General features: G+C 38.5%; 6 protein-coding genes across 12 annotated transcripts; 4 read left to right on the forward strand and 2 right to left on the reverse strand.

Moving 5' to 3' along the window:
• Positions 1–482: 482 nt before the first annotated feature.
• PPTC7 (protein phosphatase targeting COQ7) lies at positions 483–22,371 on the forward strand. Its single transcript, XM_075110767.1, has 6 exons — positions 483–831; positions 10,584–10,763; positions 13,570–13,768; positions 16,031–16,154; positions 18,187–18,316; positions 19,764–22,371. Exons 1-6 carry the CDS (start codon positions 630–632, stop codon positions 19,820–19,822), a joined length of 894 nt encoding a protein of 297 aa, XP_074966868.1. The 5' UTR covers positions 483–629; the 3' UTR covers positions 19,823–22,371.
• Positions 22,372–23,748: 1,377 nt separating this feature from the next.
• Positions 23,749–33,194, reverse strand: RAD9B (RAD9 checkpoint clamp component B). The gene is made up of 11 exons (XM_075110766.1): positions 33,079–33,194; positions 32,105–32,175; positions 31,022–31,171; positions 30,380–30,494; positions 29,319–29,418; positions 28,277–28,383; positions 26,223–26,329; positions 25,694–25,758; positions 25,010–25,132; positions 24,354–24,615; positions 23,749–24,013 (listed from the first exon to the last, which is right to left on the reverse strand). The coding sequence occupies exons 1-11, from the start codon at positions 33,110–33,112 to the stop codon at positions 23,882–23,884; spliced, it is 1,266 nt and encodes a 421-aa protein (XP_074966867.1). The 5' UTR covers positions 33,113–33,194; the 3' UTR covers positions 23,749–23,881.
• Positions 33,195–33,255: 61 nt separating this feature from the next.
• Positions 33,256–37,416, forward strand: VPS29 (VPS29 retromer complex component). Of its 2 annotated transcripts, XM_075110768.1 has the most exons (5): positions 33,316–33,353; positions 33,911–33,922; positions 35,873–36,064; positions 36,510–36,745; positions 37,051–37,416. In XM_075110768.1, the coding sequence occupies exons 1-5, from the start codon at positions 33,351–33,353 to the stop codon at positions 37,166–37,168; spliced, it is 561 nt and encodes a 186-aa protein (XP_074966869.1). In that variant the 5' UTR covers positions 33,316–33,350; the 3' UTR covers positions 37,169–37,416. The 2 variants fall into 2 exon arrangements, with proteins under 2 accessions (XP_074966870.1, XP_074966869.1); XM_075110769.1 differs by lacking the exon at positions 33,911–33,922 and having other exon boundaries at positions 33,256–33,353.
• A 1,083-nt stretch (positions 37,417–38,499) lies between these two features.
• On the reverse strand, positions 38,500–80,722 carry KNTC1 (kinetochore associated 1). Of its 3 annotated transcripts, none has more exons than XM_075110685.1 (64): positions 80,629–80,722; positions 79,623–79,760; positions 79,394–79,514; positions 78,894–79,009; positions 78,512–78,584; positions 77,807–77,884; positions 77,253–77,287; positions 76,278–76,388; positions 75,282–75,375; positions 74,885–74,937; positions 74,497–74,609; positions 73,756–73,810; positions 73,016–73,114; positions 71,857–71,900; positions 71,678–71,743; positions 71,504–71,579; positions 70,734–70,859; positions 70,551–70,640; positions 69,932–69,997; positions 69,374–69,435; positions 68,843–68,954; positions 67,952–68,095; positions 67,676–67,732; positions 67,492–67,593; positions 66,283–66,399; positions 65,659–65,802; positions 65,271–65,369; positions 64,154–64,257; positions 63,897–64,002; positions 63,078–63,212; positions 61,899–62,018; positions 61,035–61,104; positions 60,892–60,959; positions 60,020–60,312; positions 59,169–59,341; positions 58,878–58,975; positions 57,793–57,934; positions 56,837–56,893; positions 56,171–56,334; positions 55,536–55,640; positions 54,536–54,664; positions 53,690–53,806; positions 53,171–53,280; positions 52,726–52,936; positions 52,088–52,177; positions 51,582–51,753; positions 51,070–51,128; positions 50,711–50,927; positions 50,126–50,199; positions 49,008–49,218; positions 48,791–48,900; positions 48,074–48,123; positions 47,615–47,693; positions 46,840–46,958; positions 45,866–46,001; positions 44,813–44,908; positions 43,881–43,937; positions 43,352–43,406; positions 43,209–43,272; positions 42,015–42,144; positions 40,957–41,046; positions 40,258–40,403; positions 39,284–39,374; positions 38,500–39,024 (listed from the first exon to the last, which is right to left on the reverse strand). In XM_075110685.1, exons 1-64 carry the CDS (start codon positions 80,635–80,637, stop codon positions 38,965–38,967), a joined length of 6,708 nt encoding a protein of 2,235 aa, XP_074966786.1. In that variant the 5' UTR covers positions 80,638–80,722; the 3' UTR covers positions 38,500–38,964. The 3 variants fall into 3 exon arrangements, with proteins under 3 accessions (XP_074966786.1, XP_074966785.1, XP_074966787.1); XM_075110684.1 differs by having other exon boundaries at positions 49,008–49,239; XM_075110686.1 differs by lacking the exons at positions 38,500–39,024; positions 39,284–39,374; positions 40,258–40,403; ... (4 more) ...; positions 43,881–43,937; positions 44,813–44,908 and having other exon boundaries at positions 45,913–46,001; positions 46,835–46,958; positions 49,008–49,239.
• Positions 80,333–95,237, forward strand: RSRC2 (arginine and serine rich coiled-coil 2). 2 transcript variants are annotated; one of them, XM_075110705.1, is made up of 11 exons: positions 80,354–80,472; positions 83,422–83,578; positions 84,155–84,198; positions 85,120–85,197; positions 86,797–87,009; positions 88,001–88,144; positions 91,832–91,954; positions 92,057–92,136; positions 92,833–93,065; positions 93,956–94,045; positions 94,587–95,237. In XM_075110705.1, the coding sequence occupies exons 4-11, from the start codon at positions 85,190–85,192 to the stop codon at positions 94,764–94,766; spliced, it is 1,071 nt and encodes a 356-aa protein (XP_074966806.1). In that variant the 5' UTR covers positions 80,354–80,472; positions 83,422–83,578; positions 84,155–84,198; positions 85,120–85,189; the 3' UTR covers positions 94,767–95,237. The 2 variants fall into 2 exon arrangements, with proteins under 2 accessions (XP_074966805.1, XP_074966806.1); XM_075110704.1 differs by lacking the exon at positions 85,120–85,197 and having other exon boundaries at positions 80,333–80,472; positions 86,819–87,009.
• Positions 95,238–96,012: 775 nt separating this feature from the next.
• On the forward strand, positions 96,013–111,819 carry ZCCHC8 (zinc finger CCHC-type containing 8). 3 transcript variants are annotated; one of them, XM_075110699.1, is made up of 14 exons: positions 96,013–96,313; positions 97,357–97,399; positions 98,022–98,096; positions 98,604–98,709; positions 99,459–99,536; positions 99,852–99,955; positions 101,672–101,737; positions 103,634–103,697; positions 104,168–104,310; positions 105,076–105,218; positions 106,019–106,134; positions 108,476–108,559; positions 109,417–109,531; positions 110,302–111,819. In XM_075110699.1, the coding sequence occupies exons 1-14, from the start codon at positions 96,130–96,132 to the stop codon at positions 111,105–111,107; spliced, it is 2,127 nt and encodes a 708-aa protein (XP_074966800.1). In that variant the 5' UTR covers positions 96,013–96,129; the 3' UTR covers positions 111,108–111,819. The 3 variants fall into 3 exon arrangements, with proteins under 3 accessions (XP_074966800.1, XP_074966801.1, XP_074966802.1); XM_075110700.1 differs by having other exon boundaries at positions 103,637–103,697; XM_075110701.1 differs by lacking the exons at positions 99,852–99,955; positions 101,672–101,737 and having other exon boundaries at positions 96,112–96,313; positions 103,637–103,697.
• Positions 111,820–115,130: the final 3,311 nt, after the last annotated feature.

Here is a 115,130-nt window from a genome sequence, read left to right on the forward strand (position 1 = left end):
CCGCAACATGCAAATGAGGCGAGGCGGGGAGCCAATGGGAGGGGCGGCAGGCTGCCGCGCATGCGCGCTGGGGAGAGGGGCGGGGCTGACCTCACCGCCCGCCCGCTCTGCTTTGCCGAGCGCCGGGGCCTTAGCACGCGCGGCCAAGATGGCGGCTGCAGCGGCGGTTGGCGGGGTGCGGGGGTGGCGCAGCGGGCACTGCCGGCTCTGACCGGGACACCCCGTGGTGCGGTGGGGCGCGGCGCGGTGGGAGGGCGTCCGGAGGCCTTCTGCGTGGTATCGCCGGCTGGCCGGGGAGGAGGCAGAGCCCCCCTCGGGGGGGTGTGTGTGTGCGGCGCGGAAGGCGGGGGCGCTGCCGGCAGCCCGGCCGTGAGGGGCCGGTGTGAGGCGCGGCGCGGGGGACGAGGGCGGGAGCCGGCCCGGAGGGGCGAGGCGGCCTGCGGTGGGGCGGGGAGGGCGAGGGGCCGGGCCGAGGAGGGGCAGCAGCGCGGTCCGGCGGGGGACTGAGGCGAGCCGGGCCGGCGGGCAGCGGAAGGCTGGCGCCCTGCGGCGGGCGCTCGCAGGTCAGGAGGCGGCTGCGCCGGTGGCTCCCCGCGTTCCTGGCTCTCGGCTGCTGGGCGCCCCACGCCATGTTCTCGGTGCTCTCCTATGGCAGGCTGGTGGCACGGGCAGTCCTGGGCGGCCTCTCGCAGACGGACTCCCGTGACTACAGCTTGGTGACAGCCAGCTGTGGCTTTGGCAAAGATTTCCGCAAGGGCATCCTCAAGAAAGGCATGTGCTACGGGGATGACGCCTGCTTCGTGGCCCGGCACCGGTCGGCAGATGTGCTGGGTAAGTGCTTTGGGGCCCTGCCCGGGGGTGCCGAGGTGGCGTCGGCGGCGCGACCTCCCCTCCTTGAGCCCCACACGGCGAAGCGGCTCCGTCTTCGGTCACAGACAAAGGAGCCGGTTCCGCCTGTAAATGTCAGCGCGAGTCTTTTTTTTTTTTTTTTTTTTTTTTTTTTCCGTTGCGAAAGAAAGCTCTCTGCTCTTTGCTGCAGCACGGCACCCACCTCGCTCAGCCTGCCTTTGGGATGGGGTGGTGCGGGTGCCGGGTGTCTGGGCCCAGCCTTGGCGTTTCACCTGTAGGTGCCTGCAAAGCCTAGTGGCTCCGAAAGCCAGAGAAACCACTTGTAGTGCATTGCGCTTTTGGGGTGCCTTTAAACCCTAACCAAGCCCCGTGTATATGCATTGCATTTCTACATAAAGGGTCATTGAAACAGACACTTCCTGATCTTAGTGCGTGCTGTGTCCTTGTCAAGTGAAAGGCAAAGTGACATTGAGACTGGTTTCAAATGTCAAACTTCAGTTTCAGTGTTTGTTCTATCCCAGTTACACCTTCTGGTTCGGATTTACATGTGAGATGAATCTTAAGGGTTCAAATTTTAGGAGTAGTGAATAATTACAGATAATCAATGGAATCTTTAGGTTTTGAGCAGCATTGCCTTTAACAGTGCTTGACCTTTCTCCAGCATAGTCAAGGTTGAATTTGGCTCACTGACACTCTGCAAAAGTTAGTTTTTGAGCAACTGACAGAAGAAAATTTTCACCAGAACTTTGACATTGAAAAAAAAAAAAAAAGAAGCTTCCTCCCCCCTGCCCCTTTTTTTCTATGGTTTTAAATTAAAAAAAACCAACCCCAAACCAGAACTAGTGGAATTGCACTGCAGTGTCTCGTGATGAGCTTGGTGATTCTTCACAGTTTGGTGCTGTCATTGTAACTTGGTTGCTGTTTAATATAGCTGAGACATTTTTTCAGGAAGCTGTAACTTGGTGCTAGGTAACAGTATTGCTGATGATTCTCGAGGGAGCTGTTACTCTGAGGGCGATGATACAGCTTTCAAGGAGATGTGGAAAACTGGTCAATGCATTTTAGATGTCCTGCATTTTTTCAGTTGTGCCTGTTCCGGATAAACTTTTTTTCTGTTAGAATTAGCTGTTGGACAGCCTTACTTTAACATGTGACTAAGGCTGGCTGCCTTTAAAGTTCACACTAGGCCAGCACTGATAAATCACCAAGCAATTGGTGCTTGCCCATAAGAGAAATGCAGAATCTGCTTTATTTAGGTGGACTCTTTGCATGGAGAAGTGGGTGGATTTAGACCCATTTGATGATGTTTAGGGTTTTTTGGCCATATTTGGTAATTACCATATGTGGACCTACAGCTTGTCTTGTCTTCCTGCTGGAATCAACAGAGAATTGCATTTTTAAGTTGGTCTTTGCATTAATCTTCATGGTAACTTGCAAACAAACAGAATTGTATCTCCACTCAAGGATCAAACAGCAAAGGTGGCTTTGGACAAAAATGTCTTAAGTACCAAGAAGAAAATAATTGAAATAGAAAAGCTGTTGGTGGTGGTTTCTGGTTTTTTTTTTTTTTTTTTCTTTTTTTTCTTTTTTTCTTCTGTAAAGCTATTTTCTTGTTAGGTCTTTATTGCTTTTCTAATATACATACCAAAAAGCCAAGATCATTGTACATTCTGCAGACGGTAACACTCAGGGTGGGTTTTGATGCAATCTGATTTGATGCTTTTTCTTCATCTGTAGTTCTTAAGTTTACAGACGTAGTAGTTCTCTCCTTGTTTCTGATGCTGCGATCATCTCTTTACTCTCCCTTTCTCAACCAGCTCTTCTACACTGCTGCAAAAAGAGTTTTAGCACCAGTGTTTTCCTGCCCTCAATTCCTCTTCCTCTCATCACGAATCTGGGGTTCCACACCTATTTTTTAAAGACCCTCATAAATTTTGTACTAACTCAAGTCCTGCCTAACTCTGCACCTCAGTAAAACTGGCTGAGTTGAACTGTTGCTTTTCAAGCTTCGTTTTTCAGTATTAGTTTAACAAAGAGGCTCGTGTGGCTTTAGCCAAAGTGAACGCTAGACAGAGTAAGAGTGCTTTAGAGAACAGTAAATTTCAGGTGTATCGCTTAGAGTTAGCCTGCCCTAGTAGTCATCAGTGACAAAGCTAGGCCAGATAATTAATTTAAAATTCTTCTGTGCCAGTCTTTTCTAGAACCAATATATGGGAAACATGCCTGTGTGGGATGGATATGGGTGTGGTGTATTAGTGAAGGAGCTACTCCCAGCCATTTGGCATGAGTGCTTGGGGATTCATTTTCTTAGGTCAAACAAAAGTTGACTAGGCAGTGTGTTTATAGCAGATTAAAAAAAAAAACAAAAAACCTACACGCTTCTTTTGTTATATGTATACTGTATAGTCTTAAGGCTGAAAATGTAACTGTCTTCTTAGTACATGCTTTATCCTTTCCGTGTAAGATCAACAGATAGCTCATGAAGATTCGTGTTATTTCCAACCCTCCCATAGCTGTTAAAGGCTTGATAAGGCCTGTGAATCTTTGGAGTTTTTGTCTCTTATTGTTACTTCTGTCTGGTATGCACCTGTTAAAATTGCATGGTTTTTTCCCATTCTGAGCACAGGGAGAAACAAGAAACTCAAAACCAGAGTGTTTCCTTTGGGATCACTCTGAGAAAAAGGAAATGGCTTTACTACTAATACTAATCTCTAGAGCTTTATGATTCAGGCCCAGGTTTCCTTTTTGCTGCTGCTTGTACCATATTCTACCTTTTTGTATGTTCACTGTCAGAGTCCTTGTTGTCCAGATCCTCAGAATATTCAGATATCTTCTTGAAACTTGGTAGACATTTATATACCTCTTCATGCATACCTTTGTAACTTAAAAGGACAGAAATACTGGTTTTTAAAGCTGAAAACCAAAACTCTTCAGAAACTGCCACCTTTGGGTTTTTCTGATTAGCATAGGAGTAGAATTTTTGGTGCAATGGAAGTAAAGCACAGATTTTAAAAAAGAATGTAAACAGTTTTATATAAAAATTTCACTTATTTAACAAAACTAAATGTTGAGCTTGATCATAAATTTTGAGAAGTCTCATGCTTGTGATTGTTCTCTCTGTTGGGATCTACCTTTTCTTACTTATTCCTGCCTTATCAGGCTCCTGATGTCTTTGCTAGTTTTTTATGGATTTTCCAGGCTGTTGTGTGACTCATTATTGAAACATTACAGCAACCAATGCACATCCCGTGACAGCTTCACTTATACAGTGTGTGTGCTGGGTAGAAGTTTGGGTGTAGCCAGTGTGACTTGACCAGTCTTCCAAACTATTTCTGTCCACCAGCAGTATTAGGAAGAAACTGTCTGGCAGCATGGTAGTGTTTGTCCACTGCGAAGTTAAAATTCGGCAACTGTTCCATCTGCTGCAAATCTGGATTTTAAATTTTTTTTTGGGACACACACACACACACACACACAGAGTATTGTAGGGCACCTATTCTAAACTGAAAGAAATTGCACTTTACTTGAAATTTATGTTTGTCAGCAGCCTGCATAGGAGGTATGTAAAATCCTAGAGTGACAAAGCCCCTGGAATATTGTTAGTCTCAATGTCATCAAGAAATGTAAACTATAAAACATAAAAGGTTTTGTAGATGAAATGTCAAGGTTGTTCTGGCAGCTATAGAGAAGGAAGGGATTCTAACTTTGATACTTAACATAGTTTTATATGACCTTCAAGTGTTTTATTTGGTATCATTAAAGAGATTGCTGCCTTATCACAACTTAATCACACTAACGGAGGCAAGTCATCTGCTTGCTTCAGAGCAGCCTTCCACCTACTCTACTGAGAGAACTCAGGACATCTTAGGGGGATTAATCAGTGATTTGAAAAAAATTGTGGGTGTGTCTTAGTTTGTAATAGACCAAATCAAAATTTCGTTTTAATATGGGAGCGTGAGTACTGTCGTTTGGAGAGAAACTACAGATTATTGAGACACATCCCCATTAAGAATCATGTTCACTGACATACTTGTCAATACAGCTAATCCAAATGTCAGCAGAGCTGTTCTTATGTAGCATTGAATGTAACCTCTTAGAAATGTGGTAGCTCTCTGAGAATGAAACTAAACTTTGGTTATCCTTTACCACAGTTTCTGGAAGGGCATTGCACACAACGTTATTCTGATCATAGTTTGCAATTGCAAGTGCTGTTGATAGCGGATGATTTTCCATTCATACACAGATCTTAGCTTGAACAAAAAGCATGTTCTGTCAGAAATCACAGAAGAAAAATGAACAAAGCTGAGCACAATACAGTAGGTGAGACATGAATCATACCTGTGTTGCAAAAAATTGCAAAAATGTCCTTGGCTTACTTTGGTTCATCTGTGCTATTAATATTGTGAGCCTGAGATTGTTCAGGCTGTAAGTAATTTCGGTAGAGCTCGGCTGGTGTCTCTCCTACAGTACCGGTCCCTTTTCAGCATTTAGGTGCCAACTACCAGTGGCAGTTCAGCTATGAAAGTAAGTTCTAGGATTGCTCAACACCTTGAGAGATTAAGTAGTTATAACTGTGTAGGGAAGTTTTGTAAAAACTTTGTGATAAATAATAAGGCAGTGTTCTCCTGTAACTCCCAGAATCCACCGAACAATTTCTGAGGCTTAAATAAAATAGGTAAGAGATCTACCTGGTAAAAACCTGTTTCAGGAACAACAGTGTATTGTAGCGGGGGCGGGGGGGAAGATATAAGGAACTGCTGCTTTCTCATGGAAGTAGATGCATGATTTAATGTTTTCAGTTCCTTGTTTTTCCTTCAGTCTGTTCTTCAACATCATCTCTTGCTTTGCCTCTTGCTTTTTGTTCCTCATTATCACTTAGCCAGTTATTCTTCCAGTACTGTTCTATTTAATGCAAGGGTAGTTTAAGGCCTACTGTAAGTTTTAAAATGAATATTTTGAATAAGTAACCTTTCCTTTTGTAACTAGTTACCAGTCACACACAGTCTGCCTTCAGGGATTTGTATTTAACCAGGTTATTTCTTTGTCAAAACCTGGGGGGGGGAAGCAGATGCCAGTTGGCTCTAACATTGTGATCCCATACATGCTGCCAGCAAAGCTGCTAGGAGAGCTAGTGCTGGCTTTGCGCATGTGACTTGCTTTGGATGGAGAACCTATCTAGGTGTGTGATTTATCGCATTGCTGATAAAAGAAGAAATCTTATCAGTTTGTCTCAATTCTGATATGTTGACAAATATTTCAGACTTGTGTAGTGCAACAGGTTGCACTTCGTCACCATTCCAGCCTTTTTTCTATATTTGATGCAAAATAAATTCAGTCACAAATATATCCTTTTGATGTTCTTTTATCAGTGATTCATTGCTAATTCAGGTGTGGATCTCAAGAAATTTAAAGTTCAATGGGGTGCATGGAATGTCTTACAAATTGTGGTTGCATGCAAAAGGAATTCCTGCTGGCATACTTGTGCCTGCCTGGTGCTTCTGTGTGCGAGTATTATTCTTAGCTGATGTAACATTTGAGACCATCCATCTTTCAAGAGATTTTTGGGACAGGGTGGTACTTTTGGACTCTGACCATGGGCTGGTTAGTTTGCCAGCTAACCTGAACTTCCACTCCTAACGCTATTTATATTAAACGGCGTTTGATTAGTATTGTGGTTTTGTCCTGAACTTTATGCCTGTTTAGTTTATATTTACTCTGAATTAGAACATCTGGATCTGACTTACAGAAGCGTGCAGTGAAAAGCACATACTACTAGTCTCAGCACTGGTTGGCTGTTCCCTGGGCTTCTGCAGTTAAACTTAGTGTTGGCAGTCAAAACAACTTCATGCTTGCATTTCAGCTGGTATTTTAATCCAGGTGCTTCTAGCATTTTGAAATAAATTCTAACAAGTTTCAGTGCCAGTATCTTCACACGCTCAGTTTCAGTGCTGCAGCATCAGTCACTTGTCTTTGTCTTGAAATTTCATTACATCTGTCTCGCTATGACAGAATCTTTAAGAAGTCAGAAGGAGCCAGTTTTTCGACTGACACATGCAGTGAGTATTTAATCTGGCAGTAGTATTTGTATATTTTCCAGGAGAAGGCAATGTAGTAGAGTGTTAACTCTCAAAGATTCTGAAAGGTCTCTGTCATATAGTTAAGTACTTGGGAAGCATTTCTTCTTGTGATGTAATTTATTGTGAAATTTTCAATTGTTTTATTTACAGTGGTTGTTCATCTAGCCACAAGCATTTCACTATGTCACGTGGACACTTGTGTAATTTCTGCATAGGCTTGAACAGGGAATATCCAAAGAAATATTATTTCCATAAAATTTTCTGATTTACTGAATAGCTTAGCAAAAATCAAGGAGTTCGTACAGTTCAATTTCAGCAATTGTTCTCAGCCATGCAGTTTGCCTTAAATGCCCTGTGATTCCTATTTTGTAAGATGGTTATTTTAAGTTAAGGGGTGGGTACTGGAAGATAACGTTTAATTTTTTATGGTGAAATGTAAGAAGATGAAAACCTGAATAATCTTTGTCACTTGCTAAAACAGTGGTTATTTTGAATATTTACAGGTTTTTTTTGTCTTAGATGAAAACAAAAATAATGTAAATGCATAGAGCTTGGCATTATTCCTTGGCAGTGATACTGCCGATAGCAGTACCTTTGAATTTTCCTTTGGTGACAGAGGGAAGACATGTTATTACATAAAAATCAGTCCATTTTTATGAGTTGAGTTTTCAGTTCTTGCTACTTGTGGAGTTTGAAATATATCACAAATAGTTTTGCTCCTCCTTTGCTATATATCAAATGTCAAAGTTGTCATAAACTTTATTCTCATTTACACTTCATCTATTTCAGTAGCAGTTTATCTGTTTTAAAATCTCATATTCCTTTCCCATAAAACTGTTCCATTTATGTTGAGAATGTAGAATGTAAAGATACTGTTTTTATTTTAAAACCATGCTGAAGGTAGGACAGGATGCCTAAATATCTTAGGGAATGTGAAATTCTTAAGGCAAAACCAATAAAGGTGGATGTTTTCTACATGGCACTGTATGGCGTAGGGCTTCTTGAATGTGCTTTGCCTATGTACTGCCATTGATCTCAGTGGCAGCAGTAATTCCTGGCTGTGCTGGAGCAGGAAGAAGCTCTGCTGTGGCAGTGTTAATGAACTGTGCTTTGGGAGCCAACAGGGTCGTTTAGCTTCAATTAAATGGACTGACCTATCATCTTTGAGATACAGTTTTGAAAAAAAAAAAAAAAAAAAAAAAAGAAAAAGAGGGGAACCCACCCCACCCCCCAGCCTTTGGAAAAATAAAACCCCACATTGTCCATTTTGGGCAAGGACAAGAAATAGATCCCAGTGGTGGTACCTGAGTTAGTGAGCTGCTGAGGTGTCATGGAGGTGTTACAGTGAAAGCATGCTCTGGGGTCCGCTCATGAATGTGATGGTCCTGTTAGCTTGTGTGCCAGCGATGGAGAAGGAATGCACAACTGTCTTGTTGAATCTCAAGCGGATAATGTGTTCTCTTAAGTATGGTACAAAGCTAAGTCAGAGGACCTACTTGTGGACTGTCTACGGGATGATTGTTTTGGGAGGCACTGGCAGAATGTACTTAAAGCTGTTTATAGCTTGCAGAAAGCAGGCGGGAAGGCAGACAGACAAAGCCATTACATGGCTCAAGACAGACCATGAAGTGTGCTGCCATGATTATGGATTCAGATTTCCTGCTTGGAGTAAGACGTGAGCAAAGAAAATCAGGTGGCGTACTCTTATTTTTGCTTTAAAAATTGAAATAGGTTTTGATAATTAACCTTATCAGGTGCTTGCTATGATTGCTTTCTTGTACTGTGTACTAATGCTGTAGCATTTCTGTTTAAATATTTCCCAAGAAGACTAATGCAAAAATGATTTAGTGATCACTTGAGAGAACTCTGTAACTTCTTATGAGCTTGTTTTGTAACGACCTTATGAGCCAAAAGCTTTGGACAGTACTTGTCAGACATCATCTTTTCATTGCATTAACCCTGTTGTCAGTGAAGCAATGCTGTATTTAGCTAGCAAACATATATCTGGATTGTGTTTGTCTTAAAGGGAAAAAAAGCCACTCATCTGGTAACTTCATGTAAAACAAGCATCATTATTCAAACTGAAGCTTAGTTTCTATTTCAAGTTCTAGATCTAGAACTTTTTCTTAATAATCTTTTATGCTAGACTTGCCTGTGTGGCAGCTGAAAGCAAAGGGTTAATCCGGTATTAACCTGAAGTTGTGGGACCTGTAAAGAGAAGATTAGTTTGTTCTTGAAGAAACCAGAAAAGGCATTTCTGAGAGTGCCAGCGTTGCTTTTGCATGAGCTTCTTCCCAGGGTCTGGCCTGAAGAGGTGAATGCAGGGATCTGCCTTCCTGTAGTGTTCTTCTAAGAAAGCAAACAGACAAAGCAGGTGTCTAAAAGGTTGTGCACTATTTTTGGGAGAAATCTGATTAATGTTGATAGGCTGTTCAGAATCTGGCTATAACCTCCTGTGAGATTATAGTTCGTGCCAAGGTCGGCTCTAAACCCTCCGTCTCGGTTTCAGATGGTGTCCCATGTGAAGGGCATTTGCAGATGAGGCAAACGTAGTTTTACCTTCTCCGTCAAATTTTCATGCCTTTGCTAATAGCAGCATTTTTTTGAGGAGGCTGTTGTTCTTCAGCACAGTCTGAGCTCTGAAGTTGGCTCTTCATGAACACAGTATTTTAGCTTTATTATGTTACAGAAACCTGTGCTTGAACTGGTTAGTCCCTTATGTGCCGAGGATCAAAAAGATTTTGGGGAAAATTTGCAAGTAGAAATATTTTTATCTCATAAACAATACCTTTGGACAGTATTTTACTTTCATCGTTAAAGCCAATTGAGGAGATTTGAAATACTTTACCTGAATGGGCAGAAGAATATCATATCTGTTGCTTATCTCCCTCTGCCACCCACCTTTTTCTATGTGCATCTTTGCTGTTTGGCTCTGTGGTTGCTCAGAAGCTTCCCAAGCTTTGGCAGAATTGGTCTCATTTTCTGCTGTCTTACCAGGTGGTTTTGAATAACAGAATGAAAATTGACTGCATCATAGTTGGTTTTCATTCTCTTGCTTGGCTGAAGCTGCCAGCAACAAACTGTCCTTGCAGTGGTAGGTCCCAGCATTGTGTTGGTTACATGGTTTTTTTGAACCCACTTTTAAAATGGAAGTTTAGTTTCTACAGAAATGAATATTACTAAATAGGAAGCATCACTCCTGATATGAACAAGTAGCTTGAGAAAACTTCGGGCTGCCACATAGCAGGGAAGAGTTTCTTTATAATTTCTGTCCTATTTAAAATCTTTCATATTTAAAACTAATAAACTCTTCTTCCTTTTTAATGGACTGATCAAAGGTTGATGTGTTTGAATCCTCCTACTTGCCCCCAAGTTCCCCATTAGTTGTTCTCTAGTGAAGTCAGCCTCCTCAGAGTTCTCAGCGTTAGACTCTTACCATCTCTTTAGCAATTCAGATTACATTTAGAGATTTGACTAGGAGCTGATGTCAGAAGTTACCTTATAAATGCTTAGAATTTTTTTTCTTAATCAGAAGTGTTTTTTTTTAAGCGGGGTAATGTCTTTTGACATTGCTTACGATATTTAGTAACTAAAATTTAAACCTTGTTTTGGAAACCATTTCTGTTCATGTAACACTTGTTTTCTGTTTTCTTCTAGGGGTAGCAGATGGTGTAGGTGGCTGGAGAGACTATGGGGTTGACCCTTCTCAGTTCTCAGGGACTCTAATGCGAACATGTGAACGTTTAGTAAAAGAAGGACGGTTTGTACCAAGTAATCCTGTTGGGATTCTCACTGCAGGTTATTGTGAGCTTCTGCAGAACAAAGTACCTTTGCTTGGTAAGAGAGCAAAAATGTATAAACTGGATCTGTGTTGTATGTTATCTAGACATACACTTAGTCAAGGTTGCTTAAATCTGTTGTCAGCTTCTACAACAAATTTGCTGGCACTTATCTTCTAATGAACCAAAAAAAGTAGAAATGTAATTGTTTTGGTAGCATCCTTATTTCTCTTGTGTGTTTAAAAACTATCTTGATTCACTCAGTAATGCAGGGAATGTTTTTTTTTGTGTGTGTGTGTGTAGATACAAACATTAAAAAAAGGCTAACTGCTGTCATGTGTGAAGGGTGGTAATTTAGCAGTGCTTGCAGAGGGTTTGCAAAACGAGTTGAGCAGCAGAATACGGTATGTTGTGTGCATTCATTCTCTCTGTTATGTATGTATAAATAACTGTTCGCCATTGAAAACTTAGTGGTTGGTTGTGGCTTTTTGCTTAAGCTATGCAAGCAAAAATATTTTCTGACGATAATTGGATGCATTTCTGCTCATTCCTTGCCTTACTGCTCCCGTTGCCTTTTATGTTCAATGAACTTTAAACCTGATTGGTTGACTTAAGTAGTTTATATCATACAGTCGTTGTTACCAGATATTATCCTTACAATTCTTTGTGTGGGATTAATTACAGATTTTGTTTTGAAAGCAAACCTATTAGATGCTTAGCATATTCTGTGTCAAAGGTGATTTTAGGCAGGGCATCCAGCTGCCTTGGGAATGGTGAGCAGATAGAGGCAACATTTGGCCTCAGCTGACAACCTTGAAAATAGAATACTTTTCTAAAGGCCATGTGACCTCTTATGCACCAAGAAAGTGTTACCCTGCATGATATGCAAGCTTCTCACCTGACCTTAAACTTCTGTGCCAGAAGAGTGCTAAGCTATATTTGACTTGTCTGCTGAGCTTTGGAACAGATGTTCTCGCGTTATGTGCCTAAAGAATAGGTTTGAACCTCAGAAGTGACCTTCAGTATCACTAAAATAGCAGTGGTCGGTAATTACATTAGGATTTTGTGTGTTTAATAGTGCTTATTTGTGCAAAGCAGATGTAGCTGTAAGTGATCTACTAAGTGGGCCACTAGTGAGAGCACTCACAACGGCTTTGTAGAGGGAGGCAGCCCTGCTTGGCTTGACCTTTCGAATTCTGAAGAGCAGCGTATGCTGAGTCACAAGATCTGCATTCCACACATGGCCTCCTAGTTACACTCTGCTAATAGAGTTAGAATTTGAAACTAATGATCCTTAGTGTTCCTCCTTTAACTGAGAACAATATTTTTAGAAGTAGAAATAAAACCCTGGAATTACCACAGCAATGAGCATTTAGAGTTTATTTAAAGTAAAGTGAAGGGAGAGGACTTCATTAAGGAGGATTCATTAGGCAATAACTTTTCCTTGCTGTTGTGCTTTGTCTTGATACTTAGTTCATTAGAATTGAATCTAGCAAATATTTTAAAATAAAACTGAAGTGGTAGGAAACTGTGCCATTCATTTAAATACTATCCTTGTAATGCAGAGCAATCTTGGACGCTGTCATATATAAAATCTGATTTTTTGGTAAGATACTGCTTTGACTTGCCATTCACTGAGAGTGGAGAAAGTCTTATATATATTCACTAGAGAACAAATTAAGTGCAAGTGTATTGCAGGGAACTGCCTGTATTAGAAAGGGAAACATCTGGAAAAGGTGATGCCTAGAGCCAGCTAGTCTTCTGCACTAGCAAGCCTGATGCAAGTTTAGCTTGTTGCAAGCTTGTGGTCTGTCCAACATGTAGCTGTGCTTGGCAACTTCTGCTGGAAGAACCCTAGGAAAGATGATGAAGACTATTCACCAGCTGTGATATGGGGATTTAGGTTAGAGGCAAAAGTCAAGAAGAAATGCTTTAGCTGTATTTCACCCTCTTGAGGAATGAAAGTTCTCTTGGTGGATGTGCTGTCCTCTTTGCAGAAATTGTGATTGCTGTTTGCTGTGGAGGACTTAGTCTGTGGATGGGTGTCTTTGCAGTACAGTTATTTTTGTGGCTTGCAACCAAGCACAGTTGGTGGCTACTTCCCAGTGAATGAATCAAGAATTCCTCAGTGCCTTCAAGCATGGCTGGGATGGCTTTGAGCATGGTTGACAAGTAGATATATTTCCGTTCTGTCTGACTTTAATCTGGAATAGTATTTGTCTCTGAAACATGTTTTCTTTACACTAATCAAGTTAGTGTCCTGAAGACGTGGTAGGATTATTATCTTCTTAAACACGAAAATAGCTCTACAGAGCCCTACTATGAAGAAAAGCATTTTAATGTTCTGACGAGTAATGCAACAATACCTAATACTTAATTGCAAGCCGTTCTTTACTTGGCATGGTTTATTTACAGCTGATGAGTGAAACTGTGTGGAGAGCTCCTAGCATTGTACGGATGCTACTAGAATTCTATTGTCTGTATGATTTTGGAATTTCAGTATTTTATGTAACTTCTGTAAATCCCAGTCCTATAGCAGAATGTGCTGACATATGTTGGGATGGAAAACTGGAAATAAAGTGGAACAAAACAGGTGTTTGTCAGCATAATGTGTTTACCAAAATCAAAGCAGGAAAAGTAAGTTCTATACAAAAATCATAGTTTGTCTTGCAAAGATTTTGAGCATTTTGCTATTTTTAGTGTATATTAATTTTGGCATTATTGAGTATATTTCAATTTCTTCTCACTTCTAAGCTTTGATAAATATAAATATTTGAATAATTGGTCTATGAATCAAATCATAGTGAAAGAATAAACAATTTCTGTAAGGCTAACTCCAGTTGGTGTATTCTGTTTGCTTCCAGGAAGCAGTACAGCTTGTATAGTAGTTCTGGACAGAACGAGTCATCGTTTACATACAGCCAACTTGGGAGATTCTGGATTTTTGGTAGTCAGAGGAGGAGAAGTAGTACATCGATCTGATGAGCAGCAGCATTACTTCAACACTCCGTTCCAACTGTCAATAGCACCACCAGAGGCAGAAGGAGTTGTCTTAAGTGACAGGTAAGATGGGAGAGGATCTTAAATTTTTAATCTGTGTATGTGATCAACTCCCAAAAGGTTGCAGTTTTGCTGCCATGGTGCTCTTTGTGTAGTGCAGCGTAGTGGGTGGGATTTAAGCGTGTATCCAATGAAGGGGTCTTACACCTGCCTCCCCCTCCTCAGCTGTCTTAGGTAACGTGAACATTTCTCACCTTGTAGTTAACAAACTTTGTGTGCTGTTGCACAGCCTGAATTTATTGGGCTAATGATTTTTCTTTCATGGTGGTATATTCCCATGGTCTATGGTATGCACTAGGCATGTTCTGATCCATGGAAAGATGTTGCTCAATAGAGCTGCTGTAATAAGGTTGCAGCTGGTGTATGCGCCAGCCATCCTGCATGAGTGCCTTGTCTTACCAGTAGCTTTCGTTCCCAGTCCCTGTCGGTACTCTCCTGAGACTGGTTTGGAGTACGCTAATTTAGATATCTTGGCAGTGAGGTAGCAAGTACTTGAAGAATAGAGCAGAGGAACATGTGACTGTAACTTGTGTTTCCAAATAGCTGTGTTTCCCGCAGCATATTGTATTTGACCAAAACGAGCAAAAAAACCTGTTTGGCGGAACACCAAGCTGGGAAATGAGAGTATTGGGAAAGGACAATCTGTTCACAGAAAGGAGTTGTTTCAAAGGCAGACTTGTACTTGTGTCTTCCTCTAAGAATGTCAGGCTGATCCATCCCCTGACTTTGTGAAGTCTCACCAGTAATACAAAATTGTAAAAAAAATCAGCTTTCAAATACATACTAAAATACAGCTCTCGAACCAATGGTTATATACTCCTTAAAGTGATAACCCTCTTCTGAATACAGGAAGGTGATAAAAGGAACTTCGAAGAGTGGCCATGGTATACAGGGAATGCAATAGGCGTCTTGAGGTCATGATACAAATTTGCACTCAATGATCTTAAGGGACTTTTCCAACCTAAATGATTCTATGAAATATCAAGGCTGATGCAGTAGGGGTTATGACTTTAATGCCAAAATAGCGCTCTCTGAAAGTGTTGGTTAAGTTGTTGAAACTCCTGACCATTCTTGCATGTGGCTTTATTACTTTATCATAAGACTGCGGAGAGGAAGCTAGGGTAGAACTCTGAACTTAGAGAGGTTAGATTATTTAAGGATTCTATTCGACTAAAATTAAATAATTGTTTGAAATTCTGGAGCTGTAAAAATTTTTTTTTTTCTGACGTTCTGTGTGACCCATGGGAAGACAGAAAGCACACGGATAATTGATAATGTCCAGTGGAAGTGAGGAAAGCAGTCTGAGTCATCGCATAATAAGGAAAGTGCAAGATAAACGAGCTCCCACACTTCAATTCTGAGTCATGATTATAGCTTTCTAGCTAGTTTCTGCACTGTTCTTGACATTAATTAGTACTCGTGTGTGTTGTCTAAATGCTTCTCCAGTACTTTTTTTTTTTCACTTGTTGTCCCAGTTAAATGTTACATTTGGCTATATGTGGGAATAGGCAGGCAGTCTTAACTCTTAACCTTCCTGAATCTACAAATCAGTTGGGCAAAGCAGCTCTTCTGCTTTTTGGCATAGCCAAATGGCATGGGATGCAGCAGCTTCTCCCTTTTAAAGACCCCTGAAGAATCTTTAAAAATGAAGCGTTTGTCATTTTGCTGCTTCTGAGAATCGGATTTTTCTGACAATTGGATTTTGCAGCAATATTAATGTCCAAAACGGGTATTTTCTCCTTTTGGTATTGTGTAATGTATTAGACATTAGTAGACCAACCGGCTACACTCTCCTGGTAGCAATTTCCAGACATGTTTCATATTCCATTGCATTAGGAAGTGATTCAGAATCCTTAACTGTTTTGGCCGTTCCTGTTATGAATTGTCCTTTCAAGTATGGCTGTCTTACATATGTAAGATGAGTGAGAAGGAAGCCCTGAGCTGCCATTCTATTTAATGGTTTCCATGGAGATACACTTGTGAAGCAGATTAGTTCGCAGGATTGTTCATCTGGGAATTTTAAATGCAAATCCTTTGTGTAATAGCTGGAACATTACCTGTTTGCAATCACCGTTCTTCTGTTGTAGCTTTCTTGACAAGCCGTCCTGGTGCAAAAGCTCCACAGTTAGTGATTATTTCTTTCTTTTGCAGAAAAACACGTAACAGTAGTGAGTTACAAAAGCTGTTGATGTGCCAGTTTGACATCGCTTAGTGTCTTAGTGAAAGCTGGAGTCCTTTTCTTTAACGTATCTGTCATCTTTACAGCCCTGATGCTGCTGATAGTACTTCTTTTGATGTCCAACTTGGAGACATAATTTTGACTGCAACAGATGGACTGTTTGACAACATGCCTGACTACATGATTCTGCAGGAGTTAAAAAAGCTAAAGGTAAGTGTGTGTGTTCTGAATCTCTCACGTCTTCGGCACTGGTTATCCCTTATAGTTACTACCATTACTTTTTATGCACGTAACTTTTGTATTTTATGTAAAAGACCCACCACAAAGTGCTATCATTTAGAGATTCATCAGTTAATATCACATGTGAGCAGTAGAAGGGGCCGCTGACCCCAGCACACTGTGTCTTGGATCTGCCCCTGGGCTGAATCCAGAAGCAGCAGCTTGGGCATAAATTCCCTGAGTAGCAGCTGGTGCCGTGTCACTGACTAGTGATGGGAGGGAGAGGAGGAAGGGAAAGGGGGAGATGTCCGGTAGCGGGTGCTGCCCTTGGCCAGCTGCTCACACGTTGTAGTGTATCTGTACTTGCAGGTTGTAGGTTACGTACATGAAAATACAGCATTCTGTCCTGGGTTATCTGAGGGGGTGAGCTGCATACTTAAAACTAGTTGGAAGCTTTTCTGAAGGGTTATAAAACAGTAATTCTAAAGTAGTACGGGCTGTCTGAATTGCAGGTTGCATGTGCTTGAAAATCTTTAATGTTCTGTAAAAAAAAAAAAACCTCCTGGCAACTTTTCCAGGTTAGTGACCACAAATATTCTTTTTAAATAGTACACGTATGTTAAAGTATTTTAATTTGGATGAGAGCATTTAGCTTTAGGCAATTTACCTACAGAAAGGAAAGTATACTTAGGAGATATCAATATGTATAACTGCCTGAGGAATCTATTTTGTTGTGAAATACAAATAAGGTCAACACATAGAACTGTAGTGTGGTTTTAAAAATTTTCCTTATCCTGCAGCTACATAACTGAAAGGTGGTGTCAGGCAGAGAATGGGTCCTCCTTACAGGAAAAAATGTCCGAGAGGCCATGGCACATCAGGCACACTCTTGTGTTTCCCCCTCTCTGCAGTCCCCACTATCGTGCTCCCCTCTTAGTGCAATATTCAGGTCTGAAACTGAGGAGCTGTGCTGTGAAATGGAAAATGTGAGCACAAGCTGTCACAGAGCCTTTAATCTGGTGAGCAAAGGTAATGACAGCACTGAAGGTGTATCGGCGTGCTGTCATGGTTTGGAAGGGCCTAGTGGGCTGGTCGCTAACCTGCGTGGCTGTTTCTTATGCTACAGACAGATCATACTTCTGTCTGCTCCGCTCCCACCTCCCTTTTGCTGTGCAGGTGTAAGGTTAGTGGGGGCGGACGCTGGAGATGGAATTCCCCTGTGGAAGACAGTTGAGCTCCACCTTTTGGCGTGTTTGGGAAAGACACTGAAGTTCCCCGTGAGGTTCAGCCAAAAGTTAATCATGTAAATGCCTGCTAGTTCCCCAAACTGTGGGGAAGACTCTTGAAATGACAAGGCATTTTAAAACAGTTGCAAACAAAAAGAGCCGTGGTTGTCGTGTTGTGTTGGCTTGAGTAAGAAAAATGTCTTGGAGTAAAGCAGCAGAGTTATTGAAACAGGAAAAAAAAAAAAGGCACTTAAAACGCAGTTGGTAGGAAGTTTGCATGCTCAATAAATTTTTTTCTCATTCAACTTCTAAAGTGTCCCTTCTCCCTAAGCGTGCTCTTGTCGATTTGGGCAAGAGGGTCAGAGAGGTAAGCCTTCCCATTCAAGGTAAAACATAATTACTTGAATGGAGCCTGCTTTGTGAGGGAAGGGTGGCTCTTCCCGTGAGAGCTACCAGTAGAGCTATCAGCTATCCCGTTTCCTTCAGGTGAGACTCTAGTCTATTTTGAGTATTAGTCTTCTAAGTTTCTAAATTCTGTGAGTCATCCAAAACCAAGTATTGTAGCTGCTGGTAGGGAATAGAGGTCTGGACTGCAGTTGTGAGGCTTTGCAGTAACCCAAATTTAAAAAGCCTAAAAGATGGTGAGGGTTCCATCTGGAAGAGAAGGTGGTAGCTAGTGCCCTGCTCTGTGAGAGGGAGGCCTGGCAGCTGGGGATCTATAAAAGTGACACACGTCAGCAGAACAACTACCGGCGGACTCTCCTGTAAGAACAAACTCTTTTCCTCATTATATTTAGAACTCCAACTATGAGAGTATACAGCAGACTGCAAGAAGCATTGCTGAGCAAGCTCACGAGCTGGCATATGATCCCACTTACATGTCACCGTTTGCACAGTTTGCGTGTGACAACGGATTAAATGTGAGAGGTAAGATTCCCCCCCCCTCCTCCCACTCCTGCTATCTTTGAGAAATCTTAAGCAAAGTGAAGTTCTGTTGTTCCAAAATCTGATAGGAAAACAGAGCGTTAAGAAATGTGGTTGGCAGTAGAGCGCCAAGCTAGCGCGCTGGGTTTGGCAAGGACCCCAGCTCCTGACGCGGGTCATCCCAGGCCCCGGCTGATGAGAAGCCTCCTGTGGGGAAGCAGCTGGAACGCACAGAACGCAGTGCACTCATTTTTTAATTTTTTTTTTTAAAACCTAATATGTACCCTCCTGCCCCAGGAATCCTGCCTGATAGCAAGTTCTCCAGGCTCTTAGGGAAACTACTTGATTTGTTCCTTGGATTCTGGTGTGTGGGTGGTGGTGTGGGTTGTTTTTTTGTTGTTGTTTTTGTTTGTTTGATTGCGATGTTTGGGGTTTTTTTTATGGTCTTCTATTATTGATGCTTTTTAGTCAAGATTCTGCCCATGCTTTGGTGGTGTTTTTGTTGGTGTTTTGGTTGTTTTTTTGGCTCAAATATCTGACCCTTGTACCATTAGCATCCCCATCCCGATCTCTCTGTTGTTTCTATTTCATATGCTCTAGAGAGATGCCAACACCGGACAGGGTTCAGAGCCCTGTCAAACACCTTGGGTTTCCCCCCCCACCTTTATTTTTTTTAAATAATATAATTCTGCTAGTAAAGACGTTCCCATTATCTCTGTATCAGGAGGGCAGGATTTCTTGCAAGACCCTTAAGTGTCTTCCCTAAGGGTAGAGACAACAGCTGTAAATCTTGGGCTCCGTGTTGCTACAAAGCTCAAGCATTCAGTAATGAAACTGCAGATCTCCTGAGTCCAAAGAACTGGCTTGACTTCCTCCATGACAAAACACCTCTTCTCTGAGCTGTTTCTCTAGGATTTGAGTGTATCGCTCTTGCTGTTGAGGTTTGAAAAGTGACTACTAAAAATGTTAAGTAGGTTTTGGGAAGATATTTAGTAATATAGCACTGGAGGAGATGCTAAAGAGGTCTTCGATTTACAGTAAATTCCTGAGAAGGTACTTTTTTTAATCACAGCCTGCTTGTAACTAATGAATGTACAAAACCCGCTGACATTGCTTTAACAAAAGCCCCAAACCTAAATTGCCGCCTAGAAAACAGTGTCTCTGCTCTACCAGCTAACAACAGCGTTCAAGGTTCAGTACTCCTTTTAATAGTTTGATCTCACTATAGCTTAAAAGGAGAGCACTTCTGTGCTGTGTTAAATATCGCTGCTACCCTCTGTTGTACTCTGGGAAGGAGGTGGAGGAAGCAGAGGTCTTGTGTCTACACCAAAGAGTTTTTGAATACTTCAGCTATTTTTTAAAGGGCTTTCCATGGGGGGATGTCACAGACTACAAGATGACAACCCACTGTGGTTTGATATGAAATAGTTTTATTTTTCTTGTGTTACAGGGGGAAAACCAGACGACATCACCGTCCTTCTTTCTATTGTAGCCGAGTACACAGACTGATCTGCCCGGAGCGTCGGCTTCTGACGTTTTCGTTACCCCCGAGCTCCTCGCTTCACGCGTACGGTTTCCTGCTGGCAGGATTGCTTTCTTCCTTCGCAGCTGGTTCTCGAGCTCGTTGCCTGTCTTGAGATGCAACTGAAGTCCTTGTTAAGAACCACTCTCGTAGTACACTGGTCTCTGTCTGCCAGCAAGCGATGAAGAAGCTCAGGCTTGAAGCATGTCTTTCAGAGCTTAGTCATTGTCCTTAAAAAGGGGAGGATCGATCCCACATCGTTACTGCGTTTGAAATGTGACTTGCTTTCAAAGGAGTAGAGTTGGTTTATCATCTTTCAAACTAGATTCAATAGATAAAGCCTCTACGAGAGGGCATATTACTCTACTAGAAACCTTCACTATTCATTAAAGGGTATGTTACAGGACACAGTTTCATAAGCATAGTCTTGTTCAAGTGATAGCTGAGGTTTTGTGTTTCTAAGCTCCAGTTTTCAGGAGGTTTATAACTGCTGTAAACATTCTGCTCTTGCCATTCATGGTGTCAGCCTAGGAGCCTTTTCTAGTAGGAAGTTTCAGAAAACATACTTAGTTCAAGTTATCTGGATGCAAATGTGTTTTGTGATTTCAGGTGCTTAACTGTGATCTTAAAAGTTCTGCAGATCATTCGTCCATAACGGGCCTGGTATCTGGATGGTTTGGCTGTGGATAATTTTTTTTTTTAAAAACAAAAATTTAAATTCAGTCTCAAAAAGCTGAGCTGGCCAAAGTTGAGGTCCTTTCAGCATTTTAACCCATCTGACCGGCATGGGATGATATGGCATAAATGCTACAGTGGGAAGTTGCATAAGGAACAGATGAGCCTCAACTGTGACCGTCTTCACTTTTGGTAGATAATTCTGTAGCTGAGGAGACATAATTTGTGTTAATAATTGCCATTCTCGCTTGGGTAGAACAGAATATGCTGCACCAGTTTAAGTCCAGTTGATCCTTACCTTTCTGACTCTCAAACAAGCACCTCTTTCTTACGCTGTGGCAGCAGCACTAAGTACGTAAATGGAAACTACTAAAGATTAATCAGCAAAACTTACATTTCAGTAACTAAAGTTTAGGGGTTTTGGAATGAACCTTAATGATGTTTACAGTTCTCTAACAGCCACTTTGCAATATTACATTTCCTTTCGAATTACAGTAGCTCACGTTTGTTCCCCTTGTTCCAGAAGCTTTCTTTTTTTTTTTTCCTCCCCCCCTCTCTCATGAGGTTCATACAAAAAGCTGATAGCTGTAAAGATATATATATTTTTGGTCAGTTTTTCATTAACTTTTTTGCTGGTAGAAAAGTATGTAGAAATAAATTAAAGCCATGTTTTTATATATAAAAAGTCGGGTAATGTTGCTGTGTAGGTGAGTGCAGTTAAACTTGGTCAGTAAGTAATCTTACCTGCTCTCAAAAGGAGATTTTTACTACCTGGTTTATTGTATTAAAACTGTTTAAGTTTGAGGTTACCTCAACTTGTTTAAAGAATTTTTGTGGACTTGTACTGTATATTTGTGTAACTATGTCAAGCTTTTATTTAAGATCATTTAACATGTACCATGTACATGTCATTTTACTATATTTCAATGCATCATGCTTGTAACAGGCATTTCATTTATAATAAGTGATTAATTTGGAAGCTCTTTGGTAATTTATCTGCTATTCCTAAATCGGCGTAATGTTAGCTATTTTAAATCACCTTGTAATTACTTGTCAAAATGCCTTAACTACCCTAACCTGACCAAAATACTATTTTGGTGGGGGTATGGGGAGGATTATATTAATGAAGACAAAATTAATTAGTTTTGCGATCCATGGAACAGTGAGTGGTGGATAACTTTGCACAAATTGTCAGTCCTTGGTTGATGTTTTTTGTTTCTTTTTTTTTTTTTTTTTAAATTGAACAAGCTGCGTTCAGCCGTCTCGTTAGAAGGAATGTATTCACGCTGCAGTACAGGGCTTTGTTTCTAGCATTTGGGAGGGGGGACTCTCTCTCAGATCTGGGTGTCTTTACATTTTATTCTCCAGTATTTACTATCACGCTTCTTGATTAGAGCAGATTTGATCAATTATTCTTTCCCTCGAACTTACCCTAAGACGATGCCCGGGCAGACCCGGGCTGTGCTGCACTCTGACCCCTCGCTCTCAGCACGCTCGTCCCCAGCCCTTGTTCGTTATTTCCCCCCCAGCTTTCTAGAGCCGTACACGGGGAGCCGCACGCGGCGACGGCGCGTACCCTGGGCTCTGCTCTGCCGCGGGCCCCGAGGCCGTACGGTGCTGCCAAGCCTCGCTCCCGTGTTAAAGCTGTTCTTAGCTGAGCAGTATCCTCAAAGCCATTGCCTCATATCACATCGTGGGTTTTTTTTTCTTCTATTTTTTAAATAAAGAACAAATTTGGATTTTGATTTACAAATCATGAGTTTATCCCTCACCGGACACACCAAAGACCAGTAAAGCTTATAGCTTTTCCATCTGTTTATAAAGCAATACTGTATTATAAAGAATTGATATTTTTATCACATGCTTGATTGTTTTTGGGTTTTTTTAAGATGTGCACTCTAAACATATCAAACCTAATTTCTTCCTATGAACTTAAGCTGTCTGCGCACAAATTTTTGGGAAAGGAGATGACAGGGCCCATACTATCAAAATACTTTAAAATGATGCATGAAGCAGTAACACTTCTAGGAATTAGATTATTGTGGCTATTCAGGAGAGGGAGGTACAGAAAGGTGTCTGTGAGGTGGAAGCGCAGGTGAGCGGAGCACAGGCTCATTCCAGCTGCGTGTCGCTGGGAGCCGGTGGTTCAGGAGCAGGGGTCTGAAGGAACAGGAGTTTTGTCTGCCAGTAACCACACAACGTAGCAGGGCTGGCAGGAGCTGGGATTCCTGCGGCGCCGGTCCGAGGTGTCTGGCTGAAACTGGGCTGGGATGTGGTAAACTGGGAAACTCTGTGGTTCCTCGCTACTCTTATGGCTATCTTTGGGAGACCTGCAACATACAGTTTCCTTCTAAATGTACTTTCTTTGTGTTCGTGAGGAAGGTGTGGCTCGCAAAAAAAAAAAAAAAACCAAACCAAAAACCAGATTTTGGGACCAGACGGTTACGGCTGAGTCAAGGGGGGGGGAAGAGGCAAAGGTCTGGCAAGGGTGGGCTGGGTTTGTGATGGAAGCTCCATCGCTTCGTAATGGGCATCCTTTCTCCAGGGGAAAAAGCAGATTGTGTTGGCAGAAACTGACTGTATGAAGTAGCTCCTTACAAAGATAGCTGAAATACTGAAGCAAATCTGAGTCTGTATCTAATGAGGATGCTTTTTCGTTGTTGTTAAAATGAGACTATCATCTATGCTTACCTAAGAGGCGATTATGTGAATTTCATGTCCGAGGTATAACTTATGCAGGAATAGTTCTGTAAATACATTTAAATGAATTGTAAAGATATTTAATAAATATAGTATTTATACTAAAATGTGTTTTTTAAAGTAAAGCTGATGGCAAAAGCTCAGTCTGTTAATGCAGCGATGCGGCTGGTGGTGTGGGGATGCGCAGCCACCGACGCCTGGGGTGCTGGGCTCAAACCCCCGCTGGAACGAAGAGGCAGGGAGAGGGAGAAGAGTAACACAAGTCAAACACAAACGCGTCTTAACCTCATGCTTTCAAACATTGCTTTTATTTTTTTTAAACGCATTTCTGTGACAACTTTGGCTGTTGAGTTAAATGCTACCCCTGCAACACTTCTTAAGTGCTCAGTACCAAGCTTTGTCCTTTTCTTGTATCTCTCTTGCAAAACAAGAAGCGGGCGCCGTGTGACGAGGATTCCCGCTTCCCGGGCTGCCTGAGTAGGTATTTGTGAAACACGCTTCACCACACGAGCTCGGAATACAAACAGTTTCCATCGAGTTCTAACTCACTGAAGAACTGCCACTAAACTTCTAAAACTAGAAACAGCTCCACAATCACCACCTTCAAACATGCTTTTATCTTTCAGGGCAATCCCTGATACTCTTTGCTTGGATTCAAACGCTTTGTTTTACTAGAGAACTTGGGAGCTCTGCGCTTTGCCAAGATCCTCCTCGGTGTCGCTAGCTGTTGCTAAACTATGGGAGGTGTGACTGAGGGCGTCCTTCTCCTTACAGGAAACTGCTCCAAAAAAGAAGGAATGAAACTGGAAAATACAGTAGTTACAGAAGTAAGAAACGGCATGTGATACAGAGTTGGGGGGTTTGTTATTTCTGAAGCTTTTGCCACTTTAAAAGCACACTTTAAACTCTTTATCAGTCTAAGGTGTTTCCTAGTGAAACACCTGCCACCCGTGAGCAGTTCCAGCATCACAGTTAACCGTGATGCTGGTGGGTTCTGCCAGCTGTGCTGCTGTGAGAGCCGGTTCCGCTGAAACGCCACGCGGAGCACCGAGCACCACCGTGTAGCGCCCCCGAGGACAGGCAGCGGTCAGCCCGACGCCGGCTGCGGCACTGCACCGTAACTACGCCTGGGAGCCCACTCACCTTCTGACAATGTGACTCAGCCGCCTCCCCTTCCAGCACCGTGTGGTCCTCGGCTCCAGCCATTCCTCCTGTGCCCGGCTTCTCCCTCTTTGAGACGCTGGGAATACTTCCGATCGCTTGTTGTGCCAAAGGACTCACAGGTTTCACTGACTCTGTGGTCGGTGTGTTTCTGTTCCACTGTGGCTTTTTGGAAGCAACGGCTTCTGCGTTGCTCTCTTTATCCATGGAGGCTTCTTCAGATTTACCCACACATCTCTTTGAGCTGGATTGGAGAGGGTAGGTCAGGTTAGTAACGGGCTTTTACCAGGTTTTGTTAGAAAGTCTTTATTTTCTGTTACCAAACAGCACCATGGCTTTAGGTTCTCAACAAGTATCTTCCCTTCCCCTCCTGCAACAAAACCCTGTGGAGATGAGCAGAAGCTAGCACAGAACGTGCGCTGTTGCACCAGGTCTCATTGCTGTGTGTGATGCCAAGATGTTCCCAAACCTGTCCAGTTCACGGTTTTCACCTGAACAAAGACTCCAGGATCTGTCTGATGCTTACCAGCGCCCCGCAGGTTCCTTCCTTTCCATCTTAAATCTGACTTGGCTGGAAAAATGTTAAACTTCCATTTTCTATTCTCTTAAGGCAGCCTGCCTCCCTCGCCCGCCGTTACCTTTCCTGCTGCTGTGACAAGCAGGGAGGCTGCTGGGAAGCTGACTCCTTTTCCACGTCAGACAAGGTAGCCAAAATAAAGCTGGCTTCCAGCACCGCATCTTCAATGCTGAAAGCAACTGGTCTAAACACAAATATGCAGAGACTTAAACAGCATGCATAATTGCACGTATTATGGGAGGAAACACAGCTCATGCAATTCTGTAAAGATTAAAAAGTGCCTCCTCTGAAAAGCTGAAAATCTAACATATTTGCTGCTGAGGAATATGAGACGGCTTCCTGTTATAGAATTAAATGCACCACCCAGCAAATGCTATATAATATTATAGTCAAATTAGTTTTAAATGTGTAACTGTTTAAATAATCTTTTAAACAGAAAGTGTATTCATTGCATTGATTATAATCATTGCGTGCATTAGGCTGAGAGCCTGAAGGGTTCAGGTAACACATATAGGTGCTCCATGGTCAGCATGGCTAGCTTAGCAATGCCACTGCCTATGTTAAATGCTTTATGCGTAATAACAAACTATTTAACCCTGTATTGCAGGTTAGAAATACAGCCTTTGGTACGAAAGGAAAATCTATGTTATTGTTCCAGTTAAATATCCACTGAGCAACCTGCAGACAAAATCGACTGTGGAGCTGTAACGGCAGTAGTTTGAGTCAGGTCTGTTCCAAAACATACTTTCCAGGAACGTCAAAATGGATTGAGATGGGAACACTGGTCGCTTCTGACAACACTAGCAGTCCCTGAAAAGAAGCGGTGGGTGGTTAAGTGCTGCTTCAAAAACAGAAGCCCGGTATTAGAACGCAAGTTTATCCCAGCTTTCGTTTACTGGCAAAAAGAGGGTAGAAGCCTCCTGATTCTAGAACACGTTTCTTGCCTTCCCTGCCTGGAGCTTTGCCAAAGAAGCTTCTGCAGGTGAGCTGCTGTGGCCACTATGCTTCCTCCAGAACAGCTACAGCCTGCCTGCCCAGCACTGAAACTACACTTCTGTTGTTTTAAAAATGTTTTGCTTGTTTTTCAAAGGCTACTGTGAGGGACTCTGCAATGTCCTGAAGGTCCTGTGTTTTAAAGTTGATCCTCAGCCAGCTGGTGAAATCTGCGGCGGGCCGGGCAGAATGCTGCCACAGCCATTCTGCAGGGACCGTCCTGCCCCAGTCAGGCCAACTTGTGGGAAATGTTTTATTGCCAAGACAAATTCTTACTTTACCCTCAATTCTTTAAGGCAAAACGTCACTTCAGAATCTACTCCAACTTGAAAGTAGTCAAATTCATCTGGATTTAGTTGTATTTCAGTAAGCATCGTCTTTGAAAAATCTGTTCAAAATAACAAGACGAGGACTCAAAGGAGTGAAGTTTGACCTCAACAAAGCTACAATTATAACCATAAGGTTTTTACATCAGCATTGTTTGAACAATGATTGTATTTTTCTAGTGACTACCAGTATCAAATGTTTATCTAAATTTATGTCATAATTAAGTAAAAACATCCTCAATTTATTTACAGTATATTATGTAGATTTAAATGACTTTTAACAGAAGCCATTTTGTGTTCCACTGTGTTATCTAACCTGATACCTGCTGCCGTTCTTGCAGATCTGCTTTGTCGGCAGGCATTCATCACAGAGAGTGTTACCGGCTGCTTATTGCTGCACAGACGGGAAGACCAAAATGCAGCATGACTTTAACAGGTTAATCATAATTGCTGACAATCATCAGAGGACAATGAAGGTGGACTTAGGTTCTTTGTTCTAAATTATAACCTTTTCCGGATACGTAAGTGGCGACAGGAAACAGGATCTTCAGTTTCAGGTATTTGATTGTTGCTTATTATCGTTAGATTAGTCCATAGTTGTTATTAGGTATGTGAGAAAAAAGTAAGAGGGTACTTCTGTGACACGTTATAGTCTCAGAAGCATTCAGAAAAATTTTACAGCAGCTTGAACAGCGCGCACCGATCCAATTCTCTTCCAAAGCCAGGCTGCAAACAAAGCATTACAAACCGCTCCCAGGCTTCTCTCTCTCTGCTCAAGAATTTAACTTGGCCTTCAACAAGGCCCAATTGCACATTCACATATAATCCTGTAAAGTTCCTTAATACTATAGGAACATACCCCTATAACACACCTGCCAGCTTCTGCAAGGCAGAGCCTACCACATGCAAATGAAAACAAGTCTAGGCAGAAGGTGTAATTTCTTTCTTTGAAAACTAAACCTGCAGGTGCAAAAACCCAAGCCATCGCCAGATGATACGTTCAAAGGACATGTTTTGTTTTGTGCATACAGGACATTTGCTGCAGGCAGTGTATTGCATCGCATGCTGCACAACAAGAACAATGCTTATAATTCCTCCTTTTTCTCCTTGATTGTTTGGTTTTTTGGTATCTCATTAAATTTTAACCTACTATTTCTTTCACCTTCTTCCTTACAATAACCCTTTGAAGTGTATGTTTCTAAAAATAACAAAACTCTTCATTAAAAATGCAATTTTTAGTGTCTATTTTCAGTCATTTCTCCCATTTCACTCCAGTCAGTTTCCACCACTTCATCCTTTTTGCTCTCCACTGCTTCAGCCTGTTCTCAGCACAGTCCCCACCCCTACGCTCTAGGCAGTCATCTTTTTCTAGGTCATAATCCTCAGCTTTGGTCATAAGCAAGTATGAAAAGCATCCCCTTATTATATGATACAGAAGAACCTATACTTCAAAAACACAATTATATCTTTAAAATTAGTTTGAGTCACACACCAAGAATCTAGATTGTCCTCGATCTCAGATGGAGACACGAAATGGCAGCGTGCAGCCTAACAGCGTTAGGCCAGCTAACGCACTGTATTGCCCTTACACTAAAATATACTCTGTAATGATATCAATTCTATAATTACGGTATTCAGATTTAAAGAGTTCTTTTTAAAACATAAAATTATCTCCTTTTTCCTGCTGCTTCTCTTGCAGCTTCTGCTCCTGCAGCACAGTAATTACCTCTCTTCAAGCCCACAGCAAGTGGCATAATTTATTTAAATTGGCTGCTCAGTCTGATATCTGCCACTGATACCAGGAAAATGTTATTAAAAACATACTTTCTTAAAATATATTAAAACCAGAGGGTGGCAGGTTGACTTGAAATCCTTCTATATATATTCCCTCTCTTACAAATCTCATTCAGCCATAAGATGCATTCTCCATTTATGTTGCAATAGTTATTATTCGTTTAGTTCACCTGTTTTTAAGTCCCAGTATTGTTTAATCTTTTGAATTTCCTTACCAGAGTCTTCCTCAGCGTAACTCTTGAAACAAACTTTCATTGGAGTAACTGATAAGGTTACTTCTTCTTGACTGGTCGGAAAGTGAATCATTACATCAGCCAGCAGCCTGTAAAATTTCATTCAACATTATAATAATTTTACATGCCACTAATTACCAGCTGGCATTTGTTACTCATGTTAGAAATTAAACCTGTTACTTGGCAATACTGTTGGAAAAGCTGCCATTAAAATACGCACCCCTTAAAGCATACTATGTCTTTTTAATTTATATAGCAATAGGTACTAAAGAAATCTAAAAATACAACTAGTAATTACAAAAGCAAATTTGTTTACATTTAATGCCTGTGTATGCTGCCAACTCAGTCTTTTATATATATATAGATATTGCTGCTACCTTTCTATATGTATATATCACAGTTTTGAGCAAACCTCAGCGTCCTATACTCTTTATTCAAAAGCTTGCAGTTCTAAAAGTTGAAAAATCTTTTTTTAAACACAACACATACTATCTATGCAGAGATATCTTTATACACCTTTAGTGCTTTCATGGTTGATTACTGTGACAAGAGCTCCTGCTCACAAGAAACACTTTTAAGAGAAATCCTGTCAGGAGAAACACAGTTGAACTGGTTGTTCTTTGCCTCGGCTTGCAACGACAAGCCAAATCTTGGCTTCTTCCAGGAGCTGCCTTTCGAACCAGAACTTTGCCTTATTGCATTAAAAAAAGTTGTACTTTTACCCCTGGTTTCTTTGCCTATAAAATTTAGAACTACTTTATTTGTCCCAGGTGGAAGTTGCTCAAAGGTGTGAATTCAAATTATATACACTACACACTTCTCAAGGTTTGACTGAGTAGGATTAATGACAGAATGATCCAAATTTCTTAAGTTGTAATGTGAAAAATCAAGCACTAGGATATAGGATTTAGGAATTGACCATTTTTGACCGTGCCCTAATCAGATTTTGATTATGTTAATGACTATGAGGACAGTATTGCCTCCGGTGTGATTTTTTAAGAAAAAATATTTTTGTATTCATTACCTGGAGTGGACTTTAAGTACATTTGGACACATATGCTTTGCAAAAACAGCCTGCAATGGATCACATTCTTGAAAGGTCAGATTATATGTTTTAACAACACCTAAGTATAAAGGATATGAACAAAAATCAATGCTGGTCTGTAACTTTAAATGTTTTTTCAGTATTAATTGCTCTTTTAGGAAATCTCAATAAAGAAAGTAAGCAAGTGACTTACTCAAGCTATGTGGAAATAACTCACCCACAACAGAAAACTGAATTAACCTGCCAGCTAAGACTTCCTTCATCCTGTGAGTTATGCCCCTCCAGCGTCTGAGTTTTTTAAGAATCCGCAAGAAATAAGTGAACAGCAACAAGTACAACAAATGCAGGGCCAAAAAGGGCTTCAATACTTAACTGGTATAATAATACAAAAGGTGGTGGAATACATAAGGCAAACCCTACAGATCCCTATGTATTTCTAAATAAGCATGAGCTAAGAGCTTAATTATCTTGAGACTTAATGAAAAATGCTATTATTAGTAATACAAGCTAGATTTTTAATACGTAAAGCACTGCCTGTTACACAGCGCGGCTCAGCAAACTTGTGATAGATGGTGGTTCTTTGAGTTTTGCAAAGACTAACGGCGATGAATACACCTGCTGTTCTGCTAGACTGAGGATGTCAGACCTGTTACCATTTTGAAGAACTCTAAGTATTAGAAGTGGAAAGAGCCTCTAGTTCAAACACCCGCCAAAACAGGATTTCCCTCCCTTTCCAAACTGTGTGTGTTTTTTCCAGAATTTACTCCAGCCTAATTCCAAACTGTAAGCAGTGGGCTGACGGTTAATATACAGCTTGCATTACCTACTGAACTGAAGAGCGTTTGCCTGATAAAGCCTGTTATAACTTCATTTTAACAAGGTGATGCACATGATAAATACAAATTACGATGTGAAGAGGCTAAAGTGTTTGGCGTAATGTTCCATTGATAACACACAGTTAATAATTACACTAAATATTGTGTTGCCCTGCTGTTTTAAACTGCTTCTGTTTCTGTAAAGTCACTTGATGCGTAACCTACCATGTCTGCAGAGGAGCTGAAAAGTTATGTGATGGTCATTAGTATTTGTATAAATGCTGCATTTCTCAACATTCCTTTCAAGCACATTTACACATCTAAATACAGGAAGAACTGACTGTAAAAATAAATAAACAAAATTAATCAGTGCAGAGGTTACTCACCAAGCAATTTTGCAATATTATTTTCCTAGTTTCATACAGTTTATCTCAAGATCCTGCTTCTACCGCTTTCCCAAACTGCTTTGTAAGCAGGCACTGAGGCAGCCAATACCGATCCTCGTCCTCCTCACCCGCTATTCCAACAGATGGCCAATGGGTGCGTTTGCTAAACACCTGGTCAAAGCTCTCCTGCCTCATACTGGTTTTGATGGCTACAGGAGAAACACTGCAGAGGCAGAAACATGGTATTCCTTCACTCCAAGGTGAACCTTGTTCAGACTTCAGGAACAACAGGGCACACAGCTCAGGAGGTGCAACTTCTAAACATAATTAAATACCACCGCTTTCTTTTGCAGAATTGCTCAGAAGCACTTGAGTTCAGAGCCATCTACATGCCTCTACAAGCTTTCCCCTGTAATATCATTTGGAAATTGGGCTAATTTGCTGCTTTCGAAGCTGTGCATAACAATCCATTAAAACATACCTTAATTATCAATTTGCATGGGAGGGATAACTGTTTTTCCTTCTGACATGGTTGAGACACAGCTGCCCAGCAGTATTGGTGAAAAAACATAGATGAGAAGAAGACATATGCATATGCTGACCTTGAAGAATTCACTGACCTTAAGGCAAGCTGAAAGTAAGTAGAATAACTTATTAACTCAAAATATTTCATATTGAACCTTTAACAAAAAAGCCATCTCTGTGCTTCAGTCCCATACCTAAGCCACAAAACCTTTAAATGCATAAGTCTCAAAATAAATATAGATGCATCATGTGTACCATCATGTTCAAACTGATCACCTCCATTATTGGTGGTCAGAAGCCACAGGTATAATACAGGCACAGGAATCCCATCTACGGATATTTAAGTGGCCCTGAAGTGTGAGTTACCTAAACCTAAGCACTTAACGTCCAGCTTGCATCTGAGGCATTTGGAGGATTGGGGTTTATTCTATAACAATCTTCCTGTACACCCATCCACACGATATGTACAAATGAGCAAAGACACTACTAGCACCTCAAAAATTCTTCAGGTATAAAAAGTAATTGTCTCCACTTCTGATTTTCCAGCCTCCCAGCAAGTTAAGGAGAGTTGATAATTTTTAACTAAGAAACCTCTAGAGAAAACCCTAATTCTGCTGGAAATGGTGTTTGATTAATCAGAGGCATATTAATGGATGCATTCTTCCTGTTGAGTCATATCGGTACAAAAACACATTTAGAGGCAGCTTCTGATGTGGTACAAAACATAAACCTTTTGACCCAGGACAACAGAAATAAACCCCTTGGTATTAATCCAGATGTCCTGGACAAGATTCAGTTGGGGTAAGAAAAAGTTGAAGAATACTAGGGGCAGAGAAGAAATGAATCTTCCATGATGTAATCTGCATAATTACAATTACAGAAAATATGGCATTTGTCCATATTGAAAGAGGAGGAAGCTGGGAGGGAATCTAACTCAGACCGAAGGGTACCTGTAGGAAAACAACACAATCTCCAACAATATAAATACTAAGCTTCCAATAAATATTTTTAAATTACAAAAAAAATCAAAGTCACTTACACCTTTTTCTATGGGGTCAAAACAAAATTCATCACTAATACGTGCTATAGCATGTATTGCTCTTCCAAACACTAGCAGGAAAAGAAAACAGTGCAATATGCATTCAAAGTTAGAAAAAAGTTATACTACATTTTCTCAGAATAATTTAAGAGGAAACATTACAAATATCCCACACATTTCAAAGAAAACCAGTGACATGGTAGAAAACATTACTTTTGCTTTTTAGAAGCAAAAACACCTTGATATTTTCAAAAGCTGCCTCTGAGGAGGCACACCTCAAACGTCCTCTGTCCCTTTGCAGCAACAGGCATGACCCGATGCCACCACAAAGTTCAGTCTAAGCCGGCAGAACACCACTGAAGACAGAAATTACATTTTGTAGATGGTAACAAGTCTGAGCAAGCGGTAACCCATTGGACATCTGTAAAGATGTAGCTCTAAAAAACACGGAACCAGCAGTAGGTCTCAAAATTTGCCTCTGCCCATCCTGGCAGAGCAGCATTTTGCACAAAATGCTGCACACGGGAGGTTTAGTTGGGCCGCTGGAAGTAGACGGGCGTGCACAGGGAGGCACCCGGCTAAGCCATGGCTTCTCCGCCTGAAAGTACCACAAATCCATCTCTCTGCTCGCTGATCTGAACAACTTTGAGGCTGCATATTGCCCCATGAAAACATCTTTGTTCTCCTGGGCATGAAAAAAAGGCAGCTCCTCAGCTCTGCTGTGACCCGTGGTGGGGCTGGCCAAAGCCCCCAGTGCTTCGTGCCCCACCTTGCACTGTCAGAAAGCCCTCGGGGGAAGCCCACTGAGGGCAGCGCGCCACGGACCCGTGTGCCAGCAGGTCAGTCACACGTTCCCACGGCCGCTGGCCCCGCTGAGGCGTGCCACCCTGAGGCGGCCCCACTCTGGGGTGCCTGTTTCTCCCACATATGCCCCTCAGCCCCAGGCCCACCACCTCTCCTGGGGCCGCGGGTACCTCTGAGATGAGCCCCCGCAATAACACACTTCATGGCCCTCCACAGACCCCCTGGGCCGCGCCTCTCCTGTCACACAACGCCTGCAGAATGAGCGGGAAACGCCCTCCTCTTAGAGGCCCGGATGTAGCCACACATGGGGAGGTGGGGCTACGTAGAAACGCGTTTCAGGCTGGGCTGGCCCTTCAGAGGTGCCGTAGCGGCTGGTTGGCGCCGGCCTGGCTTCCGGGAGGCGGCGCGGCGGCGGGCGTGAGGGAGCGCGGCGCCGGGCAGGATGGTGAGCGGCGGGGACGGCCCGGCCCGCACCCCCCGCGCCCTACCCCCATCGGGGCTCGCCCCGCCGCGCCCGGGGGCCATAGGCTGGCTTTCTCCGGCCGCGGCCCCTCGGGTCTGGGCCGGCGGCGCGGAGGGCGCGGGGCCCCCGAGGGCGGCGGGAGGGCGGGCGGGCCCCGGCGGTGGCGGGCCGGGAGCGGCGGCGCCGAGCGTGCGCTCGGGGAATGTTTCTGCCAGTCGCCGCCCCGAAATGCGGCTAGTGCCGAGCTGAGGTAGATGGAGGGGCGGGGGGAGCGGCGAGAGGAGGCGAGGCCCCGCCGGCGGTGAGCAGGCCGTGCCCCGGCGAGGGGGCTGCGCGCGGAGCCGGTTTCTAAGTCATTATTCTTAGTATTGTTATTATTTTAACGCTTCTTTCATAACATCAACAATTCATTAATTATTATTTGCCTATTCATTTGGCTATATTTTCTTTTCTGTTGCTTTCTTTTGTTTAACACTGATCATGTTTCACCCTGTTTTTCGTTCCCCCCTGTCTGCAATCAACTTCTTCATCCCACTAAGGCTGGGCACAGAGTAAGTTTACTCCTCTCGGCTGTTGCTAACACCGGTGGTAAGGGCTTGTTCATGTTACTAGATGATACGAATGTCAGGTGGTACATATGAATTAGGGGCTGCTGTTCAAGCCGTGCTCAAGATCGCACCTCAATTCCTAGTTAAAGCCAGATGTAACATTCTTTGCCACTATTTTGTGTCGCAGATACCTGTGATTATTAAACACTCTTCAGTCACTTTAATTTGGTTTTGTTATTGTAGCTTGCCAAGCTTTTTTTTTTTAATTAATGGGAGCTCAGATGTGATCTGGGGAAAAATATAGGGCCTGCCAGTTCATCAGCAAAGGTGACAGTCTTTGTTGAATGCACAAACTCTGCTGACTTCAGTGGGGTTACAGGTTTTAAGCGGCAGTATAATTTTGTTAAGCATTAAATACATAACTGGTATTGCATGCCTAGGTCCCCTAAGCATCATTGAGAGAATCTATTGCCACTTTAATAATCAAAATCACTTGTTATTCATTTTTTACTTGCATTCAAGTACATCATCTCTAGACGGATGCTAGTGAGGGTATTTTCACTGGGAACTCTTGAAGGACCATCAAAAATGTGTCCTTTTTTCTCTCCTGGGTTAGTTTTAAATTGGTAGCTTATTGATGAAAAAACTCTTGTATTGCTTTACCGATACTTTCAACCATCTGTTCTCTGAAGATGCATGGCTTTGATGATGGCACTGAGATGTTCTTAATCCAAAAAAAACCAAACCCAAACAAAAAACCCACCCAAGTCCCATCTGCCTTTTTTTGATGACTATTAACATGAAGATAGCTGCATGGCCTAAAAATTTAAAAAGCAAATATTAAAAAAGGTAATTCCTTAGCATAATTACTACTGCTTATAGATATATCTGGGCTGTGTTGTTTACAAACACATTTGATGGCTGTCATTTTGGGAACTGTCTTACTAACAAAGCATTATGGTTAGAAGATAAACTGGATGGCTCTTAATATGGAGCTGTTCATCAAGTTATCAGGGTGACTGTCTCTAGATCAAGTGTTTTTACAGTGTAGTGCCATAACACTCCATGCTTTATAGAGCTTTTTGCATAATTAATTTATCGCTGTGTTGCTCTCATTAATTTCTTTATTCACAGATTTAAAGCCTGTGATATTAAACTATGGTCTCACTTCATCCGAATCCTTAATTTTGAAGCCCCCATTAAATCTGTATTCTCCTTGCATTTATTGTGCTGAAACTATGCATATATAGGACTGGTAATAGAACTGCTGCGTGCAGTAGTCTGGCTTATCTCCTCTGCAGTGCCCTGGCTTTTTTGCTTTGTTTTTAAAAACTGCTAGTCTTATCCTGTTGTTCAGTGGTTCCTCCAATGCGGACTCAGAAAGTCATCTATTCTGGTCAACGTGTGTTGCAAATTTGCGGCCTTGGTTTGTTGTTTTTTTTTTTTTGATAAGGAAGAAAACAGAAGTTAATTAAAGCAGAAAGAAACTTGGCTGAAGAGTTTTAAATGGAAGTGGCCACAGTTTAGGTCTGTGCTTGAGAACATATATTAGAGCTGTCCTATGTATGGGGTTTTCTCTTTTCTTTTTTTTTTTTATGTTTAAGGAGGAAAAAAAAAGTGGGATAGTTTACAGTAGTTCCCAAATTTGTGTAAAATACATCACGTAGTAACACATTTCTCTTATACCTTGTCACGGCTTTCAGCAACAAATTAAAAAATTCTGTAGACTGTTGTGTTTGTAAGGCCTCCTCTGGGGAATGTTCTGCGTTAGTAAGGGGCCTTGTTTTCCCTACAGCAATAGTCCATCACCATCTCATTCTTATTTTAGTAGCTTTCACATCAAAATGCAAAGTTACAGAACTGAAGAAAACCTTGCAATGCTTGTTTGCCAATGATTCTTGTCTTAGTTTGCATCTGTAACGATCTTCCTTTTCTATCACGACACCTGATAAGTTGGTGTTAGTATTAGGAGATCTTCACATTCCACACCGATGCAACAGCCTCCCAGCCAAATTCAAAAAACTGCTGGTTCCAGGGAAGATCCAACACATCCTTTGCACAGGAAACCTCTGCACCAAGGACACTTATGACTACCTCAAGACTTTGGCTGGGGATGTCCACGTTGTCAGAGGGGACTTTGATGAGGTAGTGTCCTCTATTGATAATGACATTTTTTGTGCATTTTTTACATAAGGGCACCATTTGGGTTATCTGTACTTCAAGTAGAAGCAGGAAACTGACGTTACGTAGCACTGAGGGCATAGGCAAAAGAGTTGGGGTTACAGTCAATAATGTGACTGGCACAATAAGTTCTTGTCTGTCCTCAGTATGAATAAAAGTAATTTGCGCACTTGGCTCTGTCCAGGACTCCGGCAAACAGGACCTGCTGGTGTCAGATCTCTGAAGCTCCTTGCATCCACATTTTCCACGGCATTCGTACAAGCAGCTTTGTAGCTCTCATTTTGTAGCAGCAGGGCCAATTACATTGGGTGTTTCCATGAGCTTTTCCCCTCTTCTTGGTATTGCATAGAGATTTTTAAACATAAATCTGTGCATCTAATCTGTGTTTATATTTTTATTTTATTTTTAGAACCTGAATTATCCCGAACAGAAAGTTGTAACTGTTGGACAGTTCAAAATTGGGCTGATTCACGGCCATCAGGTTATTCCTTGGGGTGATATGGCCAGCCTGGCACTGCTACAAAGGCAGTTTGATGTGGACATCCTAATTTCAGGACATACACACAAATTTGAGGCATTTGAACATGAAAACAAGTTCTATATCAATCCAGGATCAGCTACAGGAGCTTATCATGCCTTAGAGAAGTAAGTGAAGCGCAGGAAATAGCTGTGGAGGGATTCTTTTTGATAATAAAACTGAACTACAAAACTAATTCGGAAGGTTAATATTTACATTCTCAATGTCGGGGAGAGGAAGCGTTGGTAGTACTTGCTAACTCTCCTTGACTGAAACAGATGAGAATGAAATACTTAAAGCTTCAGATCTGATGTATTTTGCTTACAAAACTCATCCATTTTTCTTAGAGTGATTTCTGTTACCTAGTGGTGAAACACTGCTAAGGCGATGATATGCACACAACTGATAAGGATCTTTTTTCCTCTCTTTCCAGCAACATCATTCCTTCCTTTGTGCTGATGGATATCCAGGCTTCTACAGTAGTTACATATGTCTATCAACTAATTGGAGACGATGTGAAAGTAGAAAGAATTGAGTACAAAAAGTCTTAAAAATGTATTTTGCTTGTCTGGTATTTTTACCATCTCATTCTGAACTCCAAGTTATGACAATACTTGATTGCTAGTTTACAGTACTACACTTACTCGCTAACAGCTTAACAATGTAGCTTATTGCTAATAACTTTAAAACTACATTGTGTTTGCTTTTCTCTGTATGAATTGATTTGTAAAATATTCCATTAAAATAACTTTAAATACTGTTCCTTAATGTTGTAATAAACTCCACTTCATAAAAAAAATCTAAGCTTTATGAACTGTTATTGGAAAAAATGTGAGTTGTTGCTTTTAAAAAGCCTGATGGGCTGGTTTGGTGACTTCTAAAGGATATGGGTAAAGGGCTGGAACAAATAGATTGAAGGCTCTGGCACCATGTTACCTTTGCTTCGAAGCCAGCTGAGATTTAATTTTCTCAATTTAGCATTCCCAAATAAGTTAAAAGAATAAAATGGATTGATAGCATCTGAAAATACTACAGTAACTCAAAACTTACAGTAGTAATTTCACTACAGAAAGTTTAACTTCAGTCTTTTTAATGAAAGCTGTTCCAAATACTACTATGCCTTAATGAATGATGGTCTCAAATCTATAAGCAGTGAAGAGAGGCTTTTCTTTATTTATGGTGTATCTCTAACACTACATGCATATGCACTTTGCTCCATGTAGAGGTTTTAAAGAATGTAATTCCATATGGCACTAGTCCTACTACTGAAGACATGGGTTGTTGAAGACTGGCCCTTTTAGCTGTCCTATTCTCATGACTGCAGGGAACTGAATGTATTTCAGCAGCTCCCATTTCTCACAACTGCCAACCCTCCAATAAAAACAGTTCTATCTTTTGTCTTCTAGAGAACGTTTAGAATGGCAGCCTGTTTCCTTTGCAGGCATTGGCCTTTGTATTATGACTTTTCCAGCGCAGTATTTGTGCAAAAAGCTGTACAGTGTTTCTCGTGAAGGTTTGAGTTAAGTCTGGTTTTCTATCAGCTAGAGCCCTTGCTTCTGTGTCATAGGCTGACAAAATAACCTATCTGTGCTCAGAATAAACCTGCTTTACCTTAGCCAGAGACCAAGCATTTCAGCCTGGTATCTCAGGAAGCTCTGGCTAACTGATGCAATTCAAGCAGTGAAACACATGCCTGTGGCTTTTTCCTGCTGTAGCCATACAGAAAGCACAAAGTGGAAAGAAAACCTTGGCAAACATCATTCAAGGAAGGTTAGTGACTTAGTGGAACACCAATTTACTAACAACTTCATAATTAAAAAAGCTTTCTAGAATATCAAACTGATATTCCATAAAATATACCAAATACCCAGTAGGCCAAAATGGGTATGTAAATCTGTTTATTTCTGTTTATTGTAGTTTAAATTACAATTTGTCTACGAAGTGTATTTTACATGAAGTACATCACAGTTTAAAAAAAGTTTATCACAATAACAAGTAATCACAATTACACAAGGTTATGTTTGTGTCAATGAAATAGCCACCTCAAACACAGAGAAATAGAGAAGTAAAGGAAATAAACTTTAATCCTTCCTAAAATCAAAGTGCTGAATATGAACATTACTGTGGAATAGAAACAGTAAATTCTGCTGTAAATCTAAACTGTTTCAGTGAGGATGGAGTATGGAGAAGAAACAGCCTAGAACAGTTTAAAAAACACAGACGTGGAAAGCTCAGGGTAGCTCTTGGTAAAACAGCATTAATTTTTTTAGTTGAATGTTCACCTGACCAGTATGAGCGTTCTTAATGCACAGCCCTCAGCTTGCCAGTAGAGGGAGAAAAGGGTAAATCAAGGTCTTCTCGATGGCAGTTCTAGTACACAGGTCTCTTCTGGTCCAGTCAGATACATCTGGAAGGTAAAAGAATATTAATAGGGCTTAGGAAAACAGGATATAATCCAAGACCTGTGAAAGTACTTGAAAGCGTAACACTTCACATGGCAGAGATTTGGTTCAAGTAAAAATTATTTGAATTAATAAAGGGATATTATATGCAACATACTTTACCAAAATAAATTGGCTAACAAGTTTTTTGCTAAAAGTTGAGTGAAAGTCTTAGTTTTGGAAAAAAAAAAATATTGCAGGAAGTACAAAGGCGATTTGTTTCACCTTCAGAAGATCAGATGATGGTATGTCTATCAGAGCAGGATTTCCACACTTCTCTAGATATTCTCGAATTAGGGCTGTTGCATCATCAGTGCTGTAGGAGACAAAAGTTTATCAACTTTGTCAACAAGTTCTCTAAAAAGCCAAGAATTTAGACAATATACAGTGAAGTATAAAAATAAGGTATGACCCCACATGTTTGAAGTCTGATAGGTCCCGTCATTTCCCAGTAGAGGAAAGCAAGCCATGACAAGCCTAGCATTTAACCTGTGGCTGTTAATATAACCAATATATACTAGAATTTAAACAGTTGTTTATTGTTTCCTGTCCCATTTTGACTGCAGGATAACAGGTTACAAAGTGACTTGCAATACTGAGTATTTGGGGCCTAAAAGGAAAGTTTGCAGCTGTGTGCAATGAGCCCAAGTGCTGAGTCACTGGTAGATTGATGATTGAGAGCTGCCCTGCAGCAGGTTCAGTGGCAAGACCCTTTGCTTTATTTAAGTGGAACAGAGAGGTGTTTCTAGCTCTTGAAAGGCTTAGCAGCAAAACCACTAATTCTTAAGTCTTGAGTACATTTATTTTTTTCAGAGTGTTCTTATGGCCGAAGCTGTGACTCCCTGATGCCACTAAGCCGAATCCATCTCAAGGTATGGTGAAGTGATTTGAAGTAAGTGTTTGCTATTTCAGTCCAGTTACTTGTGCTATTTTAACGGCATTTGATCTGCCTGTGAGCCCAGGCTCCACAAGCTCTTACTTTGGCTTGAATGGCACTGTAAAACTCTATCCTAAGTATGCAAAGGAGTGCAGTGAGATTTTTATTTTATTTCTTTATTTAACTTAGCAATACTTTAAAAATTCTTGAAGACTAAGTACTAGAAAGTCTCCATTACTTCAATCAAATGAAAATAAAATAAAGGAAAGATTCAATTTCTGTGGTTGCTATCAGTCACACATCGCCTGTTTTATTAACTTACCAGTTCTTTTTGGCAAAATAATCCACCAGTTCTCTCATTCGGTGAGTATTCATCAGTTGCTGCTTCAACAGTGGAAAATACTTAGTTTTCAAGAATTTTTCATATAGCTTCTCATTTATGATACTGTCCAAAACCAAAGATCTGATCTGTAGATTTAAGTTTTAGTAATGGAAAAGTATTAATATTTTAAATATTTAAAAAATTTACTTTTGAATGGAAAGAGCTCAGACTTTTCTTACTGGACTCCCACAGAGCATGATTTTATTTTTACTTTTTTAGTGCTGTGAAATGGCAGATTTGATGAAGGCTAATCTCAGGATGAGATAGGGAAATGAGTTAAGAAACTTGCCCTTAGGAAGGCAGCCCAAGGCAAGGCAAGAGAATGCAGTTTCATAAGCCTTTTAGCCTTTTTACTTAAAACATTTATTTAGAAAAATATAGTATTGCTGCAAACAATGCTGCCCTACAACTAGGGGCAGCTGGTAACACAGCACTGTGTACATAGATACAAGAAGTTTTTCAGTTGCACAACATTAATAAAAATGCAAAAATGTCTGCAAATATTGCTATATCTTGGGTGCATTATGTCAACTAATGGCTGGCAAGATCAGGAGAGAGAAAAAAATATGTTCTGTGAACACTGATCTATCAAAAGAGCCTGTAAATCAAGGGGAAGTGAAGTAAATTTTATTTATTTACCTGAGAAGCAAATGCCACTACTTCTCCAGTATTCATGTGTTCATCTATTTGCTGCAGCACAGTTTCCATGTTACATGTCGATAAGAAACCCTTGCGAAAATAAGTTACAAAACATTCAGAGCAAGCATTTGATTTATTCAGGAACAATTAATATTTTGAAATGCTATGTACAAACATGAAATTATCAAACCAGGATCTGTGTGGTTTGTCTGAAAAAGTAGTGCTCATTGCTTTTAACTCTCAAAGGGTATTTTGCTGTAGTTAGAGATTTTTTTTTGACTAATTGCCAGCAGACTAAGTGTCCTACACTAATGCTGTAATTTGGGAAAATCTTTCTGAGCTTTAATGACTGGAAGCTAAGAATTTAAGATTCCTTTACTAGTGCCAGTTTGCTTGTGACAAATAAGGGAACAGCCTGTAACGCTTCATCAGGGAGAACAATGTAGAGCATAAATTAATGGAAACAAATGAGAAAAGAAACTCAAGATTCATGAATAGTGAGGATATGGCTTTAAGGCAGAAGGTTTATATCAGCACTTGTGGTGCATATCAAGCATCTTTCTAAAGTCAGGAGCTGCAAACTCAACACTTTTCTATAGTAGGATTCAGTACTTTTCTTACAACCTGCTGTGAAACTAGCCCACTGGTAGCTGCTTGGCAATCACATATGTTACCATAACTTCACACTGCTCTGGCAGGTACGGCTTGGGCTTTGTTGGGTGTTTTTCATGGGTTTTATGGGTGGGATCCTGTACCATATCCTCAAATCTCAGAAGGCAAAGTCATATGACAAAGCTGCTGAGGATGACTTCAAGCTAGCTGGTTTTGCCCCTTTAAAAATAAATTTAAAAAAAAAGTGGAAGTGTTCACATCATCCTTTTCAGAAGGATAAATTTGGGGCAAAAGCCTTTGTGGGTGGGAAATACCAAGCAGCTGTCAGCAGTGACATACTGAAATAAGATCAGATTATAAACTACCATCTTTCACAGTCTCTGTTGAACGTAACATGCTTAAAGACATTTCCCTAGCACAGGTAGAACACAAAGCTTATTATTTACCTGAATTTGCTGCTCTCGCTTCTCATTCTGAGGAATCAGCAACAGGCACCCCAAAGCAAAAGCTGGAAGATCCAACTGTGCATATTGTTTAGCTATTCCGATGACATCCAAGTCAGCCAGCACAGGACACCTTCAGAAGATTAGGAGTGAAAATTCTCAATTATGATTTATATAACGGGATGGCTTAGTACTGTCAACAGAACTGCATGGAGGTTTTTAAGCCAGATAGAACAATACATTTTTACCTCATCTTATTTTCAGAAATGGCCAAGCTTTGTCAGTTGAAGTTTCACAGAACAGAGATGTGTTATGGTTTTCTAGCTTGAAAAAAACAAAGCCACCCAACTCGAGTTTCTTTTTCTAAACACCCAAGGCCTTGTTTTGAGGGGAAGTGTTGGCCAGCTGCCCCGAATAATGCTTTGCTACATACATACATGCACAGCAGCATAGGCATGTTCTTCAGCTGGATCCCTTTCCAGTATTTCCTAACTAACTTTTGGTTCAAGTCAAGCTGTCTGAGCTTCTGGTTCTTCTCTTGAGCAAGTCAATGCATTGTGGTGAATAAGGTAAAGATTTATTGTGCTTTTTTACATTGTGAAGGCAATGCAAAACTAGTTTATGTGTAGAATGTTTGGGAACATTAATACCATAGGTTAACCACGTTTATAGATGTGCAGCTACTGGATTTTTGCCATGTCACATTTATTCTTCATAGGAAAATGAATTCTTCCTCTCTTATACTCTGTGCTAAAGTTTTAGGAAATGTGCTGTGTTTTGGGCTGAGAAAAATTATTAACTGGATGTCTAGGGCGGACAGTGAGTTGTCTGAAAATGTCAGGACAGGAACAGATATCCCTCATGGGGGCAGTGACTGGGCAGATAAATTGGTTTTCAGCAGTCTGTGCTGCTGATTCTGAGTCCCAATTCAGAGAGCAGTTCCCAGTATGGTTTAAACAGCCAAGTAGTCAGTTACAGAACATGTTGTCAACAGTCTCCGGGCAAGCACAGAATTTCTCTTTGGATACATGCCCTGATCCTGTCCTTCCATAAGAGGCAAAAGGTTCTTCCTCATGCCTCAGGTTCCCCAGTGTTTGGAGCAACTTTGCTTGTTCCAGGGCAGGTTGTTGGACAAGAAATTGCAAACAGGCATTCCCACCCAAAATAATACAAATGTGGGATGTACTGTCTACTTACTTGAGCAGAATCACAAAACACTCACAACATTCCTCTAACTGTTTAGGACTTGGTGGACACGAAGCTAAGAAATAAAGAAAACATGATAAAGTAAATATATAACCAAGTTACTATACAAGCATGATAGCTAATAACAAGCTTACCTGTGAGAAATGGTGACAGAACTACACTTCGCCAAGCTCTACTGAAGTTGGGAATCTGTTGACAACAAGGTTTTAAAGTAATATCCAAACACAGTTGTAATTAAGTGTACTTGTAAACACAGACATGCAGATATCCTGACCTGCTGTAGGTGGAAGAAACCTGACAATTTTCTTTTCTTTTTATCCTGGATGAATTATTCCCAACATTGCTTTCCTCATCTCATAGTTTAAGATTTAGCCATATTTTACTGATGGTAAAATTATTCTGTCCCCTTTTATAAAACACTTCAAGTAAGTGTTTACTGAAGAAACCATGAGTGCAAAATATGCTATTTCAGTGATTAATAGTGATACTCATCTGCATGTTGCATTGTCATAAAAGTAATAATTAAAAAATAATCTTTAATATATAAGACTTCATGGCATAGATGGCTGCTGTACACAGGCACACAGAGACAGACACACACACACGATGCTAAATGGCTGTTAAGTGAAGAAAAAGAATAGGAGTCATAGAATATTTGCTTACCTCCCATAATGAATGGATCCCAGTAATTGATACTAAAACTCTTCTTAGATATTGAATCTGAAAAAAACCCGTTTCATTACAAAATGCTACAGTGTTTTTGAAGATTTAGCAATAGTCTACAGAACTGCATTACATGTCTTGTCTGCAGGATGCAAACTTACAGTTCCTCAAGGTACCTCTGTTCCTTTGGTAGGAGTAACTGATGTGTATAGAAATATGATTTATAGTTTAGTAAATTAAATGAACACAAGCAGTAGTGGCATATTGTCTCAGTAAATACCCAAGATTTCTGGTAGTCTTAATACAATGGTGCTGAAAATTTTATGATTCCAACTTCCTTGCTATTAGTACCTAAATCTCATTAGATTAAAACTAGCTTCAGTACCTGCTCCTGACACAACCACGTTGCCAGGTACATGTTACCTCCTTACGGATCAACATTACGTAAAGTCTGACAATCAGAGGTAATTAAGATTCTGAATTATAAAAATCAGGATTACTATCCTAATAAATGCATTTTAGGGGTAATATTTTTGTGTGTGCACATGCTTACATATATGCACAGTTTGTGCATGTGTGTGTATATTTGCCCACAAAAATATGCATATTGTGTTGTAAAATTATAATATGAAGAAATTTTTCAATTTGTTATCAGAGGATTTACTCTTGCCATTTGAAAGGCTTTGTGCCTTTAAATAAATATAACTAGAACAATTTAAGATCAAAATTCTCAAGCAGTACTGCTAAAACACAAATTCCGCAAATCTTCATCAGTTCGGTATTTAAGAGCTCAAAGTAACCATGTAAATTATCGATAATTGTTCACAGTAGGTTTATAGTTTATGTATCTATGACATTCTTTAGAAATCAGTGGATAAAAAACCACCTTTTTCTTGCCTCACTGCAGAACTTCATGCTTAAAAATTCCTTACCATATTGAAACCAAGGAGTTTCTGTAGTAGGCCGTTCCACAGTTGGGAATCATATACTTTGTATTCTAGACTAAGTTCTGTCACCAGTCTAACAGCCTAAAGGAGAGCAAGGACACACTGTATTTTAATATACATTCATGATCTACAAAGCTTTACTGCTTGCCAGCATAATTTTAGATTTTTACAGCATTACCAGGACCTTTAAGCCCTGAAAGGCCACTTTCAAAATTATTTTACAGATGTGAGGAGAATTAAAACAAAAAACCCCACCTATACATGATATGACTTTATTTTCTAATTGTAAGAAGGCTAAAGCTTTTTTTACCTGTCATTTTCAAATATTAGACTAGCATGTGTATACCTAACAAAATTACAGATCACTTCCATTTCATGGCTATAAATCAGATGTATTACTGTTGAAGCCTTAATAGAATAGTATACTTTTTTTTTGTCATACACTGTTGTCTACCTGGAAATCTCATTGACCTGCCCTTGTCTTCAGTGTTAAGTTAGCTGTTTACAAAACATACTTTGTAACACAAAGTAATTGTCAAAGTTACAGTCCTAAGCAGAGCATAACTTCAAACCTATCCCTGGCATATTAGGTAAGTAACTTACAGCTATTCTAAAGGTGTACACCTGTTAATATTTAACTCACATTAAAGTATGATGCATGAGTCCAAGCAACTTTAAAAAAAAAAAAAAAAATAAGGCTTCTGCACCAAATATCTTTCTTCCCAGCCAAGAGACAAAGTATGGGTACACAAAAGTGGGCAAGTACTAGGGAACATTATGTGATGGGTAGAATCCAGTACATCAACAGGTTTGGTTTTTTTTGGTCAATCTGAAAGAGGAGAGTCTCTGGGGTAACTGTGTATTCCCTGGTATTTTTAAATAGAATTATGAGTAGCATATCATGAGTAGTGTATGAATAGGACAGAGTACATTGGAACAACACCTGTTTAGAAATGTATGTGCTACACAGAAAGATGTACATTTCACACAATGTGTAGAAAACAAGCAAAAAAATTACAAAGGATTTAAAAATCATACCGTGGGTTCATGGCTGTGATTCTTCCATAGCCCCTTAATCATTCCTTCCTTAGGACTGTTATGAAATGATTCATAAGTATATGGAATATTCAAGATTTCAAACTCTGCCAGATAAATGCAGCATTTCAGAAAATACCTGTAAAAAAGTCCACCCAAAAACAGGAGTTAATGATATTCACAGTGATTATTATATTGTAAATCATACAATCAAGCTCAGGATAATATTGGAAAAGTGTCCTTCTGTTGCTTTAAAAAAAAAGGGAAAAATAATGTAGACTGTATTTGTACTTATGAAGGAGATCTTAATGAAGTAAACTTTCTGGTAATTTTTTAGGGAAACCTCATTTACCCGAATGATGGATGTCTTGGATCATCTCTAAAGAGATGTAACTCTTACAACTAAAATTTCATTAATGCACAGAGGCTGCATATTTACAGAAACCCATTTGTAATTATTTGGCATGATGTACTCTGAAAACATCACTTTCCATTAAAAGGGCCCTAATTCCAGATTACCAGCATAGAAATTCTATTCTATATTTTTTTCTACGGAAATTAGTTCTACAGATATTTTCAGAGAAACAACATTATTCTGCTGGGGTTCTGGTTCCTTACTTTTGCAGAGGACTATGTCTTTGCAAGAGGACCAATTCTGAACTCTGATGAACATAATACTATATAAATGGATAGAAGAAAATGCTCTAGTTAGAGAAGTAACTGCAATCTGAACAAAATATTTTCCACGCAATGTCATATTACTTTCAGGTGTACAAATTAGGACTGTGATGTACTGGACTGCATTATAGTGAAGTTAGGAGATCTAGTTATGTTCTTCAGAAATAGGCTTTAAAAAGCTCAAAAAACAGATTAGTAAGAATTAATTCTCCAAATATAATATATTTCTTCCCAGTGGCTGTTAAAGACTAAAGAACCATCATTATTAAGGAACAACTTAATTAAAAAAATCATCTTACTTTACTTTCTCTATGGGTTTCTTGAAGAGTGATTCCACAGTGTTGGTATCTGCCAAGTAGAGCAGACACTTAAGTGCTCTGCTTCTGTGAGCAAACGTCAACTGAGTAACACTAATGGGCTGAGAGGGAGGGGAAACAACAATACAGTGAAGAGTCACAATTGGCTGAACAACTAGAAAGAGATGTGTCTAGTATGAGCCTTTCTAAGATTTAGTGGAAATACATGCTAAGTGACAGACTGGTTCACATTCAACTTTTATATTAAGCAGTTGAAATATTTGTCAATTTCAAAGAACACTGCTAAACTAGGTGGTTTCCTAGATTTAAGACTATTAAAAAGGCAAGAAAAACATTTGTGATATATAGTATCAATAATACATTTAGTAAGTGTGAAAGACTGAAGGTTAAGGTTCTGCTAAAATAATTTTACCACTCTGCTTTAATTTCACTCAAAGTGAGCCAATGTATTACACCAGCTTAAAGAACACTATAGAAAACATTTAATGAAGTTATTTTCAGATAATATCAGCAATAAATTTAGGAAACCCAGAGTTCAAGTGCTGCTCTTGACAGTCAATAGCAAAATTCAATGTATACCAGTTTTACCCCAAAGGTGGGGGGGAAACATAGAGCTCATACAGACACATGAACTACCTGAACCACAGATACAAAGGCCTTAGGCTGAAACCCCTACAGTTAAGCAGACAACACTTGATTTCAATAAGAGGTAAAAATTTCCTAGGTAGCAAGCTAAAACAAGGATTTAGGAACTTACAGATGTGGTAGATGTTGTGACTGCAAAAAGCATTCTTGAACTATAATCCATTGGGCGCGACTGAAGTAGATATATAACTCTGCAAAAATGCATTTGTTTTTAATACAAGTACAGCATAGCTACTGAAATATGATATATCAGTATTCATTCAAATAAATATATTTCACTGTCAAAAAGAGATTAAGGATAAGAGGTTCCAAGGGCATAGAAAATGAGGAGAAAAACCTCCAAACCACTACTCTTAAGCACTCACTTACATCTGTAAGTTATTGCAAACAGCATTTCATTGCATAAATATTTGACGATTCAAAACTGATGTCATCGGAAAGTGAAAATAAGAACACAACAGTGAGTTCTGAATCACACAGATTACTGGGTTTCTTCAAAAAGCCACATATAGTTTAACTTGCAAGTTAACAACAATAGTTTGCCATATTACATGTAAGACAACACACGTACCTTCGGAGTTCTTCATCTTCTCGTACATCTCCAAAGATTTCTTGAGTTTTCTTTAAAAAGACATGAAAATCTAGTTGTTAGAGTTTTCTAAATTGTTGGGATAAATAGCTGGGTCATGTTCTTGCTTAAACCTTGTTTTAAAAGCCTGGGCACCCCTGCTCATGCAGCCAAGGAAAGGCATTCTGGCTTTATCAGTTCGTTCTTTCTTTAACCGTACGCTTGGCAGTCAACACCCTCCCCAGGCTGCTAACTAGTATTTTGAAGGAGAGGCAATGCCTGCTCCCTGCCCCTTCTCACCAGTCTGTATGCTGCACAGACAGTAATTAACTCTTTGTTAGCCAAGTTGCAACAGGAGAGGATTCATTCTCTTTCTGCTTCTAGAATCAATGTTTGATGAGGATAATATATTTACAACTCCTTTACTCCTTTAGGCTGGCTACACAACCTTACTGTAGCACCAAAGATAATATTTTAATCTCTATACAGAGAGAAGGGAAAGCATTTCAAATCATTCTCGCTAGAGACAGTAGTGTGCAACAATATTAGAAAGGTATTGAAATTGTTAGTAGTCCGAATTCAAATGCACCTTAAATAGATTAATGAGTGCTAAAGGCAACTTGTGCAAAATAACCTTTCTTTTGATCAAGTGATAAAAATATACATGTTTTATGTAACTGGCCATTTTTCTCTGAAACCAAATCTCCAGTGATGACTTACTTCTGAGGGCAGTATACTTGGACACAGCCATTTATCCAGCAGTTTATCCCAAATTTTGTTCATATCCAAATTGTTAATTTCAGCTATCTCCTTAGCTGCTGTATGGATATCTACATAAACAGGTAGAAACAACATATTTACAAACTAGTATTATCTCGCTTAGCATTTTTTGAAGAGCTTCTTTTTGTTCCTTTGAAACTAGATTATGGATACTCACCTGGATAATCTCTGCCAGTTGGATTTTGGATTCTTTGGTCTATACTGTGATGTTCGTATAGTGAAACGATGAGATTTGCTGGTTTCCCAATAGACTTTAAATGCTCTTCAGTGTTCAAGTTATGTGTTATTAGAACATTTTCTGTTGCTGATCGCTTATACTGCATATATAATTTCTTCTGTAGGACTTCTGCTTTTTCATGTGATTCATCCTTTAGCAAAACACAACAGCTCTATATAAAAACAACCTCCTTTTACTCAAAAGCACTAGAAAAATCATCTTAACTTTTTATAGTCTAAAACAGTGAACTGGGTAGCAAGATCTGTTCTTCAGATGTGTCCCCATACCCATATCTACAGATATTTTTTCTGTAAACAGAGGATATTAGCAAGAAAATGTGTTTTGGAGAAAAGTAAACAAAGGTATGTTGTGAAAAAGCCACATAAAATATGTACCACATGCACCAGTATGCAAAATTAAGACATTCTGAGGTAAGATGGAGAAGAAAAAAGATTTAATATTAAACCTTGGCTGCTAGAATTACAGTTTAATTTTGGCACAGTTCTAGTCAAAGCTATGACTAAGTATCAGAGAACTATTCAGTGTTCATTGTGCCTCAACAACTCCATCACAAGTTTGATATTTCTAAGCAAGGGTGAGATTCTTATTCACCTTTCCCTACCAACCATGTAAAAATGAGCCTCAGAATCAAGTTAAAACAGACTTTATATATACTACTACACATAGCTAAAGATTCTTGGAAATCAAAGCAAAAATTAAAAACGCTATTGATCTGACAGCTGGAACAGATTCCAAGTCATTCTCCTGCAGCAAGAAAAACGCACAAAACAGGAGAAAAAACCAAATTATTCTTCCTTAAAACTGCATATTTTTTGTCCAACTTCCAAGAACTAAGCCTAATTTTTGTTAGGTTGTGAACTGGAGAAGTTACTGCACAGAGAGGGTTCTTCTGAGGGATCACTTACACAGTCACTTCTCCAAAAGAAAGTACTTGCCCTATGAGGGCTGGTTAAGGTACGATTTACACACCACTATCCAAAACACTAACACAAGTGTCTGACTGCAAAACAACAGTTTTGTGAGCAGTTTACTGTTACCTTAGCTGTAGTATTCTTTAGCCATTTCTCAGCCAGATAGAGACAGAATTTCAATGCCTGAATCTGGTCAGGACCTTTTTTAAAGAAAAAAAGGTGGGGGAAGGAAGAAAATAAATTAAGTTTTCATGAATCCTTTCTATAGTACACAGAATATCCATTTTATTTAAAAATTTTTTTTATTTAGAAGCTATTTAAAATGTTAGGAAAGTTCGTGTACTTAAAGAGTAAAAAATATTTGGGTTCAGATAATAGGAAAGCTAGCTTAAATTTGGCTGTAATATTTATTTTGCTGGAAAACTTATCTGAAGATGGTATGAACTGCAGGAACTTTAAGTAAGGCAACATGGCTTAAGAAGAGAGGAAAATAAGTATTGAATAGCCATGCTGTGTTATAAAATAGCTATTGTTCTAGCCTACTGTTCAAAATTGGATGTAGGAGACAAATGCATTTTTATTCTCAAACTTCCCTGGGTTTTATCCAAGAATACTGAAAACATGTTTGGTTACAGGCTAGCTTTTCTTTTCTCACACCTTTTCTCCTCCTCCCATTACTTCACCCCTCCACTCACCACACAAGCACCTTACCTGTTGGAAAGTCTTGTGCAATCTTGTGAGCAATAGCTACAGCCCACTCTGGATTAATTATAGACAACAGATATGACTGAATCGTATCCACAGTTTTAGCTGTTTCCTTGTTAACAACTGATGTATATCCACTGTTTCTCATTTCATATATCTTTGGCTTCAATTTTTTTTCAAAGACATGTCGAGCTGCAGACATGTGTAAGGTATCCAGTGAAACCTAGAAAAACATTGAAGTAGATTAAGAAATGTCAGAAGCTCTATAGTGAGGCCAAAATCACGCAAAAGATAGTCGAAAGCTCTTTTTTGTGTGTGGGAAAAAGAATAATTTTGAAATTAATCCTTTCAAGGTACTACTTTACCTTCATTAGTTTGGAAATCAACAGAAGTGTTGGGAAGGTTTCCTCACTGAGCTCTGCAGCTGCAAGGAAAAAACCAGCTGTCTATGAAAGTATCACAGCCCACTTGCAGCTTTCTCTATGAAATGAAGAACTTTCAGTTTATTCTTAGATGCAGACCTCCATTGGGCATGAAAGAATATAATCTTAATCATCCACACTGGCCTGGGAATTGGGATACATGGATTACTTTTGTCTTTGAGAGGTCCTAAGAAAAGAATTTGCATACAGAATTTTGCACTGTATGTATTGTCTTACAATACATACAGTGTATTTAGTCTTAGCACGACTAAAAGCCAGTTATGTCTCCAGCAGTGATTTGGGAGTACCAGTGCTTTCAGAAGTACTTGGGATTAAAAATGCATTAATAAAGAAATATAATTAATATAAAATATATACTGTAGAACTTTAAAGTTCAGAGGTAGCAGAAAAAGGGAATCATATGTATATCTAGTCATAAAAAACACTGAACTTACATATAATGTTCCAGAAACACTGTGCAGTTCTAAAGAATATCAGATGAAAGGGCAGTCTGGTTTGAGCAGCTGGAGATAAGGGAATCACATGCTCTAAAACATATTGGTGTTCTAGGTCTACAGGTGGAGAAATTCTTCTATAAGATTCCAGATGTTTGAGGAGGCTCAAAGCCTAGGGGAGGAAAAAAATTTTTTAAAGGGCAAGGAAAAAGCAAAAAAGCCACAAGACTATGGTATTTCTCACTGCCGCCCCAGTAAACACACCGAAGTCCTGGAGACACATGGTTTTTTGTCAGAGTTGGTACATATTTGTAGAGTTTTTATCCCTGCTATGAGCCATTGCTGAGAAACAGGTAGAGATCGCTATTTCTTTAAGGATATTTTCTGAGTGAGAGCTGTGTAGATAGAATAATTCAATTGATTTCAACAGAGTCTTGAATAACTATACTAATAAATAGACAATACAGGTGCCATTAGCAAGGTAAGAGCAACATATTTGGACATACCTGATTTGGCTGGATACTGGTGTTCTTTTCATCAGCACTTTGTATCACTTTCAGGACAATTTCAATAGTTTCATAGTCATAAGGATCAAGCTGTGCAAAATAACAATGTATTTCATAAGATCTTATATGACTTGTCTTATAAAACCATACAACTGAGTTAACTTTTTAAAATTTTAATACCAACTATATTGACATAACACTGAAGAAACAGTAGAATACTTCTCTAAGACAGAAGACTTCCACTTCATAGTCCTACATCCTAAAAAAATTGTCAGGATACTGCAGAAAGACAACACATGAAGTGATGAAAAGAAAGAACACCAAAAAACCCCCAACAAAATCAAGCCCCTCGCCCCTCAAGGGAAGTTGGGAAAAAGACTCTACCTGTCTTTAATTAGATATGTTTTCTATTGTTCTTTCTAGAGAAGCAGAAAACTCAAACTTGATGTTTATGTTCTCTAACAAAACTGGGAAAAAATAACCTTTTCAAATTTCTGTGGAATTATTAATCTGCTGATCAAGTGACATGCAGCATTTGAGACTAGATGCATACTTCAGGGATTCTTGTTACTTGTTTTGGTGAGTTGCTTTTTTGTTTTGTTGTTGGTTTGTCTGGGATTTTTTGTTGTTGTTTTTACCTTGTACAATATTCTGCTGAGGCTAGCGACCAGGTCTGTTGTGCTTTTCAGTAGAGGAATTATTTCTAGGGCTCTAGCTAGTAATGTGGAATGAGGTTGCTTCTCACTGTATTCTGCAGAGTCATCTTCAACATGATTTGTATTAGCATTCTGGAGAAGAAGTGTTTCAATGCAAAGCTGCAGTGCGGCATCACTGTCCAGCATGAAAGTACTGTAAGAGGACAGAATATTATTTGTCTGAGATCTATGGCAGCATCAAGGTGCTCATTTCCTTATTAATAAATTCACCAGAGACCAGTATGTATTCTGATTAATAATTTTTAAAAAAAACCCATCAATTTGCATATTACATTAATTAGGATCTATTTAAACAAAAATAGATGTCAGTAGGCATGATTATTATTGCAGTATCAATTAAACATAATTGATTTGCTTCAATTATTACCTGCAGTAATTCAATACGAGATCTGTGTCTACTTTGGGATTTTGTACCAGCGTTCTTATGAGCTCCTTCTTCCGTATTGGTGGTTTTCTAAATACAGCCTCGAAAGAAATCTATAGATAAATAAACATTTTATCTTCTTCCCAAACAAGTATTTTAGATAATATCAAAACTAATTCCTTATATAGTTAACATCTTACATTTTCTTTAGTTTCAATCCAGAGATTTTTCAGAGCAGGAAAAAGCAGTGCATTTGTTTACTATGCCCTGTGCCAAATAATACTTAAGCACTTAAAAGTTCTTTTATAGCACCCTCGGTTATTGCATTTCTCAGTTTCTGAGGTTTATTTAAGCAGACAAACAGAATCAAAAATGAAAAACAAAACAGAACCCCAACTTTCCTTACATTTGAATGGGAAATCCCTCTAAAAATCCCACTAATGCTCAGAATACAGTGACATTCAATCAGTTAATAAAATTCTAAAAGAAATAAATAAAAAAGAAAAAAACAATCAAACTTACACCAAATTTACCAAGTTGGATACCCCATTCTGCATCAGTAACTAATTCTTGGAATTTTGTTTTTTCTTCTGCTTCACCATATTGGTTAGCAAGCTGTACTCCGACCAGAGCTACTGCCTAAAAGGAGTGAGAAGTGAAGTGAATACAAGTATCATAAGTAATCTGAAAATTGGGAATCCTGAGGTCTAAATCCTTAGAGGAACTTAAAACAGTTCATAGGTGATCACACAACTGTGTAGAACAAAAACAAGCCTCAGAGAAGGTAATATCAGGATTACCCCACCTCCTGAGTCAGCAGTTCTATGCTACTTTAAAATTCAGTTTCTTTCTCAAAAATATTGTTAATATTGTACTAGTGAAAGTAATACAAAAGGTATTTTTAGACATAATCTTTCCTCCAAATTTATGTCACTCTCCCTCCCAATTTCTTTGTTATGCTTTACTTCCCATCTTCCATTATATTTTAATAGATATATTTAGTTATTCATTCCATTCTTGACAACTGCTGTCAGAGAACAATTTCTCCAAAACATAATGTAGGTATAAAATACGGTGGGACCTGAAATAAACAATCTCAAGCTTTGGACTAAGTCATGATGAGGTAACCTAATACTTGGATTTACATCATGGTAACTATTCACAGCAACCTCCTGTGCACAATCTTACAGTGGTAAAGAGAGGTATCTTCTCTCTCAGTGGTGCCCTAAACAAGGAACTTGTTCAAACAGCTATACCCTTAATAATGGCACACTATTGCACTTCCATATGATATTGCTGATGTCTTTTTAAAATATACTCTTTAACATGCTCTATTTGCTGAAGAAATAAGATTGCCGTTGAGTTTACCAAAACTTTTCTGTAATTTTGCCATGTATTGTTTATGACATCCCAGAGCTTATTGAACATATCTTCCTTGGGCAAAATTGTGCAATAACCCAATGCCAGGTCCTGGTCTATGAGACGACAGTTGAACACCTGTGTTTTAGGGGAAGGAAAAAAAAAAAGCAGCTATAAACCTTAGGAATTTATTTTAATAGATCTCTCTGTGTAAAGTATAAGACACAAAAAGTACGCTGTATTTAGAGGTGTATTGGGCCTTTAAATTACAGGGGGCAAAATGCATTTCTGGTTTTAGAACTTAAAATCTCAATATCCTGAAGCCAGTTTAGAACTAACTTCCCTTATTCTAAGCTGCCTTACAAGATGGTATATAGCAGATTTTGCAGATAGCTTTTTATAAAAAAAAAAAACCCTCCCCTCAACTAGAAGTAGTCTACAAATCTAAAATGAAACCAGGATTGGAAATAAGATAGAGAATACCTACAGATCATAAAGACTCCTATTACAATTTAGGAGTCCTTAAGGGATCCCACAAAGAGGAAGCTCCCACTGTACACGACCTTTCAGGCATAGAAACTAGTGTACAATCAAAGAGCCATAGTCCGTAAGAGGCTCAAATATGCCAGGGCTACAACGTGTGGCTGCCAGCAAGGTGGTGTCTGTTCAAAGGCTGTTCAGAAATATGTGCTCCAGCTGTGGCAGGAAGCAAGGCAGCTGGGACTCCAGAGACCAACACTGCCAGGCCATCCAGCCCACCCTTGCCCTGTTCTGGTGTTGAGACGTGAGGCTGTGGAACCCAATCCCTTCCCACCACTGCAATGCTGTCGGTACTTCCCTTCACCTTCTCTACAGTTTTCCAAAGTGTGTGATTTTCCCAGAATGCATGGGCTTTGTGGTGTTTGGCCACAGGACAATTTCAGAATGGGCTTCTGCAGTAGGAAGGGTAGCCCCTTGCTTCAGAGCAGAAGAAAGGAGCTCACTCTTACCCTTTTCAGAACATTCTTACCTTGTGTAGTAAGGTCAGGATAGTGGTCATAATTACTGAAGTACACTTCTGTTTCATAGCAACAAGAAAGCTTTTGGTTTCAGCTAGCATACTGCTATCATGTAACTATTATAAGAAAAAGACAGACAGCATATGGTTAAAAACAAATTCTAAGCCTTCGACTTCTCGTTGTTTACAGCATAATAGGAGGTACTATAGTGATTGTATTTTCAGATTTAATTAAGGTCTTATAAACATCTCCTCCAGGATTTCCCAATGCTTTTGAACTAAGGAATATTTCTTGAATGTTCTACTTGCAACTTTTCCCATACTAAGCAATGATAAAACAATGTGAAAGAACATAATAAACCATAATTAACATTAATTTTATTCCTGGCCTTCCTGCAGAGACAAGAAAGTTTACTTCTGAACATACTTTGCCCCAGAAACAGAGGACCATGAAAAACAGGGAAGAAACTACCAGCTCCTTTTACAAAATGACTCAACAACTGATCAAGTGGTGGTAATTTTTAAAAGGTCACGGTGATAGCTTCTCCCATACCTATCAAATTCTTATATAACTACTCTAAACTTGTTAATAGTTGGCAGACTTCTAGATTTATTCTCAGCAAAATTCAGCATCATCATGGCTATACCTTTTCACTCAGGGACAAATCCATGTTATTTGATACGCCATGCTGAAGACAGGATCCAAACGAACAGACTATTAGCCGCAGAGTTAACTCACACTGACTGCACTCCATGAGGTTCTGTAGCACTGCACAGATGGGAGTCCTAGCTGGCAGCAGAAGGTTCTGTCCTGTGTTTTCAACATGTATCAAACAGCCCCAGAAAATAATTAGTATATTTATATTAAGCATATTGTTCTTGCAATTAATATCAGCAGTTTCTCTTTTTCTTCATTAAATTTATGACAAAATATCAGTCGTAGCTCCCTTTGAAACCTTAAATTTTAAAGGCTTTTAATTTAATACAGGCTCACATTTTAGTTCAAAAACCAGAAATTGGTCATCATCTTGGATGATGGCTCTAATGGATCCTGGCTCCTGGTGGTAGAACTTCTGTACTGAAGTACAGGCTTTGACAACATGCTGAAAGTCACATAGCTGAATGGTAGCAATTACCACCCAAACTGGTGTCTTCTGTGCTGAACCAAGCTATTCCCCTAGAATATGGCTTTAAGTGGAACATCTAGGCACCTATTTAAAAAACTACAAGTTAGTTATGCTTGTGTAAGTTTAATTTAAACCTCACATTTTCTGGTTTATACTTTTAGCATGGTGAATTTGCTGTCATGATACCTTTAATAAATGTGCAGTTTGCCAGGCTTGTAGAGTCCAAAGGATACAGCTTGTTCTCTGAAAGACAGACAAATACAGTGTTTCAAGATCTCAGCAACACTATGAAGCCTGGAAGTATATTAAAAATATTATATTTCAGGGACAGTATATAAAATAAAGACCCATGAACTCTAAGAGCCAGGACTGCTATTTTTCAATGTGTCTAATCAGAAGTTATTTTTTGTAAAATATCTTTTCAAACACACAAAGGAATACAACCCAACAGTTCACAGTAACTACTTTGTGTGATAAAACAGTCAACATCAATACTTCACCGTGAAGGTAATAAACCTATTCAAATCAATCAAATTAGGATATCCTTTAAAAGGAGATTTAGCACTGTGCAATGGTATTTGCAGTTATATGCTTTTATTAAACACCTTAGGAAAGAAAGCAGTTATAGCTGCTTTCTAAAATATTCTCAATATTTCTAAAATATTCAGTTCTTTTAGAGAGCTGAGAATATTTTTTCAGCACCTACAATGCTGTAGAGTTTTATTTATAGTACTTGAAATTTTCAAAAAGTTGTGTGTATCTACAATGGTTTATAATACAAGGACAATCATTTTAGAATAAGCTGAAATTCATCTTGATAAAATCCTGTCTCCGTTAGTGGCTACCAGAAGATGTCTAGAGAAGATCGTAAAAGAAAGGGGCAAGTTTATAGTAAGACTTCTCCAGAGCATTCTCCATGTTTTCAGGTATCTGTCATTCAGATTCTTCCTGAACCAGAAAAAACCCAAAGTAATCTTTACATTCTAGACCATCTCCCAATGGATATTTCTTCCATGAGTTTGTCTAATTGAGATGTGAGGTGACAATTTCTACACACATGCTGAGTTATTTGTATTCCTAGATAAAAATCAAAATGAAATATAGATTGTATATTGACCCAATATTCAGGAAAGTAAGTTTACCACAAACAGGCAGAAGAGAGGAAATAGTTTCATATGCAACAGGAAGAGCTATCTGTGGATCAAGAACTATCCCATCTTCATTAAAGAAGTCATCATAAGTCCATTCTTCATAAGGATCTTTATCTCCTCCAAAAGATGTTGTCTAAATAACAATATTGTCAAAAATACACACGATAAAAAGGGTAGCTAGTAAGTGTACTAAAAAACTAATTAAGTGGTACAAGAGATTCCAGTTTTCAAATTCAGGAATAGAACATGATCTTCTATTTGAAAATGGATTCTACTACACTGTATTTGTTAAATGGCCAATAGCATTAAACACATTTCCTACTTAGAGTGGCCACATTTCTCTTTAATGTTGCAGTTAGTTGTACAGCCAAAGTGCATTCTTAATTGATTTAATGGAGGCTTTCATAAACATTTTTGGCCAAATATTATAAGCAAACATTTTTCAAATGGATCATTTTTTAGAAAAATAACACTCAGTGCATAAATATGCTTGCCTAGTCACTTTAATCTATTCTTCTCAGACTGTAAGAGCCCATTCATTTCAAGTAGCCTAAAGCAATGCTTGATGTGAACAACAAACAAAGATACTATTCAAGAACTTGATCCATCTTAGAGTTTTACAAAACTGTTGGGAACGCCTTTAGATAATACATGCATTTAAAAATCAAACCCTCCCTGCCATATTTTTTAAAAAAGAAAAAATAACCTTTTTTAAAGTCAGCTCTCTATGCTCTCTAGCAGTCCTGGCAGCAGCTATTCAATAAAAATCACTATTATTTTCAGTCTCATTAGCAGGATTTATTTTACTGAAAGATAAGTGGAGACTCCTACTTGTGCTTGTGCCACAGCTGCACTGCTTTTAGTACTCAAATCAGTTTACTTTCACCCTGAAGTACATGCATGCTCAGGGAAATTTTTATTTGTAGAGCTGTGTGGGTTTTTGTTGTTGTTTGTTTAAAAAGCAAACATTAAATATTGCTGGAGAAATGGGAGAAAAAAAATGTATGTACAGTGATCACTACTCAATCAAGACATTACATGTATTAAAAATATATATTTAAGTTAGCAAAAAATACCTTTGCTGTAAATCCATAGTTTTCTATTTGGCACTGTCTGTAAATTTCCTTGGCAGCCAAAGTATATTTACATAGTTCCAGAGAATCTAATAGTAAATCTGTAAAAATATTAAGATCATTAGTATACTATGAATGGAAGGTTCACATGCCCTACTCAAAAGAAACAATTTTTTGCAGCACTTGTTTTTACAGACGCATATATAAAAATTCACTTCGTTTTCATGTTTATTAAATACTGTTTGGAAAGTTGGGTTCCCAACATGAACACAAATAAATGGTGATACTAATTACCTGGACTACACACTGTAGCTGCTTGGCAAGCCATTTCATAGATAACTGCTGGAAGATTCATATCTTTAGGCGTGATCATCGGAATGTCAGCTCCCAGCATATGACAAAGCCTTTGACATGCTGTAAACAGCAGCTTCCCTGTTTCTTCATTACAGTGATTTTCATAGAACTCCCTATTTAAAAAAATGGATGTTAAAAAAAAAAGTCTGTAAGGCTTTTAACTTAAGGCCACATTCTGTTCAAATTATTTAATTCTTTTTAACTTATTTCACCTATCCACTGCACCTAAAACTTTTGTGGCTGAAGTGAAAAAAATATAACAGAGCTCATCTTAGAGATAGATGTATATCAAAGCACACAGAACATGTCAATAATAAGAAATATATTTAACATTTTCATCTGATCTTTTTTGGGGGGAGGTGGTGGTAAGTTTAAATTATCTGAAAACCTAAGCTTGAGGCAGAGACCAGCTAGAAACGGTGATGTGGTATGTAGAGTCAGCGTACAATAGTTTTCTTCTATCTGTGTAAGCCAAGAAGCTCTTACAAGAGTTACTTAATATTGTGCCTTACTTATCTCTCGCTATAAAACTGTAGGGAATCTTTTTACTTAGTAATGGCAAAAACCAATGGCAATTTTCAGAGACAACTACTTAACTCTACACTCAATATTGCATACAACCAATATAAGCATGTTGCTTAAACACAGCTTGAGAAAAAAACAAAACAAAAAAAACCCTAAAACAAAAACCCCTTTCTTTTGCTCTAATTCTTCTTACTTCTGCAAAGTATCAGAAATAGTACAGAAAAGCCCATTAAAAGTTATAATCTTGGAAACCTCTGCAATTTTACCTGCATATTTTTACAGCATCTTCAACTTTGCCAGCATCTAGTGCTCTCAAGGCCAGTTTTTCTCCCAGTTCTTGCTCTGACCTCTGCAGGAGCAAAGCCAGTCTATACAACCTTGATTCAGTAGAACGGTTCTTGGTTTTACCATCTTCTGAATTACAATTCATTGTTTGCACTTTTCTAGGCTTTGACAGAGATCTGACAGTTTCATAGGCCTTTATGTGCTGTTCAAGAAGCCTAGACATCAGCGAAGGATTCCTAAATTCTTCTACTGAAAGAAAGATATCAAAATCTTCCTGCAACAAAAAAATAAGAGTATATATTTGTATTCATGTAACTTCCTTTAAAAATGTCAGGGGTTTTTTTTTGTTGTTAAAATGTTTTTATTTTTTATTTTATTCTTAGAGGACTACTTTCATTATGTAGTTGACTTCACTAGTTTCTACCAATTACTGATTTATGTAATAAATTAGAGAATTTTGCCAGGCAGTAGGTAAGAAAAATAAATAAACCCTGAAGGATACTACGTGCCCAAATGCTGTAGTAAATAATTTGAGTTTACAAACCATAATAAGACCGTAATAACCTCTTATGGTACTCTATCATGAAATCTTCGAAGTGTTAGCAATTAAGGCTTTGGGAGAGTATCTAATTTTGGGGTTTAAATAGACAACTGAGTTCTAGTAATTGGGAACTTTCCCAGGCACTATTTAAATTGCTAAATTAGCCTCAGAATATCTTTGAAGTCAATAATAAAAAACAACCTTTGCACAGAAGTTGTAAATACAGTTAATTTTAAATATAATCCGTGTTATAAGAACAACTGGAATAACTACAGCAAATCAAAAGCAGTTTTAAACTATAAAGATATCTACCTGCAGGGTAGCAAGTGTTTCAAACATTTTTAAGTTTGCTTCACATTCATCTTTCTTCAGAGGATTGTCTGTTGGAGGACAAAAACAATTACTTCCTGGCTCCACTTACAAAGAAAATTTAAGATTTTAAACTTGTAGCTTACCTCTTTGAATGCTGAACAGGAATTTAAGGATTTCCATGAGTGTCTTAGTCATAAACATTTGTGTTTTGCGCTGCAGGAAAGGAAGAGGTTAATGTTTTGTTTAGTCAAAATGTTGCCAGCAACAGACAGTGACCCTCAGGCTTCTACTCTATTAAAATACTATGCAACACTCTACAAATGTCTTAAGCAGCAATTCTCAAGTCTAAGATACAACCAGTTGAAAAGCAAGGGAACAGAAAGTTATTGTAAAGATGCACCCTTTATAGAAATAGCAAATATTTTATAGCTGTAGTATGTACGTACTCCACACAGTCTGTTAGCTCTCACAGGAGTTTTGAAAATATCCACCCTTCTCCCTTTGTTCTTCCTTCCCTTGCCTAGAATAACTCCCTAAAACAACTATTAACAAAAATTCTCTTCTGTGGTTGCAAGACAGTAATGTGTACTGTGAAGCTTCAACCCACTTTAGTGCGTGGCAAAGCCGCCCATACTGTTTTTAAACAGATGTTTTCTGAGCAACTGAAGAAAGAACTGGAAAATGTGTAGGACTAGAGGTATAATAATGCAGCAGGATTTAGAAGTTATTAATGGAATTCAGATAGTCATGCTACTGTGTGGAGATGTCTTTAAAAATAACAAAGAGTAATTGTATGGCATACAGAATCAGAATAAACTGATATTGGAAGAGGCTTCAAAAGGTTACCTAGTCCAACCTCTTGCTTAAAAGCAGGAATAGTTCATCATCCATTTTTGCTGGAAGACACAGTTTTTACATTTGCATCCCCTACCTTTTTTTAAGCATCCAGGTAAGAATAGCATTTAGAATAATTTGTGCACAGTTTATGATGTGAAGTGACTTGGTACCTCTTCAGAATTATCTGCTTTATTCTGTAATACCAGTGTTCCCCATACAGTCAGTCTCTCTGCAACTTCCTCAGCTTCAGCAAGATTCAGAGATTTTAACAAAGTCAGAGATTCCTCTCCCTGAAGAACAACAAAAAAAGTAAACCAGAAATAATCAATAGAAAAGGGCATTTGCTTTTGGAAAAGTTATGTGTAATCCCTTGCTTGATGGCCAGTTGGGTAAAATTAATCTTCTGCTGATGAACTTCCAATCTCTTTAGAAAATATTTACTATGAAATGACTTCCTTAAACTCCCTGAATAGTTTTTACTAAATCTATGTGTTTACTCACTAATGGTTATAATAGGCAAATTAAAATGCATTTCTGTTCATTGGCAATTATGCAATGTTTTTAAAACAGTATGATTATCAAGAATACCATGTGCTAATAAGGCAGAACAAATGTTAACCTGAGAAATGGTATTTTGCAGAGGAGTTAATTTGATTCCTTTAATCAAAAAGCCTCCTTTTCTTCAGGTCAAAGAGACCCCAGTAGCATAACAAGGCACAAGCACATGGTATAAAGGTAATCACACCCACTATGACGTAGCAAGCAAAGTTAAATGTTTCTAGTTAGGACATCCAATGTAATTTAAAGATAACAGGGTTTTTCTTGCTACACTGGGACTTGAAATTAACTTGGAAGAAAGCTTCATATTAATAAACAGTCAACACCCTGTATCACAAGACAAATGTTCAGGTGCTTTCAGTACTAAAGGGGCAGATCTGCACTCATGTGGGGCATTGTTGCATTAGAAGAAAGTGTTTCTCGGAAGAAAGAATCTTCTTTGTTGTTGTTGGCAAGAAAGCAACTTGCCCCAAAACAACTCTAGCACAAACAGTATGTGAAAATATGTAAAGACTTAATTCCAAACTTGCCTTGTATATTGTGGGTCATTATTTTCATCCTTTTTTGCCACAAATGAAGTATGGCTCATGAAGATTAAAACTCTGATAAAGGTCTCATTTTCAATGTTAAGTATAGGCAATTATGTGTAAAATTAATAGAGCCATTTAAAAAAAAAAAGCGATATGTAAGCCATGTATAAGATTTCAGCAAGTAGTACAACTCGCCCGTTTTGAAACTCAGCTTCAGTGTCTTTAAATTCTGAGATCAACTGACATGAAGTATTTTAATACCCTTTCTTTGTCGATCAGGTCTATCATCCTCAGGATGTAGACTTCCACAGTGGGCAACATATATGCTGCTACAATTTTCAAAGCATCCTCCAAAGAAGTAGGGGTATCTTGTTTAAGAATGTATTTCACTAGCCTCTGTAAGAAAACAGGCATGGACTTTAGTTTCTTGATGTACAGGGTAACAAAGGAAGACATTCATACGCACTGCTTCTGCATTGTAATTGTACAGCTCATACCAAACAAGTTACCTAGAAGTTTAAAACTTTCGTCTAGAGAAAACTTGACTAAAGCATAACTGGGAGAAGACTGGGCTTGGGGAAGAGAATTAACCTAGGAACACTCAAAAAATCAGGGGACTCATCTGGTTCCACAGGATGGCAAGGAACTTTTCCAGAAATACTCATGTTTTCTCCCTAATAAAGGGGAGGTACTTAAAAAAAAAAACAAAAACAAAAATCACCACATATTGTTCACTGTGACCTTAGGAGAAATCAGATCTGAAGTCTTGAGAGGACTTAGCCTTCCATTTTCTTAGTTTCCTCTTTTCTTTCCTGCCCCCCATACACAAAGTACTATATTATCAATGCTGTGCTAATCAGGTTGGGCTAAGCTAATCCGCTAATTCTTGAAAAAAAGAGTGGGCTTTTAGGCAAAAAACGTGTCCCAACAAGACAAGAAAAATGGATATTGGTAACAAGTGGGAACTACCAGTTGCTAAGATTTTTTTAAAAGTCTGGCTTATAATACCCCGTGAAAATACATGCAAGTAAGTGTAGGGATTTTTGTTTAACAGAAATAAGAGTAATGTTGATCACTTACCATTATCATCTGCTTGTCCTTTAGAAGATTAGTATCTCTTATCCCATAGGCTCGCAAAAGCTTCTTCATCTCCATTAGTCGGTAACTTTCCTGCAGTAACTTCACTCTGTGGACAAATTAGACTATTTACTGGCTACCTACAGCAGTGTGATTTAATCATCATATTACATCAGATACACAGTATTCCCCGCCTCCAAACAGAATTCTAATTGAAAGTACACACAAAACCAAGGTATAAACCATGGATGGTGCCTTACTTGACATGATTCATTTCCAAATGCTGTTTTACCAGCTGCTCCACTGCTGCACTCCAGGGTACCATAGCACCGTGCATTATCTGTAGAACTGCATCAAATTTCAGCTATAAAAGGAACATAAAAAGCTTACTTTCCAAAATAAGTTACAAGGTAATCTCTTGAAGTATTGTTCACACGTGATTCATTTAAGCAAGCATTCTCCTTCCTGGCCCAATCTCCACTTGCATAAAGGACATTCATTATAACAATATGATGTGTCAAGTTAGATTAGAAAATGCTTATAGTAATTTACAACACTGTACAGCTTGAGTTTCATACATATTAAAGTTGGTGAGTTTTCCACGTGATGACATCAAAACTCCAATTAAATTCTCAAACAAGGCACCACACAGGGGAAGATTACTAAGAATAAATCGACAGGATACTATTTGTTCCTCCTCATAGCACTTATGTAACAATGTACTCATATGCTTATATAAAATTATGTTTCATTCTGAACTGATGTGTTAGAGCCACTTGATGCCTATTCCGTAAAAGATACTGTCCTGCTTTCGGCTGGGATAGTTAATTTTCTTCATAGTAGCTAGTATGAGGCTATGTTTTGGGTTTGTGCTAAAAAGTTCTGATTATGTGGAGATGTTTTAGTTGTTGCAAAGTAGTGCTTACACTAAAACAAGGACTTTTTCAGCTTCCCAAGCTCTGCCAGGTGTGCAAGAAGCTGGGAGGGGACACAGCTGGGACAGCTGACCCCAGCAGGCCAAAAGGATATTCCACACTGTATGGTGTCATGCTCAGCATGTAGAGCTGGGGGAAGAAGAAGGAAAGGGGGGATGTTTGGAGTGATGGCGTTTGTCTTCCCAAGTAATTGTTACATGTGGTGGAGCCCTGCATTTCTGGAGATGGCTGAGCATCCACCTACCCATGGGAAGGAGTAAATGGATTCCTTGTTTTGCTTTGCTTGTGTGCGCAGCTTTTACTTTACCTATTGAATTATCTTTATCTCAACCCACGAGTCTTCTCACTTTTACTCTTCTGATTCTCTCCCCCATACCACTGGCAGTGAGTGGCTGTGTGGTGCTTGGTTGCTGACTGGGGCTAAACCACAACATATACTTACATCTGTATCAGAGATGCAGCCAATGACAGCTATTGCCTTTGCCTCCCACGCAGTTTCAAATACTGAAGTAGACCGTGTACGACAACGTTCTAGCAAATCCTGTATATTTTGATAAAGATTATTAGGCTATTTGAATTCATAAAAGATAGGACTATATTTAAAAAAATTAAAAGTTTTTTGGACGTTAATGGACAGATTTGGCTATCTTCCCTTACATCTGCTAATACCTTATTGCTGAAATAGTAACTATAAATTAGTTAATTGACAGGAGTAAATTAATCTGAAAGCTGGTCCTAAAGTTCAAGTGTAAATAAAAATGGTCGTCAGATTTGTCTTCTGCTTTCTCGTGTTTAAATAGCTTTCTTCAAAAGGTACAAAATATGGATACCTTTATATACTGTAGAAGTAGTTCATCCTTTTGTAGATTATGTTCACACAGGTAGGGTTTTATAAACTTCTCCAAAATGGATGGGACAAGCTCTGGTGCCAAAATTTTATCAAACATGCGAAACACAATAGTAGTTGCATTTTCCTGGGCAGCAAGTAGGACAACACCATGTTAGAACATCATACATGTTAGTACATGATCCTTTTACATCTCTAATAAATAATTCAATGTCCAGTGTCCATTGAAATCAATTGAATGATTTCAAGAACTAGCATCCCTCTTTAGCTCAAATAAAAGCCTTCATTTACAAAGCCCCTTATTGTTCAGTTTTAGTTCTAATTTCTCTGTTGCTAATGCTTGCTCCACAATCTGTAATGAACTGCAAATCATGGAGTTTAAGCCATACCTTCTCATAGTATCTTGTCACATAAATTTACACCCACAGTTGAAACAAAATTTATAACAAACACAACTTATCAAATAGTCTTAGCACCTTATGAACACAAGTTTAACCAACAATCCATCAGGATTCTTCTTTTGTCTGACTTTAAATCACATGCTACAAGATTTTTCTCCTCAGAATGATCCACTTAAAAGCACTTTTTGAAGTAGCTGCAGAATTACCTTCTCAAAATCACAGAGTGCCATCTTGCAGTTGTATTTTCTGTACAGGTTTATCAGTTCTTGTAAATTATTTACCAGCTTCTTTAACCTATGTACCTCTTCACAGTCACCACATCTCTGAAACAGTGTTTAGAAGTGAAACATTAGAAGACTTGCTACAATCTTCAAGACCATTAAAGGGCTCTCATAAACATGAAGAAAACACATTATCCTCCATGTCTCTGGTCTAAGACAAAGGTAGTTGACTCAAGACAGCAAGGAAGATTCTGGTAAGGTATTAGGAAGAGACTTTTTCTAAATATAAAGACAGCAAGATGCACTAGTACAGCCTGCACAGGGAAGAGGGATGAGCATTTCATTCACTGAAAGTCTTAAGGACAGGTAAGACAAACGGCTAGGAACAATCTACCTACAGCTGACATTTTCTTTGGGGTTGGAAGAAACCTCACAAACAATTTTTGTTGCCTTGCAGTCTTGAAGATTTTATGATTACAGGCTGAACTGTTACCTTTACACAGCATACAACAAAGAAAATCAAGTACATGTTTTAAGTGGGACTTAGAGTCAATCTATTTCTTTCCATTATGGGCTTCAAATGTTGGGTTCAGAAGTTCAGGACAGCAGATCTAACACAGAATGTCAATGTTTCCAATTTTTAAAATACACAGCTCGTTAGCTTTAAGCTTTATCTTTCTCCACTTTCATACTACCACTTTTACAGATGCTAGTATACCTAGGATATATAACATACATAATTTGTGTTTGCACAAATTCAGTATTCATAACCTTACAGCTAGCTGATTTTTAATACCTGTTTTCTCCAGGCCGTAACACATGGTTCATTACAATTAATTTCCAAAAATTTTGACAGATGAGATGTTTAAGTTCATAAGGAGTATCGTTACTGAAATTTAAGTGTTTTGTAGTATTCAGGCTTATTTGTGTACTACAGAATATTCAAAAGGATTATTCATATTTAGACTATGAATACATTTGTTAAAGGGTATTAATGTTGCACTGACACTTTTTTTCCCCCATCTTTAAACCCAAGAAGATTGAAACTTAGTTCCTTCCTTTCATGGAATTAATCTTCAATCAATCTTCACAAAATCATTAGTGACCTAATTATTATCCATTTCCAACTCTAGCACAGAGTATACGGTCTGAAATCTCGTAATAGTAAATGCTTACATTTGCTACATTTCTTACCAAAGGAATCCACTGGCCAAAAGCTGTCAGTCCCATTTCACCTTGATTTTTACTTGTAAAAAAAACCTCTGCCATTTGGAGCCCATTTTCTGGCCAATTTGCCTGTCCAAAATAATTGCTGTTAGCAAGCTATATTATACATACAGAAATATAAGACAAGCAAAGGTTTTGCAGTATGACTTACTTTATCAGTTAGTTCAAGGTTTCGAGCACCTTGTTCCAGCCATTTTGCTAACATTTTCTAACAACAACAACAACAAAAGTATGTTATCGATCACAGCAAAACTTGCCATTAGAAATTTGTATTAAAAGAAGTAATTTAAAATATAAACTGTAAAGAATTATTTTTAAAGACAGAGGAACAAGGTTCTAATATTAAAAAATAAATGTCTGTAGGTCTCACTATAAAATTTTCTTAGCCCGAGAAAATTACATTTTGCATTTATTAAGTCAGTCTTACCTGTCCCTTTGGCACAACTCTTCTTATGAAAGGGATCACAACATTTTTAAGCCACAAACATAGTTCTTTCAAAGGAACAGCAAAATGGATGGCATTAAGCAAATTCTCCAGCATTTTCTTATCAAAACCTCTTTCAAAATCTGCCTAAAATATTAAAACAGAACAAATACAGATATATGGAGTATATGCTTATCTGATACTTCATAAAGCTGTTTCACTAACAGGAGGAAACAATAGATTTCACAAATACAAAGAGAAAATCTCAGTAATCATAGACAGGAATTTAAAAAAAAAAAAAAAAAGCCCTGTTCAGAAAAACTAGAGCTTGGTCTTCTTAAACAAGACCTAATTGAAGCAATTCCTTTGCAAATTACACTGACAGAATCATGTCCTATTACTTTAGGTCTTGCTCTATAGTTCTGTCTTGTTAAGAAAACAACCAACATGGACCTGAAAGCATATAACAGCCCATAGCCACTATTATGAATGTGTCATTCAGAGTGAGGAGCCTATGTGATTATTTTTAAATTATTTTAAGGTAGCCAGCAAATGTCCACTTAAAAATTCTGAGAGCCATGCCTGCAAGAAAGTGAATGGAGGATTACAATCACCACAGAATAAATCAAGGAATTTTTGTCCTTCAGACCTAGAAGTATGCATTCTGCCATCAGAAATATCAGTTTATTCTTAAATCAATAAGAAGTTCAGCATTCTAAGGAGCTAGGTGAACAGGTAATTATTGTGATAATACATGTGATTCTGCCATAGAACTTTGCTTCTTTGAAGAGCTGTTTCATAACTGCATCTGTCTGATTCTGTTAAATAAGACTGGAAAATTTAAGAGACACAACATCCTCCATAAATACCAAAGAGAGGTCTATGCCATCTCACCTGATGCCTAAGCCAGAGGTACTGTGCACAAGATAAATTTCCTTCTTCTAGCTGAAAAAGGATATTCTTGAAAATGTCTTCATTATTCATGAAATCTGTCCAAGCAATACCACTAGAAGTGAGAGGAGGAAAAGAAACTGTAATTGATATATGTCAATATTAAAGGACTTGCAGGGGGAGAACCTCAAACCTTCTCTAGCTAGTACTATATGCTGTAAGAGACAACAATAGTGTTAGATTGTGTGTGCATAAAAACCACACCCCCTCCTATATATGTTAAATAAGTAAAAAAAAAAATCTATACAGGATAGTGCACATGCAACAGATAACATATGTTGTTTTCAACATATAGGATGACTCTACTTCTCTGCATTCTCCCTTCTCCACAGTAGAGGATGGGAAAATTCAGGAAGAGAAGGAAAGGTTTAAAGTTTAATGAACTCAAAACAAACAAACAAATATCTTAATTTCAGTGTCATATACTTAACCATTAAATTTACTTTAACTCTTAACAAACAAACAGAAACAAACCTGAATTTCTCTAGTCCAAAAGCTCCATAAAAAGTGGTAAGCCTTGCCTGAGCTCTCAATACCTAAATGCAGGCAAGAGATTTAAGGTCAATATCTGGCTTACAAAATAGTGATATTACATGGTTAGAATAACCATCACAAAGAGGAAGAATGGAAGAAAATAAAGATTTTTTTTTTCCAAGAATTTCAGTTAATGACATATGTAATTTTGTTTAATAAAGCATTAATCCAAAGTTTCAATTGCATAAACACTTTACACGGATTCTCCTTGAAGGCAGATGAGGCCTGTCCAGTACACAATAGGACTAAATAAGAAACAAAAATATCTAAAAGCACTTAAGAAAGCTTCTTCCTTCAATTTCTAGAGCATCTGAAAATGAATCTTTCTATGACTGAAATAATTGTTTATTTCTGAAACATCTCATTACTGTGGTTCTCTTTCATACTATAAAATACAATCTTCTTCAGACTTTTAAAAATTTCAACTGTAGCACAGTTTTTAAAACTCCACATCATACTTATCATATGCTACTGCAGAGCCAAGAAGTTTGTTCTCACCTCAGTTACGGGTACCAGAGCCCCATCAGATGATGGAGCAGTGGTTCTATTGTCTTCCTTCAAAATCTGAAACAAATATATGAAATGGTTTGGCTCACAACTCAGTACATGCAGAACATGCCAGACAGTACTATGAATTTAATAAAGACATGAACAAAAACTTAGTACCCTCTAAAGACAGGAGTCTTTGTTTTACAATATTAGACCCTGGATTTCTACACGTATGCATGATCAAACAGATAATATACATATCTCCAATTCTGTTTGAAAGGGCAGGAAAGACTAAAATAATGAAGACAAAAAAGTGATGTATTTTGAGCTTTAGTCCTGAAATGAATAGTTAAAAGGTACTTAAAAAACTATTGCTCAAAACTAAAACCTGATCTCTGATGCTCTGATGTGAAAATAAAACTGTAAGCTCTTTTTTGCCCTTAAGCAATAGCATGAACAAGGTTGGAAAAAGCCTTCCTGCTTCTTCATGTTTGGCAACATACAATTTATAATGCACTTACTTTTTGAAAGACTCCAACTGGTTTGAAGATTGCCCCTCCCCAGTTGTACAGAAACAGGTAATAGGAATGGATGAGTATAAGCAATTTAAAGAAATAAAACCCCTTACTCTGACTTTAGCGTAGTTCAACATTTCTTGAGTGGTTTCATACAGCGGCCATGGAGCATTTATGCAGTAATCCACAACAAATTGGCTATCCTGTTTGCATAAGGAAACAACTGAAATGAATTCCAAGCTCCTTTATAATTTGAATTACTTTATTAGAGAAAGAGGGTAGAAATAAAAACATACCTGAATTTTTTGCAAATTTTCTTTGGCTTCATTCACAAGATCCAGCCAGACTTCATGACCATAACTCCCAACAGAAGCTGAAGCTAGTTTCTCTAAAATAGTGTTTGCTTTCACTTTGTATACAAGCTGTTTAAAAAAAAACAGTTTTCAGTTTGATGCAATTAAGTTTTAGGCAGACAGTCTTCAGCTGAAAACTCTACGCTTTATCTCAAAAACATTGTGAATGAAAGTGTGTCCATGTACATTGGGTGCTTTCATTACAGAAATGGATTACCAATTCGTCTCTTATCAATTGTGGTATCTTTTTATCTCACTGGTTAAGCCTGTTTTTTATTAAAAAAACCAAACCAAAACAAAAAGCAGAGGGAACACTGAAATTGCATTATTTGAATGAATCAGTTAATGAAGCCAAATTATGTGTTATTAAAATGCATGTGAAAATTCTTTTTAGCAACACGGTTTCCTGCTACTTAGAGGGATCATTGTCCCTTCTCCTGGTCCAGCAGTGCTTACTTTGATCAGAAGATGTTCTTGTGCACCACTTTTCATTGCAAGGTTTGTTAGTTACTGTAAATAAAAACATAGTTCACCATGTAGTCATCTGATCTTGAATTGGCTTTCAAGTATAGCGAGTTGCTTTGTAAGGTAACATTCCACTATATTTGTAATACTTTTAGTACTTTCTGTTGGACTATAGGGCAAGAACCTTATTTATAAGTTGCATATATTAATTAATCTCCAAATGTATTTATAAAGCACGGACAACTTACCTCAACATCTAGCCCAAACTGAATAGCAAAATTCTCTGCTTCACTGAATTTGTGTTTATGAAGTAAGCGACTTAGTCTAGGGGTGAAATAAGTACAGTGTACTACTTCAATATAAGTGCCAAACCACAGGTGAAAAAAAAAAATAATAAAATAGTGTTTCACAGAAACCAGTACCTATTTTCCGGCAAGGCTTCAGTTAAACTTCTCATCACAACAATAGAAACTGGGCCTTCAGAGGGTCTGAGGATGAGAGGGAACTATGTGAGTTTCTCAACTGTGAAACAACTATATGTAGAAGTAATCTGCCATTTTTGTATAATGATGATCTAGTAAGAAACAAAACATTGTCTTACATCTGATGTTTTTCATGAATTCCCTCCAAGAAGTATATTGTATCCTGCAGCATGCAATAATAGAAATCATTAGGTGGTAAGGGCAATCAGTCATAAGGAAAGCCGTCAGAAAGCACAGCTGTAAGGCATTAAGTGTTTCTTAACCTAGAAACAAACTACTGCTTTTCTCTCAGATAACTTAGTTGGGTTTTCAAAATGCTTATTACGTTATTTCCTGTATAGTTTCCACTATCTAAAATTTCTGAGGGCCTTAACTGGACATTTCAGGCAGAAACCACCCTGCTGTACCAGTTCAATTACCATAAGTACAATCCTCCACATGAGTGAATCATCTCAAAATTACACTCTTTCATTTTGTCCAAGCCATAAGCAGGTCACACTGTATGCATCTTCACATCTCTTAGAATCTGACCTCTGCTACATTCCACAAAGGCAATATATGCCTTGGCATTTCCCACCTTGACTTTATCATCTCAGATCAAAGAAAAGGGATATTTTAGCCATTATTTTCTCCACTATGTAGCTGCATATATAATCTTTTCTGCCAAGTGCTTCATACAAGGCAAGGAATTTAATCAGCTTTCCATTTTATTGCATATCAGATCCAGATCTTACTACATTCACTTTCACGATTCCAATGAAGAGCCACTGCTTAGGCTTCTGACTTGGTATCCTGTCACATACCCACTCCACTTCACCAGTCTTTACAACATTCCTAATTTGTAAAGTTCTCGCTGTCCTTTTTGACTTTCTTTTGTTAAAGTCTTTATAAGGAAGCAGCTTAAACAGTAAAAGAAGTAGCTCTCTCATCTCAACTTAAATAAATCCCAAATAAATCCCAAGCATTTTTCTATGCTAAGAGAACTTAAAACTTCATACAGCTTTTAGCTATAACAGCAGCAAGAACAACTGGCAGTAGTATTAAACATCGCAGTAGACCTGGGCCTAGAATTAAACTGTTCAGTTTGCTATATATTGTACCTTTTTTCTCCATCCTTTGGGGACGTAATCTGATCTTTCTTTGTACAGTTCCTGCACAGTTTCTATCACAAATTGGTTCTAATCTAAAAAGAATATCACAGTACCCTCTTTACTAACTATACCTATTAAGACAACTATATTTCTTCCAAGAAAAACAACAAAAATAATCTCAACCTACTGTGCCAATCCCACTTTGAACAAGCGAAGAAACAATAGATACTTCCAAAGAATAGAGCTGCTGCATAGTAGGCAATGCAAAAACCATTAGACTTCTCATCTATAAAAAAATGGTGAAAAACAAACAAACAAGTCAGATTTTTTTTTTTCCTCATACACTGGTTACAGAGTGATGTTTGCAGAATAATTTCTGGATTCTTACGGAGCTAGATGGAAGACACTATTTTTGTAAGTTTTTATAAAAAAAGCAGATCTCTACAGTTTGAGAAAGTTTAATGACGTTTTAGATGTTGCCTCTCTATATATAGGCCTATCATATATAATTAGGCAGGTTTCATTTAAAAAATTGTATAATGCTCCTCCTGGCATTCTATTTCAGCTAACTCCACAGACTGTACGTGGAGCAGACACTGCTCTAAAGAGTCTGTGAGGGTATCTAAGACAATAGTAAATTTTGCTGCTCTCCCCTATCTGCCTACCATTTAAAAAAGAAAACAAACCCCAAACAATCCATAAAAACCCAAACAGCAGGGCAGCTTGCCCTGGTCACTATGGTAAGAAATAGTCCCTCACTTGCTATATCCTAATATATAGATGGTCACATTTCAGTTTTGACTTTGAGCTCCTGAGAATTCTGTCTGCTGCAAATATTTAGCCATCTCCTTTTCTTCCTCCCCCCCTCTTCTTCTGTAAGTGACTGCATAACAATTGAGGAACTGAACACAGATAAAGAGATTATACCTGTTTGTTATCCGGTGTTGTCATGACTATCAGTTTAACATCGGCAAGTCCTTGCCTACAGAACAAGAAAAAAGAAAGCAAAATGTACTCTTATAAATCTTATGTTAAAACTGTGAAACAGTCTTGCTTATGAGTTTTAGAAAATTTAGTTTTCCATGGAAACTGGTACATTTTAAAACGGTATAGTGCTCCCAAAAATAACAGTGTTTTAGTATGTAGAGGACATATATTTAACTTCTGACATTTTTAAGCTTTTCAAATGGATCTGATTCTTTTTTTAAAAAAAACTTGGACAGAGCAACGGAAAGAGCCAACAGTCTTGTCTTCTAATCTTAATTGCCATTAATGCCTTTTGTATTTTAACCTATAAACGCACCTCTAGATTTTGCCTTCTCCATCTGCAGAATGAAGATCTTACTACTTATCTATCCAAAAGACAAACTAGCTTTTTTATAACATCAGACTTGTAAGACACATTTTACACATTATTTTAGACAAGCATTTCCTAAATGATACAGGTTACATGAAATATTCCTTAGCAGTAACAACAGATAAACCAACGTAAAGCAGAAAGCACCAAGGTTTTCTTTTCTACAACACAGAGCTAAGGATATCTACATTCCAATTATCTTTGCCCTACTGACTAGAAAGATCTCAAAAGATTTCTAAAAATTAATTGCCACAGAAAGTCAAGTGGCAACTCTTCGTTTTTCAGAATTGCTGCTGTAACACTTTACTTACCATATAACTGGGGAAGAATCTGACTCTGTACTTAGAAGGAATTCTTCAATACTTATTAAAGGCCAATCCCAAATTAGAGTAAGGGAATAAACATCCCACATGCTTAAGACATTCTAGATTAAAAAAAAAAAAATCAGAGATGGATTTCACATTTTCTTCATAGAAGACATTTTTTCTTTTTTAAGCAGAATATTAACACATCCCATGGCTTAAATCATGACTAGGAGAAAAAAAAAACCAACCTAAAACAGTAAGATCAAGGTCCTCTGTAAATATAAGCATCTTTATTTTATAGAAACATATTTTAAAGCTATTACTTTAAAAATATTTTTATAAGCTGGCTCAAGAACATTGTAAAACAAAGACTAAACCAAATCTTTACACATACCTCTGTATCTAAAACAAACAGCAGATTGTCAAGAACTTGAAGTTTTGCTGCATCTAAAAAATATCCATAGTCACACAAATGTATTATTTTTCCTGAGAAATGTATTTGAAGCAAAAATATTAAAATGTAGAACAAAGCATTGGAAGCCTACAGATGTTTAATCTCATGAAACCCCTAGGACTGTGAAAAGTTTAGTTTAAACAGAATTGTGATTTATGTATCTAAGTTACCTCAACAATTTTGAGGCATACATTTTGGCTGTACCTTTACAAGAAGTGTTCCATTTGATATATGTGTGTTTACTAAAAACAATGAAATAATTGAAAATGTCTTAGTGTCTTCTGCAATTAAATATGAATTCTACACTTGTCTATAAAAAGAAAAACCTCCTCTTTACCTTTGATCAGACTTGAATCAGCAAAACTTCGAAGAAACACCAGGTTATTGGTAGTGTCTGCCTCCCATGTGGAGAGTACATAATCACCCTTACCCTGTTAGTAAAGGTGAAGGAAAATGGGTTTATACATTAGAAATTTGGCCATTCAGAGGTGTGCTTCTACAACTGGTCTTTAACTTGGAAAGCTACAAAACAAACTTAAACTTTATTTCTGGTGAATATTGATGTTCAGAAAATTTTATTTATTTATTCATTTACTTATAATTTAGCCTTTTTTCCTTTCTCCTTTAAAGACTGGCCTTTACTACAGTAATTTTTGCTAGTCAGCAACCCCAAATGTTTTTGGCTCTTCTAAAAACATCCATACTTCAAAACATCCACTTTCCATTCCAATGAAACATAAAACCTGAATGAAACATACACTGAACCTACTGAGAAAAATTGCATTGATTTCAACAGGCTTCAGTCAATGAACTCAGAGAACAAACTTGTTTCTAGTCCAAACTAACATTTCAAAATATGTCTGTATTTTTATTTTTTTATCAGTTCCTGTACTTAATCCATGCTTAAGGGCTTTGTTCAATTGGGACCTTGATGGTTACTTTGGCAAGGGCTTGCTGAATGTGATCCTGATTGGAAGACTCTTGCCAACTTGGGCTTTGTCTCCAAGCTCAAGGACAAGACTATAAATAGACTAGCCGGTACAGGCTAGGAACGACAGTGCCATGCAACCAGGTGAAAGTGGTTTTCCCCATCCATCATAACAGAGCAAATTTTGAAGTGACAACAGTTATTTCCTTACAAGAAAAACTATGGACAGACTGCACAACTGATAACCTTTAAATTTACAGTGAAAGAAATTAAAGAAAAAAAGTCTTAGTTCAAAACATGTATTATCCACTTTTTCAACCAGCTGGAGAAAAATTTTGTTGCAGATGAAAAAAATATCATCACTGATCACACAGAAATTGTTATGAGCATATTCTTAGTACTTACCCCAATTATCAAATGGATTTTGTTCACTGAGTTACTTATCACAAAATTCTGACAGCCAAGGCTATGATACTCTTCTGTGGAAATGAAAGCTGTCTTTATCTGTCCTTGTAACTTGTGGAGTGGAAGATGAAGGGAAAGCAAACAAAAGGGGAAGAAAAAAAAGTTGTTTATACAATTAGGAGATAAAACCAAGGTTTATCTGTGCACTTCTCCTTGTACAGAAAAAGTAATAATCATAGAAACACAGAATCATAGAATGTCCTGAGCTGGAAGGGACCCACAAGGATCATCAAGTCCAATTCCTGTCCCTACACAGGACAATGCCAAAATTCATACCGTGTCTCTGAGGGCCTTGTCCAAGTGCTTCTTGGATATCGCCAGGCTGGTGCCGTGATGCCTCCCTGGGGAGCCTGTTCCAGGGCTCCACCACCCTCTGGGGGAAGAACCTTTTCCTAACACCCAACCTAACCCTCCCCTGGCACATCTCCCTGCCATCCCCTCGGGTCCTGGCTTTGGTCACCAGAGAGAAGAGACCAGCCCTGCCCCTCCTCCTCCCCTTGTGAGGAAGCTGCAGACCGCAATGAGGGCTGCCCTCAGCCTTCTCTGCTCCAGGCTGAATAAACTAAGTGACTTCAGCTGCTCCTCACGTGGTTTCTCCTCTAAACCCTTCACCAACTTTGTGGCCCTCCTCTGGACACTGTCTAGTAGCTTTATATCCTTAATGTACTGTGGTGCCCAAAACTGCACACATTACTCAAGGTGAGGCTGCACCAGCGCAGAGGAGAGCAGGACAATCACCTCCCTTGACCGGCTGCAATGCAGTGCTCGATACACTTACCTAAGACACGCTTGGCCCTCTTGGCTCATGACTGAGCTCATCTCAATTATGAGTTGTAATAATAAACTGGTAAATAGTCAATAAAATGTACAAAGCAAAGTTTTGTTACACATTACAAGTTAGTGGGTATTTCTTACTGTCTTTGCTGTAATCATATCCATCTTGTCAATTGCTGCATTAAAAAAAAAATAAAATCAGTTAAATAAACTTTTTAAAAATTGAAAAAAGCCATTAAACGTCACATAGGATAGCTTAATCCTAACCTGACTATGCTGAAAAACACTTTAGCCAGGATCTTTGACAGGGTTTATTTCTACTTATCACAGTACTGAGTTACAGAAAATTAACTAATAGCTATATTTGTACAGCATTAAAAGTGTATATTATTCCCAATATTCTGCAGTACAGTTAAGACTGATTACAGCTTAAAATCCTGCTTCTGTAGTATCCACTACTCTCTCTAAAGCAGTGCATCTGATAAACATAAAGTAAAGGAATTATTGGAAGAACATACACACAAAAAAATTTATTACTAGTTGAATATTGTTTTCCCTTTAGAAACAAACTAAGATTAAATAGAAAATCCCAACTCCATATCTTATTCACATTAGAAAGATGCATGGAAAAGCTTTTTTAATACAGCTCTTCCTGTTTAAATGGAAACCCATTTTGGGTTTGTAGATCATCCTACCTCCCTGTGTTTTAGCAAGTGGGAGACACATAATGCAGAAGAATCCATTGCTTGTGAGAATGAACATATGATAAACACCTAAAAAAAAATGCAATACAAATACTTCAAGCTTAAATATTCAATAACTGTAAAGAGACTACTTATGAATAGGACAGTGAAATAACTGACAAAAAAATATCTGACCAATAGATTAGACTGTTTTTAAACAAAATTTTGTCGCCTTCAATGAAGAGTAGAATAAGTTTGTATGTCTTAGAGTTTTGTTTGAAATTATGATTTTTGTATGCGCACATCAGACTGCAAATTCTGTTTTCATGACAAAACTACATTTAAATACTTTATATTGTGACAGAATAAGAGTGGGAGCTTATAGAAGAACAGGAACTACTAAAATCTGAAGTCTGATAGAAGAAAGAGAGAAGGGATCCTTCCTTTCTGAGCATTTTCATATGTTTAGGACAGTCTCAAAAGAAAAAGGTCTTGAAGGTCTTGAATTCTGAATACTTGCTATTGTTTTCTATGACATTCATAAAATAATTAACGAGCTAAATATTTTCACAGGAAAGCATTAAGAAAAGTGCATTTGATGTGTACAATGCAAAGTAAAGCTGTATCTGATTATTTATTTTGTAGTCTCTTTCCCTGAGAAATATTACAGGGGAACAAAATCACAAAAATCAAAGAGGGGGGAAATAAAATTCTTACCTGCATCTGAATTATCTTTTTCAATGAAGAGATTTAAGTAAGTCTTTTCACTTGAAGATTTTTCAACCAAAATCTAAAATAGAATCAACATAAAGACTATTAGATTATTATATTTTTTTCAAATTGGAAATACTGATCATCAGTTCAAATTTGAACTTTAGTCTTTCATGAAGAACTGGTTCTTGTTCATACATGCCAGTATTCATTGCTTATTCATTACTTTTGGGAACAAAAGTGTCCCTTTAATCTGTTTGTTCAAACTAGATGATGTGTTCATATCATAAGATTGTTTATATTTTGGTATTTGCAAGAAAGAAAAAAACTCAAGAAATTCTGAGAACAAAAGTTTTTCAGCAAAATTAGAATAGAAAAATTACTGTACCTTGGTTAGCAAGGTTTGTTTGGATGGTATGTGAATAAGATGGAAATTGCCACTTCTCTCACCAACCACAAGAAACTGTTTTTCTTGACACATACCAACTACATCCACATTAGTATCTGAAAAGTGCCATGCCAAAATGACAAATATTTAGTTTTTATTAATAGACATTCATATTTGAAATCCATGAATTTGACAACATAGTGTTTATTTTGATTAAAACAAAGTACAGGAAAGGGTATACAGGGAGTGGGTTTGGCATCCATTACTCCCATTTCAGTGAAAAGTTAGTGAACATTCTAATTAAATTGTACAGAAATACTTAGTTAATTGTATACTGAATCAGCAATCACTATTTATTCCTTAGATATTCATTATAATACCTCCTTTTACAGACTAGTTACATACACAAGATACTGGCTGTATTTCCCTACAAAAACCTAACATGTATCTTTCAAAAGCCAGTTTTAACTTCCAGTGGAATTCCAAAGGAATGAACTTACCAAACTGAACGTGCATCTGCAGAGACTGCCCAGTACTGTCAAGAAGTGCCACAGATCTGTCAACAACAATAATACTGCCATCCTTTGAGTTGCATGCATACAACTGCGGATTAACAGAGACCTAAGAAGAAAAACGTCATTATATATAACTGAAACACTTTAAAAAATATGACAAAGAAGCTCTGATAATTATTAAGGAAAAGAAAAACACAGCTTTGTCAAATGGTACCTTTTCTGAAGATGTGATTTGAAGTAGCGTATCCACTTGATACAATGCAGTTCCACATTCACGTCCCAAACCTACCGGGAGCCGCTCGCTCCCTGTGTCATCATTGGCAAGAAGCTCAATATCATTCCACATGTTTACCTAAGATAAACATTTAATGAACATGCTATAAAGCAGAGACGTTTAAAAAAAGTTATATGACCACACACAAATTATTGATTTTATTATTCTATTGTGATTCTGCTTCTAGGAGGAAGGGTAATACAACGAGCCTCCTAAAGGCAAATTGCGCGTTTAGAAAAGACAAAGTTGCAAGAGCAATGTGGCTCCCAACTGATGTCGCCAGCGGGCCCGACAGAACTCAGCTTGGCGAGGACAGGTTTCACGACCGAAGCTGAACGAAACTCAGCACCGGAGAGCCGTCCCCACCACGCAGCGGACGGCCCTGCCCAGAGAGACCGCGACCGACCCACCCTCCCATCCCCTCACCGCGGCCGCAGAGGCCAGTGACAAACCCCCACCACACTCCTCCAGCCGCCTCAGGCTTTCAAATTGGCGGGAGCTCTGAGCTCCCGCTACGGGTCGCAGCGCGGGCCAAAATCTCCCCAAACGCGAACAGTGCTGTTGCTAAGACACTGCTTAATCCTCCTCCGACCCCAGAATGCACCGCGGCTCCCTCGCCCTCCACCGCCTTCCCCCGCCCCATAGCTACATCCGGGCGCCTGAAGGGAGAGGGAGGGTGGGGTGTGTTCCCTGGGTTCGCGAGCGCCACGGCGGTGGCTGTTGAGGGAGGTTGAGCCTCTTGCGAGGAGTTGTTGAGGGGGACCGACGTCCCGGGCGCTCGGTCATGGCGGTGAGTGGTGTCCGGTGCCGGGATTTTTTGGAGGGAGGCGAATTGGGAAGGGGGCTGCCGCGGGCCGGGAGGGAAGAGCGTACGAGATGGGGAGGGCTGGGTCGGCAAGCCGTGTGCGCGGAGAGACAAAATGGCGTCTGCCGCTCCTTTGCTTACCGGCGCCATGATGGGCCTCGGGGAGGGGGTGGCCGCTTTTCAACCATTACTTCGCTCCCTGTTTCCAGAAGTTTCTGTTTCATTTCTCTGGACTTGGAGAGAAGTAAAGGGGCCTTGTGACCGAGGCCCTATCGTTTCCTGGCTGAGGACAGAAGTATTGTGGCTACAGGAGCAGGCGTTTCTCAAGAGGGACTGTGGGGCACAGGTTCCCTGGGAGGGGAGGAGGGAAGGGATCGATTTGGTGATTGGGCCATGCTCAGTTTTCGTTCGTATAGCTTTCCCTGTCCTATCATTTTTTGTGTGTGTTTGGTCATAGGCATGCTATCTTCAGCGTCTTCTTGCCCTGAGTGATTAATTACTAGTCCCCATTCTGCTGTTTTTACGGTTAATATCCATAGGAAACGTTTCTGTCGCAGTTATAACTGTTCTTTATGTTCATACACTGCCTAACAGTTTAGTTTTATTCTCTTTTAAAATTTGTCTGGCCTGGTAACATAAAGGTGATCGTCTCATAATTGAGTTTAAGAACCAATGAGAATAGTTATCAAACACGTTGTGGTTAATTTTTTTGAAAAGTTATTAAATAGTCTTGAGTGCAAAAAAAGGAAAAAAAACCACAAAAGACTGGTCTCGAAAGTGATAAAATTCTTCGAAGTTGACTTTAAGTACTCTGGTGTTCAATCTGGTATTTAAAGTTCTTGAAAGTTTGGCCAATGGTGAAACAGAACAAGAGGACCATGAACTGGAGAAAATGAATTTTTTTTAATGATGCTTTTTTGATTTATATAACTTAACCTGTTAAGAATAAGATATATTTTTCTGTTAAAAGGACTTGAATAATTGGGGACTTCTAGTTTTGCACCTAGATTATAGGCACTACTTTGGAGGTTCCTCTGTAGTTGAAGGTGAAGGATTTGTTCAAGGAAACCATGAACCTGTGGCCAGTCTAAGAACTGAGAATAATCTCAGTGAAGCCTGTCAGCCTTTTTCACTGTCTGTGTTTTTGTAGAGCTGAAAGATTTCTCTAAGGTGCAGTGCACAAAAGCATTAATGAGCAGCAATGTGTGTAAATAATGAGACTGGTAGCCTGGGAAACGTGGCGATGGGCTCAATTTCAGTGGGATACTGGGTTTAAAACCCAGTTAACTTAAACTGTGAGCTGGAATTCTCCTTGTCCTTCTAAAGTAACTTTGAAATGTAAGTTTATAGAAATCTCAAAGTTCCTTTGAAACAAATTCTAGATGGGTCTCTTGGAAACCTGAGATGTAGAAGGGGGGTAAGGTGTATATAAGCAGATGATAGATGTGGAATGCCAAGGATTGTGATGGCTAAGATCACAAATAGGGTACTTAGTTCCTACTCTTTATGTGATGTCCTAAAGTTTTCAGGATGGTGGGTGGGGTGTCAGTAGTATTCAGAAGTGTTACTGAGACTTTAGTTAAAACTGCTGCAGATGCAACCTTAAGTGGTCAGTGCTGTTGTCCATATGCTGGTGTGTTTTGAACTAGATAGAGTTACATCACGTGAATGGAGAAGTGAACAGCTGCTTTATTTCGCTTAAAAAAGAGATTTTACTATAGATGCGTCTTTGTACAGATGCAAATTAACAGTAGTAGCTGAAAAATCAAAGATTTACCTGTAGCATGTTATGAAGAAAGTCTATCGTTAATACACAATATATTAATGACAGTCTGTAATATCTGTTATGGTTCAGAAAAACTAGCTGCTTTGTTTTCAAAGTAATATAAATCAGCATTTGAGAGGTCATGTCTTGTTCAGTTTGCAAATAAAACTGCAGCTGGTAAAAAAAAAAAAAACAAGCAAGTTCAAGTCCTCTGCTTCATGAATAGCTTTTCTGGGCCAAATTATGACCTTAGTGAAATCTTCTGAAGCCACACAATATTCAGAAGGTTTCCCACTTACGTGATCAGAACAAGAGAGACCAAGGAATCTGTGAAGGCATTAATGAAAGCACATTCACCTTGCCAGTCTATACTTTTTCCATTCTGGTCCTTTCATTGCATTGTATACCGATTGTACACGTTTACTTCTCCCAGCACTGAATCACAAAGCAGTCTTGACTGTACTACACAAGTTTCTGGGTTCAGTCTTCCTAGGTCAAGGTTTAGAAGGAATGGAGGGAACACCTTGGGTTTTGTCATCTAAGAAAAAAGTGATACAGAAATTGTTGAGGCAGGCGGATGTGACCTGTATGTACTCTCATACAAAAACACGTTTTTGCAGAGATAACCTGTTTGAGGTTTTTACTTATTCAGATGTTAGCTGTCTGACAGTAATACAATATACTTCATTTCTCTTCAAAGTTCATTCAGTACTTCAAAATACTGTGGGGATTTTGTGCTACGCCTCAGTAATGCCATAACTTGTGAGGTGACTTAGATCTGGGACAGCGTTGACCTTAAGTAATCTTGGTCATGTAAATGTTAAAAGGTAATTGACCTAGAAACAATACTATTGAGAGAAAACTGTGGATTAGAGTTTAGTCTTACTGATATTCTCAAAAGCTGTTGGAAAAAGCAGAGTGCAGTCTAATGTAATGGCAGAGCAAAGTGTTACTATGTATTAGTTCTCTTTATTAGAGTCTTGGAAAAATCAATCTGTATGGAGTTACACAGTCCACTGCAAGTCTATCAAGCCGCTGCCTAACTAACAATGGGATGGGATTGTCTTTACAGAAAATAATTTTAAGTGTGTCTTCAGAGGAAGCACTAAGTTTTTCTTGTTTTTCAGTCCTAAGTTTTTGGGTTTTAAATATTGTGTGTTCATGTGTAGGGTAGTGATACAGAACGAGATGGAGTAGCCCCAGAAAAATCCTCTCCAGAGAGAGAGAAGAAAAAGGAACAATCAGATGCCTCTAGTTCTCCCAGAACATCAAAGCATCATTATTCAAGATCACGCTCACGGTCAAGGGAAAGAAGACGGAAGTCAGGTATGGTCTTCATATAAGCAGAGTTGCTTAGTAATGTTCTGATGTATGCTTGTAGAACTGAAATCTCTTTAAAGCTGTTTTGGAAAAAATATACAGACTTATTAGAAGTAACTTGTTAGAATTGGGAAAAAAATGAAGTTACTAATAATTTTCAGTTGTACTGATAGAAGTGCGAAGGAAAAAGGCATTGTCAGTGTTCGGGGATGGGGTGGGCTGGGGACAATACCAAACAGAAAACCATACTACTTTGTCTTCATTTTAATTAGATATGCTTGGACTGGAATACTTTGTGTGGTTGTAGCAAAAATAAAATTACCTGGCTGAAGAATGTGGCTGGAGTATGACATGGACTAGTTTTTCACTGTCAGAGCTTAAATAAATGCAGAAAAAGAACTGGGAATAACACTAGAGTTTACTTTCTGCAGTAAATACACAAATAGTGCTGTTTGTTTTCTAAATCTCTATTCTTGATTTTTGGGGGTGGGGGTGTGGAATAACTGAAAGGAACTGGAAAGATTATAGCCAGCTGATTTCATCTTTAACTTGATGAATAACAATAAATGTTTTCTTCTGCAGATACTGAAGGAAGAAAACACAGAAGCCGGAGCAGAAGCAAAGAGGTAATTAACACTTTGTAGTGCTTAGGTAATTGTACAATACATCTTTAAAAGTATCTTGTAGTAATGCACATATGTGTAAACCTATATAAATGACTTTATGGTAAGTACAAAAAAAAATTGGAAACTTTAAGCTTAAAAATGGATATGGAGATCCTTTCGTAGTGAAGCATGATTGCAGCCATCATGTTGACAAGGTAATAGTTTTATAGAAAAATGTTTTCAGAAACTAGTAACTTAATTTCTTTTTTTTTTTTTTGTGGAAACAGCCAAAAGAAAGAATTCATGTGGAGAAGTAGAATGGTGTTCTTGATGACTTTTACAGAGCTTCCATTAGCCAAAAGCCTTGGGTAGCTTTATTCCTGGCCAATGTTCAGGACTTTCAGTGATACATACCTGTCTACTTAAGTATATTAAAAATAATTCCCCACCTGACTGAGCTCTGTTTATTGCATCCTTTAATTGTAAAGACTGTCATAGCTTGACAGACAAGCTGAGTCAGCTGGAAACATGACAGTAGCAGTAAAAATTTCAGAGGGCTGTCTCTTTTTTAAAATAAGTATCTGTGTGTGTGTATAGAGATATATATATATATATATATAGGGGAGTGAGAAGAGACAGCATCAATAATACCATTAAAATAACTGGCTTATGCACCAGAGAAGAGATGAAACGAGCAAACCAGGAGCATCGAAATAGTCGCACAGAAGCTTAAGCCATGCGGGGCAATAGCAGGCTGGGTCAGATGAGGGACACTTTAACTTTTAACCTGGGTCAGGAACTTGTTCGTCCCCATTCCAATGGAAGCTCTGTTTAAAAAAGGAAAAAAAAAGAGGAAAAGAAAAATAATCTAGGAGAGTTTTTGTGAAATTGAATATATTGTTTAGCTCACATGATAACATTTCTATAATAAATCATACTCAGCGTGCTAATGCGCGAAGAGACTGAACTGAAGACGCTGCAGACTCAGATAGCAAAATTATAAGCCTACTTCATGATAAGGTAACTATTAGTCATTCAAACTCATATTTCCCTTAAAAATATCTTAAATCCGTTATGGGATATAATGGTGGTTTATTACTAAGTGTGTGTCTGGAAGACGTAATTTAAAAGAAAAAATCACTTTTTAATGTTTAAAAAAAAGTCCTTGCTGAAAATTATGTCCACTGTTTTGCCATGTTGTTGGATCTGATCTTCCACGATTTATTTAGCAATTTTGAAGTTTCAGAGTGAACAGATGAGGAATAGTGTCCCACAGTAGATTTACTGTTTTCATTCATTTGCAAGATTAAACTCTTTGTAGACTAAATAGTGAATATCAGTAGTTCTTTTTAATATGTATATCAGAACAACTGCTTATGTAAATACATAATTAAAATCGATTTACAGCTTCAGGTGTGTTTTTATGTAACAACTGATTACTCAAGGAGTTAAGAATAAAATACTGTAAAAGCAGGAAAATACCTGGCATTATTGTGTACTTGAAGAACTATAATAAAATATATTTAGAAATTGATTTATATTAATAGGTGTTAGAAAGGCTTGGATAAGTGGGTATAAGGTAATTACATCATCTTCTCTAGACTTGCTTCTTTTGAGAGAGAATTATTATAGGAAAGGTTTTATGAGTAGTTAACAGATTCAGATAAGTGAAAAAAACTCTGAAGGATTGGGTTTTAGTTTAAACTGAATGTATCATGCTTAAATTGTGACTTGAAACAAAACTTTATTTAAATATAAGGCAAGTGGGCTATGCTTTTCTGCTAGAAAGATTTCAAAATAAACTGGATGTGTTAAGAAAAGGTGGTGATGTCATGACTGGGTATCTAAGGAAAGCACTGGCAAAAATCAGGCCTGACCTTGCTAGGTATTTTTGGCATTGCGGCTATAAAAAGGGAATCTTTGTTTAAGAAGCACTGCTTCTTAAAGAAGAAATGGTGGTATAGTGGAGCACCATATCTTTAACTTAAAACAACTGTGGGAGGTCTCAGTGATGCATGTTAGTTTTAAATACTAAAAATGGGATGTCAACCATGTAACTTACTACTTTGCTTTTTAAAAACTATTGGAAGTTACTGACTGAGGAGAGTTTTGCTCTAAAAATTATGTAATGATGGATAGAAAATTGTTTTAGTTGCAGACATACTGTTTTGCTTTTGGAACTATGTATGGATTTTAGTAACTTTCTACATGGTAGGCTTAGGCAAATATTAAATATTCACTACTAATGTGAGTGTGTGTGTATATGCATATTCATAAATTGTCAGGTACTTAAAGATAGGTACTTATTATGTGTCTGGAATGGAGACAGTAACTGAGAACAACAGTTTATGCTACAATGCTGTGAACTCTTATATAGAAACACTGTAAAGATACCTTTGATGGATGCTTTAGAAATCCTTTAGACAGTGGGGAGGTGGGAAAATGGGGAAAAATTATAGCGTACATTTGCAACTTTGGGTAGTTGGTGGCATTAGGTAAAATAGCCATCACTCATGATTGAGTCACACTCCTAAGGTTACTAATGTTGCATCACAACTTATCATTTTTTATCTTCTGATACCCATACTAACTCTCTTTGTTGCACTATTTTCCTGAAAGAACCAACTTCTTCTTAAAACAGGCAAGAAGACATGAATCCAAAGAGAAGTCCTCAAAGAAGCACAAATCTGAAGACCACAATGACAAAGAACATTCTTCTGATAAGGGAAGAGATAGCCTAAATTCATCTGAAAATGGTGAGGATAGACACAAACGCAAAGAGAGAAAATCATCAAGAGGGAGGAGTCATTCAAGATCCAGGTCTCGTGAAAGGTAAGCTGTTTTACATGAGTATTCTTTAAGTGTGTTTGTAAAAGCAGTGCTTGGAATTTGTGTAGGCTTCTGAAGTACAGCTGGATTATATAACTAAATCAAGAGTATTAATTTAAAGCATCAGATTATATTGCATGTTTCAGTTCTCATTGGGTAGTGGATTTGCTACTACTTGGTTTTGGTTTTTTTTTTAGGATTGGTTCTGAGTAAAAGTACAAAATATCTCTAAGGCGTTACATAGGTGATCTGTCTCATGTCTATAAATAGTATACAGAGTACAAAAATGTATAAACAAAGTGTATTAAATGTTCGCTGTTGTCAGTGACAGGAAAGAAAGTACACTTTAGTAATGTCATGGCTTTTACCTCCTAAATCAAGAACTTACCCAGAGAAAGTGCTGTCTAAGCCTCCTTGCACAGTAGGCCACCTAGCGCACACAAGGTAGGAGAATTGCTTAGGACAAAAACGTGGTTGCTAAGAGAACTTCTCAGCCAGCTCTGCTCATAGCTGGGGGATCTGTAGCAAACACGATAAGCAAGGAGCAAGCTTCAGCTGATAATACTGAGGTACTCTGTGACTCACAGGCTGAAATTTGGGCATCTCTTCCGTAAGGTATTGGAACACCATGGGTAGGAGGAGAGTTTTGTTGCCTTGAATTTAAGATTCCTGCATCAGATTAGTTTGGCTGTGTATTTGTTTTGAGATGTACTCTTTAATGAACTAAAAATAGCTATACTGATGAGTGTGATGGTTTACATAAACTCTGTGTAACTCATTTGTCTGGTCGTAGTGTTTGGTTCCTTTCCCATTTCATCTCCTAGTCTTACAACTTAAACTGTTACAGGCACGAACTCTTCTGTGTGTAGTTTGCAGTCTCCCCACCCTGCCTGATGCATTTTTCCCTGTGGTGATGAACCTGTATGTAAGTCCTTAAGCACAAGCTAAATTTAAACATGAGAATATATGTAAGAATTTGGGACGTGTGTTTCAGACGTCATCGTAGTAGAAGTCGTGATAGGAAAAAATCCCGATCTCGCAGCAGAGAGAGAAAACGACGCATAAGATCTCGTTCTAGATCAAGATCTAGGCACAGACATAGAAGTAGAAGTAAAAGCAGAACTAGGAGTAGAAGCAGGTAAGTGTTAACTTCAATATACACTTGGTGGTGTATGGTTGAGTGTTCTGTGGCAGGCTGATATGTAGAAGGATAGGTTTGCCAGTTAATGTCTATTCAGTGTAACTAAATGTCTCTTTCTCAGCTGTGTTGATACAGTGGGTTAAGGACTAGGTGATTTGCATAGACTTAAACATTTGCCTTAGCTTAAGAGTCTGATTCTTGGCTTTTCATAGCATGATTGGATGTTAGCAATTAGAAATGTTTAACTAGTCGTTTCGTGGGTATCTTATAAAACCACCATTTTAGAACTTCTGACTGATAAAGTAGAAGGGAAGTAAATAATTTAATATTTTGAGTAGTAATGATTACTGTGGTTCCGGCTGTCTTTTGGTTTCTTATACCACAACTGTATTTACTATTTTAAATAGGTGATTTAAATTATATTTAAGTGAGAAAGCCTGAAGTAAAAGATACAGCTAACCTTTCTATGTGTTATTACAAGTGTAGTGTGGTTGGCAAAGCATAACTTCAAAAATACTACTGTATTTCTCTTTGTGTTTATCTCATAAAAGGGAAGTTTAACTGGAAATCACTGGCTGTCAGAGCAGATACACTGATCAGAAGCTAATCCTGATCAGTTCCACAAAGTTTATTTAAAAATTTGTGTTGTCTGCAAATTAGCACAGTTAGTATAGTGTTAAGGTGAATTGAGTCAGATGGACTATTTCTGATCTGAATGTACTCTTCTGTGTTAGTGATTACCAACTCTTTTTTTTTTTGTCAATTTCTACATGAGAATATCAATCGTTAATTTTTCTCCCTATCTTGTGTGCTTCCATTTCTTCCTTAAACTCTAGAAGCACAGACTGAAATGACCTAGCTAGACACATACTGGATTATTCTGGGTCTGTCTGACAGAGTTGAGATCCATGCCTTACCTGGAATATATTAGAGTTAAGGTTTTCACTGCTGTATAGAAATTAATGTTTTCCAGTACTGATGAATCATTCAGTATTTTGGTGTAGAGTTCTGAGTCTATTTGCATTCTTAATGCCCTGTAGGATTTTCTGAATAAGTAAGCTGAAATATGACTTAATGACTACTACAGTTGTGTTTTTTCCCTCCTACTTGTTTAAATCAAGTAGTTTGAATGCAAATTGGTGTCCTTTCAGAGCTTCCAAGAAAGTGTTGCCAATGTTCCAGTTCATTTAGCAGTATTTTCACTAGAGCATTTTAAATTGCATATTTAAAGGGTTTAGAAGTTGGTTATGACTACTCAACATTACGGTGGATCATTGGAGACTTAAGAATCTAGTGCACTCCTATAATGCTACACCACCACTTGTGAAACTGTTCAGAAGACTTATCTTTCTGAAGAACTAGTTAAATTACGTGGTTTGTGTCATATTTTATTTTGGCATGCCCTTTCTACCAAACATAGAATTGGGGTGAGTAGAGCTGGGTCTTCAATTGGTATACGTTACTTGCATTTAATGGTATTTAAGCCACCTTCAGCATGATGTGTAAGGCTTCAGATCTCCATTATTTCCACTTAGTATAGATGACGTGCATGCACTGTTTAAAAGTCGCTTTGAACGTTTTGTGTTTAATGACTGAAAACTTCACATCCCAGAATAGTGTTTTGCTCCTGCAGTGGAATTCAAATGACCTGAAGAGCAGATGTGGGAAGAAAAAGTAAGGGACAGTTATAGCTTAGGAGTTTCTTCAACCAGAAACATAACTTGTTGGATAGACGTACTGGAAGAATCCATTTCTTTTAAGTTCTATTTTTGTCTTACAAATCCTAGAGGAGGAAAATAAGTGAGGCATAAGTCTTTTTAACAGTAGCTAGAACACTTCATCAAGTTCTGGGCTCAGGTGAAGCCTTTGGAAAGAGAATTATGGGGCAAGCCTCAAGGAAAACCCATCATAAGCCAGATAAACAACATGTGGAAACCTACCCTGTTAAAACTCAACCGTGAAACAAATTCCCTCATTCATGAAATGCAATACTTGTTGTGTTACAGCTAACAGAAGCAGTGACAGAAGCATTTGTAAATAGTAAAGCTTGACCTTGTCTTGATGGTTCTTTGCATAATCTCAAGCTCACATTTTCAAGTGACTTGTCCTCACTAGCATTTAAACTAATCTTTGTTCTGTGAGCGTGTAGACCCTCCTGGCAGTTCTTCTGTGGCGTTGCTCTGACTAAATGCTAGATGGAAAACATGACACCATCTGCTTGTTTCAAATTGAAATACTTAAATACAAAAGCTCAAATATTTATTTCCTTGATGTTTACCAGTGCAATAAAGCATCAGACCAAAGACAAGACCAAACTACAATAGTCAGCATGGGAAAAATGAAGGTATCTTTGAAACATGCATTACATCTTATCTCAGGAATGCAGATCTGTCACTTCCCAGTGCCTGAATCTGCATCTTGTCATCTTCTATGAAAAGATAAGTCTTGCCTCCTTTGTATTCTACCAGATTTGTCATGTAAACAAGGATCTCTTTTTGTAACTTTAGTCTATGTTTCATGATGTTTGTAGATGCTGCCCAAATTGCAAACAGAAGAAACAGAATATCTGAATGCCTTTTAAAGTGGCTGGTGTCAAGTTAGCTAATATCTCAGATGGTTGGTAATAATATTTAAGTGTAAAATTGCAGAAACATCTTTGTGCATCTCAGTTTACTGTTTATGGCAAATCTGGGAAAAATGTGAGTGATGTCTCCTGTAATTTAGGCTGCTTTGGATACTTTCAGTATCTGTGACTCTGTTAAAAAAAAAAAAGTGTCAGAGGCTTAAATGGGGATAAACCCTTATCTCTTGGAATCTAGAGATATTAATGATCCTGGCAAAGAGAAATACTTCTAGTACTTTATATGCCTATTTTGAGTGGCTGTTGCTTAGATGGGACTAGATGTATATGTCATAAGAGCAACTTCTACTTGGGAAGAGGTGGGGAGAAGGCTACTAAAAGAGTATTGAACCGAATATTTTTGTGCTCTGCTTAAAAATAATTTAACTGGGTTCTTTTCAGATTGTCAGGCTCCAGATAATGCATGCTTCATAGTTCCCTGCACAGTGCTCTCCTTCTCAAGAGCAAACCTGAGATACATCACAAGTGTTTAAACCAGCTCTCCATTTTGTTGATAGCCTCCCTCAAACAGTCATCCAAAGCACATTTAGTGAAGAGTATACAGAGGAGAGAGAATTAATAATTTCCCTGAGTACTATTCCAGTTTTTAAATCGGGCCTCTTCAAAATGCTGATTTTTAAAATAATTATAGTGCTGTGAGGTCTCTTATGGTTTTAAAGCATTCTTGTAACTTGATCCATTTTATAGTTTTCCTGAAATCTACTTTACCAAAAGTTGCACAGTGTCTTTTCTTCTCAGGTTTTAGAATGAAAATCTCTAGAGCAGATCTGTTTGTTTTAAACACCAAGTATAAGAGGTAAATGAATACCCAGAACTACACATTCTGCTACATCTTGCAGTTGGAAATCTTGAGTTTTAGCTGTCTTGTTACAAGGCAAGTGTGACTGTTATGCTGTTCTAGTATAGTATCTGTGAAAGCTGTTCTTGAGAGCTCTCAGAATTAATCATTAAGCTATTTTTGAGTTGTGATCAAAATACTTTTATGAAATGTTAAGGTATATATATACCTTCATTGATTTAGCAACTCTGTTATTTGGTTACAGAGAGCGAAAGAAGAGAATTGAGAAGCCCCGAAGGTTCAGCAGGAGTCATAGCCGGAGTCCGAGTCCACCACCTTTTCGGGGACGCAATACAGCTATGGATGCACAGGAAGCATTAGCCAGAAGGTCAGAAATTGTTACAACTTTAATGATATGTGACACTTATAAGCTGCTGCTGTTGATTTCTTGCACGTCTAAATATTTTTATTCTCATGCACTTACTTCTAGACTGGAAAGAGCAAAGAAGCTGCAAGAACAGAGAGAGAAGGAAATGGTTGAAAAACAGAAGCAACAGGAAATGGCAGCAGGTAGTCCATGCATACATATCGCATTAATTCCTAAATGAAATTTCAATGGAAGATAGTGTAGGTTTATGGACAGAACTGTAACACTCAGCACAACAGATGTGCAGGTGTTCTGTCTTTGTTAACTTGCTCCATGTATAAGAATGACAACTAGAACTAGTAAATGTTTGAAAAAACAAAATCAAAACAAAAAAGCCTGCAAACATAAAACCCCAACAGAACCAGTCAGGATTTCGTATCACTTACTGAGTATACACAAAAATGATTTTGTGATGGTCATTGGACCCTTCCTTTATGTATCATTGAGCAAGAGTTTGAAAGCTGTTACCAGCTTAGGGCTATGCAGAAGCATGAAGATATGTTAGTTTCACTTTCAGTTCTGGTTTACTTACAACTACTGGAGATTTGTTATTTGTAAATTAAGGAACATGTATTTGATCATGCATTTGTTATTCATTTTCAACTTATTTCTGATGAAGGGAAGTGTTTGGGGTTTTTGTTTTATTTCTGTTTGTTAAGTAGTTTGTTAGTTTAGCCCAAGTTTGTTGGGCTTTTGGGGGGTTGGGTTTTTTTGGGGTGTTTTCCTTGGAGTGGGTGGTTTTCCCTGTCTCCCTTCCTTCCCTTCCTTTCCTCCCCCGCACCCACAAAAAAAAAAAAATCTGACTTACTGTCTGATAGCAGGTTACCTTTCTTCTGCAGCGGCTGCAGCCACAGGAGGTTCTGTTATTAATGTTGCTGCTCTTCTGGCATCGGGAACACAAGTAACTCCTCAAATAGCAATGGCAGCTCAAATGGCAGCACTACAAGCAAAAGCACTAGCAGAGACTGGAATAGCTGTACCCAGCTATTATAACCCAGCAGCAGTGAATCCAATGAAATTTGCTGAGCAAGAGAAAAAGCGGAAGATGCTTTGGCAAGGCAAAAAGGAAGGGGTAATGTTGTCTTTTCTTACTTCCATAAAATTTGTTTGGAAACATCTTGCACTCAGACAGTTTAAGGATGCTTATTAATGTTTTTTCCAGCAAAATTACTTTTATACCTGTTACAAAGTTTCCTTGTTAACAGCAGCCCAAGGTAACACTCCGGGAGTGAAAGGACTAAGACAACTAGCCCTTCAATGACAAATGCTTTTGACGCAAGACTTAGGAAGGCCCCTAATGTCATAAAACAAAACATAAGAGGTGTAATTGGATCTTAATGTTACTTTTGTCAGTTTGTCTACAACTTGCAACTAAATACCAAATACAGATGGTCTCCTTTTACTGAAAAGTGATGGCTAAGCTATGGAAACTGTAACTGACCACTCCTTTCTGACTGAGATTTCTCATTTGATTGTTGTATCCTGTCAATTCCAGACTTCAAAAACAAGTCTGCAAACCTTGCCACTAGTAACTTTTCCGGAGTGATGCATTACTAACACTAACAAAAGTTGTAAATACAAACAAACCTTCAGACTTCTATGCTGTGTCAAATAAATGTTCTTGCAATAACAAAGCTTAGACCACCAAATAAAGGCTCCTGTGGCAGTTGCTGTTTCAGAAAATCTCTGGCATGCTGATACTGTGGAAAAATTGTCTTTCACCACTGTACTAGTATGGAGGAGTGTTTGTTACATTAGATTGATTATCATCACATGTCTGTTATGTAACAAGCTCACTCAGCTTTTCAGACTGTTTTGTAAGATCTGAGAAACTGAAATTGGCACATGGCATCGATGGGAGGCAGAAGGGAGGGAACAAGAAACTTTTGCTTGCCACTGTATTATGATAATAACAGAAATGTGAAATGGTGATAATCTCTTTTTTTTTTTTAACTTGAGCAGGATAAATCACAGTCTGCAGAAATATGGGAAAAACTAAATTTCGGAAACAAGGACCAAAACGTCAAATTCAGAAAACTGATGGGCATTAAGGTAAGGAGTTACGAATGTGTAATTATATTTATTATCTGTTGTAGGACAGTGACTTCTTTTTGTATTTTGAAGTGTAACTTAATTTCTTTACTGGTTAAGGTAACCCGATACTACCTGGTGTAGTTAAGAACTTCTAAGTATTTCTTACCAACGTTCACAAGTAACATCTAAATCTGAATTCAGTTCAGATTCTAGAATTTCATTATGTTTCTGGCTAGCAAGGCAGCTGTTTGATTGTAACAACAGTGGTAACTGTAACCAATATTCATAATCCGATGAACAGTACTACTCTGTATAGGTAAGTTAATTGGGGACATTTATTTGAATGAGTCAGAAAAAGGAACTGGATGATGGCCTCTGCATGTTCTTGACAGTGAGAGGAAAGCTGCCCTAAAATGTTCCAGCAATAAACCCAAATGCTTGAATTCTTACTAGGTTTTGAAAACAACAAATCAAAATTGTTACATTTAGGACACTGGTAGTGTATGAAAACACCACTTCCTACACAGCTAATGTTTGTTTTCTTCTGTCTGGTTTCTAGAGTGAGGATGAAGCTGGCTGTAGTTCAGTTGATGAAGAGAGTTACAAAACACTGAAACAACAGGAAGAGGTTTTCAGAAATCTAGATGCACAGTACGAAATGGCAAGATCACAGACTCATACGCAAAGAGGAATGGGCTTGGGGTTTACATCTTCAATGCGAGGAATGGATACAGTTTGAAAAAAAAAAAAAGGAAAAAGGCAGTTTTAAAGTTTGGGACTGTGGAAGGTTCTCGTTCAAATGTTGGGTCCTTGTTCACCAAAAAGCTAGCATTCTAGCTTGCATGGGTGTTGCATTGACTTTAATTTATTGAAAAATACAATTTTTTTGTAAATATCAGATCAGTGATACTGGTGTTAGTGTTGTAATCAGGTTATACCCACTTCCATTAAACTTGACAGAACTATAGGAGGACAGTATTTTTTAGTTAAAGTTCTACTTTTCAAACCAAGCAGCAGATGGGATAAACTCATACATGGATATTTCGTGTCCACTGTCTTGTGTACTTTTGTACTTTAACCTTGTACAGTTATTTTCAATTCTTGAAACATGAAAGAAACATTGTGTAGATGTTATTTAGCGGTCTGGGCCAATAGGCACATAATCCAGTGCAAAAAACCTGGTTAATAATAAAGACATTTTTTTCTCTAAGGTCTTTACATTAATTAAGTTGTCTTTTGGGCCAAACTCTAAGGAAACTAGTTAAGATGTCAGAAAAACTTGAAGTCAGAAGTAGTGTTTAGTTTGCCACGCTTATTTTGAAGTAAGAGTTTCCTAAAATTAGGAGATTTGCAGCATGGAGCACAACTGATGAATGCTGAATGCAGTTTATTTTCTTTTTGTGTGTGTGTTAATTTGATATTTGCAAGCTTTGGTAGAGGGGGAGAGATTAAAAAAAAAAAGGGTGAGAAAGGTAGGATGTTGGAGCTAATACTTCGGTACTTAAAAGTACTGGAAACTATTTAACTTTTTGTAGTAGATTATATAGGCATTGTTACAAGACAAGATTGTATCTGAGCAGGTTAAATGCATGAGGCATTGCCTATGGAGGAGCACAACTCCTTTCAGTCTGGATGGGGCCTTATTGTAGACAGCCTATGCAGAAGCACTCGACAGCCTGCTGCTGCCCTCTTTTTCTCTCTTCAGAAGAGGAAGGAAAGAAAGAAATAAAACCCCCCAAAACAGAACCAAAAAAAGCACCGCAGCAGCTGGTGCCTGGCGGCTGGAGTGCCCGGAACCGCCACCCCCCACGCCGGGGGGCTGCGCGTGCCCCGCAGAACTACGGCTCCCGGCATGCACTGCGCTGCCGCCCCCCGCCCCTCCGCGGAGGGCGGACTGCACCTCCCAGAGCGCCCCGGGGCCCGGGCCGCGCGCCGCCGCGGCGCGCTGCCGCCGCTGCATGCCGGGAGTTGTGGTCTCCCGCCGCCGCGGCGGGGCAGGCGCCGGCCCGGCGCTTCCCGCTGCGGGCGGCGGCTCCTTCTGCCCTTTGCCTCGGCGGCTCCCCCCGCCCCCGCAAGCCCCTCCCTTCCTGCTGCAGCTTAAGATGGCGGCTGAGGTGGATTTCGGGGATCGCGAGCTCTTCGAGCAGCTCGAGGGAGAGGACGGGCCGCCGCCACCGCCTCGCCTCAGCTTCGAGGAGGAGGAGGAGAAACCCGAGAAAGCCCTGGAGGAGCTGTACGCGCGGCTGCGGGCCCGCGAGGAGACGGTGCAGCGGCTCCGGGTGGAGAATATCCTGACGGGAGAGGCAGGGCCTGCTGCGGGGAGGGCGCGGCGGGGCGGGGGGCGCCGCTCCTGCCGCCGGTTCCCTTCCGGGCCAGCCTTGGCGCGTGCCCTCCCGGGGCCGGCGGCCTCCTCCGCCTTGAGGGGATACGGCTTTTCCCGCCTCCTACGGCTTTTCCCGCCTCCTGGGGCCCTCCGTGAGGCAGAGTCCTGTGCCTTTGTGGGGGAAGGCCCTGGCCGTCGCTGCCGGGCCCCGGCGCGGCCTGAAGGAGGAGGGGAGCGGAGCTGGGCGGGGAGGGGGCAGCCTCCCGCCCGGCGGCTCCCCTCCTTCGGCCGCTGCGAGCTCGCGTCTCGGCGCCGTGGCTGGTGTTTCCCGGCTTCTGCTTCAGTCACTTAAGAGGAAGTTTTCTCTGAAAACTTTTTTTTTTCTCAGAACGTCTAGGTCTATGCCGGCTTCGCTTCAGCTTGTAGAGGAGGCAGTTCAGAGTTCTTGAGACTGTTAAAACACTTGATGCCGATCTCCGTTCTGTCCTTCTAGGGAAAAGAAACAGTTGTACCCTCACTTCGCAAATCCATTTTTAACATAGCTAGAAATAATTTTAAACTGTAAATTGTGACTCGTTCCCTAAAGGGTTTTTGAGTTCGATGCTGTAGCAGAGCAGAGCCTGAAATATTTTTTATAGTTTATTTTCTATTTATAAGTATGTTTGGCTTCCTGTTGACTTTTTTTTGTGATGAACGTGGGTATTTTTAAAATAAAATACTATGACAGTTCAACCGTAGTGCATGTAATGAATTATACTATTCGGACTGTTACTGGTTTGGGTGGGGAAGATTGCTTTTTATTGTGTTTCTTCAGCAACAGGTGGGTTTGTAAATAAACCCCTCTGCAGTGAAAAGGAAGGTCTGAAACCCCCAACCTGTGATTCTGTGATTCACTATCCTGTGCAATTCTTGTTAGGTGTTTTCTTGTTTGTTTCGATTCTTTAATTGATTAAGGTACGGGTCTGTGTTTTCTGAAGAAAGTAGTGTTCCTTAATGATAAATTAACATCAGGAACTTAAAAGGAAGCTGAATATTCTGACTCGTCCTAGGTATGTTAATGCTGACTTAAAACACTTTGTATGACGTATATATGTTTGAAATAGTTTGTCTGAGATAATAGCTGCCTGAGGTAACAGTGTCTGCCACATCTTTTAGAAGCCTTGTTTCTGCGTTCCTGTCCCTGCTCAGATGTTGGGCTTCTAAAATGCCATTATTCTTCAGAAGTCTTCTAGACTTGAATATCAAGAACTTAACTTGTATTGCTGTAACTTTATTTCTCTGTGTGTATCTATCTGGTTATAAAATTTACGTGGCCTTTAGGGGAACAGCTTTTTGTGAAGTTCAGCAGTGAGAACAAGTGCATTAAAATGGTTGAATAAGTAAGAGATCTTATAAATAAGATGACAGTTTACTGCAGTTAGAAGAAAACTTCTGTACTGTGGTGTTCTGTTTTGTTTTCTTTCTAACCCCCACCAAGCAACGTGCTTGGCTTGGAAGGGGATCATTTCTGTTTAAGTGGATAGGAACTTCTTAAAAGAACAGAACTTGTATTGGCCAAACCTTCCTCCCTCTGTGGACTACAGAATGAATCCTTGCTGTGAAAAAATGGATAGAGAATATTTACAGTAAAGCTATACAGTAACTATTGTCTGTGTCTCTCTTCTATTCTAGTGGAATTTCAGTGGACAACTCCAAAGTTGATGGACCTCTGTTACAGATTTTATTTATGAACAATGTAATTTCTAAGTAAGTTCTTCCCAAGAAAAGCAATTCTGACAGGAAATGGGGCTTTGTTTGTTTGGATATGTTAGTGTTTGCCCAAAGGATGGATGTATGTTTCATTCAACAACATAAACTTGTTAAGCTTGAAGGGGAGAAAGGATAATGAGCAATATGACAGGATGTCAGTTGCTTTCATTAGCAATATCTGTTTTTTATCATGAAATGAAGTATGACTTCCAGGAACTTAGAGTGAGTCTGAACAGCAGTTTGAGCTTCATGAATGTTGCGGATGAATAGAGTTAAATTTTTCCTGCCTCAGTTGGTTTTTTGCTACACTGGTATAAGAGTGCTCTCTAGTAATAGATTGTATTCATGTTGGTGGGGGTTGGGAGGAGGACAGGAAAGAAGTTGGCTGCCCCTTTTCTAAGTTCTTAAGAAGTAGTAAAGGATAAATGCTTTAAAAAAATGACATCTGGCATATGTTTCTACCTTGCTCATGTCTTCATCTCTGTATACTTCACTTTGTTACAGGCAGTATCATCAAGAAATTGAAGATTTTGTTTTTAATTTAGTTCAGAAATATGAAGAGCAGAAGAGAGGTGAACAAGAAAAAACAAACTTCAATGTTAAGCCACAGGTACTTTAAAACTTAAATTATTAGGTGCTCCTTCTCCTGCATCTGTGTGGTGAGAATACTGAAATGCTACACTGCTAAATAGCTGAATTCTAGATGTTTTTTCCTGTTTAACTGCAAACCGAGTTAACTATCAAACACACAGTATATAACTATTTGTTCCAAAATAGAGGACCAGGACAAAGAAAATATCCTTTCTGCCCATGAAAATGCTTCTTCAAAATTGGTCCTAGGGAAATTTGTGTAAAAGTAATAAGTTGGTTTAAATATTCGAGAAAAGACCATAAGGTACAAACTTAACATATCCTCTTCTGATTGCATTTGGCCCAACTCTTGAGTATGTATAAGAGCATAGATGAACAACAGAATCTGGGTATTCCTACTTTCTTCTCCTAGTTTAGAATTTTGAGTTTTACTTAGCATTCACTTTCTAGCATTCACTTTGAATAAAAGGGTGAAATGGTGCATTTCTCTCCATCTTTTTCTTAGCTTTTGAGGTAAGAATAAAGATGTTCTTGTGCAGCATGTTTCTCATCAAAGAAAACATTAGATGTGAGCTGCATCATACTTTGGACTATGGAAAGCATTATGACTAATGTAGACAGCTCCATCGTACTGTTTAACTAATGTTTCATGAAAGAATAGAAGCTATATTCCATGTTCTGTGCCTTTGACATACTTTAGTAATTTAGGAGCTTTTCTTTTTACTGTTATTTTAAATCAATTATTTTCATTTTTACTTTTCATGACAGCCCTCCAGTGTTCTTTTGGAAGAGGACTGTAAAACAGGAAGCTCGAATTCTGTTAAAAAAATGAAAGAAGCTTTTAGTGTAAGTTTTTGACTATATGCTCTTCAATGGTAGGTCTGACTCTTCATTCTAAATATTCAGTATACACTGCCATTAAAATAAGATCCAGTTAAATTTAATTTATGAGTGTAATAGCAGTTAAGTTCAGCATATTTTGGCTACATCTATGGAAAAAATACGTATTTGTACAGGTGTGGGCATGTATTATTTGTAAATTCTTACAGAATGGGGGAAAAAAACCTGGCAGTATTTCAAGCAGTGTAAATTATAGAAATGCTACCAACCTGACCTAAATACTGACACATTTCTGACAATTTTCTGACTTTTTTTCTACAGGTTGTAGGAAGTGTTCTGTATTTTACCAATTTTTGTCTCGATAAACTGGGACAGCCTATATTAAATGAGAATCCACAGCTGACAGAAGGATGGGAAATACCTAAGTATCCTGTTTACTAAAACAAGGGTTTTTTTCTGTTTGTCAAATCCAAAGAATGCCAGTCGGTAAATTGAATTAAAATTCTGTTCAGTAGATTGTACATGTCTATCAAAACCGTGTCAGTTATAGATGAAAAGTTTTAATGAGTCATTAATGGCTTTTTTACTCCAAACTTAAGTATTTTGATATGATTGGCTCACTGATTTTTAGAAGGCTTATGTTTGGGAAGAGTGAATGTCTTATCCCCATAAATGCATCTTGTGACGTTAGGATAACTTCCTGGGCCAGTCTGTAATCAGGTTTGGAATGACAGTTCATTCCAGATATGAATAAGTGTTCACCTTCTACAAAATCTGTTGTCTGGGAGAAGAAAAAGGGCTTGGCAAACTCAAAATACGTTGTAAGGTGTTTTTTTCCAAATGTGGGAGCCAGAGGGAAAGTCTTCTAATAAAATTTAATTATGGAATGCTCTTAACTTGCACCTATTTTAAAGTTAGTTCTTTACTGTTTATTAAAGCCAGTATCTGAAAGGTGGGATTAAGGGAAATGTTGGAAAAAGTGTTTTTTAATATGGCAATCCTCTGTGACAAAAAGTTGGGCAAGACATTTCTCCAGTAATCTCGTCTCCCCAGTTTTCCACTATTGCTTCTGTCCCAGAAAGTGTCAGGACAAGAACCAGTTCCACAGTTCTTTTCTGCAATATCTGGTTATCAAGCTTATAATAAAGGTCACTTCCTAGTGTTAAATTACTCATAGCTGAAAATCACAAGCCGGCTAACCTGCCTTTGACTGTGTATGCACTGTCTGTAATTTTACATTTGGAAAGCTGTCTCTGTTACAGTGCATTAAGTCAATCCTGTTCTCCAAATGATATTTGTACTATCTCCCAACCTCCAGGTGAAGGAAGGGGAATTTCTCCTAAAATGCAAAGTTAAGTGTGGCTAAACTTTCATGTCTGCCAGCTTAGCTTTGTTATTGTTCGTTAAATGTACTTAATGCATCTTTCTTTAGAGCTCCCACAGATGACATTAAGCCTAAAACAGCACTTCTGAGTGAAATGGCATTTCAGGTACCTTGCTTCTAAATGACTGAAGTACTGCACTCGATTCACACATCAGTTCGACTAGTATCTGGCATCTGCTTTTCTTTTTAAAAGCAGCTGTTAGATTCTGGAAACTGCTGTGCTTCTGAACTCTCGTGAATCTCTCACTCTTCACCATGCCAGTTCGCTTGCAGCCCTCTTGTCTTCTCATCCTTTTTTTAGACAAGTGGGCAAAGCAGCTGTCACTTTGCAGTCCAAAAGTAAACACAAGTTGTGTGATATGACCTGTCTCGACCTACTTAAGAAGTGAGTTATATTTTTGAAACTCTACCAAAATATATTAATAATCAGATTGCTGTGAAGCAAATCAGAATTATTAGTTTGAAACTTCTGCCTATAAACAAGAGGCTTGTAGTTTTAGCAAGTGCTGATAAAGAACAAAATTGCTTATTGGATAGAAATTGGGTAGGAGGAAACAATGTAAGCCCATCTTAGCAAATAGTTTATAGTAGGTACAGTTTTATAGTTTATACTATGGACTTCATATCAAGGATCCATCTGTAACTTAATCCAGAAGAGTCACTTTCTGTTCAAAGCACTATTAGGTTTTCACTGATTTTCTTAAACAAGATTGAAATTTTGCTTCATCCAGTAGCAGTTCCTTATTGAAATCTAAAGATATCATCAAGTTTTCAGCCAGATTCTCTCCCTAGATGGACAAGAAATACAAGTCAAACCAAAAAGGTTTGTATTATTCTTAAATATAAAGTTTTGAGCTGAAAAGTTCAGATGTACGCTGTGATTATTCCCCAGTATACTCAACCCTTGAACATACTTGAGCAATGAGTTTAAATTAACCAGTGCTGAGCTTTGCAGTCAGAGGGTCTCTTGTTTATTGACTTTCTTTAGGAAGGGCCTAAAATCAATGTGTGAAAACTTTCTGAAGTTTATACTCAGTTCTTCTGTTCCTTGCCTTTTTAGTAATTGCTTTGTCATCCTTGCACTGGTGTACTATCATCGTTCTTACTGTTTTGTAGAACAACTCCTGTCTGACTTAGTCTGCCTTAAAACTCTATAAAATGATCTTAGAGTTGATTGTATAGCTCTTATGGGAGGTAAGAAGTAAAGCAAATGAAGTTTCCATTTGACAGCTTGTGTGGTTTTCATAGCATCTAAAGTCACTGATTTCAGATGCAAGGAAGGCCAGGCAAGCTTTTAGTGGGAATTTCAAAGGTAGAGGCACATGCTGAGTTAAACTCTGTTTTGATTAGATATACTACCATCTGAGTGGAAAGCAGATTGAAGGGTTGTGATTATGATATGGGATGGTGATAAAATACTTGGATCACTGCAGAAGGTTTCTGTTTGAATACTATGTAAAGATGAAGCAGCAGATGCGCTTTGCATTATCTAATCAGAGGCTTCAAGAGGCTGGAGAGTGTGTGTGTGTGTGGGGGGGGGGGTTACCCTGGACACTCATCCTGTGTCACCCTTTTGTCTCCACTTCTGGTTCCCGTCCTCATTTGATAAAAATGAATGTTCAGAAGATAAATCTTTCTCTAAAATCTTGTAAGAAATTGGGATTTCCCCTGCTATGATGTTTAAAATGTTTGCTGCCATGGTATGAATTTACAAGGAAAAGTAAAATTGAAGTCATCTGTAGATCCATTCCAAGTTGTCAGTGCCCAATTTCACAATATGCATAACTTGTTCAAACTGTGGACGAGGACTTTTGAAAGAAGTAGTCATGCTCTTCTACTTGTTTCTACTGGTAACTGATCCTCAGTATTGTAAAAAAGATCAGACCTCTGATGATACAAGCATAAAAAGAGAAATAGAGATATTAATACAGGCATATTAAATTGAGGGGTTCCTTATCTCTACAGTTAAAAGTATGGTTTTAACACCTTCACTTTCTTTCCTTTGGGCATAGCATCAGCTTTAGTACATTGGCTTTATCTAAGCAAATGTTCATATACTTACTTAGTCAGAAGCAGAAATCCTTCAGTGAATACTCTTCTGTCTGCAGTGTGATATAAGAAAAAGCTTTTCCACCTTTAGGACAGTGAACTATTGGATCAGGTTGCCCAGAGAGGTTATGCAGTTTCCATCCTGAGAGATATTCAAGACCCAACTGGATAAAGCCCTGAGCAACGTGGTCTGATCTCATAGCTGACCCACCTTTAATTAAGGGACTGGATTGGAGATCTCCTGAGGTCCCGCCTGAATTATTCAATGACTATTCTATTTCCTCGTAAAGGAATAGATCTCTCTTATATAGGATATAAAAGTTCCACTTCTACCTCGAAGTACTACTTTTCCACTGTAATTTTAGTTCTCCTCTTTCTATCCTTTCCATGTGCTGTCATGTGTTCTTCCCACCCGCCCAATGCTGTGCCTGTGTTTTTCTCATTTCTTATGTTCTCCTTAGGACTGAAAAAAACCATACTCTCTTACTCTGTTTTGAAGATTGACATTAAGCAGTCAACTTAAGAGAAGCAGAAGACAGCATATGAAATCAGCAAGCAATGCTTATATTTTTTCTTTCTAAGTCTAAAACTAAAAATCTAACGATTTAAAATAAGTGCATTTAACGTTGTCAGATGATTTTCAGGGTTAATTTCTTGTGCGTTTTTTAAGCAGGCCAAAACCGCATTGTTTCAATTGTGGTTCTGAAGACCATCAAATGAAAGACTGTCCAAAGGTAAAGTCTATGTCAGTATTCAAAAGACTGCAGGTCTCAAAAAAATGTTTCAGTGTTAACTGCACCATTTGAAAAAAAAAAAAATTAGATGCATCAGGGACAGGATGTACAAATGGTTGTTCAGCTCAGTTGATTAGATTGTGCTGTTCATACTTATAAATTCTAACATACTAAATCAGAACTTAAATTTATTTCATAGTATAATGTTTTTAATGTCTCCTTTAATTTATGGAGGGCCATTTCTCAGTTTGAACAGCCTTTAGTCTTGTTTTAGAGCTTCACTAGATTCAGTGCAAATTCTCTTGGGTTTTTGCTATGTAGTTTTCATTACAATGGTAGTTGTGTCAATGGCCATGTGATAAACGATTAAGCATCCTTGAGGGCAAGGAGCACCAGTTCTATGTTGGGTGAAAGAGTACATAAATTGTAAATTGTCCAAATCTAAACCTCCCAATTATATTATCTTTAAGCCACGAAATGCAGCTCGTATAAGTGAGAAGAGAAAGGAGTTTATGGAAGCTTGTGGTGAAGCGAGCAATCAGAATTATCAGCAGCGTTATCATGCAGAAGAAGTAGAAGAGAGGTTTGGAAAATTTAAACCAGGAGTCATTAGGTATCTCTTTTTCTTCCATTAGCTATTGCACTGCTTTTCTGGTATATCTTTTCTACCTTTGGAGTGGCAGATGTTAATTTGCAGAGTACTATAAGTCCATCTGCTACTCTTAACTATGGGTGTATTATGTTTGAATTTGTCTGCTAAACAAAATTTTGTTTAATAAATTGCACAGCTATTTTTAAAAAACTTCATTACTAGCTTAATAGTCCTGCCCTTTTGCATGGCACTTCCCCTAATGTAGAAAGACAAATTTTACTCTTTGGCTACTCAAATTGCAAATATGTTCCCAAATAACTAAAAATGCTTCCAAGATTTTGAATATTTTGAGCTTTGAGTGTCCCTTTCTTTTTCTCTCTGTTCAAAATGTTTTAAAAATCATAGTATGGCTGTAGCAGTCTCCAAAGAAATCATCAGTTAATTTAGTGTTGCATCAAGTTCCATCTTTCCTGTCATGATAGCTACAGCTAAGGCCAGTAACAAGTTCAGTAAGTTGTTTTCAGCATAGAGTTAATTCTCATAGAACGTTTAAGCGTGCATACACTTGTATGGAGAAATGAAAGTGTTAAAAGTTATCTTTAACATCAGAGCTGGTTTTGACCTAAAATTGCTTTATCTGGGATTGACAGGCAACAATTTCAGCTAAAACTAAGTTATTTTAACTTGATAGTTTAAAATTCAATAAAATGTTCATAACTTCCTTTTGTCAAGACTCAATTACGGATTTTACTGGAGGACTTCTTGTTTTCTGTTTCCTTAACTTAGCGGGGAACTTCAAGATGCACTTGGTGTCACAGATAAGAGTCTTCCTCCATTTATATATCGCATGCGTCAGCTGGGTTACCCTCCAGGTTGGCTCAGGGAGGCTGAAATGGAGCACTCAGGACTTGCGCTTTATGATGGAAAAGGTAAGGAATGTGCTGTAGGAATGCCGTTTTCAGTGTGCAGGTTATTTACTGGCCACACCCTATTCAGGAGACAATAAAGTACCTAGTTTGTAAACCTTCATCTTCCTCATGGAAGAGTGAAGAAATTGTAAATTAAATTTTCTTTTCTGAAGTCATGTAAAAATACTCCCCTTTCGTCTGGCTATGCAGTGACAATGAAACAACTTTTATAATGATTGGTTTGCATAGATGAAGACTCTTTGTCAGTGTGCTTTACCTCTGATCAACCCTTGATATTAGAACGTGGAGTTCCTCTGAAACTATGCGAGACTTGCAGATTAGCCTGTTGTCAAATTTTCTCCTATTTTCTGAAATAAGCTTCTCTTTTCTTAGGTTTTGTGAAAGAAACCGTAATACTTTCCAAAGGTCAATAACTTACATAGTAAGAGTATTCTATAATAAGAGTAAGAAGACCACCAGCAAGCAAACAATATATTTCTTGAAACCCAACTTATCAAGTAATTTACGAGGTTTTTACTAATGACCAACACTTACGCTGCATCTCGGAGCACAGTCCTGATGCCAAATTCTGAGGCTAGTAATGGCACATAAAGAGTAATATTACTGTGAATACCCAGTTAGGTTTCTGGGGAAGCTTCATGCATGTATCTGATAGATTTGCTCACTGTAGCTGCCTTTGCAGATTGCAAAGCCTTCTATCAATACTTATATTCCAAAACTCCAAACTCTGTTCCTATATCCTGTGGGTTTTTTCAGTAACGTTCTTAATTAGCATAAATAATAATTACATTTCAATACAGGTGATGGTGGAACAGAACATGAAGCATCTCATCAACCAAAACGTATCACTTACGACGTCTCTAAATTGATAAACTATCCAGGCTTTAATATATCCACTCCAAGTGGGATCCCAGATGTAAGTGCCTGTTCTCTGCCTTCTAAACATGCTGAGAAACATTAATTGCTTTTAGCCAAGTTTAACATTTTGTATTCTGCATCTGACGATTTTCTGTCAACAGGGTCTTATTTTTAAGCACCTGGTTTGAGGCTGGGGGCTGTTGAGGTAATTGACATAACATCCATCTATCTGATGGCTGTCACAGCTCTTGTAGGCAGGGTCTGACACTGCTTCTCTGGTGATTATTTCCGTTATGAGACCAGCAGAAGCCTAGGAGGATAGTTTGATTTTAAAAAACAAACAAACAAACCCACAAAAAATGCACACACGAAACTTCATGTACAAATGCCTGTTCCTTCCATACACCTAAGTTTTCTGAATGTTCTTGGAATATGGAAATTACTGTGGGTTTTATCATAAATATAATTTCAACTATAGAAAACTACATCAGACCAGTGCACAGTCTCTGGGAAGCTTAGTAACAGCTAAACAAAGTGAGTGAGTCACGTGTGTCATATCACAGAATTTTGTGACCAGGTGACCCGCCTAGTGGATGAGGGAAAGGCTGTGGATGATGTCTACCTAGACTTTAGCAAAGCCTTTGACACTGTCTGCCACAGCATCCTCCTAGAGAAGCTGGTGGCTCATGGCTTAGACATGTGCTCTTCACTGAGTGAAAAACTGGCTGGCCGAGCCCAGAGAGTTGTGGTGAATGGAGCTAAATCCAGTTGGTGGCCGGTCACAATCAGTGTTCCCCAGGGCTGTTTTGGGGCCAGTCTTGTTTAATCTCTTTATCAGTTTTCTGGAAGAGGGGATTGAGTGCACCCTCAGAAAGGTTGTAGATGACACCAAGTTGGGTGGGAGTGTCAGTGTGCTCAATGGCAGCTCTGCAGAGGGATCGGGACAGCCTGGATCGATGGGATGAGGCCAGTGGTATGAAGTTTAACCAAGCGAAGTTCTGGGTCCTGCACCTGGTTCACAGCAACCCCAGGCAATGCTCCAGGCCTGGGGCAGAGTGGCTGGAAAGCTGCCCAGCTGAGAAGGCCCTGGGGTGCTGGCTGACAGCCGGCTGGGCATGAGCCAGCAGTGTGCTGAGGTGGCCAAGGCGGCCAATAGCATCTGGGCTTGTATCAGCAATAGTGTGGCCAGCAGGAGCAGGGCAGTGATCATGCCCCTGTGCTCAGCACTGGTGAGGCCCCACCTCGAATCCTGGGTTCAGTTCTGGGCTCCTCAGGACAAGGACATTGAGGTGCTGGAGCATGTCCAGAGAAGGGCAGTGAAGGTGGTGAAGGGTCTGGAGAACAAGCCTGATGGGGAGCGGCTGAGGGAGCTGGGGGGTTTGGTCTGGAGAAGAGGAGGCTGAGGGGAGCCCTTATTGCTCTCTACAGCTACTTGAAAGGAGGTTGTAGTGAGGTGGGGGCTGATCTCTTCTCCCAAGTAACAAGTGATAGGACAAGAGGAAATGGCCTCAAGCTGTGTCAGGGGAGGTTTAGATTGGATATTAGGAAAATTTCTTTACTGAAAGAGCGGTCAGGTATTGGAACAGGCTGCCCAGAGAGGTGGTGGAGTCACCATCTCCCCGGAGGTGTTCAAAAAAACATGTAGACGTGGCACTTCAGGGCATGGTTTAGGAGGCCTGGGGGTGTGTGGTTGGTGGTTGGACTTGATGGTCCTAGAGGTCTTTTCCAACCTTAATGATTCTGTGATTCTATATCCAAAGACCCACATAGTGGGTGCCATCTTAAGCATAGAGCACACAAGGAATCTCCTGTGGCTGCTGCTGCCGAGCTTTTATTTTCAAAAATATATTAATCTGCTGTTAGTAGTGAACTTCATCGCTGATGCTAATGCCTGTGCATTAAAAAGAAGTACTTGTACATCTTCTTTTGCAGCTTTGTTTACCCATTTAGTGGCCTCCAAATGTGTTTTTTCATTCACTATTCTTAACCAAAGTTCTGTCCTCAATTTTTTTCATTTTTCACTAAAAATTAAAAATTTTTCAAAGCGTTTTTCGTCTGAGCGGTTATTTCAAGGGGAAGTTTGTAGTTGTGTTAAAAATGTTGAATAGTAGTTGCTATGAAATGGTTAACAAGACATTTTGTAAAGGTGATGATTGATTTTTTTTTTTTAATTATTTTTCCTACTACTCAGTCATAGTGCATTGCATCACTTGTTTGTGTTCACAGGTGAGAGTACTTTGTGGTTTGCTAGAACTTCATTTTAAAGCTCTATTTACTCTGGTAAATGAGGCTTTTGATGAGAACTTGAATTCTTCTTGGCTTGTTAATCTCAGTGTTTCTGTCATGTTATTAGCTGACCAGATGCAAGATTATTTCTTTTTATTTCTTTTCCCCTGTAGGAATGGCAGATATTTGGTTCCATCCCCATGCAGCCATCTCAACAGAAGGATGTTTTTGCTAACTACCTTTCTAATTTTCATGCGGTAAATGTATCTCATTGTTATTTGCAAAAAAAAAACCACAAACAGTTGTCTTGTAGTTAGTGTAGCAATGATGATCTTTTGTTTTTATCTTCTTTTCTGCATGAGGGCATAGACTTTCATATTGATACTACCAGGTGTGAAATGCTTATGTTTGGCTTATCTGTTCTAACAAAAAGGAGCTTTCTGTTTAGAACAAATTATGCTATTTCAATTAATATAAGCAGATCCCCATTGTGGAATATTTTGTGAACAGTTGTGAAAAAAGCTAGCTTTTTCACAACTTTTGTTACTTTTACAGCCTAAAAATTGTCTTAGTTCCAGAATTCCCTAATAAGTGAAAAGCTTACTTGCCATAGTCAGGATTTACAGTAATCTTCTTATAGTGACTTGAGAAACCACATGGTAATCCTGTCCTGTATCATTTTTGGGTCTTCTCTAATGCGACTCTAGCCTCGTGTTAACTACTGCAGAATACTTCCAGTTATGGGTGGAAGACATACGCTCTGCTCTCAGTCCCACAGTATAATGCTATATGGAATTAAATGGTAAATTCTAAGCCTGCCAGGAAGGCATAGTCAATACTTGCGTTGTGATGGTCTCATAAGGTCTAGGTGAAAACCTGGTCGTAATACTGTGTTAGAATTGCAGTCTTTTCTTTTGCCACTTAAACCTGAACAAGACTACAGTTCTGTTCAGTTGCATTAAATATCTCAAATTTCAGTGTCTAGTTTACACACCGAGTCACCAAATGATTGTATAGATATGAAATTGCTTTAAATACATTCCTACAGCTGGAAATGTTACCTTGCACAATTTAATACTAATTTATTTTGCTTTCCTGGATAACTTCTCTTCAGCCAAGCCCAAAATCTACTACTAAAAGGGCTGCATCTCAGACAAGCTCTCAACATTCAAAACGACCGAAAGAAGACAATTTGGAGGTACCAGCAGCTGACATGGACCTAGATTCTGGTATAGTTATTCTGCAGGTTTTTTTTCTAGTTTCAATTTTTATTTTCAGAATATCTTGCTCTGAATTGAAATGTCTGTGTTCGTAAAGAGAAACCAATGTGTTAGTATTTGTTATGGTGGTAATTAATGTAAATACTAAGATACACTAGCAGTGTCCTACTATAGTTGCATTTGGGCCCTTCTCTATGATAAGCATTCTCTGTTGCTGTGGTTGTTATGTTGTCCAATACCAAGCAGGAGATTTCAAGTGTGCTCAGAGCAATTGGAATGTTAGGTTACAAATTCCAATCTCTTTACTTCAGGTCTGTCCTGAAGAAGCCTCTGTTATGAAAACCTCCAAATCCTTCAATATTTGGATGAAATAATGTGGGAAGTTACAAGCTCACAACTTTTAAAAATGAGTCGAACTCACAGGAGGACTTAGTGTTGTTTAAATGTTAGAATAGCTGGAGGCACTTCTGGTGTTCCTTTTGGGTTTCCTATGAGGAAATCCTTCAGCGTGTCTCAGTGTGGAAGATGTTTATTCTCAATATATTGAAAACTATTTTATCTTTTTTTTTCCCCCCTTGAATGGCTAGCAGAGTTAAAATCCCCAAAAACATAGTTTCAGTGGATATTAAGACCTTCAAGAAGTTTGTTCTGTCTCAGCTGAAAGCCAAGGATGTGAAGACATAAGCCTGCTAGTTAATCAGAGCATTGGCACTTTGAATCTTGTCCTAGTCATATTTCAGATTCTGATAGATGTCTGTCTTTCAATCTGTTTCTTCTAGATCTGGAAATGTCACAAACTCATAACAGTTTTCAGTTCCAACCTCCGCTGCCACCTGGATGTCCATCGATGTCAACTCCTCCTCCTTTACCAAGAGGAACACCACCACTAAATCTTACATCAACTCAACCTTCAACGCCCACCTGCCCTCCTCTTCCTAGGACTACTCCACCACTGAATCCTTCCGGTGATACTCCTCAGCCAAAAATAGTGGACTCAATCATGGATGAGGATACTCTGACCTTGGAAGAGCTGGAGGAACAGCAGCGATTAATCTGGGCAGCACTAGAGCAGGCAGAAAGCACAAACAGTGACTCTGATATTCCTGTTGATACACCTTTAACTGGCAATTCTGTTACATCATCACCATCTAGGAACGAAGTAGATCTTGTTGCAGAAGTAAGATCATCTGATAAGGTGATTACAGTGGAAACTAGGTTTTCCGACATCAGTGGACAGATACCAGAAAATGAACGTTCTATAACTAGTCCTAATCCAGGAGATAGTTTACTTAACTTAAAGGAAAATCGTGATAATAGAGATTCTGAAGGCCTGGTGGATAACACCATGCCTGCTCCCGACCATGAGGTTAAAGATATAGAAAATATAGGTGGTAATAAAGTGGTTACAAATATTGAATCATCTGCAAAAAACTCCAGTCTTGTTCCTGATATGAGCAAGTTTGCTGTAGGCATAACACCATTTGAATTTGAAAATATGGCAGAATCAACAGGTGTTTATCTACGAATAAGAAGTGTGTTAAAAAATTCCCCAAGAAACCAGCAAAAGAAAAAGACTTCATCTTAACTGGTCTTCCTTTGTTTCGTTATGTCCAAATCCCTGTTTCCTTCTCTCTCCTCCTCTAGTTGTACGAACTCAGATAGCCTTCCTCTTCTTTTTGGGGGAAGGAGAAAATCTTGACAAATACAGCTCTGCCCCATTCTTCCTTGGGACTGAAGACAATGCAGGGCTTCCATATTGACCAGGACCGTCAATGCGGCCGGAAAACATAGAAGAATTTTCCTAAATGGTATCCTTCCACTAAGGAGTAACAGGACTGTTGATTTGTTAAGAGCTATTTACTTGCCAATACACGAAACTCTAAAAAGAGGGGTTTGTGGTTTGCTGTTCATTACTTTGGCTAAGATTTATATTGTCCTTGAGTTTCAGGTGGATTGGTGATTTTTTTAATATCTGTCCTTTGTACAATAATCTATACTTTATACATTTTGCTAATTATCCTGTAGATAAGTTTAATATATTCAGAATGTTTTTAAAGAGGTCTAACATTAAGATTTCCCACATCAAAATCCTGGCAATTGGATGAAAATAATCAGGGATTACCAGCATTATCTTCACCATTTCAGATATTTTTATAAATTATTTATGTGGATCAGTTTTAATTACCACTGTATCTTTTGTAACATCATCCTTCATGTAAACTTGCTGTACATACATGTTCATTGTTGTGTACAGACGTTTAATAAACGAGCTTTTATATAAAGATTTTTTTTTTAAATCTGAGTCCTAAACCATCAAACTGCTGATTTTTAAAAACTAGGTGCTGAAGATAATTAGAAAAACAAGCTGATTAAAATAAGGATGAATAATGTTAAATATTTTACAAAGGGTCACAACGATTGGGTTCAGGTTTTCATAATCAATAAACTGTTAAAATTATTTTAGCTACTTAAACAAAACCTTGCCGTACCATTCAATTTTCATACTCTGAAGAATTGCCTGCTTCTGAAAGCTTGAAAGTGTTTATAATTCTGCTAATTAATTGTTCTAACACTTTTCCCATCTCTTAGTTGTCTTCAGGGGGCCCTGTAGGTAGAATGACTGTGTGTTATTTGCATTGCCAACAGAGGGAGTACTAGGCTGACTTAACGGTGTCAAGCATTTGTTTGTCCTTATTTAAATCCAGGAAAAAAGTCTTCCTAGACAAGGGAGATGCATGGTAAAACAAAGTATTTTCAAGTGTCTAAGAGAAGACTTGTGAAAGGGGGATGTTCAAAGAGACCGAATTTATTCTTTAAAATTCTTGGCTTTGCAGATGGTATGTATTTCCCAAAGATCCTTATAATATATATTAGTACCCTCTGCATTTGAATGCTTAAGAGAACTCCTGGCTTTCTGTAGTTAAAGCTTTTATATTTATTTCCTTTTTTTCTCTAAACTTTACAGGAAGGGAAAACAAAAGTGTCTGTATATATGAACTGCTTGTCTTCTGAGAGGCTGAAAAAAGTTTTTGCAGCATATGCCAGTTCCGTTTATCTGGTTACATTTGGAAAGCAGTGGTCAAGGTAAATGTTCATCCTATGTGCTGAAATTAAAGGCTTTTTTTCAGCTTTTATAGGAGAAATATTATTATTTTCTGTAACAGAAATGGATAATGAAATTATATGTTGCTTCCAGCTTCTACACGCTTTACAAAGAAATCTCTATTGGTAAGCTTATAAGGATCTTGTACTTTCTCCAAGCCTCTTCCTCCCATGGAGTTGAAGTCTAGTAATAAGAGTTTACACAAGCCATTATGTGCTGTGTGCTGCATCATTCACATGTGGCCGACACCATGATGCAGGTCATGAGGTAATGATTTCAAGCGTACGCTCTTTTGGGTGTGTTGAGTTGCTCATATTTCAAACATGCAGTTCTCTCTCCACACCTTACAAGATTTTTTTTTAATAGCTCTTATGAAATGCTGCTGCTTTAGTAGGATATGCAGCCTAAACTTTACAGGAGTACTTGTGTAATGCTGCCTTGCTTTGAGAAACCCCCAAGATTAAAATAATCTATATGCATAGTACCCTTTAGTGCTCTGTGTGTTCACAACAAATTCATAACGAAACACCCTTCCACCTAATTGATCAGAATGGGTAAGTCTCCAATGATTGTACAAATTCCCAGACTTACCACTGAAGTAGCTGTTATCTTACTGCTTCCAAGATTTATACTGAAGGTATTAGAGTAAGGGTGAAGTCATTTCAGCAATACAGCTTTTAATGTAATGGTAAACTCTAGTTTAAATATGTTAAATCTTGAATTTTGTAAGGCTTTGAATTTTAAGTTGTTCAGCATTTTTTATCACTTTGACCCGTGTTGTATTTGCTGTACACAAACTACTCAGAGATATGGATCTTTTTCCATTTACAGAAGATAATGTCTTCTGTTATCTAAAGCAAATATTATTTGGGGGGGCTTCAGGCAGGAATGGACTGTGTTTGGGTCCACATTTTATATCCACTGGAATTTTTGTCCAAAGTGACTGGACTGACTAGTTCAAATCAGCACGTTTTTTTCTTTTACCTGTGGTCTGCTACAATTAGAAGCACATGGCTCATGCTGTTACACTTCCATACATGATTGAATTAAAATTCCCACTGGGAATTGTTTCCCACTGGAAAATTGTTTCCCATTCCCAGTCTTGGTTTTTAATATAACGAAAGACTCTAGGCTTTTGTAAATACTGAGTTGTCTGTGTGCTCAGAGTTATTTTTTATATTGCTTTTGAGCTTCTTTTGCAAAAGTGTTAGCAGTTGTTTAGACTTGCTCCTTTTAGTCTTGGTATTATCTGTCTGTCTTGAATATGTTTTTGGGGGTAAGTCAAGTATCCTTTGATACCAGCGCTCATTCTTGTATTAATATAATTAATGAATAGGTGGTATGAATGTTTTTCTGTATAGTCAAAATCTGTATGACGAGTTGGTTACTGATAGGCAAAAGTAGGCACTTCAGTAGACTGCTAGCGGGGGATAAGAAAACACTGAGCCAGGAGCAGCTTGGAGCCAGTCAGTGGAAAGCATTGTGTTACTGGGCCTTGCCTGGCATTTGGGCTGTCTGGATATATGGTATTTAGAGGCTATCCCTGAATCCTGTTATGAATTAGGGCATGAAGTACTAGACTTAAACCACCTATACCATGTATTGAGAACTTGTCTTCCTTTTTTTTCTTGTTCTATCCATCTTAAATATCCGTAGATGTTTAGTTTCTAGTTTGTGGGTGCCAAAATCCAAACCCTTTTCCGCTAATGATCTGTATAGCCTGTATAATAAAACAAAAAAACTTATCCCATTAGCCTAAAAATTTCTCTACTTAACTGATAAAGCAAAACATAGCTGGGAATAGAATACTTTCATTTGTTTTCTTTTGCCTTTCCAGTTGTAAAGAAAACTTATAAAAATTCCTGTAATCCTTCTTTTTCCTTAGAATAAGATTTTTGTAATGCATATGTTTTGATCTCAGAAAAGCGGACAGCCTGTGGCAGGAACTGTGTAATTTTTGCTTTTAACTTCTAGTAACTGTTTTGAAATGAGGGTAATCATACAAAATACTGGGCACTCAGAGGTATTTTTTAAATTGTTCTTTTAAATCTTATCTTTTAAATTGTCCTTTCTATGGAGGTGGTGGTCAGTATGAATAATTCTCTGAGAAGATTGAGCAGAACCAATGAGTAAAATTTGTACTTGTGTTTATGTCTGCTGTAAGACATACAGTTAATTAGGGATGGGGAATTATCCCTGCTTTTTCTCTCATGGTTAGGAATGAATTCTTCTTGGTATCTTAGCTATTTATCTCTACTTTACTTTTCCTATCAAGTGCTATATATGGTTGCTGCACTGAAGATGCTTGTAATCATTGAATTTCTTGAATATGCCAGGTGTCAGTACTCAAATGGCTTTTGCGTATTGAAACTGCAATCAGATCATACTACAAGGTCTGAGAAAAAGCTGAATAGCAAAGTATTTCTGGTACTTTTAAGTCACATTCCCATGGTGATGGGTGTGGCATAATAACCCAGATTAGAGCTTATTAAAATGAATGAGTAA

This window comes from Phalacrocorax aristotelis, chromosome 15 (genome assembly GCF_949628215.1).
Source record: "Phalacrocorax aristotelis chromosome 15, bGulAri2.1, whole genome shotgun sequence".
NCBI lineage: Eukaryota > Metazoa > Chordata > Aves > Suliformes > Phalacrocoracidae > Phalacrocorax > Phalacrocorax aristotelis.

Bases quoted from the DNA above. Each gene is read 5' to 3' on its own strand.
- ZCCHC8 (XM_075110699.1), top strand. From the start codon at position 96,130: ATGGCGGCTGAGGTGGATTTCGGGGATCGCGAGCTCTTCGAGCAGCTC. The intron at 101,738-103,633 runs GTTTGTATTATT...GCGTTTTTTAAG, and splicing joins ATACAAGTCAAACCAAAAAG to CAGGCCAAAACCGCATTGTT. The intron at 109,532-110,301 runs GTATAGTTATTC...TGTTTCTTCTAG, and splicing joins TGACATGGACCTAGATTCTG to ATCTGGAAATGTCACAAACT.
- RSRC2 (XM_075110704.1), top strand. The intron at 87,010-88,000 runs GTAAGCTGTTTT...CGTGTGTTTCAG, and splicing joins AGATCCAGGTCTCGTGAAAG to ACGTCATCGTAGTAGAAGTC. The intron at 94,046-94,586 runs GTAAGGAGTTAC...TCTGGTTTCTAG, and splicing joins GAAAACTGATGGGCATTAAG to AGTGAGGATGAAGCTGGCTG.
- KNTC1 (XM_075110684.1), bottom strand. The intron at 65,370-65,658 runs GTATCCATATTT...CAAAATATACAG, and splicing joins TACTTCTACAGTATATAAAG to GATTTGCTAGAACGTTGTCG. The intron at 43,273-43,351 runs GTAAGCTTGTTA...TTTATTTCTTAG, and splicing joins TCTGTCACCATTTCTCACAG to CTTCGTGTCCACCAAGTCCT.
- VPS29 (XM_075110768.1), top strand. The intron at 36,065-36,509 runs GTAGTGTCCTCT...TTTTATTTTTAG, and splicing joins TCAGAGGGGACTTTGATGAG to AACCTGAATTATCCCGAACA. The intron at 36,746-37,050 runs GTAAGTGAAGCG...CTCTCTTTCCAG, and splicing joins GCTTATCATGCCTTAGAGAA to CAACATCATTCCTTCCTTTG.
- RAD9B (XM_075110766.1), bottom strand. From the start codon at position 33,112: ATGAAGTGTGTTATTGCGGGGGCTCATCTCAGAG. The intron at 32,176-33,078 runs GTACCCGCGGCC...TTTTCCTGCTAG, and splicing joins TGCGGGGGCTCATCTCAGAG to TGTTTGGAAGAGCAATACAT. The intron at 25,759-26,222 runs GTAAAGTAAGAA...GCTTCTTTTCAG, and splicing joins TTTGCCTTAAAGAATTGAGG to GGACTGCTAGTGTTGTCAGA.
- PPTC7 (XM_075110767.1), top strand. From the start codon at position 630: ATGTTCTCGGTGCTCTCCTATGGCAGGCTGGTGGCACGGGCAGTCCTG. The intron at 13,769-16,030 runs GTAAGATGGGAG...TCATCTTTACAG, and splicing joins GGAGTTGTCTTAAGTGACAG to CCCTGATGCTGCTGATAGTA. The intron at 18,317-19,763 runs GTAAGATTCCCC...CTTGTGTTACAG, and splicing joins CAACGGATTAAATGTGAGAG to GGGGAAAACCAGACGACATC.